This window comes from Chelon labrosus, assembly GCF_963514085.1.
Source record: "Chelon labrosus genome assembly, chromosome: 13".
NCBI classification, from domain to species: Eukaryota; Metazoa; Chordata; class Actinopteri; order Mugiliformes; family Mugilidae; genus Chelon; species Chelon labrosus.
In genome coordinates, this window is record NC_140346.1 from 26,605,980 (window position 1) to 26,748,601 (window position 142,622).

Below are 142,622 nucleotides of genomic sequence, written 5' to 3' on the forward strand. Positions count from 1 at the left end.
TAAGAGGTTTTTTTTCCCCCCTTCTGGCATCCTCTATTTAATTATCAAGGTAAAGGGAGGCAGTGTATTCACAGATATCATTCATGAATCCGGAAATAATCAGTTTAATTGGACTGTATACGACAAAACAATGTGTTTTTTTACATGGGTGTTTATTGCTTGGAGGATGTCCGGTGATGTATCACTCACACAAGTTTCATATTTAAAAGATAAAACAAAACCACTATTAAAAGCAAAATATGCAAAGAAAATAGATTGTAGCTCAGATAAACTGTTAATCACATTTAGATTCCAGGTCTGTGTCTGAGGAACTGAACAATATTATCATCCTCCATCCTTCCCTTCACGTGGAAAGACAACAAATAAGATGAACAACAGTTTGTAAATTGCCTTTTGAAATGAAGCATTTATCACCTGACGAGCACCTGCCTTCCTTTTCCTCCATCTGGGTTTTGTTTGAAGTTGAATGAGGCCAACAAAAGTCAAACAAAACGCCTTATGGCTTGTTTGCTTGCGAAGACAGTTAATTAAAACTTGTCGTCCATTTAAAAGAAGTGCATGACTTATGAGAAGGTGGAGTCACATTACACATAAAACACTCGGGCGATGGCAGCAGGCTCTTAAAATAGCACATTGTTATTTATTATATTTTGGATTATACATTAAATATAAAAGAATAAACTTTTAAATCAGACCCTAGGTTCCATGTTTCTGAGAGAAAGGCAAACAGTGCAGAGCGATCAGTGACACCAATCACACAGGACTGGAGCCACTGAGCGTATTATTACATCCACATTTAAATCTCAGATGAATGACGATGGGAGAAACTCTTATTCAGTCCTATTCTACATACCAATATAGGCAATACCCACTGAATATCTACCTTTGTAATAAAGTTTTTTTACGTCTACAGGACGTCAACATGTTTTGCTGTGAGCAGCTTCTTCATTTCCTTTGCGCCATCGGCCGTACACTCAAATTAGATCGTCCTTTCAGTGTGTATCATCGAACTTGGACGGCACTTTAAATTGTAAAAATAAAACGTTTAGGACGCAGGTCTTCAAACCAAAGCTGGGTTTGATACCATGAACAGAAATTCACTTAATGGCGTTGCAAACAAAATAAAGTAATTTAGATAGATATTTAGATATTTAAGTTATGTAATAATGTAAAATATAAAAACTACATTAGTGTCAGCATTGACCACAATCCAGTTGGTTCCTCACAGAAAGGCGTTGTAGAGTCGTATGGCCTGAGGGACACACGACCTCCTCAATGCGTCTGTTGTCTCAAAGGCTTATAACAAGTGTCGACATTGTGCAGTATTTCCTGTGCATCATGCTGCTGAGATCAAATAACTGTACCCAACACTAAGTTGATAAGTAAACTTAACATTGGCTGAATGACATCAGTATGCTGGTGATCATTTTGAAAATACACTGTCTGGCCAAAAAACAAAAAGTCTCCAACTGGATTTAACTAAGCAAATAGGTAGGAGCCTCCTATTGGATAATTACTGCATGGGTGATTATCTTTCAGCTGGAAACAAGTTATTTAACCCCAACTGATGCAATGAGTAGCTTCTCATTACTTCAACAACCATGTCTAAAGACACATCCTGTGGTCGTGGAAAAGATGTTTGAGAAGGGTCAAATCATTGGCATGCATCAAGCAGAGAAAACATCTAAGGAGATTGTAGAAACTACTAAAACTGGGTTAAGAACTGTTCACGGATTATTAAAAACTGGAAGGATAGTGGGGAACCATCGTCTTCATGGAAGAAATGTCATCAGAAAAAAATCCTGATTGACGGTGATCAGCGATCACTTAAATGTTTGGTGAAATCAAACGGAAGAAAAACAACAGTAGAACTCAGGGCTATGTTTAATAATGAAAGTAAGAACATTCCCACATGTACAATGTGAAGGGAACTCAAGGGAGACATCATTTTAACACATGGATTGGCCACCACAGAGTCCAGACCTTAACCCCACTGAGAATCTTTGGGATGTGCTGGAGAAGACTTTGCTCAGTGGTCAGACTCTCCCATCATCAAAACAAGGAATGGAAATAAATCTGGTGACATTGCAGAAGTGTAAAGGAGCGTGGGACCTTTCCTTTTATTGGTGGTGACTTTTTTTTTGGCCAGGCAGTGTATTTTCATAATTAAGTTGATATTAGCCTTCCACAAACCAACAGGACGGCTGACAACAAAGGCTGATGCTGGGGTCACCTCACATCTTCTGTGTCTAGTCCAGAAAGTTGTACTTGCACACATCGCAGCTACACTCTGCGCCTCTTCTGAGAAACCAGAAGAGCTGCTATCAGGTAGGAAGGCAGGATGAACTAAAAATCTGTTTTTGCAGAGCTGGCCTCTCCTGAATGATGCTGATCAGCTGGTCTCAAGTTTATTCGTTCTGGATGATTGTGTTGTTGTAATAAATATTTGTGTGTTTCAATGTTCAGATGAGATGATGATGTAAAACCAGAAAAGCCCTCAACGTGTCCTTTGAACCTTTTGTTGACTTCAGTCTGACCCATTTCACAGCAGATTCAACCGCAACAGGGGTGAAACCAAAAGTGGAGGACACACTAGAACAACTGTGTGTGGTGATACTTCATCACTGGGTTCAATTGTGTATTTTCCGCATAATACATAAATAAATACATAAATAAATAAAAGGCTTATTCCCAATGAATTCCCTCCAACAGTCTGAACGAAGCCCTGCTGACCTTTGAGCCAATCACAAAGTTGGGAAAGTTTAAGTTCATGCAAGAACGGACTGTGACAGATCAAACTCAATGTCAATGAAAGCAGAGACAAGTCATCTGCAGACGTGTGAAAAATGGGGCCACATGTTTGCCTCTTCGCTGCTCCGGTCTGAGACTGCAGAGTTTACACCTGGCTGCTGAAATGTAGCCCTAACACACACACACACACACACACATTCACATCATAAACAGATAATACACATACATCACACACACACTGTCAAACACAAAGGTTAATTGTCTGTCCCTTATTGGGTCTGTTAGTTCCACAGGCAGTGGCGTTCGGGACGGGACTGGTGATACGGCGGAGGGTGAGTTTTCGCTGCTAAAGGCGAAGGAGCCTGCCAAACCAAATAAATAACACCACCATTCATACTAGTTTCCCTTCTCTTCTGCTGGTCTACACTGAGAAAACACACACGACAGACACACGAGTGAAGAAGAAGACCGGCTCAAACAGCACACACCGACACAGATGCAACATTAAAAAACAGAAAAACCACAAAAGTACATGTGTACGCACACACACACACACACGCACACAGGGTGAACACTCACACGTGCTAAACACACAAAACACAAACAGAGAAAACACACGCTCCTTCACCGCTTTTGGACATAAATAGCAGGATAAATAGAAAGGCGAGAGGCTGTTTTAAAAGGATCTGGTTGAAGTGAAAAAGGTCAGACCAGTTCTCAGACGCCTGAGAAGAAGCACACACCTTACCTGACCCAGAGCACTCCGGACATACGCTGCTGGATTAACACTGGGGCCGCTCAGGATTTCCCTGATGATGTTTTCCTCAATGACTTTTAAAAAAATCAACATAGCGTATCCTGTATGTCCTCATTCAAATGGTTCATTCACTGTTTTTTCTCATTAAACTCAGGGATATAAATCTGTAAGATCTGGATCAGGCATTTTTAGACAGATTGAAATAATCTATAAAAATTAAAACACTGGATGCAACGTATGCTTATGCTTTTGTGTTGAATCTAGACCGTACCTATGCTGTAGCTATGTAACCCTATGGCGTAGACCATGGATGTCAAACTCATTTTAGTTCAGGGGCCACATTCAGCCCAATTTGATCTCAAGCAGACCAGACCAGTAAACATAATAGCATAATAACCTACACATTTTTAAACGACAGATTTATTTTTTTTCCATAAAAGTAAATTAGGAGAATGTTTACATTTAAACTTTCCTGTAAACAAATTAAATGTCTTAAGAATAATAGGTGCAATTTCGGCACACTGCTGGTTGGTCCTGGGTCTCAGTGTTATGTTCGGTCCACTTCTCTAGGAATAGCAGTTATTTTCATTAAATAACTGCAGCCTTCTATGTAAATTTTGCACTTTGCAAATTCATGCTTTGGGCCAGATTAGACCCTCTACTTGGCCTCCCCAGAAATTTAACTATACGTCACGGTGATGCAGACTTTCGCAACTTTGACTGGACTGAAATGCATTTCCTTTTCCATGTCTCTCGGTGACCAGACAACCACAGAGAATTCTCCCTCCTTTCTGCCTTCTACCCGCCATCTACCCAGGAGTCTCCTGCGTTGGAGTGATTTCAGTAAAAGTAGACGTTCTTCAACATTTATTAGCTCCGACTCCAACGCAACACAGTGGCACAAAAAATGGAACCGTCAACTCTGCATTTTAATCACAGAAGGGATGAAGGTTACAGAAGAAAGCGTATTTTTGGTGCAGCTCCGTCTAATTCAAAGGTGTGTGGAGGAGGAATAAAAAAAAAAGTTTAAAAAATGGTTCGACCGACTAATGACTTATGACTTATGACCTGGACCTGGGTTTTCATACGCTGCGTCATTTAACTGCTGAGGCAGAAAAATCTCAGGTGATGAAAGGTAAATAAAGACAAATACACAAGTTCACTCAACATACGTGAGTTTTTGATCCTTTATGATGGTGGTTGTGTGTTTTTCTGAATGAATGAGGCCAAACTCTGCCTGTGCAAGAGCATCCCCGCTGAGTAGGTAGGTGGTCTTTAATCTGACTCAGGACTCGTTTGTGTTTACACTACAAAGAGCTACGTGGTCAAAAGCGTCCCAGACCTCCTCCAAATGTGGTCTGAGATCAGGTCCTGTGTGTGTCTCGGGTGTGTTCACACCTGAACATCTTAATAGTTTTTTTCTTAAATGTGTCTTAAACACCTGTTGGTTATTGCAGGTTCTGGCAGCGGGTTAAAAAAAGGAGAAGGAATGCGAGAAAAGCAAATTAATTAAAAGATGACGATATGGGTGGATGGATTGAGCAAAGAGACGGGAGGGTGGTCTGAGTGGAAAGGAAAGATCGTTTCACTGGTGGGGAGACGCTCGTTCTCTCTATTTATAGTCTGAGTAAATACAGAAGTAAACAGAAAATCTGAACCTGGAGTAAACAGCTAGTTGTAAGTTACTGAATTTAAAATGTTGACAACATATTCCACGCCAGGAAAAAATCCCGTCAGCTAATGTGCAATGTTTGATGAAGAATGTGGTCACTTTTCTAAATTTTAAGATGGTCTGAAATAAAAAATTAATTGTGCAAGCAAGCATTTCTAAACTAAACATACTCTCATTTTTATTCTCAATCAATGTCTAATTATTTTGCGTGACTGGTGGTTGTCAGAAATTGAACGGCACATTAAAGAAACCTCATCGGGACACTCTAGACTTTATGAGGAATCGGCTCGCTGCTCATTTCTGGCCCTTCACAAGCTGCTAACACGCAAGCCGAGCCACGGCGGTGACTGACATTTAAAACCAGGTATTTCTGCTTCACAGAGACGAGAGTTGGCCGCGGCTCCAGAGTCTGGAGGCGGTGGAGCAGGAGTAATGAGCGGGACATTTTGGAGGTAACTCGCTATTACTCCGCCAGTGAGGTTTGCAGGGAGACAGAAGGAAATTAGCTGTATCAATGGAGAAAGTGTCCTGCTCCGAGTACAGGTGAGGTTCCAGTAAAAGGCAAACAGAACTGGTCCAGTTCAGTTCATTTCCTCAGTAAAAACAGAGAGAGGGCGAGAGACCCAGAGGGTACAGTTAGTGCAGCTACATCCTCAGTCTGTTTCCTCCAAAACATCCGCTCCATGAATTAGACATCTTATTTACCGAGTGCTCCCTCCTCCGCCGGTTCCTACATGCCACTTTCTCCCTCCTCCTCCTCTTGCTCAACACCATTTACCCCAACAGTCTCACCCCCTCTCTCCTCTCCCCTCTCTCTCTCCTCACCCAGAAAGAGGAGGGTTCTTTAAAGAGCATCGGTTACCTCGGTGGTTCTATATAAAACCACCGTGGCTCAAAGAGCGCTCTGATTTTTTAACGGGGAAAAAACTACAGATCAGAATAAATAAGCAACTGTGGTTCTTGGGGTTATTTTTAGTCACTTCCCTTTGAACACTTCAGCAGTTCCTACTGGAGTTACATCTACCGCTTTAGAATAAATAAACACCGTCTGACCTCATTAATTAAACTTGGCAATTTAATTTCAATTAATCATTTTATCTTTCCTAAAATGCCAAAATAATTACTTTGGAACCCTTTAGAATAAAATAGAATGATGTACAACGAAATTAAGGCGCCTTAAGGTCTCCTTTAGGTGTCGTAGAAGTACAGGAATAAATAATAAAAGTAAAGGAAATGTAAAAAACAAACAAAAAAAAACAAATTTTTAAACACAACAGTTTTTTTTATGAGTGGATTCCACAGACTTTATAAAACATGAACAAAGCATGGTCTGCCATCGCCTACAATTTGATCACAGTCAGCGCAATCTTTCTGTTTGGAGACAGGACCTTTCTACATGAGGACTGCAGGGTGTTGCCTATCGGACTCTATAAACCAGCTCCACCTCCTCAAACCAAAGCAAACATCGGCTCACCTAATCTTGCCACAATAATGCGTGGCAGAAACTTGTGTGGCAGAGATTCAAATCGCAGGAAGAGCAGACTAATTTAAGACGTGCGTAGTGATTCCGAACGGAAAGGTCGAGAAAAATGACGTGACTTTGAATATTTTAGATATTCTACAAGACAGAGAAGTTTTTGTGAATGGGATTCATTTGCAATCTGTGATTTTCTGGAGGCAGCATCTAGTGGTCACTGGTGGTATTGCACATCGCATCTGCACTGGTTTCAGGCGCAAGTCGCTACATTAGTCCCCATGTTTTTAACTTTTACAGCATCAACAACAACACAAATTGTCTTGAAATGCTTTAGAGAACCGAGCCTGACTTTGGCATTCAATACTGAACAATAACACAAAGCTGGGCAACTTTAAAATGCACAAACCTTTATGTAAAAAGCATAAAAACGCTTAAATGTTGTTTGTTTTGATCTGAACATGGATAACGGAAAGAAAATTTAAATAGTCAGCCAGCGGCAAAGTCACAGAGTCACAGTTGGAGTGTGACATCACAGAAAAACGGAAATGGACGTTGACTGCTCATATAAAACAGGAATGGGTTCTAACAAGCACATATCATAGGTTGTTGGGAGACACTTCAAAAGTGAGAAAAGGCAGCTCAACTCTCATGACAAGAGTCAAACATCAGCTTGTTGCTGCATGTCGCCGGCTTAACATAGAATAAGAAAAGACAAACTGAAAGTCTATACTGTATTTTGCATCTTGCAGGTAATCAGGAAATCTTTATGGTACGAAAGGACAGGCTGCAATAATGCACTCACCTAAACCTTTTAAATAAGGAAGGGACACTTCCAATATATGAAGGAGCTTTGGACCAAGATAAAAAAAAAAAACGATAAAAATTAGACTGAATTGAAGGTTGTCCACCGAATTCCAAACTCTCCGGAATTTGCAATAGATGTCATATGACGCCAGTAAACATGACACATGTCCCTGTCTGCAAGATTACCGGACAGCTATTTTTAAACATCTTGCAGAGGCATTAAATATGAAGTTGATGCCATGTGCAGAATTGTCCAATTTTTGGAGTATTATCAGATCCTCAAATAATTAGGAGAAAGTTTAAGGATAGTATCGCCTGTGCATCTTTATTTGCACGTAGAGGAATTTTGTTGGAGTGGAAGCCACCATTTGCACCCAAAGTTTCCTGTGGCTTAAGGACCTCATGCTGTACTTAGACCTGGAGAAAAATAAGTATAATCTGAGGTGGGCACCTGGAAAATTTGATTTTGTTTGGGGCTGTATGATTAGTTACAGAACCAAACTAAAGACGATACAGGAAAAATGAAATGCTCACCTCAATGAACTTGTCACCATATTTGTTTATCTGCTTACTGTAAGAAGGAAAGATGTGTATTATTTACAAAAAGTCGGTATTTCTCACTGTTTGCCTGTCAAATGAATAAAAACACTTGACTGCACAGACTGCACAAAAAGCAAACAGGGTTTTAGCATCTTATGCAGAATTATTAGCTGGTATTTAACTTTTATTTGTCTCATAAATGTTTTGAAAGCAACACTCTCAGACAGTATTTATCCCGCACACAGCTCTATACTGTGGCTCCCTCCTGAAGGCCTCGGCGGGTTCTGATTGGTTGAAAAGTCGTCGTGATTATTTCTCTTTCTCTCATCACAGAGCGACGAGTCATCGTCGCCGGAATCGCGGCCTAAAAATACCGTTTCTTCTTCTTCACCTCTCGCACACACCAGGACACGTGGTGCAATTAAAGAGCATTTAATTTTAGTCTCATTGGGTAAGGTGGCTGTACAAAGGTACCAGTGTTAGCTAGAGGCCAGAGAGAGAGAGAGAGAGAGAGAGAGAGAGAGAGAGAGAGAGAGAACATGGAGGTATTTATAGGGAAGAAAGTAGAGAGCAGAGGTGAAGGGTGGAGTCTGCATCTGAGGGAGAAATAAGAGTGACAAAGACGTGTAGTCGAGGGGGAATTTAATATTTGTCTTCATTGTTCTAATGGAGGCCGTATGCATCACTGATGGTTTGTTCCAATAGTTACCGACTTATAAAATAATTATATCTTCTGCATTCACTGAATTAAATGTTTTGTGCAGAACATGCAGACCAAGAGTATCCAAAAGCAGAATTAAATTTGGGTAACTATGATGGGACACCGCTGCTTCCAGCCACTGCTTTTACTTGGAAATTATTTCTTTTTCTTCCTCTATCCAGCTTATCCCACCTTTCCTCCCTCGTCCTCTCTTTCTGTTCATTGTTCCAGGTTCAGGTGCCGTGCCGGCTGGTTAATGGTTAACTCCGGGCTCAGCCCTGACGGAGAGCGAGGGGAGGAGGCGGCCGCCACGAAGAAATGGTGACATTTCACTGCCATTATTCATCCGTGCTTTGTTCCCACTGCGCCGAGAAGTGTTTGCACTGGGATGGAGCGCAGGGCGGAGGGATGCCGAGATGGAGGGATGAATGGGGCAGGGTGTGGAGGAAGAAGGGGAGGAGGGGGGAGGCGACTGGGGGGTATGAGAGGTGAAGAAGTCATGGGGTTAAAGTGTGAGACACCTATGCGGAGAGGATAAGACAGACAAAGGCCTCTGTGTTTCGGCCTCACTATCTCTAACTTTTAATCCTTATGATCTTTTTTTTCTTTCTTCTTTTCTTCACTACTGAGTTTCTTTTTTCCTTAATACTTTTTTGTTTTTGTCCCAGTCACTCTTTCTGGTTATCCCCAACACACACACACGCGCGCGCTTCTCAGCTGTTTACATGGTGTGTTTGCTCAATATGGTGGCTGGGAGGAGGCAGAACAGCTAAGGAGGGGCAGGGATGTTAACCTCAGTCACAGGGATGTCCGCTGTTTAAACTGCCACAGAAAAACCTCATCAGCTGCTGCACTTTTATTGTTTCAGGGCTTTTATAATCCTCCCATGGTGAACTTCAGAGTCACAAACTCCCAGATTAGACGGAGACTGCTGAATTGTAAGGACGCGTTGCGGACACGACAAATGGAGCAGTTCTCTGGAAATTAGCAGGACACATGTATGAAATGTGTGACTGGAAATTAAACTATGATCAAAACTCATATACTCATATATATGCTCATATACTCCTTGATTTGCTGGTATCGTCCTACCAGGTAAAACTAACTCACTTAAAGGTAACCTGTGGAGCTTTGGACCACAAACAGAGCTTTGAAGTTTGTACACATGGACATGCATGTGCACCAAGTAGCAAACTAATAGGCGGTTTAGACTCCTGCATCAAATTGATGCAGCGCAGACCCTATTCCGTAGTCTGATGTGCACCTCCCCAGAATTGCAACTATGCAGACCACAAGAGCTGTAGTAGCGTGTTTACGCTTTAGTATTTCTGACTGCTGCTCCATCTCCGCAATTTCCGAATTGATTGTTTTGGATCAGTAAAGATGGAACACAACGAGGAAAGGTTAACTGAGGAGGTTCAGAGATACAAACATTTTTGTCCTACTCGTCTTTGGCGAAATTTCGGTGAAAATTAACCCAACTGGCAAAAAAGACACAGCGCAGACTAGCGTTTGGGTGGTGGCTATGTCCTGCAGTACTCTAAATGAGCCTTAAGGGCCTGAAAAGCCAACTCTTAAAAGCTGCAGTTCCTCTGATGTCTGATTGAGGCTAGCTGTTTGTTGTTTTGGCCTCTGTAACTAATTTCTCTATTCGATTATTCACTCAGTATTAACCCGTGTATGCACCCATCTATACACTTGTTTAAGCCCTTGCCCGTCCGCTGTGCCGCCTGCTATTTTAGCGACTAAACCAATGATGCACACCAATTTAGGATACGATCATAACTGCAGGCTCAGTAAACACTTATGTCACACCAGTCGCAAACACGGAAGTGTATAAGACTCATCTAATGAGCCTCACAGTACTCAAAGAGCAGATAATGGCACAATGAACGCTGCAGCAAACTTTCACAGTTTCACTTGTTTTCAACATATTCTCAATCATAACTTCAGTTAGCTTTCGTGCATTAGCCGCACCGTTTTACCAAAACATCTCTGAGCTCTGAACTTTTGACTGACACCTCACTTGACCCAACAGACGACTGATTACTGTGTCTTTTTCTGTAGTATTATTGTCAGATTTGAAATGGGACTAGGTAAGACAAGCTACAGCCATTTTGAAGGCAAATACATTTAGGCAGACATAAAATCCTTCTTTTTTCCAGCGTGCTCAAACTCATATTACTCAATACCAGTAGCAAATTCAGAGTGTTATCTTTCAAAAGGGACCAACCCCTCGCCTTTACTCTAAACGGTTCAAGAACAGCTTTAAATTTACTTTGATTATGTTTCTTTTTAGGTGTTTTAGGCAAAAATTACAGGAATTTCAACAACAACAGACAACAACAGACATGATTCAAACCATGCACATTTTATGAGGCTTGGCTGCTTTGAGTGACAGACAGGTGGGTGTCCTCACAGATTGCCAGCTATCTGCTTAGGCATCTACTGGCTGCCTCAGCTGCACTCTTGCGCCACCTCCATTTTTTATTTTCTTTTAACTTAACCGGGAATTTCGGTGGAATCAGGCATTGGCCAAAGACAACAAATGTGCTCAGAAACAGCCAGGAAACCTACGGGTGACGTCAAGGAGGGTTCTTTTATCTTTATATAGAGTCAATGTTGTGTGCACGTTTGCCGTAACAAGTTTTAAGAAAGGCAGGCTTTGCCAAACATTCAGTGTGAATAGGAAATGCATTCATCAGCTGGGCCTCCAGGTTGTGAGCAGTGTGGTTTGATGATTAACAATGAATGGACAGAAGTAAAGAGCTTTAATTTAACTGCATATTTTCTTTATATACACCAACAGATTTTTGAGTGTGTGCTTATAAAGAATAGATTTTATCGTAGTACGACACTTGGGGAAACTCTTGACTCATGTCATTTACTGCAGAACTAAATGAATGGCCTCTCATGAAGAGTTACTATTCTGTTTTGTCTCTTATGTCCAGACATTTTATAATTCAATACAAATTTATCTTGAGTCCTCCTGCATTTTGTATCTTTCCTACATGTTTTAGTTGCAAGACTCACTAAAGAGCTGATGCTGAAAAGAGTGGCTGCACGTAAGCACGCGTCTGCATGCGAGTCACTGCATGTATTGTGTCTGTTGTCGTGTGTCTCTACCTGTATACAGTGGGGTATATTCTCAGTTAGATCACACACACACACACACACACACACACACACACACACACATGAGTACACAGTGTGTGCAGAACAATGGCTGGCTTTGAGAGAGCCGGGCTGACAGGAGGAGATGGGCTGGATCTATTGTCTCCTCTGTTTACTCACAGACTCACCTGGCACTGAGCTAATAGCACCGGCTCTATCTGTCAGTGCAGGGGACCGGGGTCTCAGCCCACACACACACACACACACACTACACACACCACACAATGAGACATGCACAGGGTGGGAGATAGTTTCAGATTTCCCCGCATGAAATGAACAGATAAACGTAAATCGTCAAGTGATACGAGGGGTATCTATCGTAAACTGTGTGTGTGTGCCGTGAGTGTGTGCGTTTAGTATTCAGTCACACCTGGGTGTCCTGAGAGGGTCTGGGTAAAAAAGGGAGGGTTTACGAAGGAGTAAAGGGAGGGAGGAGGTGGGGTTCTTTTAGGTTTTTACTACTGAGCAAACACACGCCAACCACAGTTGATGGGTTTTGATGGGATCAGTTGGAAGCCTCTGAGTGACCCTGCCCCAACCCCACCCTTGTTTGATCGACAGGGGTGAGAGAAGAGGGGCATGAGCGTGTGTGTGTGTGTGTGCGTGTGTGTCCATGGTGTGGGGTTGTGTTTAATTAAAGTAAAAAGTCTGCATAATGTTGCACAGGAACACATTGCACCAGTGTGTCTGCATGACCTCACGGACATCAAGAGTAAAAGCTGAAGTAAAACTCAGACCTGTAATTTATAGCAACAGGTAAACAGATTAAAGAAATAGTTTCTCAATAGTTTTGGATCATCCAGTCTCATTGATCTTTTCAGTCACTGTGTGCACCAACAAACATCACAAAACATTTAGTTTTTAGCAAATATTACTCAAACACAAGAGCAATTTTACTATTAGTAGTAGTAGTAGTCCTGTTTTCAGCTGCAGATTAATAAACATTTGCCGCTCTGGTGCTTCTGGTATTTCTGATAGCAGGACGGCATTTGTGTCAAAATAAACCCAAGTGAGTGATTCATGGTGATGAAGGAACATGGTACAACTATAAGACTCATCAACAGCTTACAGCTTGTCTCATTGTCAAGATGACTCGTCATTGAGACAGAGAAAAACTTTATCCATACTGCATATCCCATAATTCTTTGCATATATGTATATAAATAGTACAAGGAGTTCCAGTTAGAGGCTGCTTCAACTGGCAGATTTGCTGTTGATTCTGAGCTGTAATTATATGCAACTCTACCAATCAGCCACAACATTATGACCACCAACAGGAGAAGTAAATAACATTGACCATCTTGTGACAGTTCAGTGTTCTTCTGGGAAACTTCTAGACCTGGTATTCATTGGTGTGGATGTTACTTAGACATGTAGCACCCACCTAGACCAGACCAGGCACCCCCACCCCATAACAATGACACTCCTTGATGGCAGCAGCCATCCCCAGCAGGATGCAGCCAGACACAGACACACACACAAAAACACTTTGGGAACAACTAAAAAAAAACAAAAACATGAAGAACAGCACAAGGTGTTGACCTGGCCTCCAAATTCACTAGATCCCAAACTGATCAAGTATCTGTGGGATGATCCACAGAGGACCCTCCCCTCAGGGCCCACGTCCATTCTCTGATGAGTCTCAACTGTTTTGGAGACATACACAATATTAGGAAGGTGGTCATAATGTTATGCCTGATTGGAGTATATATTAATGAACAAATAATGAATTAAAGGTTACATCAACTGTCTTTGTCAGGGAGATTTAGTTTCCATCCATGTTAGTTTGTAAAGTAGGACAACACCTCAAGAAGATGCATACACAAAAAAGATTAATAAAAACATTTGCATCCAGTTTTTTCACATCACCGTTTGTAGATTTGACGTGATTACTGTGACTGAACTGAGTGTACATCTTTGTCTACATACTATTAAATAAGCATTTGCTTTCTGTGCATCTATCCAGTCACTTTAAACCCCTAAACTTTAGGTGCTATGTGTCAAGGACCTTTACTCTATCTCCAATGCAGTTACTCACAGCCTGGATTGTATATTAAAAGCCTGAGTAGATCAGTGCATTGCACATAGGCCTGTTTCACAACACGTCCTTTAATTTCTGTGGTTCAGACCCATGTCAGAGTTTCCCTGGTTCACTCTCAGGTCTCAAGGCCTGGCCAGTCAAGAGCTGGGCCGACCTCGACTGATAAGCCTCTTTTTTTTGTTGTTTTTCAGCTTGGGGCTTGGCTCTCTGCCAGCTGATAACGACATGGGGCATACCTGCTGCATTAATGATTGGTCAGCCCTGCCTCCTGCCCTCACCCTGCTCCTTTATTTTAACATAATTCTTTATCATTTGGGCATTGAGCAGAAACTAAATCTTATCGAGCGAAGGTATGCCAACTGTTTCCATTCTGGCTACTGCAATAAAATACGTGAAAGGAGAAAATTAACGTTCATCTCTGACCTGCGTGTCTGCATACAGTGTTCTCCAAATGAGGAGAAACGACGTTGAGGAGATTATCACTTAGACTGAGCTTTAAACATTCAGTAGCATCAAGCCGAGTCAAGCAAATCCTCATTAACATCAAACAGAGTTCAGTCGACAGGCGCACTGACAGGCAGTAATGGAGTCGGGGTTTTTATCCACAGTGGCATCTGTTCACAGCATGTTGCACATCACTGAACACCTAACTACCTGCAAGTGCATGAGCAGCTGTGAGCTTTCATGTGGCAGAGTGCATGCTGTGTCAGCCACAGTGGACACCGTCAGGTTCTCAGACAACAGTGGACAACCGATTGTGTTTTGGCTTCTAGTTGACAACGAGATCATGATCTGGTCAGAGTCTAGCATCGGGCTCCTGATCATATCTACTGTATAGTAAATAATTATATTTATAAAAATGTTATTGATCTTGAGACAGTGAAGTACTTGAGGGTTAACGGAAATGAGTATTTGTTGCTTTACGGAACACTAGTATACACCGATCATGCATGCAACATTATAACCACCTTCCTAATCATCATCAGAGAATGGACATGGGCCTTCTGAGGGTGTCCTGTGGTGTCTGGCAACAGAATGTTGTTAGTGTGGGGCGCCTTTGAGGGAAGGGGCCTCTGTGGATCATCCCACAGATACTTGATCAGTTTGGGATCTAGTGAATTTGGAGGCCAGGTCAACACCTTGTGCTGTTCTTCATGTTTTTTTTTTAGTTGTTCCTAAAGTGTTTTTGTGTGTGTGTCTGTGTCAGGCTGCATCCTGCTGGGGATGGCTGCTGCCATCAAGGAGTGTCATTGTTATGGGGTGGGGGTGTCTGGTCTGGTCTAGGTGGGTGCTACATGTCTAAGTAACATCCACACCAATGAATGCCAGGTCCAAAAGTTTCTTTGCAGAACACTTAATTGTTGCAAAATGATCAATATTATTTACTTCTCTTGTCAGTGGTTTTAATGTTGTGGCTGATGGGTACATGAACCACAGAACAGCAGTAAATACCAGTACCCACACTCTGCTTATGCTCCATTTTCCATTTGGTTATTTGCTGATTTCCTGAAAATCCAAAACTTAAACGCAAATTTATGACCAATCAAAAAACTGTTTGCAAGATCTCAGGAGTTGAGAATCAGAACTTAGTCTCGTTTACCTTGTGGACAACGCACCATTGTACCAACACTGTATGAACTGCTCCCTGTACCTAACCTAATGTCAGCTGGGACTGGCTCCAGATATGTGCGCAGGTATCACTAATGGATGGTTAAACTGTTCAAACCAATAAACAACAGAAAGAATCCTGACATAAAGAAGGCTTAAATGTTCAGAGTGTCCTGGCAGACTGTTGGAGCACTGGTGTAAAATCATATCTATCTGCAGTGTGGTTAAAGGCAGCTGTGACTTTGGGAGCGTTGTTACTAAGCATAGAGTTTATCAGACACTTTACTGCTGCAGTGTTGTGGTTTGACGCCCTTTGTCTGAATTCTCTCCCGCTGCTTTTTAACCCCCCTCTCCTCCCACATCACATCATTTAACCCTAATGAAAGCAGCCGCTGATAATAAACATCAAATTGATATCAAATGAGTCATGGGCACTATCGGACCCATCAGGCTCTGCTGCTGACGTCACTAAAGCACTAAAGCTACTATGAGTCAGTATCAACAAGCAGGAAATGCTGCAGTTTGGAAAAAACGCGTACAAAAACCTTCAACGCCATTACAGAGTGAGCCCGCCGCTATTTCTGGGCTTAATATCACGGTGTAAGAGTGGCACCTGAAACTGAGCGCAGTGGGTCGGGCAGTGACCTCGGGGTTGTCTGGCCTGGATAAAAGGAAGTCCTGGTTAATGAGTAACAGTGGCGATGTGGCCTGGCGCTACAGGTGGGGTGGGTGGGGGTTGGCCAGGACGCAGCACTGATAAGGCAGGGTGAGTTTTAATGGGTGGGGGCAGTGAAAGAGAGGGAGACTGCAGCTTTGTTGTCGACACTTTAATCTCCTCTGAATATTATTTTCAACAGAATTCAGGGAGTAAGCGCGAAGAGGAGAAAGGAAAAGAAGCTGCGACGATTAATAATCCACCTGAGGTTTAGTATTTTTAGTGAACACCAGATGACAAGAGCACACGTCTGAACTGATGCAGACAAAACTACACGAACCAAGAAGCACAGCAGTATAATCCTCACGTTTCTGTGTCGTATCACCACAAGTTGCATCATTCAGAATGTAAAACACAGACAAACTGAGGTAATAATGTCTATCAAACATTCCCAGAATTCACGGTAACGCCTCCAAATGTCTTGTTTTTGTCCAAACAATCATCTGAAACCTAAAAAAATATTCAGTTTACCACCATAAAAGAGGAGGAAACACAGAAAATATGCACATTTGAGAACAAGGAACCACTTTAGTTATGTTTTTTTCTAAAAAGTCAAAACAAATGTATTTGTAACAGTGGAAGTAGTAGAAAAGGTGATGAGTGGAGTGTTTTACATGAGGTAGAGATCAAAACTGAAGGAGCAGCTGAACACGTAGCAGAAGCCTACTGTATCAGGGGTAGGGAATATTAGTTGTAGTTGTAGTTGAGACTTTACGTTACGTTAAGACTTTTCCTATTTTTTTGCAAGTTTGCAATTTACTTACAGTTAGACCTGTACATGTCTGGACACCGATACCACTTTTGTTATTTGGCCATTTATCAAAACAGGCAAACTGAATAAAGTTATAGTTCTGTAATGAATGTGGGCTTAAAGCTTTAGTTGAACAAACAAACAAAAAAAGCGTTTCTAAATCCAAGCCCGTTTTCTCAATGTAACTAGACAAACTAATCCAAATGTGAATCACATCATAAATTTCTCTGGATCAAACGGAACTCAACGTTAATGCCGATTAATGCTGACTCGCTCTGAAGAGACAAACGGCAACGTGGCGACAAAGGACCACGAGAGTTGTAGCGATGGTGCCAAGTTGTACTAAGCTAAACTTTGACCAAGAATGGGAGAGTCTGACACAGTTACCACAGTTGCCGATCAGGCATAGCATTATGACCACCTTCCTAATATTGTGCAGGTCTCCCTTGTGGTGACTCATCAGAGAATGGACTTGGGCCTTCTGAGGGTGTCCTGTGGTGTCTGGCAACAGAATGTTGTTGGGGTGGGTGCTACATGTCTAAGTAACATCCACACCAATGAATGCCAGGTCCTAAAGTTTCCCAGCAGAAAATTTAATTGTCACAAGATGGTCAAGATGTTATTTACTTCTCCTGTCAGTGGTCACAATGTGGTGGCTGATTGGTGTAGTTACCTATGAAACAACTTTAGTTCCTACCTCCCAAGTCACCAAGCTGATAGCGTGGACCCGGAGCAAGCTTTTCATGTTTTGATTGTTTCACTACGAAACCCACAAGAGTGTTACCTAGGGGCCAGGGGGCGCTAGGGGGGCCTCAGACAATTGGAGGAAAGACAAGAAAAAAAAAAATAGAAAAATGAAAAAATATAATCAAATTATTTTATTAATCATGATTATAAAATATAATTTGTTTAATTGTTTTTTAAATCATTATCATAAAACATAATTCTTAATAATATATCATCTCTAAATGTTATTTGCTCATCTTTCTGATTCCCTGCCAGTCAAAACATCGTTCATGACCTCATAATCTGTGTAGACCTGGCGGTGACACCATTTGTCAAGCTGCTTTGCTCCTCAAGCTAGCATGTAGCTAGCACAAAATGGACAGGTTGTTGACAAGAAAGAGACCGAAAGAACAGACCAACAGCCCTGCTGTGGAGGACACTGCTGCAAAAAAAAACTAAATAAAAACCTAAATGTAATAGTTATTGAATAGTGAATAAAAGTAAGAAAACACATTATAAAAGATGAAGTTTCTTTACATATTTTGTTGCATTGTCTGTAGGTTTGCAAAGGGGGTCCCCGGCCAGAAGCTAATGCTGTTTGGGGGGCCTTGGCATGGAAAAGTTTGGGAACCCCGTGTGGACTTTGACTTTTCAAACCAAGGATCAGCGTGCCGCTACTAAAATGTTAAACATACATCGTTTTCTTACTTTTTCTTTTAAAAGGTCAAATGCTTCTTAATACCTCTCAGCAGCAGTATCAGTAGCGCCAGTCGAGGTATTATTACACATGGAACCAGGAATGTCTTGAGTAACGGCAGAAGTACTGCGTGGTATTTGTGAGTCAAAGCAGCAACGACCTCCGCAGTAGTAGAGCTGTGGTTTAATGATCTCAAAGTGGAAAATTCCTTCTCCTGGTGAAATACTGTAAGTGACATAACGTAGACGTAAACTTAGGTAAACTTTATTGATCCACAAGGGAAATTGCTTGGTCACAGTAGCTTAGTTGCACATAAAAAACACTTTTAAGGAGTAAAAGTAAAAGAAAGATTAAATAAAATAAAATAAAATCTAAGTAAAGTCTTTTTTTTTATTGATTATCTGAAATCGAGCGAGCTGGAATGCAAAGTTGATTCACATTGATCTCAGCGCCGTGCGGGACGCTGAGGAGTAGTTTAGACAGCTCTGATAAGACCCCCTGATACTGACCTTAAAGAGGTTGCCGTGACTACCGGCGTCACCTTTGACCTCAGCACTTCAGCTCGACTTCCTCATTCTAGACAGTGAGACGGGGGCGGGGCGGGGGGGGGGGCTGACGTGAGATTAACATCAGGAATTTATTCGAGCAGTTTGTCTGTAGCTGATGTTATGACGTACGTGTGTGTGTGTGTGTGTGGAGGGGGGGTAATAATTAACAAGGATGAGCTCATTACGGAAAAATATGCTGCACCCATATAGAAGGAGCATCATCACATCTGAGACAGCTTCTCTCTGCTTATTCACTTTTCCTGTCTTGTACACAAAATAGAGCATTATCTACTTTAACTTTAAACTCTTTCAATCAAAGCACAAACCATCGCTGCACGCCGTCACTTGAAACCCTGAGCGGTCAGATCTTGTTTGCTCAAACCGCAGAAATCTTCTCAAGGAGCTCATCCCCCAGAGTCTGTTTTTCTTGCGTCTTAGCCGAACAAAAGCGCGCTTTAAACACAACAATGCAGAGGAAATCCTCCGCATTCACGGTCAGGGTGTAAAGTTTAGGGTCGCAGGCTTTGGGAGTCAAACTAATGAGGATATAAAGATATACCTTCTTCTGGATGCGCCACCTCCCTCTTCGTCTAATCCCCCCCCCCCCCCACACACACACACACAGACCTGGTTCGACCGGACTGGGTAATCAGTTACCTGACCTGTACTGCCCACGTAGCGGGCTGGTGCAAACACACACACAGACACATAGCCCCCAGAGTCCATCCAGAAACTGAGGCCACGTCCACACTAAAGTGGGTAAAAGCCGTTTTAAAGGGATTGCATCACTTAAGCTGCCCGGAGAACAAAGCTCCTTCTTTACGTGCTCGTAAATAAACAAGAAAAAATGCTCATAACAAATCAGACAAGTGATGCAACATGAAGACGTATGTAGTGGGGATGCAGGGCAATGAGATCTATGTAGACTCAGTTAAAATACTGTAAGTTAAAATAAGTGAGGTGCAACGTGCACGGTGCCTTTCCTGGGTCAGATGAGCAGTTCACCAGTCTAACAGCTGGTGGGACAAATTATTCAGATCACTTAGTGCAACATAAACCGGGAACAACAGAAACTGTCCCTGAGTTCAGACATTTCAGTTCAACTTCCCGCCCGTCTTCCTCTTCACTCCATCCGCTGACTCTCTGCCCTGAGGCCTCGTATAACTTGCCCATCTACTGGCTCACTATCAGCTACTGGCAGTCCAGACAAAAAAACAGCTCTTAACTGTTAACAGTATTCCTGACCGACTCCGCCAACAGCTACTCCCTGAGGGCCCAGTATATCATGATGCTGGAGGGGCATTTAATTAGTCTGAGGGGTTTTTTTGGTCGTTGCCTGATTTGGTTAGATCTATCTTTATCTAAATTTTCAATGTTTTTGTTGCACTCAAAGTCGAATTAGTTGAAATGTCATTTGCTTTTTATCTGTTCTGCTTTTGGAGGGTTTCTCAAAGTACAAAAAAGCAGCACCACACCTCATGTCTTACCCTTTCTAACCCTTAAATAGCAACATCAGAGAAAAGAAATGTACATTTTTATAGCTCCTACTGTCCTCGTTGCGCACTCTATCCGCACTTAAGGTGAGTTAAGGCTGAACTCAATGTGAATTTCCTTTGTGCAACACAAAAGACAGTTATATGTAAATTGTTCTGTGTCTCAGATGCAAAACACAGTCAGTGGTACCCGACTCGCTTTGTGCGTCTGCCGTGTCGCTGACCATTTGTGGCGAACACAAACGGCGGCAGAAGAAAATGCAGACATTAAAGTTTATTGTGTTCTCGTCCTCTTCCAGCTGCACACGTGTAAACTTATCTCCACAACACCTGAAACCTCACGGCCGTCTAACTGCGCCCGCAGCCTGATAACTGCCAACAGCCAGTGTTGATATTTAAAGATAATACGCGACAAAAAGAAGCTTGAAATGTCCAAAAGTGTAACTGAACCGCAGCTCTGTCTCTATCAGCCTTCACCTGTGGCTGAACAGCTTGTTCTCTTGCCCCGCTCCCTGCCCTCTGATCATTGTCACCCACATCCCCCCCCCCCCTCGACGCACACCCACACACAAACCCCCCACTCCAGATCACCGAGTCCAGCTCACGCAGACGTGGGTGGAGGGTGAACATGATGAACTGGCTAACGCTCAGAATCAATTTCTTGCCATTTTATTTACTCAAATTCATTTCGTTGTGTTAGGATCAGGGACACAGAGTCCAAACAAGGCAACCGGATCGCAGGAAGAAAAAATGAGTCATAAGCACGGGAGCGGGGGTGGGGGGTGAAATTATCCTACGGGTGTTTTATGGAGCATTTATTTTATCAGCTTTATCTACAGGTGAAGTGGTATTAGTTACACAGCTCTAGACTTTCATAAGGATATAGCAGGTATGTATAGTTGTCATAAAATGATATCACGAACCAGGGGTTGAGCAACTCCAGGAATGTTTTGCTGTGGCCTGGGCGGCTCTGTAGGTGTGTCCAGGTCGTGTGTGAGCTGTGTCTTTGCAGATATTCTCCTAACATTTTTATTATTTATTTGTTTTTTTTGTTTTTTTTAAAAAGGGGACATTTGAAGGTTTAGGACTCACATTTCATGTTTAAAGGTTGAGTTTTAAGGAGTCAAAGACGCCGAGCCGTTACAGTCCCAGCAGCGTGTCAGTTAGATGGGCGGCGACTGGTTTAGAGCAGCGTGAGCAGTCGTTCCGCTTCCTTCTCTACATCCTTTAACTGCACAGGTGACTGGCTTTCCTAAGATCCTGGAAGTTGTGTGTGTTCACGTCCGTGCATGTGTGTGTGTGCGTGTGCATGCATGTGTGTGTGTGTGACAGCAAGAGAGAGAGAGAAAAAAAGAGAGGGAGAGAGAGAAAGAGAGAGAACAACAGATCAATAGTACATGACTAATGTGGGACAGTGTGGAGCAGGAAGAGTCGGTACAGTACATCAGGTACTAACCTGTGGGTGTGAGCCTGCGTTACATTAAGAAGATTGACATATACGCCACCGTTCAGTCAACAGTACAGATTTGAATCCCGTGACTCACTGTCTTTTACTTTCCGAGGCAAAAAAAAGCTGAAATCGTACATGAATGAGAGATTTTGCAAAGGTTACTAAAGCCATGTATTCACTTCTTTATCGTCATGGGTTTTACAGACTGGAGGTGGAGGGAATAAATAAATGCATTTGATCCATTTAAAATGATAACACAATCATCTGAATTTAACGTACAAAAACACAACAGTCCTGGTGCAGAAGGGAATCTAAGCAGAGTCTGATATTCTTCTCTGTCCCCAAATGTGAGAAAATTACACTTAATTCAAACTTAATTTCCACCATAATCCGTTTTGCATGCAGGTCTGTGCAGCTGAATAGTCTTTCAGGAATATTTTCTTTCTTTCTTTCTTATTTAGCAAACATTTAACATGCATGATGTCTTTTGTCGGGCTTGCACAAACTGTTTAGTTACTGGTGGACGGTGTGTAGGTTTAATAATGAAAACCGTGTTTGAGACGTGTTTTGTCAAAGTTTATGTGGATAGAAACAATTATTAAAATCGTGAATCGTGCATAAAACCGTTTCCCCACTGCTCCGCTCTATTTTTAAATATGTTTCAGTCTCATTAATTATTAACTTCAGACCATATTTGATTTTTGTAAAGGGGAGGTTTACTCTCACCTCACACAGAACAGCAGACACAAGCTCATATTTCTGATGTGGCCACAACTGGAGACTTTTACAATATTATTTATTTAGTTTATTGAATGTCTGAAAATAGAGAAATGTCTCCATCATGTCTCTAGACCAAGACAAACATAAGACAAATACGTTGCATTTAATAATATAATAATAAAATGAAACCCCTTCACATCTGAGAATCATATTTGAATCGGCAGCATCTCCAACATCAGCGTGAACTTTTAGAGATCAAAGAACGACTGTGGTTAAATTTCGGTCACAGTTCGTTGTGTGCACGGTGTTCTGGTTGAAGCCCGGCCTCGTCCCTGATCAGAGCAGCTTTAAATCAAATCTGAAAGTCAGTAGGTACATTCAGAGCGGTGACTAGAAAACCTCGTGTCCAGGTGAGTGAATGACACAGCTACTATAAAAAGGTTACGCCATCAACATCGGCCATTAGTGTTGTGAAATTAGCCATTAGCGTTGTGCGTGGGTGATGTCAGTGCTTTTCTTTTCATGAGTCACGCATGCAGCCATAAACAGGAGACTCAAAGCTTCCAGAGACTGAAAAAAAAAAAAAACAGACAGAAAATATAAACAGGTGGGATTCTTATTTGCATAATCTCACACATTTCCTGGCAGACGTAAAGACGTCTCTGTGTTATGGTTTAGTTTCTATTTGCTTAATCCGCAAATAGAGTGAGGTCACATAGAAGGAGATGGATTGGTACAGCAGGAGGAACATCTGGACGCGATAAGATATGATTTTACACATTGATTAAGAGGCAGAAATTAGCCGTTAAGAGCTTCTGAAAGTAAGAGGATGAGAATATCACTTGAAATCAGCGCAAAGGGGAAGTTATGTGGGTAACAAAAAAGAAAAACATCTTTAAGCAGAGCTACACCGGGTCAAAAACAGGAAGCGTTGTCGGCAATAAAACCCAGAGGCACAGGTGAGTTCAGGCAGCAGCTCGGAGACTCGCCGAGATCGAGCCTGACGTCGCGTTAGCAACACACCTACTCTGAGAAAACATGCAGAGGAGGAAAATAAAACTTCTATCAGGCGGCTCTCAGCGAATCAGGAAGTTGAGTCAAGAAGAATGAGTAGTTAGGGTTGTTGCAACAGCTTCAAGCACTTATTATGAAACCTGAACTGATCACATTTATTAAAAAAGAAACATCATTCATCCTCAACAGATATTTATACATTTGGATTCTGCCGGATTTTTATTTTACTCTCTTAAAGTGTTTAAAAGTTGAATTAGATCCAATATTGAGGCCTAACGCATAAGACAGCAATAACTGTTCATAGTAATTGAAAAAAATAAAATAAATAAAAACATCTGCAACCAGCCGAGGACGGAGACGCTCTCTGCTGCGGAAGTGGAGCACGCCAGCTTTTTATAACCTCGCCATAACTCTGCCCTCACTGTTGTAAAAGAAAAAAAACAAAAAAAAAAACATAAAACTGTCAGGGATTTTTTTTTTTTTTTGGGAAGCCGGTCTCCATGGTTACACACAAGCACAGACCTAGAGTAGGCCACACGCCTCAGAGCTGCAATAAACACACTTATAAGCTGATCAATAATAACGCCGCTTTATGGCGATGATTACTACGGATTAATAAAAATGCCACAGCGACGACAGAAAGGGTGTGAGAGTTTTTTTTCTTTTTTTCTTTTTTCAGTCTTGCTCTTTCTCTCTTATCAAACAGCAGGTTTCGCCGCTAACAAAAGGAAATATGACCGTTCACCACACCTTTCCACGGAGCCACATTCCTCTGTTTTAATGGATATCCTGCATGGCGCTCCACTGTGAGCTGTACAGGTGGAAATTAACTGCGCTGTCCCCTCCGCCGTCTCCGTCTCCAGCCGTGACTGTCTGTACCTGCACTACGGTGCCCTCTGTTGAAGAATAAACCTGTTGGCTCTGGATTCAGATAAAGGTTAAAGGGACTGAACCGGAGCCAAGCTGACACTCACTGCAGGCACGAGGATGGATTTATTGTTGTATTTGCGCACAAACAGCAGCTGCTCCTCTACATTTTATTTCTTACGTGATTAAAAACGTACACTGCCACCGGTCACATCACTTAAAACCTGAGGATCATATTATAATCACACCTTAGTGGCTTCCAGTTGTGAACTGACAACTAGACTATCAACCATTTCTGATTTATGGCTGATTAGATTTAGAAAATAAATTGTGCAAAGGCTAACGAGTACTACAATAAGATCAGCAGATTGTTTAAAGTTAACGTATGCATGGAGAAGCATGTTCATTTGTCTCTTTGTACATGTTGCAGACATTTTAAATAAGGCATCAGTTCTTTAGACAGTTCTTTAGAAATTTCAACAACTTTCAATCTGATAACCAGAATGAAAGGTGCACGCACTTGCCAATGTAATAACGGACTAGTAAAAAGAAATGCTGATGCAAGAGTCCTGCTCTAAATCCTCCTTCTCAACTGTTCTAACAGTCGGCTGATGTTGAAACAGCGTCAGAAAGGCGGTGATTCACCTGGAGGATCGTTTTGTTGCATGTAACTGAAAGGCGCATGTGAGCAGCATGACGTGCAAGAACGCAGAACGGAGACTATTTTAAGGAGCAAACAGTAGAACAATACAAAGTATAAACAACTGACCACGGACTGCAATGTCAAAATAATAGGAACATGCGTCGGTGCAACACAATACGGTTCGACAGAACTACAAACCACAGCCTCCAAAATGAAAACAAAGTTGAATCAACAGCTATATCAGTTATTTTAAACTAATGTAGAGAAGATTTAGTGCCTGGCTGTTATATTAAAGTCATATATCTTTTCACTAGTGTACCTAATGAACTGGCAAGTGAGTATATATCTGCATATCAGCTCAGAATGATTAGTAATAGTCACATCTTTACAATGACTTTTTGACTTGAATTTGGACCTATAAACAAGAGAAGAAGAAAAAAAGTAAAAACAAAACACGGCACGACTACTGCGATAACATCAGCAGACGTGTGTTCATAGGCTGTAGACACTTACAGAACTCATGGAAACTCATGTTATTCACAATCTGAGCCCCATGAATCCTGGCATTGTCATCTTTGAATATGATCCATTGATGGAATAACCTGGTCATTCAGTATATTCAGGTAGTCAGCTGACCTCATTCTTTGGACACATAATGTTGCTGAACCTAGACCTGAGCAACTGCAGCAACCCCAGATCATAGCACTGCCCCCACAGGCTTGTACAGTAGACACTAGGCATGATGGGTGCATCACTTCATCTGCCTCTCTTCTTACGCTGATGGTTCCCCACTATCCTTCCAGTTTTTAATAATGCGTTGGACAGTTCTTAACCCAGTTTTAGTAGTTCCTACAATCTCCTTAGATGTTTTCTCTGCTTGATGCATGCCAATGATTTGACCCTTCTCAAACAGACTAACATCTTTTCCACGACCACAGGATGTGTCTTTAGACATGGTTGTTTAAGAAATGAGAAGCTACTCATTGCATCAGTTGAGCTTAAATAACTTGTTTTCAGCTGAAAGATAATTGACCATGCAGTAATTATCCAATAGGAAGCGTGTACCTATTTGCTTAGTTAAATCCAGGTGGAGACTTTTATTTTTTGGCCATGCAGTGTATTATCAATCACAGGTCTATTTTTTCAGTAAATCAATGATGGATGTAATAAAACATGTGTATTATCTGGAAAACACACAGTACTCGACATCGACAGCCGTCCTGAACACATCCTCTGCCTCAGCTCATTTCCTTGTCATGTGATGCATGACCCACATTAAGAACTTGTAGCGAGGGAACTGTGAGCAGTGCCATGTAAACATCCCATTTACGAATTCGAAGCTGTACAGTACGGCCTGACTCATGTGGATTCACATTTGCCAAAGCAAATACTTCTTGAAAATTGAGGGTGTCTTCTTTGGATGAGTGACTATTCCTCACCTCTTTACTTGTAGCTGTGCAAACACCTTCGGGCCATCGTCTGCGGGTTCGTCGCCTCCACTGTTTCAAACGGAGCAAGGCTTCACAGGCGATAAGAGGAAGAAGAAAGGACAATATGCATATTAGACTGTCTGCATGTAATATGTTAAGGTGGATTAAAAAGTACAGGTTTGATCCTGTGAAGAACATAGATTAAAAACTAGAGATGACGTGTTTTTTTAAAGCAGAAACATACTTATCGAATATATCTTATTTGCATTTATCCCATATATAATGTAATGTGTCACCAAGGGGAAAATACACTAAGAAGACAGAACCAAAGGTAAATCAAGGTAAAACAAGAACAATCTGGAAGTTTGATGACATTTGAAGGTGTAGAAAAACTATCAAGCAGAAAACAGCTGCAGAGTCACATGAAAACCTGGTGGAAACAAACTACATTATGATAAAAACACATATAACGGGGGTCAGAAGATATGAAAATGTGGCCCTAGTCTGTGCCCACCACATTGCTGCATAAAAAAATTTAAAAAATATTCGACCTATCAGTAAAACTAAAGGGCCGCAGAATGACCTGTGAAATGACCACAGTGCAGCTGCAGGATGGAGCCAGGCAGATAATCAGCATTCACTGTTAAACATTAGCTGGATGAAAGCAGGGAGCACATGAAATAATACCTGAATCTTTTACACAAATAAGTTAAAGAAGCTGCCGAAAACATCGTAACTGCCTCGAAGGTTATTTCACAACGTCGCTTGCGTGAGGGATTAGCTCGCAGGCAGAGGTGCTAGTGTTTGCTCTTCTAACCTGTCCTACCTGGCGGAGCTGCAGGCAGGTGATCTTCATCCTGGAAGTCGGGTCAGAGGTCAGGGGGGAGACCACGCCCATTTTATAAACCGTCAAAAATATTTTTTTTTCTTATACGATATAATTTATTTTTTTTCAACACTGAGGTTAACGTGTAGCTCTTTTCGTGTTCTCGTTGGATGGATGTCTGATTTACCGTAGTGTCGCTGAGGCTCTTTCACGCTTTCAGCTTCGTGTGATGCGGCTTTGGCGTCATCTTGTGGTGAGAACGGAAAACTGCACCCCCGGAAGTTAGACAGTGTACGTCACTCCGGCAGCTCTCCCCCGATTGGCTGTCCTCCTCAGATCACATGACCACCGCCCCTCCCACTGTCCTGTCTGTTACCAAAACGGTACAACAACACAACAGCAACAGAGCAGTGAATGGGTCACAATTTTTTACTTTTTTTGTGTATTTAACAATGAAACAACAGCCTTAAATGTTCTCAATGTAAAAGACAGACGTCGACGTTGTTATGTGCGGGATTTGAACGAACCTGGACGCATGATAGCAGGTGGGTTGGGTACTTTTTTGTTTTTGTAGCTGAAAGTGAGTTGTTTTTGTTGTTTTGCATCGTCAGCGACTCTCCGTCTGCTCCTGTAGATAAAAAGACACCAAACCTGGCTTCACTGGAGGCTAACAGGCTAAGCTAAACTACACAAGTGTGTTTTAAAAAATGTAAATTGTGTGAGCTCCACAGGTTACCTTAAATTCATGTTTTATTTTAGCGTTTAGCTAGCTAGCTAGCTATCCTGGTGATGGCTACTTTAAACTTCTACAAAACCAAGACAAAAGTTCTACTTAAAAATAGTTTTCTCTGTTGTCACTTGTTCCCCAGCACAGACAAACAAGCCCTTCTTTGTTTTCTGCCATAAAGCTGTAATTTGAGCTTAAAATATCGTTTAAATTTGGGCCAGAAACACTTCAGTTTACTTAATTTTCTTTAAACTCTTCTGCAAACTGTCTTATCTGTTGATAGGAGACGTAATTTACTTGATAAACTCCAATGTATGAAGCAGACACAGTTGAAATCAATAATATGTTGACTGCCATAGTGTCTGTTAGCTTTTCACTGTCGCACCATGGTTTAAATCTTATTTGTATAAATGTGACCCCCTCTATTTATTTGTCTTAAACTTTAAATTTATTTAATTTAGCGGCTTTTGTTGATCGGATTTTACAGAGTTTTCTGTTTCTTAAACTACTGAGTAAAACCAACCAACACACCAGCTTCACAGATTAATATTTATTGTGTTAGTTTGTCACCTCCAAAAGTAACAAACATTATAGTGTCAGAATAAAGCAAAAGTCATGAGTTTGCACAGGAATAGCTCTTGCAGGAAATATGTTTTCAAGGAACTTAAAAGCGAAACACGTCAAAGAACTTGTTTTCTGCATGTGTGATCTCAGACTACATTTATTTCAGTTCACCAATGGACCATGCAGTCTGTTCCTCTTATCCCAGCACCAGTAATGAGTCACTTTTCTACGAAGCGGCACAGACTCTTATGACTGCCAGCTCATACTTATTGCAGCTTTGCCAAGTCACGCTGTTAACGTCAGCATTTAGGCTTCCATACTTCCTCTAACTTTAAACAATCAGATCACATATTTTCATCTAACATTAGAATCCATTATGTCTGCGTTTCATCGTAGGATTTTTACTTTATTTGTTTTTTTGGTTGTTGTGAGCTCAGCTTCAAGCCGCTGGAGCCGTGTGTCTTTGTGCAGGAGATGAGCCGGGCGGTTCATTCTCTGCGTGTTTAGTGTTTAAAACACCTGGAACCTTCTCTTTGTCGAGTCTATAAAGGATGAGAGGTGTGTGCAGAGGAGAAGCAGCTAACCACGCAGCGACTTTAAGTTAAACAAGTCAATCAGAATCTCTTACTCAAACAGGAACAATGCAGATTCCTCTTTTTCAAATAAACAGTTCCAGCTCCAGTTTACTGATGTAAAAAAAAAAATTGAGATGACCAGTTTCCTCGCGAGATTCAATACTGGTTCAGTCATCACGTTTACAACAGAAACACAAAGACGTGACGTGACGTTGTGTGTTTTGTTCCTCATGTTTGGTCTCAGAAACGCAGAACTCCATCCGACCCCCGATCTCTTTTAGTCTTCAACATGAAGACAGACATCGCTTACGACCAGGTAAATGATTTCAGCTTTTATTCCTTTCCACATTTCATTGGGTTTAATTATTTGTTTAGTTAAGTATTGAAGTGTTGAACAGTTATTGGTTGAAGCTTCTGTTAACTGTTAAGTTTTCTTTGCTCACACTTTAAATATCTAATGTATCACCTTTCATGTTGGTTTTGAATTTCATTTATGGACCGTGTATATTATTTTATTATTGAATGGTATTTTGAAAATGAAAGATTAATACATTTATTAAAAAATGAAGAAAACACTTTAAAACACTCATTTAAACTTAAACTGAGAACTAAAACCTCCGTCCATCTATTCAGAGCACTTGTTGTTTTTCAGGGAAGTTTCTTTTTGACCTTCCGATCACAGTGACACCTTTTTTTAAAGATCCTGTCACTGCAGTCAGGCGTAATGCACATACGGGAAACCACGAGATTTGATAAATTATAAGAGGAAGCGAACTTACTTGAAGAAATTTATTGGCGTGACTGCTTTTACTTACACAAAACTCAGTGTCAGGCTGTACAATCCTGCTCCTTCCTCCGACAGAAATACTTTGACTTGTTGTGTTTTCTGTAGCAGCATCACCTGCTACGTTAGAGGTTCAATTTCAACTAAAAAATGGTGACTATTGATGTGTTACTCTCTGGTGTGTGTAGCTGGTGGACATGGACGGGAGGAGAAATGAAGACGGGAGGAGAAATGAATCCAGCAGGAAAGCACAGCTGGTGAGTTACATCGCAAACTCACTCAGCACCAACACGACACATGTTTGAAGAACAGTTTATGTTTTGAAGAACAGAAATACACACAGAAATTAATATGATTTACTCAACCCACACTTTAACTGCCTCCCTCCCTATCTCTCCCCCCCCAGTACTCCAGGTGTTTGATGGCTCTGGCCACTGTAGCTTGCGTGCTGCTGGCTGCCACGGCCCTCTATAACCTCCTGACGCCGAGGGCCTCCTCTGCCCATCCCGCTTCGAGCAACAGCCAACATCTGCCCCAGATCGAGTCCTGCTCAGACCCCTGCAAGTAAGTCAACACCTTGTCAATCCAGAGACTAACACGTGCATCCAGCTTTGACATAAATCTGCTGCAAAAAATCGTATTCTGTTGCTTCTCTGTAGTGTATTTGGTGCAACAAGTCAAAGTATTTTCCCTTCAGTGAAACAGGAATTGACCTACACATGAAATTTCCAGCGCTCTCACAGGCGTGGATCATTGTGTTCACCACTAAATAAACCCGGTGCTTCTCCAGATTCAGAAGACAAACTCTCAGAGATAAATTCAGATGACATACTTGTGTCAGAAAGTCTAAAATTACATCTGAATATTGTTCCAAAGTCGTGTACGTGGGTTTTCATAGAGCGCTACAAAATCATTAAATACTGGAAACAACTTCTTCTTCCTCACTTACAAAAACTTCCAGTTTTATTTGAGTCACATAGCACCTAGTTTCTTATTTAGTTCTCTTTCTGTTTTCATATTTTTAAGGAAGAGAGATAAATTTACTTGCATTTTAAATTGAAAAACAAATGAAGTCAAAACAGATTCCACAGAATCCGTTCAGTGTGTGTTGTCCTAAAACTGTAGTTTATGTTTTCCGTAGATTAAATCATTTTAAATTTCTGTGCTGTGACCTATATCATTAATATATATCTGCAGTAAATGACTAGATCAGTGACATGGCAGAACCAGGAGAACGGATATTAACCATTTATCTCTTCTATGAGGTTTGTCCTGGTGGAGAGCATCCCTGAAGGAGTGGAGTTTAACTCCAGCACCACTCATCCATCCATCTTCCAAACGTGGATGAATCTGATGGCCGAGGCTCGCAGCAGTGTCGACATCGCCTCCTTCTACTGGACGCTCACTAACAATGACACCGGCACTCAGGAGCCGTCAGCCTATCAGGTCAGCAGCTTCTCCTCTGATTTTACATTATAGTTCTATAATTTACCTTGAACTTTTTTGGCTTTAATGTTGTCTTTAATGAGTCTTTTATGGGATTTTCCTGCACAGGGTGAGGCGGTCCTGAAGAAACTAGCTGAACTATCGGGGACGTTGTCTGTTCGTATTGCAGTCAGCACACCTCAGAAGAGTCAACCACGGGAAGACCTCAGACTGCTCAGCGACTCAGGTGAGGATCCTGTTACCTTCATACCGGCACTGATGGATGTACTGATGCATCAACTGTCTGATGTTTGGGTTAATGTTGACTTCATTCAGAATAAAGCATGTGTCTGTGATGTTCTGCACTTACTAACGCTGGGCAGTCATTCAGCTGAAACAGGGGAAACATGAGAAACATTTGTAAGGCAACGCTGATTATTTTTAATGTCTTTGCATGAAACTAACCTTTTTTACATAATCTGCACCAGCGCCTTCTGCTTGAACACATCTACATTATAGTTTGTTTAATCTGGAGGAGAGCTCATTACAGCTGTCAGCATGTTTCTGTTCTCACTAAAGCCCTCACTAAAAACTAAATCCTTCCAAACATCTTAATACGCTGTGTGTGTTTCAGGAGCCGATATCAGGATGGTGAACATGAAGGAGCTCACCACGGGCGTCCTTCACACCAAGTTCTGGGTGGTAGACAAGAAACACGTTTACATTGGTAGTGCCAACATGGACTGGAGGTCCCTCACGCAGGTAAACACACACACACACACACACACACACACATTCCTGCATATTTGTGTTTATCTGAATCGTTTCAGTTACAAGAAGATAACAAGAAGAACTCAGCGTTACAGTCTGATAAAAGACTTGATTCAATATCTGCTGATTAAAAGCCGTGCTGTGTCCAAACCAGCAGATTTAAAGTTCCTTCTGCTTTTGACGGGAAGTTTAACTCAGAGTTTCAGTCATGTGACGCGCTGTAAGGAAAGTTGAGACCAGCATCAACGCCTCGAACCACAGTCTCACTTTTAGCTTTCCCAATCACATTTCTAGTGGTCATTTTCTGCTTTGCACCAACTTCCTTTAAGTGCTTATTGCAGCGAAACTGGACCCTCACCTGATTCACGAGGTCACGCAGCATTTGGTTTCATGCTTTAGTAAATAAACTCTGCCCTGTTGGTCTCTAGGTAAAGGAGCTGGGCGCTGTGGTCTACAACTGCAGCTGTTTGGCTGCAGACCTGGAGAAGATCTTTGAAGCCTACTGGTTCGTGGGGGGGAGTCAGTCCATCCCGTCACCGTGGCCGACCAGCTTCTCCACCCTCTACAACAAGGACACGCCGCTTCAGCTGCCGCTCAACAACACGCCGTCCAGCGTCTATCTGTCGGTGAGACATACAGGGGAGGAGAGGAGGAGGGAGTTTTAGATTTATTTCAACAGGAGGAAGATGAGATTGAGGCTGGCCCTCATAAAGACAAGATGTGTTTTATAAATGAGATTAACGGTGAAAGGTTTCAGGTTGTCTCTCCATGGAGACATTCATAAAGTTACACTTAATGTTCATAAATAGACGAGTAACACATTAAAAAGGGAACTAGAAAGAGAAATCAATTCCTTGGCTAACCACAGCGTGAAGTGGACTGTAATGTTGAATTTTTGTTTTTGAAATGTTCACCTCCACCTCTGTCCTATTAGTAGGGGGTTGTGCAGGGGGTTTCCAAAGCTATCTGACATGCAGTTCTTATCTTCATCAGTTGGGTTTCCATATTGTTTAAGATGTCGCTAATCTCTTGATTTGATCCCGTTCTCTCTCCTCATTAATTCCCAGAGTTCGCCTCCGTCCTTCTGCGCCGCCGGCAGAACTGAGGACCTTCAGTCCATCCTCTCTGTGATGGAAGACGCCCAGAGGTTCATCTACATCGCCGTCATGAACTACCTGCCCACCATGGAGTTCTCATATCCTAAGAAGTACGGCTGGTGCCTGCTGAATTACAGTCGCCTTTTCAATCCTTAGCATTTCATCCAGCATCATTATCTGCATTGTTTTTGATCAGATGCCTGTGTTTTAATTGGATTTAGTGCTAATTAGCAAAATGTGTCATGCTAACGTGCTAAGCTGAGATGATGAAAATGACTCCTGCTCAGCATCTGCATGTTTACACTGACTATAGCTTTTAATCAAAGCACTTCGAGCAGGATTCAACATCCAGCTGTTAACATTTTGTGCCTGTAGCTCTTAGCACGTTTGTAAATGAATGCCGTCCCAAAGCTGCATTTTGAGGATTGATGTTCTTATACGTTGCATGTTGTGCCCCCTGCAGGTACTGGGCAGACATCGACACACAGCTGAGGCGGGTGGCCTACGAGAAGCGCGTCTCGGTGCGGCTGCTGATCAGCTGCTGGGGCAGCTCTCAGCCCGTCATGCTTCCTTTCCTCAAATCTCTGGCTTCGCTTCATGACCACAAAAGTAAACTGGACATCCAAGTGGTGAGTAGTTCTTCTGCATTAAAATTAGACCTTGTCCCGGTCCAACACCCGCTGCCACTGAGAGAGGAGGTTGTTCATATAATGGTGCTTACTGTGCTTCTTTTAATCCAGAGGCTGTTTGTGGTCCCCGCCACCCCCAAGCAGAAGGAGATTCCCTACGCCAGGGTTAACCACAACAAGTACATGGTCACAGACAAGATAGCATATATCGGTACGTCTGCACACACCACGTGATTCATGAATAAATGAAGGTTTAGTGCGTCAAGCAGATTCAGCTTTTGTCTTTAAGAATATGTAGAAATATAATTAGTGTACTTCCTGTCTGCAGGTACATCTAACTGGTCAGGGGACTACTTTGTGAACACAGCCGGCTCAGCGTTGGTTGTCAACCAGACGGCGTCTGAGTCCCTGGAGCCGACCGTCCAGTCCCAGCTGCAGGCCGTCTTTGAGAGGGACTGGAGCTCCGAATACAGCACTCCTCTCACCCAGGACTCAAACCTCAAAGACTTCTGCTAGGTTCAACGGCCGCTACTACAAATACATATCAGTCTTTGTCTACAACAAGTATTTTGTTGCACCTTTCTAGTATTCACATTTACATGCATTTTGCACTTCTCTGCTGAAATATTTGTTCACATATGAACGTGGGAACTCTCCAAGCAAAGGGGAACTACCAAGTGTAATCTGGTCTCAGCCTCAACTCACAGTTTCAGACTCGCTCAGACTTCAGCAGAGAGTAACGTGCTGTAAAAGAGTGCTCGATTTCATATACTTCCCAGTTTGGTGATTATAAGAGACAAAGCAGTCAGAAGCAACTGCAAAGTGTTATCAGCTCAGACAAACCATAAACTTACCAGTTAGTGTATTCTAATATAACAGTCCAGCACTAAATCTCCCTTCATGACTGTTATAATATTCAGTTTATGATAAAACAGCGTCAGAAAGGTGATTCAGCTGTACGATCATTTTAGAGGATGTAGTTTGCAGTGCTGTTAAACAGAGTTGAATTAAACACTAAAATGTTTCTGTTATTTAGCCTCACACACTGACTAATATGTCAAAATTATAGGAACATGTGTCGGCACAACACAACTAAATTCAGTACCGGTACCCCAATAAAACCACCGCCTCTAAAATAAAAACACAGTTGAATCTGTTGTTTTAAAGTAATGCTGAACACCTGAACCTTCTTGAGGATAAGATTTAGTGGAGAGCTGTTTTATTAGACTGCTTTGTTTTTACCAGTGCGCCTAAGGAACCTGGCGAGTGAGTGTGTTTTTAGCTTTTAGTTCATTTCATCATGTAATTCCTGTCATGAACCGTCGCTACCTGCAGGTGGTGCTGTTTCGGCTTTTAAATAAGGTCAGTGTTCTGCTGTGGAACAGTCTTGTTCCCAGCTGGCTCCCACAGTCACTCATGTCAAGTGTTTTTTGTTCATGTGTCACTTTATCAATCACAGTGCATTACTTTTAACACACACACACACACACTCTCACACACACACACACACACACACACACACACACACCTTCGGCCTCAATGGGAGCTTTTATCCCGGTTCATCTCAGGGAGTAAACTTTTTGAGTGTTTTCTTAAATGATGATTTGCTGGAATTTGTGATAATTAAAACTCAGACACGTGTGCTGTGCCTTTAAAACACGTACTGATGACGTCTTCCAGACAGTTTGGAATAAATTGATTTAGTAAATAATGACTGACTGGTTAGCGCAGAGATGGTTGTTAAGAGAGTCGGAGCCAGATAAAGATTCTGGACGGTCATTGTATAAATGTCATTATCTCCTTCCTCTGTGCAGAAATCAGTTCCAATAAAGTGTTTTAAAACTGGTGTTCAGTTATTCATCATTTCAGAACCAAATAAAATGTTGTTTATAGGACACATTTGACCATATTACTCAGATTTATTGTCACGTGTGCTCACCCATACAAGGAATATGTCAATAACCATCAACAAAGTCTAAGCAAAAATAATATATAAAATATAAAGAATATATATAAAAAGTCTGGATTTAACTGGACAGATTGTGCCTAAATTAAAGTGTGTAAATAGACACTCATTTGTTTTAATTTATTAGAACAAAGTCTTTGCTTATAACAATAACCTGTTAAAAACTCTCACTCATTATAACTGTCATTTCATATGTTTCAGACTTAAGGATTATGAGTTAAATGAGTTTGATATCTGACTGATGTTAAAAATGAAACTACAGCCAACAAAATTGTTTGTCTTTTTAGATATTAAATACATTTGTGATAAATTGAATCTCTATTTATCATACCCAACAGTTTCCACAATGATAGAGATATAAATCATGTAGGTCAACTGTTAAACACGTTTATTTTAGAGGTTGTTAAACTGTCAAAACCTTTTCAGAATATATTTCTGTTGGACAGCAGCAGCAGCCGACCAGTGTTTGGGTTGATTCAGATTCTTTTGGAGGAGGATGCCTCTACGATGCAGTTGAACTGTGCTTGAAATATGTAGAGGAGTGTGTTCTGCAGAACTGATATAAAGCTCTTTAAATGCCACTGCACATGGCGCAAAAATGTCTGTCTGTCCTATAGGCCCCTAAAGACAGTGATGGTACTCCTAACTTGTCTTGTTGCTCTTCCACTCCTCCAGAGTTTAAAGTTCACACAGAGCTGGCAGCTTAATATAGAACTGCCTTATTATGGACACAACGAATCTCTTCAAGCTAATATTTGCAGCAGGGCTGTCATCTGTCCCCTAGCGGTGTCGTTCCTTCTGCTATAAAACGGACCCGTTGGTCCTTTCTGCCTCCATTCCCACACAAACCTCCCTCTGCGCATCGCGTCGCGGAGGAGGAGCGTCAACGGGAGCGGTCAGCGAGGCGGACATGGCGACACAGAGCCCAGCAGATCCCTGCAGGACCGGAGAGACGTGACGTTGGTCCGTCTACACACGGGAGAATGACTTGAAATAAAATCGCGTTTGGTTCCACCCGGAGTCACGGACGGGGCACGGCCGTTCGTTGGAGAGGCCGCCGGCTCGGTGCGCAGAGCTGTGACTTTCTGTGGAAGAGGCTGCAAAGTTTCCAGACACAGCTGCAAGGCTGGGCGACGATTTCTGGAGGAATTAAGGTATAAGAGTAATAAAAGCGAAAGTGGTCATTATATCTTTAAATTAGATTATTCATTTTAATCCATTTGGTGACTTTCTCCATCTCCTCTCCAGGTTTATCCAAAAAGCGTTTGAAAAAAAAGGCAACTGCTAGAGTCCAGTTCCCTTTTTTTCAAACGCTTTTTGGATAAACCATGACCTGGATGACTGAGAACCTTCACAGACATATCTCCAGGTTTATTTAATGCATTTACGCACCAACAGGTTTAACTGTACCACACAGTGAGAGGAACAGACAGCTGACCCTGACAGCCAACATCCAGCTCATGTAGACTATTTTTAGAAACGCAACGTATGAGTCAGAAGGAGTTTCATGGTGAGACGTATACGTTGCCTGGAGCGCACATGTTCCAAGTTTCTTCTGTTCCTCCTTTTGGTCACCAAACAGTCCATCAACCCATCATCAAACATTGGTCGTTGTATCACGAGGAGAAAATACATATTCATTATCTTCTGTGTGTGTTGCAGGGAGGAGGTCAGTCATTACAGGTCAGCTGTTTGCTCGCCTCTCAATCCGCTGCGTCTGCTGCTTCCAGCGCCTGCGCCATGATTGAAGATTGAAGCCCCACAGATGTCCCCAGTGTCCTGCCGCTCGGCTCGACCCCTCCCTCCTCTTTAAGGTACAACATGTTCGCTGACATGTTTCCACTCACAAGAACCTGAGCTCAGTTCAATCACAGATTCGAGTAAGAGAACTCCTGAAGGTTGTTGAAATTTAGTCATCCACAATAATCCAAGTTTTAATTTCTGCTTCAAAGGACCTATTTCTTTATGAAATCCATATTTAACAGGAACTCATTAGGAGTACTTGGAGGCCGGAGTCCAGACCTTGAGTCAAAAACGGTTAACTCCAAGCTGAGCCTATACCTCTTTTCTTGTATTGTAACTGATCATTTTTCATTTTACCTTGTAGTATCAAGGGAAAATATTTTTATTTTTAACCTTCTTTTTTTAGTTGGAGGTTATTTGTTGCATGTGGCGCTGCAGTACCAGATGTCTAACACTTGTGTGCAGTGTTGGAGCAGGTTTAAACAGTCACAGTGCCACGCTCAAAGTCTCATCTTTCTCTGAGAGGTTCCTCAGAGTGAAAAAGCAAAAATTAAAAAAATCCGAGCCAAGTTTAAATCTAAATTTAGCCACGACACAAAACAAAATAAATAAATAAATAAATAAAATGAAAATAAATCATCAGCTTTTGAGGTCCATTGCTCCAAAACACAAGCTGAATCAAGGGCCACTGGACTTGGGTTGAAGATGTTTCATCCAAGTCTTAAGTTCTAAACAACTGGTCGAGTACCTGGTAGTATCTGGTTGTTAACCAGCTCTGGTCTTGTGGTTTTCTCAGTTGGGCACCAACCACAGATGTTCCTAAGAAAACCCCAACTCCCCACGAGTCTTTCAGAGCTGAATAACCTACCGTGAATCTCTACGAATCCATTTGACCTGCATAAATGAAAACCTCCACACTCGTTTTTTTATCAGAGTATCAAGCTGAGTATTTTACAAGAATCTCTGCCTCATATCAAAGCCAGAGAGTCCAGCTGTGGTCCAACTGGATGTGGCTGTTTATGGGAGAGACTCCAACACACCCAGTCTCTGCTGACTGCAGACCGGACTGATATGTGCTCTTTGTTAATAACCCACCTACTGACCCAGAGCCAGCTGGGTGGTGTTTAACCTTCTGTATCCACGATGTGACGCACCAGATTATTTATCTCGTATAGTACATGTTGTCTCTGACTTTTGTTTTGTTTTTTTATTTTGTGTCCTAATCTTCTAACTTAGACAGTTTCTGATCAACCTTAGACCACAGCCGTCATATCAGTGGATGTGTAGATGGAGTTATAACTTCTGAGATATGTTTGTTTGACATTTAGTACGTTGTACAATATGTACAATATATTGTACCACCAAAAAATGCATCCATCCAGTAGATTTTAAATCACTGTGCAGTCAACACTTTGATCAATACTCTCATTGGGCTTCATAGATCGTATTTCATTCACACACACACGCACACACATCCTCTGAGTTATCTCCAACCGACACATCCCCGCGTGTAAACTATTCGGTGTCGTCAGTGGTCATGGAACGCAGCAGAGCCCAACCCAGGAGGTTATTTCTGTCTCCCCTCTGTTAACCATCCCAAACCATCCAGTCTCCACCCGTCCAGTGGCCCACGGAGGGGTGATTCAGAGCTGGGAGAGGCATTTCTGGGTTTATGCTTTAAAAACTGGAAATAGATCAAATTCAAATGAGATTATTTGGAAGGATGTGCTTGAAAGCAGTTTTATAAAAGTTAGTTTGTCCTTCGGTCACTGATTAGGGCTCCTTAAACATGTGACAATAGCTCCACCTGCTGGTTGAATGATTTAAATGTATAGAATAATTCATATTTTACACGAACTAGTATCCTTTTTTTTTGTTGGAGTAAATACACGTTGACTTCTGCTCTTATCAGTGAAGCATCAAGCTGCACCACCCAGTTAATGCCGTAATGGAAAAAGTCTCTGCTCCAGGGGACGACTGTGTTTGTGTGTGCGCCACCCTAAAGACCACCCAGTAAATGTGGATACCCACCGTAGATCATTTACTATACTTTGTTATGACAGATTTATATCTTCTGTGTTTATGTTTCTCTCCGTGCAGATGTTTCGGTGCCAAGATGCCGAGATGTGCCGGAGCGACCCAAGTTTCACCTTCGTAAACACGAGTGTGAGTGCTTTAGTTCCGAAGGGGGACATTTGAATCTGAATATTTAGATATTAATTATATGAGATGGTGTTCCTCTTCACAGATATTTCTTGTGAAGGCGTGAAGTTGCTTTGGAATCATGAAAAAATTGAGAAAAAGTGACATAATATGCATATAAAGTGCCATACAGGACATACAGAGGGTGGAAATTATGTCAAGACAAGAAATAAAATAAATACTGTATGTTAAAAAGTGTAAAAACGACAAGTATGTACAGAAATGTACTTACATTTCAAAGTAGGAGGAGACAGCAGTACAAAGCAAGCAGCTTATTAAACTAAAGTACTTTAACACAGCAGCAGCAATAATCAGTCCACATGATAAAAGACTCAGGGTGCAAAGTTGCAGCAGTTGCAAAAGCTTCTTACAGAAACAAAATGTGTTATGAAATATTACTCCAAATAATTTCTGAGATCCAGAACAGACTTTACACAAATACAGCCAATACACGACACCAAATATGACAAAAATACAGCAGCGGCGCCTCTGCAGATGAGAAATGAGAAACATATGAAACACGTCTGAGACTCGGTTCAGAAGTGAGATAATGAGTAGGAGGATGCTGGGATGCAGCTGTGTGCCACCGTGTTTAGGAGAGAAAGCTTTGAGCTATTTGCACTTTAATTACCACACTGTCCTCTCAGTGGACTGACGTGGTGACGAGGGTGCGAACAGTAAGAGGTGGAGTCCGTCCCATTAGCAGGGCCGGTTTCAAACTGTACCGGCCTGATGTCTGTGGGTGAATGAGGCTCCGCTACATGAACATAAAAACAGTCCGGATGTGCACGTGTGAAACTGTTGTTTTCTGGTTGTACAGCTCGATGTTGAGGGAGGACGTGGCTCAGCTTTGAGCTCAGCTTCTGTCCTTGTGAGTAGAAAGTTAGAACAGGAGGTTGGTTAGAAGGTCACATGGTACTGATATTTGCTTAAACCGCTATTTGTTTAAATTGCATTCCTGTATAGATGCCATTAAAATGCAAATTACCTGATAGACTGCATGACGTTCTTTAAAGGAAGCAGCATGAGAAGACTGGCAGCTGCTACTGTGAGTCATCCAAAGAGGACACACACAAGAGAATTAAAAGCTTTGCAAAAAACGGCCAAAACAATTGAATAAACCAATAAATAATACAATCGTAATTAGTGGATATGTGCAGCTTTTTAAAACCAGGTATGCCCTTCTTATTTGTCATTAGTCGTCACATTCAATGTTGCTAATGCACCAGAAGACAGGATCAGTAAATACTAGGAAGCAATGACTGCATTACTTTTACTTCAGTTTCAACTAAGGTTGTTGGAATTTGTGGATCAGACTGCAAAGAATCCAAAAAGATCCTTCCAAGTGTCTTTGTCTTTTTAAAAAACATGTATTATTTTTTCCAAATGTTAACATAAGGACTCTCTCTCTCTCTCTCTCTCTCTCTTCCAGGAATGCTTAGCATCCCATAAACACGGCAACCAAAGAGAAGAGCTGCAGCATCACAAGGAGCGCACCAGAAAACACTGAAATACTGTGTTTTTAGAAGATGTGCTTATATTGCACCATACTTCATCGAGGTCATAGTTTGTCTTCCAGTTGTTATCTTTGTGGTATAAACTGTTGATTGTCCAGATTTGTTTTAGACGAATAAAACAAAAGAAATGTTAAAGAAAGGGTCCTGTTGTCGTCCATGTAGATGATTTATTATTTTGCCCTGCTCTGGGACTGTAAGGTCACATGGTCACATCTCCTTGTAGGGGGATGGACACAAGTGCTTTGAGGAAGCACGTAACCAAATAAAACAAAAATATAAAATGACACATGCTGTTTAGTGGCATTAGCATGTTAGTGTTCTCAGTGACTGCAGAAATAGAAGTATCTGACATTTCAAGAGTTTTTTCCATAGCTGGACTGGAAACATGACCTCCTCCTCCTCCTCTTCTTCCTCCTCCTCCTCCTCTTCCTCCTCCTCTCATGCCTCTGGATGTAATCAACCAATTTATATCATTCCCCAAGTCTCTCCTGTGCGATTAGATTAATTCAATTGGCCGTTAATGGCTCTGACAGGCGGACGCCGACCGGTTCCACGGGGTCTCCGGTGTCATTCATTAAAGATCTTTAATTCACCTGACACACTGAAGATGAAGAGCTAAAACGTCTCCAGAAAATCTTGTCTCAAACTCCACGGTGAAATGTAAGATCAGCCCTCCTGCTTAAAGCTCAGCTGAATGCATTCAAGAGACAAAAACAAATTAATTAAGTTCATTTAGGATCGTTTAGTTTCAGCGTGGGAGTAACGGATAATTAGGCTAATCCACAAATCCCCAACAACCTCCAGTTTTGAGGATTTTCCTCCCTTGAGATCGGTTAATGAAGAAACTGAATGTAATCATGACTGAGAGGAGGACAGCTGCAGGAAAGGGAAGAGGAAAGGACCCTGTGTTGGTAGCTCTCTGAGAAGCTGGAGCCTACAAACAGAAACAGGTGCTTTAAGCAGAACGCTAACGGTAGCATCTGATCAGATACGATATAGAGTATGTATTTACGTGACCCAAAGCATCAATCAGAATAAAACTTTATCGACAAAGTGGGTCTGTCTGCTGTGGAGCATCAGATCAGCCCTTCTTCCCTCAGCCTTATTACACTAAATTTATTTTGTAGATGGCCAAGATTTTTCCACATGGATTCCAGCTTGGTTCATCTTTTCAAACACTTCTTGTTTCAGTTTTTCTTTCTACCTCCATGTTTCTGTCCCTCCTGTAAACTCCTCATGATGTTTACCCCACGTGGCTCACTGAGAATGGATTTATTTCCAGCAGATCAAGTGTTTGCATGTTTATGCAGAGCTAATACAGTGTATCTCTCAATCTGAAAGTGACCATCTTTGCATGAAGGTGTGATGTTTACCATGTTCTCCTTTTGGTTTGGAAAGTTGCAGAAGCTGCAAGATGAAAATAAAATAAATAAAATGAGCTGGCGGCCATAATTATTACAGTTTAACCTGATGACAAATGCATGACTCAGATGTCTTTGGCAGTTTATCCAAAAATGATATGTCAGCCTGGTGTAGATCAGTTCTAATCAGAATATGAGTCCAGTAACACACCATTTAGATTTCATTATGGGCCAAATTTAAATTTTTTATAGATAAAATAGAAATACCTGTGCATGCAACCATTCAGAGCCATTAAGTTGTAAACTAATTAAACTCTGTGGAGTTCAGATGACTTGTATAACTACTGCTACGCTTCTGTTCACCCAAACAATCTGATGGATCTGGCCATCCAGAGTTCCAGACCAACTTTCCACCACAGAACGTGTGGCATCTGTCGTGTCTGTATGTTCTTACACACAGCTGGTTTACAGAGCACAGTAGTCCTGTTATTGTCTGACACTGCCCTGAAATCACTGTGAGCTTCATCCAATAAACAACCACAGACAGGCGGCGATGTTCATTAAACTGCTCCTGTTTGGTTGTGTTCTCACGCCCAGCTCTGACAGCAAGGTTAAGGTCTAAAATAGAAAATAAAAAAACGAATAATTCATCTGCCTGAGATGTGGGAACACGTAGAAGAGTGGTGTCGACAAATTTTTTAAGCTTGAAGATCGGAGCTGTGAGCCGGCATCAGCCGAAGGAAACCAGAGAGTGATCCTTCTCAGTCGCTATCTGTTAAACCCACAGGATCCTCAGCTTTAGCTCCATGTGAAGTGTGTATGTGTGCGTGTGTGTGTGTGTGTGTGTGTGTGTGTGTGCGTGTGTGTGCCTGTTTGTGTGTGCGTGGATGACTCAGCTCTCAGCTACTCTGCACTTTGCAGGGATTAGCTGAGGCATGTGGCAGACAAACATAATTTCTAATGAGCACAGAAACTGCATTTATCATCCTGAGAGTTGACCAGGCAACAAATGCTCTGTGAGAGCGTCTGTGAGAGCAGAAATCACACTCTAGATAAATTAGGTCAGTCCAATTCTCTGATGTCAGATTGGGATTTGGATCAAATTTGGTTCCTGTGGGATGAGTACTGACAAAATTGATGATCATCGGGTCAATTTGAGACAAACAAGAGTGTCAGTCATTTCATCAATGCCACCCAAAACAAGTCCTCTAGTCTCAGCTGTAGGAATTCTAATTCTTATCCAAAGCAGAACAAAGTACCATTTTAAAAGTACCGATTTATGAGGAGGTAGAGGTCGGATTAGGGTGGCACAGTGGTGTGGTGGTTGGCAAAAGGGATCTGGATTTAAATCCATGGGCCAACTGGGTCCTTTCTGCGTGGGTTCTCTCCAGGTACTCCAGCTTCCTCCCACTGTCCAAAGACATGCTGGTTAGGTTCATTGGTGATTTTAAATTGGCAGTAGTTGTGAGTGTGAATGGTTGCCTGTCTCTCTGTGTTAGCCCTGTGATAGACTGGAGACCTGTCCAGGGTGTACCCCACCTCTCACCCAATGACACCTGGGATAGGCTCCAGCTACAAACGGCAAGGAAAAAATCCTCAAATATTTTTCCTTTCAGCTTCTTCAACTCTAGGTCTAGCTCAGTATGCCTATTATTCAATTTTATTTTATTTAAATGGTGTCAATAACAAGCCACACTGTCTGAAGACGCTTTATAGAAGCAAGAGCCTGAAACTCCCAGAGCGAGCAGAGCACCAAGGTGCTGGCGGCAAAGAAAAGCTCTTCAACAGGAATAAACTCAGCTCACATGGAGGGTAAGATCTGCTGGAGGCCAGAGAGACAGGAAAAAAAAGATGGACATGGGACATAAGAGAGGGGAGGAGTGGAGGATAAAAGAGAAGAGCAAGAGCATAGAGAATGTCAATGTGAGACAATCTCCTTTTTATGCAGCAGATAGAATAGAATAGAATAAAATAGAATAGCCTTTATTGTTGTTGCAGAATACAGGTTGTACAGTGCAACGAGAGATTTTAAAAACATTATAATTATCATCTGTGTGTGACAGATGACACTCTGGACTACAGTGTTTTGCACATTTGCAGTTTGGTTATTGGTGGTAAAAATTATCTATCTATCTATCTATCTGTCTATCTATCTATCTATCTATCTATCTATCTATCTATCTATCTATTCTGGGTTTCGCAGAATCATCCAAAATCAATGCACGTTAAAAAATGCACCTGACTATCAGAGAATGATCTGTTAGTGCTGATGTTGGTGGAGAATCACGGTCCAGGTTTCTTGTTCATAAGGAGGTGGATGTTAACTGTGTGCAGCAGAATTATATTACAGGTGAAATGCTGCAGTGCAACATTTACTTAGTGAACGAATGAATCTAATCACTCAAGGAAAAAAACAACTCTTTGTGTCATGGTTCTGTGTTTTGATTCCTGTGTTCATGGTTCATGTTTTTCAGTTTCCTGTTTTATTTTGTTAAGTTCTTGGTTTCCTGTCTTGTGTCCCTTCCTGTATCTTCCCGCCTTTGTGATTGTCTTCCATGTCTTGATTGGTTTCACCTGTTTCTCGTCACCTTCCCTGTGTAATTGTCTGCCCTGCCCTGATTGCTTTCACCTGTGTGTATATATAGTCCTGCTTTTCCCTTTGTCCTCTGTTCTGTCGTACTGTTTTCTGTTTCTCTGTGTTCCCACTGTTTACAATCTATAGTCTTGTAATGTTACATTTTTGTCTTTTTGAAAGTTTTGATTTTTGTTTTTGGTTCTCCTGCCGTCTCAGCAGCGCTTTGTGATTCCTTTTGTTTAATTAAATTCAGTTTTTTGCCTACTCCTGCCTCATTGGATTTGGGTCCTACCTCACATTGAAAATCCATGACACTTTGACTCTTGAGCTCATGATGAAGCATTATTAAAGTCTGCAAAGTCCCATCCTTCCTTTTATTTCTTGCACCGTTTGTATTGTCGTGGCACTTCTGCTGGATTAGCTTTTTACTTGAACTTTGATTGGACTATTTTTTTATTACCTTCTTATCATTAGTCTTTTATTCTGTAGAAAGTTTCGTTAAAGGTCTTTCCTTCCCTGCCCCTGCCTCTTCTGGTCTGGTGTCTGCATATGAGTTCTCCATTCCTAGCTACAGCCGTGCCAGACGTTGACATGAGACAGGACTGAGAATGGAGACAGAAGTAAGGACTTGGCCTTGAAACACTGCTGGATTAACAGGCTCCACAGATGAGGAGACAAACCAAAACTTGCTTCTGCAACTAGAAAAGGAAGCACACAACGGTCCTGTTGTTCCTGACCACACAAACAGTAATTTCTGAACTGTCTGCAGGCCTCAGTGGGGTACACGAGTACAAATATAGGTAATATATACAGTAACAGAGCCACAACAAACACCAGTCCATTTATGTCTTCATTTGATTCAGATGAGGTTTATGTGTGTGTGTTGCCTGCTTGAATCTGCAGCATCAGTGTTTCAGTCACGTATCTCTTCCCCTTGACGTTTCTGCTCTAAGCTTCACAGACTTGTGAGAGGTGCCCTTTAAACTTGATTTTTACAGAACAAAACCTAAAAAGTGGCTTTTATAGAAATCAGAGAAATAAAACGGGGCCTGTAACACTTTACTGTGGCAATGAAAAATGGTAACTACTCTATATTTTTAAACAAATCCCATGAAAATAAAACCCTTTTATTCTTCTTTGGTCCATTATTTCTTCGATAACTACTTTAACAACATCAAATAGGCATTAAGCCACTCTTTAAAATAGTTCCTGACAGCTCTACTCCCTCCTGTTTGAGTTTTACTGATAAACTAAAGTCACTCAAGGTTTTAAGAGGCGATTTTTTAAAATATGAAATGTAATATTCACGTCTATGGATTTACAACTGAATGCCACATACAGGGTAGTGGAGTTTTAACGACAAATATAAACCAGCACCTTTGGAGATGAACCGCCATAAGCAAAGGTCATGCTGGCCGGTTTGTGGCTGTGGTTGTGTCTGACTGGTATCCAGTGTCCATCCTCTCTAAGCCCAGGAACAAGGCCCCGCTGGGACGCAGCTAAAGCCGCCAGCGCCACAGACAATAGAGCGGGGCTTTACGGAGGGTCCCAGCAAACTGCTGACTGTCCACTACAGCTAATACACCTCAGTCCTGCCTCGTCTCGCTGGTGTCACCCTGCCCTCACACACACACACACATGAATATCCAATGTGTATTTCACACTCTGTGGTGGTTTGCAGAAGAAATAAAAGTTCACTGGTCCATATGTTGATACGTACACACACCGATGACACAGTCCCTCTCTTCCTCTGTCTTTCTATCCATCCCTTCCCTCTCTCTCTCTGCTCTCCATCCATCCCTCCATCCATCCCTCTCTCTCCCCCAGCCCTGGGACCTCTCCACCCTCTTTCTCTCTCCCTCTCTTGCTTTCTTTCTAGTTGTGATCCATGCTGACGGTGTAGCTCTGTCTCCTCTGGGGCCAAACAGTCAAACCGACCCCCGGCTCGTCTCTGACACCCACCTGCCTCCCCCATCTCTGCCTCCCAGCTCTCCCAGCCCCAACGGCCCGTGTGTGGGCTGCTCCATCGGTGCGTTTCCTCCTTGGGCTCCCTGCTGTGGACCATGTGTGAGTGTCTGCGTGGAATATTCAGAGTCACCTGGACGCCCTCCTCCAATGCAGGTCAGGATGAATCACGGTCCTACTCTACAACATGAAGCAACACAACTGCCATACAAATAAAAAAGAGATACCTGCTGTAGCGGTTGCGCTTTAGGAGAGACTGAGGTTGTGGGTTCAGATTCTGGCAAAACTTTGGTTAGGTTTCTCTGATCCTCTGATAATTCGGGACAAAACTAAACTCTTTAGTTGAGATTCAGGATTGTCAGGATGTTGGATGTTGGTTCTGGAGTGATTTGACGAAGCAGGAGGAGGCTCAGGGACATGAAGTAAAGTTGTTGCTAACTCTACCACCAGATAAATCCTCCAGTATAGAGAGAATATGTGTCTTTCATCTGAATGGTTAAAAGTTATATAAATACTGTATGTATGCCTTGGAGCATTAGTGGATCGGATTGTTGTTACCAAAATATTGTGATGCTGCTGAAACTCTTTAAAATCTTTTGGGTGCGTTTTAAGCCAATCCTGAAATTTAAGCTCAGTCTACCATCTGTACATATGCTACTGTTTAATGTGAAAAAAGGGACCTGTTTGTTCCTGTGTCTGACTGATTTCTGGCTGATGAGTTGTGGACCAGATGCTGATTTGATTGTTGTTGCTGCTGCTCCAGTTTACTTGATGTTCTCACTGTGGCTTACTCTCTGTCTTTGAATTTTGACTCTTTGTGTTAAGAGATCTGAATTTATCTGAGCTAGTTGGATATTAGCATCTATGCAAAAATGTGTCCATGCTACATATAATTCAGTTTTATCACTGAAACCCTGCAGCACTCTTTTACTCGCCTTTGCACCAACAGTTTTGTATAAAAATGAACCAGGTATCATTGTGTAGCTAGTCTAATAGCACACAAAAACATCAGCTATTGTTTCAGGTTAAAAAACAAACAAACAGAAAAACATGGTTACAGATAGAAAGGTGGATGTTGTGCAGGTTTCCTCTGTGATTCAAACTCCTGACAATCTGCCTGTCTAAATTCAGAACGTTAATCTGGACTGAGCGCGTTCAGTCTTTATGATGGAAAAAGAACTTCGAGAGACTCTGGTCAAAAGTCAAAAAGGTCTTTAATCAGCGATTCACAGAGAGTCTAATTACAGGTTCTTTCTGGAGAGAAGCTCCTCTGGCTAAAATCGTTTTGAGACTACTCTATGCTTCCTTGAGCAGTTTTGTTTTTTTAGTGGGATACAAGAAGAGACTGTCAGCAAAACTTCTTGGGCAGAGCTGCCGTCCAATGAGAAATCTTAATCCAGCTCTAACTCGACACTAATCATCTTTGGTTTCTATTTACATCCTCATTATAAAATCGATAATTATTAAATATCAAAAAGCATTTCTCAGGCTACAGTGGTGTTTGGATAACCCGACACATTCATCTCTATTAATAACTTCAGGTGAACTCACTGAGAGGTCGTCCAGGTCAAGACGAAGCCGAGACAGGAAGTGACCATTGTGTCTCTGAAAACAGTTACTGTGATGATTCAACTGTTTGGCATTTGAACACTGATGTCATGGAGCCATTCGGTCATTTTGGAACTTTTTCAGGGGTGAAACCTGTTAAGATCATTGACTGTATGGTTAAGACTTGGTTTTAGGATAGAGCTTACTATCAGATCAGGGCGTAAGGGACTAAGAAAGATAGAAACACAAGTTTGTGTGTGTGTGCATGTATGCGTTTCATGACCATTGTGGGTTTTTTGTGGGTTAAAGCACTTAGGTTTTAGGATAAACGTCATAATTAGGTTTATGGTCATGGCTGCAGTTAGGGTTAGGCACTTAGCTGAGATAGTTGAGGTTAGCAGCAGCAGGTTAGGGGATAGGGAACGTATTATGTCAGTGGAAAGTCCCAAACTCTGAGGGGAAATAGAGGCAACACTACAACAGGGTTTTCACCTCTGGTTGTTCATTTCTTTGCCACTTTTGAGGTGGCCATCGTCTTTTCAAAATAAAATTGTTTTTAGCCGGCTAGTCTTGTTGGAGTCAGTTACTATGTTGAATGTGCTTTTAGTTAAAGTTAAAGACTTTCTATAGGAATGAGTATTTTCTGGTCACAGTCGACATAAATTGAAATTAATAACCTCCCCTCTCGGACAGGCAGCTGGAGAAGACGTGTTTTTACTGTAACACACACACACACACACACAGCCTGCTCCAGTTTCTTGGCCCATTTAAGCGCTGATGAGGGCATAGCTGATAGCTGTGGTCTGATGAGACCTACGCCAGGATACCACATCTCACCCCTCCTCACCCGTCAACACTCTACAACAGCCCCTTCCTCCTCTGCCAAATCTCTTCTGACCATCCTCACTCACAAAATCACAGCGGCACGTTAACCGCTGTCACGTGCAGAGTTTACACTTCCAAAATGAATCTTTGAAAAGTACAGTGTTTTTAATTCAATCCCGCTGAGGAAAAATTAAAAAGAATCTGTTGTCGTCAGGGTGATATGTAAACAGAAGCCTTCCCCTCTCTCCCCCGTCTGGCCCGGCCCTTGTTTCAGCCTCCCAGGCCTCCCCCAGATCTAAATCCTGGCTTTGTGTGAGAGCTGGTATGCAACAATGACCATGTTAGCTGACACAGTGCTGGCTGCATGATCTGCTCCGACAGCAACTCACCCCCCTCCACACATCCCCACCTCCGCCTGGCTCGCCAGCCAGAGGGACACCTATTGATGATCGGCAGGACTGCGGTCTGGACGGGGGCTCTGCTGGCTCTGTGGCTCTGGGACAGCGGTTTGCAGATGAATGTGGATTGGAAAGCCCCGGAGGTTTAAAAATCTTGCATGCTCATTTATTTTGACATGTTGGTCCTCTGTTCAGTTTGAGCACGATGGGAATTAAGTGAGCTAATAGGAACAGGTGGGAGAAAACAGTAAAGTTTTACATAGCTGCCTTCAAATAAAACCCGCTCCTGGTGATAAAATGCTTGCTTTTCAAGAGGTAACATCAGCTGTAAATCGTGAGAACTCCTCTGTGAGGCAACTGCTGGAGTCTAGAAGAACAGTTTAGCAATTTATGAACAGGGAACTTAACGTAGGAAATGCAAAATTAACAGTCCAGAGAAGAAGGCTAATAAGTGAAAACACCCGTGTAGTTTTGTCACATGTGTGCAGGGCCTGCAACGATTAAACATGTACCTGCAAAGTTAGAAATAAAGTGCTCTACCATCTTTTTTTTTTTCATTAATATGTTGGATTTAAAATATACAAAAGGAAAAATATAGCTCCTTGTGCAAATTAAGACACTTTGTGATCTCATGTCCCCTGATGTTGCAGCTAGCATTTTATTTTATCAGATTTATTCTCATGCTGAGACAAACAGCAGGTGTGACAGGAAGTAGCACCAGCAGGATTATAAGCACAAACTGTTGGAAGTAACATAGCTAGCGGGCTAAAGCAACAAATGATATACAACAGGTATGCGTTTCATTATTTAATATAAAAAAATATTATTTAGCCATTAAATTACATGAATAAAAATTTAAACAACCAGTATTTTCTGAATGAGAGGTCCATTAAGTACCATTAAGCTAGAAAAGTGCTGTACACGTATGTGCAAACCATTAAAAACGTTTCAAACTGTCTGGACATTGAGGAGATCTGTCATGTTGCATGAACTTGAACCAGCAGCAGATCATTTTAACTGATCACTTTTCACTGTGATCTGCTGTTGCATCCTTCTTCACACTCTTATCAATCCTCATGTTGCATAAACCGTCTCTAAGGACCTCCGACATCTTCTTTTAGGGAGTTAATAATAGTCTCTTAATATGTGTTTGACATTTGTTCACCTGTTAACAATTATTTAGGAGGAGAATCTGTGTGGGCGGCATGGTGGCGTGGTGGTTAGCACTGATTCCTCACAGCAAGACGGTTCCGGTTTTGAATCTGTGTGTAGTTTGCATGTTCTCCCTGTGTCTGCGTGGGTTCTCTCCAGGTACTCCAGCTTCCTCCCACCGTCCAAAGACATGCTGGTTAGGTTCATTGGTGATTCTAAATTGGCCGTAGTTGTGAGTGTGAATGGTTGTCTGTCTCTCTGTGTTAGCCCTGCAATACACTGGGTAGACCAGGGGGTACCCCGCCTCTCGCCCAATGACAGCTGGGATAGGCTCCAGCCCCCCCGCCACCCTCCAGAGGACCAGTGGCTACAGAAAATGTATGAATGAGAATCCGTGTTTCAGATTTGCTTCCTAGAGCCACTTAAGCACTTTTCATGTAGCTGATTTATTCCAGTTGAGTAACCGTCTCTCTACTTAATTTCAAAGCAGTGGGTGTGAGGTCTTGTTTAGTTTAGAATCCTTTCTCTTGGTGCTGTGTGATCAGTTTACATGAGGCTGGGGCGTATGGATACGCTTCTGCTTTTGAATGCAAACTGGTTTGAGCACCACCGCTGTGATGTTTGGGTTTCAGATTTAAGAACGAAGCCCCCCGAGTTCAGAATCCCAGGCAGCTCAGTGGGAGAGCTCTGTGCAGAATTTAGCTACAGGGATCAACAAAGGCATCGCTGCGATTGCTACGAGTAATACTTTAGCTGGCTGCTGGCGGTTTTCACTCGCCATCCAGCACGAATAAACCGCACCGTAGCCTCCATCCGCTTTACGACAATCATCTGTAAATACAGGGAGGGGAAACATACAGAGACACACACACATATATATACACAACATTCAGCTCACAACAGCAGCTGTTACCCTGAAATACATCACACTGTCTCTAAAACTAGAACCAAGGCCTCCTGATGCTATTTTCAGCCATTTGGGATAAAAATAACTTTCCAGCATCAGTTGTTGGAGGAGTCGTGCAGACATTTACTGAAAGTAAAGATTTTATCAGAGCCAGTTTTTTGGTTAAATTTGGCTCGACTGGAAATCTAACCAACAAACAACTTACTGGAAAGAACTCCTACGTATTTCTGGATAACCTTTTTGTGTTAAGTGTCCCAAGTGGCTCAATTTGGACATTGAACTCAGCGGTATTTAGAAACGCTGTAGTGAATTTGGTATTTTCTTGATAATTGTGGCCTCAGGTCATTAAAAATGAATGCACCATTTAGTTTTAAAGCTCCTCACTTTCAGGTTGCCTTTGGGACACTTCCATAAAAGCATCTGAATCCTAAAAACATCTCCTGCAAATGATGGAGTTGATAAAACAAACTACTTTGTGCAGGTTTTCTATGACAACATGCAGCAGGCATCTGAGACACTAGTGTCACTAGTTTCACTACTCATACAGATAGTCTACTATGTCATAAACTTTGTTATCTTCTTCTCCTCCCTCCTTCATAATAGTCGAGCTGCCCCGCCTCTTGCTGCCCTAATATGGGGGCATCTCTCTGCCCTCCGGCCAATCAGTTAGTCGGTTGCATCCCTCCTGGAGATGCCATGGGCCCGGGCCAGGCCTGACGGTTCAGTGAGGGGAGCAACAGGCTGGCTGGTGGCAAGGGGCAAAGGTTTCAGACACAGAGATAGAGAGAGGGGGAAAAGATTAAACAATTAATACAGACAATAAGAGAAGGAAGTGACAAGAGGACGTGACTGTGAGAGAGACACAGTCAGAGGGAGAGAAGAAAAGAGGCTGAGATTGAAACTCTGCTGCTGCAGGTGGAGGTTTGTCACCTTTGAACTGCCGGAGGAGACGCACCGAGGCTGAAAATTAAGGTAGGCAGGAGGTGGATGAGGTTCAGTAAAGTCTCTGGGGTGATGACACGGAGCAGCCTGCAGAGAGCTTTCTGTTGCTGCTGTTGGAAAATGCTGTAGCAGAGAGGAAAGCAGGTGTCACAGTTTAAGGCAACTCTCAGCTCACTTTATGGAACAGCATTGGTGTTAGTGCATCTCCTGCAGCCGTGCCTTTGTTGCCCCGCGGCTGCATTCTGCGTCTGTTTAATTCCGTTTTATATCAGCCGGAAAACTTGTTTTATTTTCTGAAATGTCGGTTTAACATTTGGCAGCAGAGGAGCTGCTGGGAGCTCTGCAGAATAGTTTATGGAGGAGCCTGCAGGCTCCACACTGCTGACTTTGGAGAGAATAACAATAGTGTGCTGTTTAGACGCAAAGACAGTTTCAGTAAGACAGCTGCAGCTTGTGTTTATTCCAACATGTCAGCTGCTGGTTACAAACACTCGTGTGTTCACTGAGGTTTATGGTAACTATTTGCAGCGTGACATGTCACTACGAGTTTATAAGAGTGTTTTGTAATCAGAGCGGGGTCAGATAATACTTGAACATTTCTCTGAGTCTTTATTTAAACCGGTGGCTGTGCCTGATGGGTGGGGTCTCCATCATCAGACAACAAGTACAACAACATCTAATTAAAAGTATGTAAATTGCAATTTGCTTTAAAAATAGTATGAATGTTTATTTTGAACTTATCCCATCAGCGCTGTGTCAGGGGGACACGTCAAACTGTCAGGAAACGATGTGACTCAACCATTCAGGTTACAACAACATTATTTATCCTAAAAACTCGACTCAGCTCTGAGCGTTTTAACTTCGATAAGCCGAGCTGTCAGAGCAGCTGGTGGCAGTACGAGTCCCTGTCTTAATGTTACACACCAACGACAGCTGCAGTGTGATGGTCATAGGATCTGTTTGGCCCCCAGTCCCTGCTCCACCACAGGGCAGCTCGTCCCCCCCCCCAGCCTGGTATGTACGACGGCTCAAAGTGGGTACTGAGATCTCGGAGCCAAAACACACCCGCTTTGTGATGGGGGATCATCAACACATGGGAGCCACTGGCTTCCACAATGCACTGGACATTTTTGAACCTGTCATTCTGATTTTACAAGAATATCAAACTGAGCTAAAAGGTGCATTTGCAGCCAAAACACTACTTTACTGCTGATTATTTACTTCTTTCAAAGTATTAATCAAATAAATAGGCGGGCTTTTATGAAAGTACTGAAGTTAAATCATAGCAGATCCATAAAACAGCATAATATAAAACTATTTAAAGGACACTCTAACATTTAGAGTGTCACAGATCCAGCTGTCACACAGTGATTTATAAACTAATATTAATCAAGCTCAGGAGCAACAAGCAACACTCAAGACTCGTTTATCTTGAATGTTCCTTTTCTGTTTATTGTAAAGCTGCAGACTTTAGTGAAACACCTTCAGAAATCAGAACAAATATTATTTCAAAATGACATGTCGGTGTGGAAGATATGATGAAAACAAAAAGCTGCAGGTATAATTAGTGTGAGGGCGTGTGTGTGTCCGTGAGCCGACGTCAAAAAAGAAAGGATGGATGTTGATAAGAGTTTCCTGGCGACTGACTTTGGGTGGTGGTTGTGGTTGCGGGTGGGGTCCGTTTGAGACCAGCATCTCTGGGGTCAAGTAGGGTCAAGAGTTAGCTGGGCGGTTCAGGAGGGAGACCTCGCGAGGAAACACCGGCTGACGGACATTTGCCGGCAAACTTCCCTCTGAGAGCGGAGAGGATTTTACAGGAAGGAAGACTCGTATAAACAAATGACTCCAGAGCAGATAACGTTAAATATCCTGACATTCAGCTGGAATGTATTCATCCCCTAAACTCTAAGGTACGGGTTATAGTTTGTTGCTATGTTTTATCCCAAAACAACCAGAGTCTCTCTCACCATGTGCCAAGTCAATCTGTCAAAAATATCTCTGTTTCCTGTTGACATGAAGGCATTTCCTGTCTAAAGGCTGACGCCTGCGGGTGTGTCTTGTTTTGTCCATCTGATGTCTCAAACAGGGAGGAAACATGCTGGGATCTATCTCAACAATCTTGAATGGTTTGGACGGTGTGCCGTTTGGTTGCTGTTTTTATTTGAAGTGGTTCACAGCAGCAACGCTTCTGAAAATTTTCAGCTCAGAGTCCCAGTGGGAGTCAAAGCCCCGCAGAGTCAGCACCGTGTTCATGTAGCCTCTTCTCTCCTCTGTCCTCTGGAAGTCTAGAAGTTATTTAAGTGTTCATGCATTCACCTGATGAACCGTATCCCCCCTTTAGGCTCCAGGGTTCAGGTTTACAAAGCAGATAATCACTTTTAATAATCATTATTTGCATACAAATACAACATGAAATGAAATAAATTAATATTTTCTGACCTCCTCTTGAAGCCTGTTACTACAGTAAAAGGATTAAATGTCAGTATTGGAATTAACTGCAGTTTATAGCTACAAAAAAGGCTGAGGAATTTAATTTGTGTTGAATTCAGTGCAGGAAAAGGTGTGTATTTTTAGGGCAACTCAGTTGCTCAACTGGTTGAGTAGATGCCCTTTAAACTGCAGCTGTAGCCGTCATCGCAGCGTTGCAGGCTCCATCCCAGCCTCAACACGTTTACTTCCTGCTTTTCTCCACTAACACCTATCCAAGAAAAGGCATTAAGGTCACAAAGTCAAAGATGTCATTAGATATCATTCTTTTACAGCCTACATTTCCCATAATGCGACCAATAGCATCTTCTCACCTCTGATCTGTAACGCAGACTTTCCATGAAAAAGACAACACGTTTACAGGCCGAGCTGTACTTGTCAAGACAAATAAACAGACCTTTAAATATAGCCGAGCGTCTTTCCAGAAACCGTGCTCTTGTTAGTGTGGATGATACACAGACCTTGCTGTAAACACTTCACTGCAGTTACCAACACAGAGTCGCTCATGAAAACAGAAAGTCTTTTCTCCTCTCTTTGCATGTACGATTTATTTATTGTGGAGTCTCTGGCTCAGTCCTCGGGACTGTTTGAGAAGTGGTTGCCGTGGAGAGGTGACGACAAGTTTGGACGGCGTTTCATTTGATTTTTTTATGAAAAATGGAGGAGAATCAATGAAGTGTGTGCCTGCATGTCTGCTTTACATTATAAGGTTAGATTCAGATTTCCCACCCACATGTCTTTTGAGTTTTCAGACACTTTTAGGTCAGATTGTTGTCTGAATTCTTTAGCCTCCATTTCATTTCACACGTCAGGCCTCCAGACTAGTGATGTGTCATGCCAATATGCACTAAGGACATCTGTACCTTTTGTTTACTAGTTCTGCTTTTGCTTGTGTGGATTTGATTGCAATGTTTTTTGTTTTTCTTTCATTAAAATTGTATTGAATGTTTTCGTAACAGAATAACTGCACAAAATGAGACAATTATCAGGCTTTTCATAAAAACATTGAACGCAAAAGGGCTTTTCAGCACACAAACCATATGTATTTGCTGTGTTGGGCTAAAATATTAGGCGATAAACGATACTAAATAGAGAGCCGACTCTTCTTTGGGAGCTGTGACAAAGGAGTCGGCTCTCAGAAAAGAGATGAACGTCTCAGAGGAAATCGGCGATGCAGATTTTTTTTACGACCTCACGTTGATTGTTGAAGTATTTCACAGTCCGTCTGCTGTCTGGAATAGACCCTGCTTCCCTCCTCTGGTCTTGTGATTGTCCTAACATTAGCTCCGACTAGCTTTATCTGCTCCGGCTGCCACCAATTGTGAAAAAGTGTTGGCGGTATTTCCTCTGTGTATGAACCCTTGTGTAAGAGCGTGAGGAGAAAAAAATATTTTTGTCTATCTTTGGCCTCTGCTGGTAATACCTCGGCCTAGAAATAAATCACGACCACATCCTCAGCTGTCCGTCATGTGCTGCATCGCCGCTGATGCTGATGCTACTGCTGCCGTCGCCGCTGCTGCAGGGACTTATGTCAAATAAATGTTATCAACTTTTTAAAGGGCAGATTGGTGGTTGTTTTCTTTGGCGCTATGGAGCCAACTATACCGTCATTACCTCGTGCATCTAATAGGCTTCTGAGTCGCCTCAGATCAGGATTAGAGCAGCAGGGTCAGGTTCACGAGGCGGCTGCTGCTGGAAGTCAGAGCGGGACAACAAAAAACTATGCGGCGCACGTCACACCGTTGCATTCATGGATGTCTGGACGGGTTTAAGAGATCACTGCTGCTTGTCTCACATTTAAAAGAGATGGACGGTCATCGGCGTAGAAACAATGCCGATCATTTGTTTGTCATTTATATTGAGCTGTGATTGCGCCAGAGAGTCACAACATTGAAGCATTTGACCGTGAGCACGGGAAGACCAAATGCTGCAGAGGTATAGAGGCTCATTCTGAAAACAGGAACATCAGTGAGGAAGCAGAGCTCAGCGTTGATGAATGCAGACGGTTAAATGTTTACATGGAGACGGGTCATGGGTCATTCTTTGCATTGTCACATTGATTGTTTAGTAAATGCACTGAAAAACAACCTGTTCTGTCATTTAGAGTCTGGTCCAAATACATTTATTTCAATATAACATATTGACGTTACAATCACATAATGAATATGGATTTGATGTGCAGACCCACAGCTTTAATTTCAGGGTATTTAATCCAAATTGGAGGATCTATGCAAGAGCTACAACCATTTTCAGACATTTATTTTCAGGAGTTGGAGATGGATATTCCTTCACTGTTTCTTAGCAGTAAAGCAGGTAAAAGGTCAGGCTTGTTTTTAACGTGTTGTGCATTCACGGCAACAGTTTCCAGAAGCAAAGGCCACACTTGAAATCAACTCCAGAAATAATGCCTGCTTAAACCCTCCTCAATCCTAGGCCTCTTTCTCATAAGCTCTGCTTGAAAAGTGTCACATGTAGCAGGAAAAAGGAGAAGAACTCAATGCGAGACACAGGAGGAGCGAAGCAGGGTGAGGAAGCAAAAAGGGAACTTTAACGAAAACCTGCTACTCATCCAAATAAATGCAAAAATGGAAACGAAACCGAGACGCGTGGAATCAGGAGACGTTGCAAATACAGTGAGGAGACGCTGGGGAGGACAACCAGAAATCAACAGGGACAAACAGCTAAAAACGCAGCAAACAAACTCACGGATAACTGACAACAAACTCATAAACAACAGGAGGGAGAGACGGGGTTATATAGAGACACAGAGGCTGATGGGGTAATAATAATAAAGGTAGTGCCTCAAAGTTTTCTGCAGATGCTAATAAAGTGAAGCAGAGACGTTTTATAGGCCTGCATTTACCAAACTGGCCGTCTCGCTTCATTTATGCACCATCTGTATGAGCAGCTGCCCAGAGTACCAGGGGCTCAGGGGGTCTATGGGTCAAAAAATAGTGAAAGGAATATCTCACATCTGTCCATGAAACAGCTTTTGAGTCAATATTCCAATCAGTTCTGAGCGTGGTTGTAATTCCTGCACCTTTCCTAGAATAAAATAACACATATACGTCCAAATATATATATATATGTATGAAGCCCTCTTGCTTCTTCACTCCTAACACTTACTTGTACCAGTGTCTATTTCTGAGGGGGGACCACACGTTCTAGTGGGTAACACAGGTTTCGGGAATAAGAAAGTGGTCATGATGTTCCTGCTACATTATAAACATAGAACAAGTGGCGTTCAGTACGTCTCTGCTCCATTTAGCTCCACTCGATGACCTGCACCAAAAGAGAAATGCTTGCAGGCATCTTCCTGCACCTAATTCCAGCACTAAAAAAAAAAAAACACGTGCTGATTTACATGCACAACTGGCAAAGAGGCTTTTTTGCACAGAGCTGGAGTTATAAAGCGCTGTCAGGCCCTGTTTGAGCTGTCGTTTTAACCATTTAGCAAATCTGACGCCTGACGACTTAATCCAGCTCCTCGCAGACAAACTGCAGAGAGGCTGACAGCACCAAGGAGCTCTTTAACTTTCTGGTTTGTCCTCAGACTTAAAGCTCATGGTGGGAGCTGTCAGGCGGCAGCAGCTTTGACTACACATTAGCAGCCTCGATCGTTTTAAACATTTTGTAGTCTCAGGATAGCGGTGCAGTCGTATGCAAGGAAGGTTGTGTTCACTTGTTGGTGCTGTTCTGCTTCCTGGGTGAATTTTATAGTTTTTTTTTTTACCTGTTATTCTTCTTTGACATAAAATCTTCTTTTGAATACTCCTCTAAACTTCTGCATTTCCGGTTTGCTTACCGCAGAGAGGAGTGGGGCGGTGATGTCTGCTCATTCAAATCAAAGCGTCAAAGCATTTGAAACGCAATTTCCATTTTCTCGATGTTTTATTCCCCCAGTGTCTGCATCAATATTACATGGCTGTGAAAGCGACAGCAGAGGAGAGGAGAAATGAGAGGAGGAGGAGGAGGAGGAGGAGGAGGAGGAGGAGGCCTGCACGCCTACTGCTAATAAGAGGACTTGAATGGGATCCTGTTTTAATGTTTTAACTAATTATATCTTAACATGTCCAAAATATCACATTTAGCGCTGACTCCCTTGAAGAAAGATGAAACTATTGGTTTCTCTGATAAAGCAGATTAGGACAAATAAGGGACGATAAATAAGACATCTATTAAAGCTAAATATTACGCTATGGTTGGGGATACACGTCATTTACAACAAAGGGGGAAAAATCTAAAAATGTAAATGTGATATCTCTGAGTTAAATCTGAAATGATAACAGAAATTCCTGCAGCTGCTCACAATTCACCGCTCGACACCTCACAGGACGGCGAGGACTGGAGCAGTCATCGGGCGAGTGGAGGCCCGCAGATGTGAGTCTGACCTATAATAAGACTGGGTTGTGAGGCATTTCAAATTTTCACCTCCTCCTCCTCCTCCTCCTCCTAATCTTCCTCCTCCTCCGCCATCCCTCCATTCCTCCGCTCCGTCCAGGGAGTGCCACCACCTCCACCTGCTGCTGCCTGTCTGCCGCACAGGGCTGCAGTTTAAAGCTGCCGTCAGGTGCAAGCCATCCTCATAATCAGAATTGTATAAGTCTAATACATTTTCAGGAAACTTTTCATTTAGATCCAAATGCTTTTTAACGAAAACCGTGACTTTGATGATAGGAAATGTTGATTTAGGTCAATATTACATTAACAAAATGACAACAATGTCATCCTGCTCATAATTTATACTCCGAATGCCTCTTGCAGACCATCAGCATAGCTGTGCAAGGGTTGCACCTGTTGTTGCTGCTTTACTGTACTTGATAAAATGTCAGTCACTCAGCACAAAGTTTGAAGTCCCGCATCTCAACATAGTAAGCTGCATATCTCCGTTTTTACACAAGTATAAGACCAAAACTGGATATTTCTAAACATTACAGAGCATAAAGTTTCCATCAGACCTTCGCAGAATAAATTAAATCAGTAAATGTAATGTGTTATCATCTGTGGTGAGTTACCAGGGACTCTGGGATGCTTCTGACGTCTCTGTTCTCATCATTAAGATCATATCACTCTACGAAATGTCCGTCTGTACAAAACTTGTTCTCTTCCTTCACTGCCCTGTGAGCGATACGCTGACGGCCGGACAGCGGTGAATGCGTGTTATGTGTTCTTGTGACCTACGGGACACTAGATACCTCCAACCCACCCGAACAGGCACGACATCCACGCCGACTCTACACGCCCTCACACACACACACACACACTCTCACACACTCAGTTAAAAAAGTGATCACATGAAGGCAGGACTTTGGGGAATAAGATTCTGGCCGGGGGCCTCCCTGACAGGAAACCAAGTGAACGAGCTGAGGAGCTTCTGCACATTCAACCAACTCTTCAGTTCAATAGGTGCCTTAATACGTCCTTACTGTGCAGGTGTCTCCCTGGATAAACTTTAGAAGCATTAAGAGTTTTGTCATCTCCAAACGTTCTGGTGTTCAGTGTCTTGTTTTCACAGTTTTGTAACATGCAACACTTCATCGGCTCCCGCTGACTTCTGCTTTCATAGCTCGCGTCAGCTCTCTGTGACGGCCGAATATCAAATTTGTGTGTAAACAGTCGCCAGGCTGGCGGCCTCGCAGGTCTGCATCAAAGCACCTGGAAGCAGACCACAATATCTGCTTAGCGGTCGAGTCGCATTCTCTTCTGCTTTTACGGTGTCTGCTTGCACCGATTACATAAATCAGTGTGAAATTCTTACTTCTTACTTGTGCTGATTAGTTTTTCGTGGTTGCTCCTGAATGAAAATTAGGAATGTGCAACTGCGAACGGCACAAACAGACAAAAAACAGGCCTGTTTTTTTTTACTGCATGCATGTTTACAGACAGTCAGAGGTTTAACTTGTTCATCTCTGCAGCATCTTTCGGCTGCATGTCCGTCTTTGTCAGCTCAGCACTGAAATACCTCCTCCTGAGACAAGATGGACTGATTGATGCTCTTTTGCAGTTTTGGAATTTTCTACTGGTTTCATGTGTCATGACTCAAATAGCTGCTCTATTTTTTCTCTTCTTCATTTTTTTTTAATCCTCATCTTTTCGTTATTAAAGAGCAGCTTTTGTCTTGATGTAATATGCAACCCAATAGCTAAAATTCTCAGCAAAATCCATTTACCATCTGTGTAAAGCAGCAAGAAAAATTAAGGTTTATCGTGACAAGATTTTATTTTCAGCCTGTATCGACCATTAATTAAAAGTGTGAATGGAGCGTGTGTGCAGATATACTGGGCTCGGTGCAGAGGAATGACTGAGACCACGGAAAGAATGTAAAGACTGCAAGGAGCTTCAGACTGACGGCCACGCCACTATATCAGACCCTCTAACTCCATATGCTCAGGCCTGACATGAATTCCTGACATTACATTTCCACAAGAATGCCACTGGGTCTAATTTACTGTCATATGACACCGTTATGTTTTGATGGCATGTCGGTGGTGGCTGGATTCCTCCTCCTCCTCCTCCTTCTCCTCCTCCTCATGGACGGTGCTTTATGTAATCAAATGTCCACTGATACAATTTCATTACAGAAATCTCTTGCAGCACTGTTAACTTCATTTATCTTCCAGTTTAAAGGAATGTGAGGATATTGGACAGTTTTATTTACCCATGTTTATGTACTTTCATCAGCTGAATAAATCTATACGGAGGCTCTATTTAAAGATAAAACCACAGAGTTAATGCTCTTCCACACAAGATTAGCTCTATGTTCTCATATTTTTTTGTTTGTTTGTTTCAGACTCTGACAGAGACCAAGAGGATAGCCATGCTTTCAACCAGACCAGAGATCCAGCCGTAAGTAAAACACTGTTCTCCCTCTGCACACAACGAAATAACAATTCCACCGTCTATTGCTCTTCCACAGCAACGGTTGCACCTGCACAACCCTTTATGAAAGTCAATCGAAATCTATGTCAGTCGTGGAGGAATTCCCTTCCACCGTCCAAAGACATGCTGGTTAGGTTCATTCTAAATTGGCCGTAGGTGTGAGTGTGAATTGTTGATGGGAGACCTGTCCAGGGTGGACCCCGCCTCTTGCCCGATGACAGCTGGGATAGTCAAAAGTGGTTGTAGTTTCTTACGATGGAGAAGATTATATTTCACAGAGGATGTATATTTAAAGTTTAGTACTTTGTTAGACTTAATAAATGGACTTGGGGCTGTCTTCCTGAAGCGCAAAGAGTTGCTCCTAGTGGCCAAATTCTAAGAATTTCCCCTCAAGGTTAAGAGTAGATCCTAGTAAAGATAAAAGGTATTCCTAAAGAATCTTAGCCCCTAAGGTGAGATCTGTTCAGAGCAGGGAGGAGGACTTTTAAGAGGCTTAGGAGTTTCTGAAGCAGAAAGGAGTCATTTATCTGTTCTGCTATATTTCCCCATGCCTGCTTCTTGGCTTATAGTGTAACACTGGGGTCAAATCTACGTCTCAAAACACTTTTATTCTCATTGACCAGTTGAGCTAGAAGCAAACACTGTTCCTCTGTCCAGTTGGGTTTCCTGCTTCTTTTCGTCTCCATTGCTGTTTGGTCTGTTGAAGATTTAAACACTAACCAACACTGCTTCTTCTGGGCCGGTTAGCAATCACAGAAACTGATGAAAGCTGAGCCATTTTACCCTCGTTAATACCAAACGGATGAAAAATGACCAGGATGGTAAATGAATGGAAGGAAACAAATAGAACTATCAGCATGTGAATACTGTAGTAGTGGACCTGAGTTTAAGCACACATTTTGTATGATCATTTAAAAGTATAGCTTACTATTTAGTTATTTTTATGTAAAATATTATTTATAATTCCACAGTCTTCATAGAGATTAGATTCTATGATTGAGTCTATTGATTTGACGGTCCGTTTCAGCCCAAAAGTGTATTTTTATTTAGCTTTTAGGATCAACCAGTCACACCTCTTGCCTAGCAACAGGGTCAACCACACCTCCTCACTAAAATAAGAGTGTCTGTCCATTCCTTGATCACAGTTCTCTGAGAATGTCCTGGAATCACAACTTAGCTGAGACTCCTTGCTAGGAATTTAGGAGCTCTCTGAGAGGATTCTCAGGATCTTTAGGAATACGGGCCCTGGTGACTAAATCATTCCTGCTTTAAGGTTTAATTATTAATTATTGTGTGCAGAGCGAGCACATTTGCAGATCTGTGTGTGTCTGCATGCAGGTGAAAACAAGAAAGTTAGATTTTAGTTAGTTATTTTCAAACAGAAACAGACAGAATCTGCATGCAGGATGGAAAATAGGAATTGTTTACAGAATATACAGGAAATTTGTAGGTGCTGGGACGTATTGTTGTTATCTATGCAAGAGTTCGTGAAACAAGCAGAGGAAGGAGATATGTTGGGCTGATAACATGTTTCCTCTAGAGAGTAGGTAAGAGGAGGTAAACAGACCTGAATCCACTTTGACTCAGTCTGCTGAAAATTTTCCAGAGGAGAAACATCTGTTGCAGTCAGGGGAATAAAAAAATAAAATAAATTAACAAAGCAGCTCATCAAGGCTTTAATTTCAATCATTCATTCATTCATTCATCTTCTGTAACCGCTTGTCCTGTTGAAGGTCACGGGGGGCTGGAGTCTATCCCAGCTGTCATTGCATTGAGTGAGAGGCGGGGTCCACCCTGGACAGGTCTCCAGTCTATCACAGGGCTAACACAGAGAGACAGACAACCATTCACACTCACACCTACGACCAATTTAGAATCGCCAATGAACCTAACCAGCATGTCTTTGGACGGTGGGAGGAAGCTGGAGTACCTGGAGAGAACCCACGCAGACACTCGATCGACAAAAAATATATATATAGAGAGATATAAATATATCTGTTTAGTGTGTGATGTCCACATCCACATGTTGACTGGATGGTAGCAGAAGCATGACTAGCATACAGAGTTGTCAGAAATGCTCAGCACAGCTTGCACATCTTATTTTATTCATGGAGAGAAGGTTTACAGAGCTGAAGTGAAGCAAAGCTCACATGTATTCAAACTGTGGAGCTGGAAGATTCCCAGTAGTTATCCTCGTTCTGCAGCTTCACTGGAGCGGTGGAAAAGTTGTGAAAACTTTGGCATTTCTTAGAAAAAGAGAGCTGCACAGAGAATCCTGGCTCTGAAAAGACTAGACGCTGAATGAAGCATCTCACCTTCTCTTCCGTGGGCAGGTGAAAGACAAGAGGCGGTCTCCCCCGTCTGCCAGGTCCCCTTCGACCCCTCAACGCAACCCTCACCACAGCATCGCCACAGACGAACAGGAGAGCCCCGAGAGAGTGGTGAGAGCAGACACGCACATTAATCAGCCTGCGTTAACACACTACCAGGATGCACAACATTGATCCAGGATGAGAAAAACCATTAACACTCACTTATGCAACAACTGGAAAACACTGCACTGATTAGCTGCACTGAAAATTCAGTTTTACAGCTCAAAATGTAAATCAAGAAATATAAATTAAAATGAGTAAAATGCTTTTGCACAGTTGTTGGTTTGCAAAACTGATCATCTTAAGGACATTTTATGCTTATATGTTAATGAGCCTGTGTTTTTGTTGTTGTCATCAGTGAAGAAAATCTAATCCTTTCATCTGTGTGATAGTTACAACCAAGGTCAGAGTAATTCAAAAGGAAATAAAGTCTTCGTTAGGGTCACAGATACCTGGATTATGAGTGTATACGCCGACCACTGTGATTTCCTTTATTTGTGCCGAGAAGAGTAAAACTGACCTCAGGACCCTTAAAGTTCCCGCTGCATTCAAAAACCGTCGACACCTTTATGAGCCACATTGTTATCCATATGTATTTAGAGAGGAGAAGTCAGCATTGTGACTGACCCCCCGACCCCAGGACCATACAGACCGCCTCACAATGGTCCAGGCCTGATCTGCTGAGGTCATTGTCGGCCACATAAACAGGCTTTGGGTTCTTGCCGGCTCAGCAGGAACGTCCGTCAGGGCCAGCAGGTGATTGCCAGCTGCCGGGCGCAAAGTCAACAACAAAACACGTCCGAATGTGGCAGACCTGAAGCCAGACGCAGGTGCTTTGTAAACGCTTTTACCATCATTCAGGGTCAAGAACGTTAGCGGCTGGTCATGAGATGGAGACACCTGCTGGTCTACGTGGAGGTTAACTGGTCAAATAACAGGAGGAAAGAAAGACAGCTACACAAAATGACTTTGCTCACTTTATGTCCTCAAGCAATGGAAATGCATGTTAGAAATTTTAGCATTTCTATTTAGCCCTCCAGAGGACAAGCAGTTACAGAAAATAAATGAATGAATGAGTGTTCCAGCAGCTCTGCAAGTTTAATTTCAAAAGCAAAGATAAAGTCTGCCCTTCTTTTATTATTGTTTCCAGAGGAGGAAAGTTAAACAGATATTTCACCAGCAATAAAAATGACTATAACCATTTTTTCTATCGTTATTTTAATCTCTGTATTTTCTCCCTCAGAGATCTCAAAGATTAACAGAGCACTTTTTCGCCCATACTTTATGGCTTCCTCCTACACTGCAGATCATCTCATCTCTCATCTCCCCCTGTGTTGTCTGCGCCGTTTGCAGGTGCAGAAGGAGAAGCTCCATGCAGAGCTGAAGCAGGTGTTGAGTCAGAAGAGAAGTCATCTCAGAGAGTCGACCTGCCAACTGGCCCAACCAGAGATGGACTCGGAGCCAACAGATGAACAGAAAGTATGCAGGAGTCTGACTGACACTCTCAATGTGACTTTTGTTTCTGATCAGCAACTATAAATCATTGTGTTACTTACTTTAAATCAGAAGTGTTGCAGGATATGACCAAGAACTTAACATAAAATTGAGTTCACAATCCATGCTTTCATTCATGAGTCATCTACAAGAAAACTCTGATACAGTGGATGTTGTCCAGGAACAGAGTGACCTTTCCTACATGACAGCTTAATGGACAAAATGGATTCAGAAGTAAAGTGTAAAGTGATAAATGGCAGTATGGTCAGTTTTGTACTCACTCAAGCAAGCAGAACAAGATGTTAAACATCCTTGAAGCTCTTGTGATGTTTAAACAACTTTAAATCACTCAAGAAAACAACTCAAATGAAATACAAGACGCTAATATTCCACTTAATAATCCAAATAAAGATCAGAACAGATTTTCAGATATAGAAGGGTCGTGTACACCTTCAATAATCCATTTAATAGGAAAATCAGGTGATGAGTTTGCAGGAGGGACAGAACGAGTGTTTGACAAGAGGAGAGAATCCATGTGAGCAGCAACGCTTAAAAATAAAAATCTCCTGTGTCTTTGTGCAGGCCTCTTTCTGAAACAGCAGTGTGACGCCTTAAAAGCTTATAAAATGATCCCTTTAACCTTCAACTCTCTATCTCTAAGATCAAACTAACCAGAATGAAAGAGGATGGGGCCAAAAATAAAATGCAGGTAAAATGTCGTTCTTGGAGATGTTGAAAGTTGTGTGTTTGTGTCAGAGCGTGGAGGAGGCCTCCGAGTCGGTGGAGATCGTGGTGGAGACGGAGGCGGAGGCTGGAGCCAGCGGCTACAGCGTGACAGGTGGAGGAGAGCGAGGGATCTTTGTTAAAGACGTCCTCAGAGACTCTCCAGCTGCTAAACACCTCAGTCTCCAGCAAGGTACCTGCAGCCACATCTGGTTTATTCTGGAAGAACTAACTAAATTTAATCATTTAAATTGCAGATCAATTAAGAACAATTTAAACTGGTAATTGGTTCAAATGACATACTCAAATGACTACTTTTACTTTTATTATATCTACAAACGTACTTGTTATTACAGATTTTGGCTCTCAACACAACATTCAGTCACTGCTGCGCTACCACTAAATATAGATGAGATTATAGATTTGTGATTTTATGAGTTTTGAGCACATTTTTAAATCTGTGTGAAGGTGATCAGCTGCTGAGCGCCAAGGTCTACTTTGACAACGTGAAGTATGAAGACGCCCTGAGGATCCTTCAGTGTGCAGAGCCATATAAAGTCAGCTTCCAGCTGAAGAGGACCATCCCCGGAGCAGAGGTCTGCGTGCGGCCCAGAGTTCCCAGTGTGGAGGTCAAAGGTCCCAAAGCCAAGCTGCCCAAAATGGTAATCAAGGTTTTTTTGGGTGTGTGTTTAAATGTGGCTTGCTATGGAACCCCGGAAGGGACATGGAGAAGTTAAAAATATATTTTTTTCTTTTTAAAATGGATTAAACAGCCTCTTTACTTAAAACCATGTCCTCAGTAGTTATCCTACATCCGTCTTAACCTGTGAATAGTCTCTTACAAAAGCACAGGTCTCTCTCCATGTCCCTTCTGGTGCTCCATAGTATTCAGGCTCTCGGTTTAACTGCAGTCGGGATCTTGTTGCAACTTCCAAATTAAATATTTAGAGCTGAATTAGATTTAAAAAACATACTCAAATTAGAGGTCTCCAAATGTTGTTGACTGACGTTCTTGTCCTTCGCGTGTGTCCTCAGAGTGTGAAGGGCGCCAAGACATTCAAGACCAAGAAGAAGAGAGGTGGTCGCTTTGGGCTCAAGAGGCTGAAGGAGAAGCGCAGAGAGGAGCTGGTGGTGGAGGGAACGCCACCCAGGCTGGAGATGAGCAATGTGGACGTGGAGTTTTCTCTCCCCAAATTCAAACAGAGGAAGGGTATGAAGATCGAAGGAGAAGCAGGAGCAGTGGGGAGGGCAAAGAAGATCAGGTTGGTGTTCTATCTTGGTAGTGATAGTAGTTCCAATGAAAAATACATTTAGAGAGCATTTACTTGACTCTTTGGGGTATCTTGCAATGTTTTTTTTTTTTTTACTTATCTTTCTCTTTTCAACATTCTTCTCCCAGGTTCCCCCATACGAAAACAAAGGGTTACGCTGGAGCAGACACTGGAGGAAAAGTGGAAACAGGACAACTTGAGGGCCAGGTGAATATATCTCCATCCGAGTTATCTGGAGCTAAGGTGAAGGCCAAAGGAAAAGGACACAAGTTCGGGATCACATTCCCTAAAACCAAACAAACAAAGTCAGGCTCTACTTTGGAAACCGGCTCTTTAGAGCTGAAGCCTCCAAGTGTGAGCATCCAGCGACCATCAGTGGAGTTCAGTTTGTCTGGTGACAAAGACGTGGACGTGGAGAAGGGAGGGAAGTTTAACACGCCTGATGTGGAGTTTGCCCTCCCTTCAGGAAAAACCGAGGCAGAAATCAAAGCTCCTAAAGTGGACATCAAAGGAGGAGCTGAGGGAAAAGTAGACATAGGCAAAGGAGACGCAAAAATCAGAATGCCAAAGCTGAAACTACCCAAAGTTAGACTCTCTCGTCACTCGGACGAGATTGATGGTGACATCAAGGTTAAAGCTGAAGGCGTGAAAATGCCTCGGGCTGACATAAAACCTCCAAAAGTGGAAATCAAAGGAGGTGGTGAGATTTGCCTCCCCGAAGCAAACATCACTAAACCAAAGGTGGAAGGTGATCTCTCAGGAAAAGCTACATCTATTCAAGTGCCTTCTGTTGATATCACTTTACCCAAAGTGAAGGGAAAGTCTGACATGGACATCTCACTCCCAGAGGTTGAAGGAGCTTGGAAGACAACAATCAACATGCCTGCCGTTGACATCTCTGTGCCTGATGTTGACTTGGAAATGGACCGTGGACGGAGAATACCTGATGAGGTGGAGGGCACTTTTAAAGGGCCCAAAATCTCCATGCCAAAGGTCGATATCTCGCTACCGAAGATGTCATCACCTGATGTGGATATTGAATGTCCAGGAGGTGGAGGGAAATTTAAACTACCCTCGGCTGACATCTCTCTCCCAAAGGTGAAATCAGATGGTGGCGATATGGACATGGACTATTATGTTGGTGGAGATGGAAAGTTCAAAATGCCTGATTTTGACATATCTCTCCCAAAAATGAAGTCACCAGAAGGAGATATAAATATAAAGGGACAAGACGTGGAAGCGGGTTTCAAGTTGCCTAAAGTGGACCTTACCCTTCCCAAGGGTAAAACAGCAACAACTGATATTGAAGGTGGAGGAAAGTTTCAGTTGCCTTCATTTGACGTCTCGCTCCCTAAAACAAAGATGGGTGAGGTGGACGTTGACTTATCTCTACCCAAAGGCAAGATGGAAGGAGACATTGACATAGAGGGACCTTCTGGGAAGGGAGGAAAATTCAAAATGCCTTCTTTTGATGTTTCTTTACCAAAGCTGAAACAACCAGAGGGTCATGTGAACATAGAAGCACCCAAGCTTGAGGGTGGAGGTCAGATCCAGGGTCCTTCTGTTGATGTATCTTTACCTAAAGGAAAGATGGAGGGTGATATTGAATTAGAGGGTCCATCCGCAAAAGGAGGAAAGTTCAAGATGCCTTCACTCAATGTCAAACTACCTAAGATTGGAACAGCTGAGGTTGGTCTTCAAGGACCTGATATTAAAGGAGGAGAAATTGAGATGCCATCAGTAGATGTTTCTCTGCCAAAAGGTAAGGTTGAGGTAGACATAGATCCAAAGGGAGGCAAGTTTAAAATGCCGTCATGTAACATATCCCTTCCAAAGATGAAGTCACCTGAGGGAGAGCTTGTTTTGGAGGGACCTGAAATCAAGGGTGGAAAGATAGAGATGCCTGATATTGATATCTCAGCTCCCCGTGGAAAGTTGGAGGGAGATTTTAACATTGATGGCACTAAAGTAAAAGGAGGCAAATTCAACATGCCCTCTGTGGACGTTTCTCTCCCAAAAATGAAGCTACCTGAAGGAGACGTGATGCTAGAAGGTCCTGAACTTCCCAGCACTGACTTTTCACTTCCCAAGCCTGAGGGCAACATGGAGCTCAAGGGCAGCAGTGGTGGCGGCAAGTTTAAGATGCCAACTTTTGACATCTCGCTCCCAAAGGTGAAAACCAAAGAGGGAGAAATTGATATTGAAGGGCCGGATGTCAAAGGAGGAAAGATCCAGATGCCTTCCTTGGATGTGTCACTACCTCAGATCAAAACACAAGGAGCTGATGTCAACACTGAAGGCCCTGAGTTTCAGGTTAAATCACCAGAGGCAGATTTAGATTTGAAGGGATGCGATATCAAAGGAGGGAAAATTAATATGCCTGCAATTGGCATCTCACTCCCAAAAGGAAAAACAGAGGGTAAGATAGAGATTGAAGGGCCCTCAGGCAAAGGAAGCAAGTTCAAAATGCCTTCATTTGATGTGTCCCTACCAAAGATGAAGATGCCTGAGGGAAACATCGACCTTGAGGGACCTTCAGTGGATGTCGCTCTTCCAAAAGGAAAAGTAGAAGGTGACATAAAGCCTAAAAGTAAAGGAGGACATTTTGAGATACCCTCAGTGGATGTTTCTCTCCCCAACATAAAATCAAAGCAAGGTGACATCAACATTGAGGGTCCAGAAATAAAAGGTGCCAAAATTAAAATGCCAGTTATTGACATCTCACCCCCTCAAGGGACGATGGAAGGAGACATCACTATTGAAGGTGAAGGAAGCAAATTCAGTCTTCCATCTGTAGACGTCAACCTTCCCGCTGTAAAACTTCCAGAAGGAGATGCAAATGTTCAAGGTCCTAAAGTTAAAAGTGGAAAGTTTGAAATGCCAAAAATTGACCTCTCGCTTCCTAAAGGAAAAGTACAGGGAGACATTGATATTGACATTCACTCTGGAAAAGATGGGAATTTTGAAATACCATCCTTTGATGCAAGACTTCCCAAAGGAAAAGTCAGCGCTGATGTAAATGTTAAGGGGCCTGAAGGAAAAGCTGGAAAATTCAAAATGCCTAAATTTGATGTTTCTCTTCCAAAGATGAACCTCCCAGAGGGTGATATCAAACTGGAAGGACCTGAGATTAAAGGAGAAGTGGAAATGCCAACAGTGGATATTTCACCTCCGAAAGGAAAAATAGAGGGAGAAGTTGACATTGGAGGTCAAGGAGGAAAAGGAGCCAAGTTTCAGTTACCTTCAGTAAATATCAATCTTCCTAAAATCAAATCTAAGGATATGAGTGTCGATGTGCCGTCAATTGATGTTTCAGCACCTAAAATAAAATCTCCTGAGGCAGATATCAGCCTTGAGGGCCCAGATATTAACATGCCAAGTGTTGACATTTCACTTCCAAAAGGTGACGCTGACATAAACATTGCAGGTCCTGACGGGAAAGCGGGAAAAATAAAAATGCCAAAGTTTGACATTTCATTGCCAAAAGTAAATTTTCCAGAGGGTGATGTAAAATTAAAAGGACCTGACATGAAGGGCAGAAAGGTTGAGATGCCAGACATTGACATTTCCCTCCCCAAAGGAAAAACCGGAGGAGGAATTGAAATTGAAGGACATCCTGGCAAAGGAGGGAAGTTCCATTTGCCCTCTGTTGGTATATCTCTTCCTAAAATGAAAGCTAAAGGACCTGAGATAAATGTTGAAGGCCCTGATGTAAAAGGAGGAAACCTGAACATGCCATCCCTTGATATTTCCTTGCCCAAAATAAAATCTCCAGATGTAGATGTCAGTCTCGAGGGTCCTGATATTAAAGGAAGAAAGATCAAAGTCCCAGCTGTTGATGTTTCTCTTCCAAACGTTGAGGGTGACATAAATGTCAAAGGCCCAGAGGTGAAAGGCGGTAAATTCAAAATGCCCAAATTTGATGTTTCTTTACCAGGAGTGAGTCTCCCAAAGGCTGACTTCAATGTGGAAGGACCAGATATGAAAGGAAACATTGAAATGCCATCTGCTGATATCTCACTTCCAAAAGGAAAATCAGATGTTGATATTGACATTGATGGACACAGTGGCAAGGGAGGCAAGTTTAAAATGCCAACATTTGATATCTCTCTTCCTAAAATGAAAACAAGGGGAGTTGATGTTGACATTGAAGGACCAGAACTTAAAGGGGACATTTCACTCCCAAAAGGAAAAGTTGAGGGTGACTTTGATATTGAAGGCCCTGAAGTGAAGGGTGGCAAGTTCAAAATGCCTACATTCGATGTGTCTTTACCAAAAGTCAGTCTTCCAGAGGGCAACATCAAAATAAAAGGCCCTGATATCAAGGGCGGGAAGACAGAGATGCCAGACGTCGACATTTCACTCCCCAAAGGAAAAGTTGAGGGTGACCTTGATATTGAAGGTCCTGAGATGAAGGGAGGCAAATTTAAAATGCCAAAATGTGATGTGTCTTTACCAAAGGTCAATCTCCCAGAGGGTGACATCAAAATAAAAGGGCCAGACATCAAGGCTGGCAAAATTGAGATGCCAGACATTGATTTTTCACTCCCCAAAGGAAAAGCTGGGGGAGTAGAAATTGAAGGACATGCTGGCAAAGGAGGCAAGTTCCATATGCCCTCTATTGGTATATCTCTTCCTAAAATGAAAGCTAAAGGACCTGAGATCAATGTGCCGGATGTTGACCTTTCTCTCCCCAAAGGAAAAGCTGATGCTGACCTCAGTATTGAGGGTCCTGAGGTAAAAGGAGGAAAATTCAACATGCCCAAACTGGACGTTTCACTTCCAAAGATGAACCTGCCAGAAGGTAATGTCAAACTGGAAGGACCTGATGTAAAAGGAAAATTTGAAATGCCAACCGTTGATATCTCACTCCCTAAAGGAAAAGTTGAGGGTGACCTTGATATTGAAGGCCCTGAGATGAAGGGGGGCAAGTTCAAAATGCCTACATTTGATGTGTCATTGCCGAAAGTCAGTCTCCCAGAGGGTGGTGTCAAAATAAAAGGCCTGGACATTGATGCTGGAAAGACAGAGATGCCAGACGTCGATATTTCACTCCCCAAAGGAAAAGTTGAAGGTGACCTTGATACTGAAGGCCCTGAGATGAAGGGAGGCAAGTTTAAAATGCCAAGATTTGATCTCTCTCTCCCTAAAATTAAAACAAAGGGAGTTGATGTTGAAGGACCACAATTTAAAGGGGACATTTCACTTCCTAAAGGAAAAGTTGAGGGTGACCTTGATGTTGAAGGCCCAGAGGTGAAGGGAGGCAAGTTCAAAATGCCTACATTTGACGTGTCATTGCCGAAAGTGAGTCTCCCAGAGGGTGGTGTCAAAATAAAAGGCCTGGACATTGAAGGTGGAAAGACAGAGATGCCAGACGTCGATATTTCACTCCCCAAAGGAAAAGTTGAAGGTGACCTTGATATTGAAGGCCCTGAGATGAAGGGAGGCAAGTTTAAAATGCCAAGATTTGATATCTCTCTCCCTAAAATTAAAACAAAGGGAGTTGATGTTGAAGGACCAGAATTTAAAGGGAACATTTCACTTCCTAAAGGAAAAGTTGAGGGTGACCTTGATGTTGAAGGCCCAGAGGTGAAGGGAGGCAAGTTTAAAATGCCTACATTTGATGTGTCATTGCCGAAAGTCAGTCTCCCAGAGGGTGGTGTCAAAATAAAAGGCCTGGACATTGAAGGTGGAAAGACAGAGATGCCAGACATCGACATTTCACTCCCTAAAGGAAAAGTCGGGGGCGACCTTGATATTGAAGGCCCAGAGGTGAAGGGTGGCAAGTTCAAAATGCCAACATTTGATGTGTCATTGCCGAAAGTCAGTCTCCCAGAGGGTGGTGTCAAAATAAAAGGCCTGGACATTGAAGCTGGAAGGACAGAGATGCCAGACATTGATATTTCACTCCCTAAAGGAAAAGTTGAGGGTGACCTTGATATTGAAGGACTTGAGGTGAAGGGAGGCAAGTTTAAAATGCCCAAATTGGATGTGTCCTTACCAAAGGTTAGTCTTCCAGAGGGTGATGTCAAAATAAAATGCCCAGACATCAAGACTGGGAAGATTGAGATGCCAGACATTGACATTTCACTTCCCAAAGGAAAAACAGGGGAAGTAGAAATTGAAGGTCATGCTGGCAAAGGAGGGAAATTCCATATGCCCTCTTTTGGTATATCTCTTCCTAAAAAGAAAGCTAAAGGGCCAGAAGTCAACATTGGATGTCCTGAACTTAAAGGAGGAAAGATCAATGTGCCAGATGTTGACGTTTATCTCCCCAAAGGAAAAGTTGATGTCGACCTCAATATTGAGGGTCCTGAGGTAAAAGGAGGAAAGTTCAAAATGCCCAAACTGGATGTTTCACTTCCAAAGATGAACCTGCCAGAGGGTGATGTCAAACTGGAAGGACCTGATGTTAAAGGAAAAATTGAAATGCCAACCTTTGATATCTCACTCCCGAAGGGAAAAGTAAAGGGAGATGTTGATATTGAGGGACACAGTGGCAAAGGAGGCAAGTTTAAAATGCCATCATTTGATATCTCTCTCCCTAAAATGAAAACAAAGGGAGTTGATGTTGACATTGAAGGACCAGAACTTAAAGGGGACATTTCACTCCCAAAAGGAAAAGTTGAGGGTGACCTTGATATTGAAGGCCCTGAGATGAAGGGAGGCAAGTTTAAAATGCCAACATTTGACGTGTCATTGCCGAAAGTGAATCTCCCAGAGGGTGGTGTCAAAATAAAAGGTCTGGACATTGAAGGTGGAAAGACAGAGATGCCAGATGTCGATATTTCACTCCCCAAAGGAAAAGTTGAAGGTGACCTTGATATTGAAGGCCCTGAGATGAAGGGAGGCAAGTTTAAAATGCCAAAATGTGATGTGTCTTTACCAAAGGTCAATCTCCCAGAGGGTGACATCAAAATAAAAGGGCCAGACATCAAGGTTGGCAAGATAGAGATGCCAGACATTGATATTTCACTTCCCAAAGGAAAAGCCGGAGGAGGAATTGAAATTGAAGGACATGCTGGTAAAGGAGGGAAGTTCCATATGCCCTCTATTGGTATATCTCTTCCTAAAATGAAAGCTAAAGGACCAGAGATAAATGTTGAAGGCCCTGATGTAAAAGGAGGAAACCTGAACATGCCATCCCTTGATGTTTCCTTGCCCAAAATAAAATCTCCAGATGTAGATGTCAGTCTCGAGGGTCCTGATATTAAAGGAGGAAAGGTCAAAGTCCCAGCTGTTGATGTTTCCCTTCCAAACGTTGAGGGTGACATAAATGTCGAAGGCCCCGAGGTGAAAGGCGGTAAATTCAAAATGCCCAAATTTGATGTTTCTTTACCAAAAGTGAGTCTCCCAAAGGCTGACTTCAATGTGGAAGGACCAGATGTGAAAGGAAACATTGAAATGCCATCTGCTGATATCTCACTTCCAAAAGGAAAGGCAGATGTTGATATTGACATTGATGGACACAGTGGTAAAGGAGGCAAGTTTAAAATGCCAACATTTGATATCTCTCTCCCTAAAATGAAAACAAAGGGAGTTGATGTTGACATTGAAGGACCAGAACTTAAAGGGGATATTTCACTCCCAAAAGGAAAAGTTGAGGGTGACCTTGATATTGAAGGCCCCGAAGTGAAGGGTGGCAAGTTCAAAATGCCCACATTCGATGTGTCTTTACCAAAAGTCAGTCTCCCAGAGGGCAACATCAAAATAAAAGGCCCTGATATCAAGGGCGGGAAGACAGAGATGCCAGACGTCGACATTTCACTCCCCAAAGGAAAAGTTGAGGGTGACCTTGATATTGAAGGTCCTGAGATGAAGGGAGGCAAATTCAAAATGCCAAAATTGGATGTATCTTTACCAAAGGTCAATCTCCCAGAGGGTGACATCAAAATAAAAGGGCCAGACATCAAGGCTGGCAAAATTGAGATGCCAGACATTGATATTTCACTTCCCAAAGGAAAAGCCGGAGGAGGAATTGAAATTGAAGGAAATGCCGGCAAAGGAGGGAAGTTCCATATGCCCTCATTTGATATTTCTCTTCCTAAAATGAAAGCTAAAGGACCTGAGGTCAATGTGCCAGATGTTGACCTTTCTCTCCCCAAAGGAAAAGCTGATGCTGACCTCAATATTGAGGGCCCTGAGGTAAAGGGAGGAAAATTCAAAATGCCCAAATTAGACATTTCACTTCCAAAGATGAACTTACCAGAGGGTGATGTAAAAGTGGACACCAGTGTTCCTGACGCCTCAGGAGATATCAGTTCAGCTAAACTGAAAGTTAAAGGTGCAGACATAGAGACAGGTGGTATTGAAGGTCCAGGTGCATCCCTCAAACTTCCAACGGTCAAACTACCGACAGTTGACATCTCAGCTCCGAAGGTTGATCTAGACTTTGGCCTCACTAAACCTAAAGGTGACGATGTGGAAGTGGAGCTTCTGAAAGCAGAGGGGGGTAGGCCTACTTCAGGGGGCAGCTTCGACCTACCCGATGTCTCCCTCAAAGTCCCTAGTTTTACTCTCCCCAGGTTTGGTGGAAAGTCAAAGAGTGGTGATTTGGGAATATCCGGGCCCAAGGGAGATATTTCCCTCAGTCCACCACATGTGGAAGGAGAAATGAGGGCACCATCAGTAGAGTTTGATGGAGATGGAAAAGTCAAGGTGAAGAAACCTAAATTCAAAATGCCCTCATTTGGATTGTCCAAAAAAGATGCAGATGTATCAGTGTCTTGTCCTGATGTGGATGTCAAAGTGAAAAAGGGCAAAATTGATGTTCCTAAACCGGAAATTAATGTTGAGGGCCCAGACATAAAGTCAAAATACAAAGTGAAATTTCCGAAGTTTAAAATATCATCACCAAAGGGTAAACTCCCAGAGGGAGAGCTTGATGGAAAACTGGAAGCAGATGTGGAAGGTAAAGGTGGCCTCCATGCACCTGACATCACACTCAAACTGCCAAAGTTCTCCATGCCAGGATTTGGCTCCAAAGAAAAAGTTTTGGGCAAGCCAAGTGGTGACCTTGAGGCCAAAGCCAAGGTCAAGATGCCGTCTGTTGAGTTGTCGCTACCAGCAGCTAAGACACCAGAGACTGAGGTTCTCCTCCCCAAAGCTGAAGTTGACGTTTCAGATGCTGATATCAGAGGATATGAGGGAAACCTCAAAATTCCGAAAATGCCAACAATTGATGTTTCACTCCCCAAAGTAGACCTGAATGTGGCCCTGCCAAAAGGAAAGTCACCAAAGATTGAAGGACCAGACGTGGAGCTAAAAGGAAGTGAAGGAAAATTCAAATTGCCTCATATTACAATGCCATCAATTGACGTGTCTCTTCCTAAAGGAAAACTCAAAGGCCCTGATGGACCTGATATAGAAATGGAAGGACAAGGAGAAGGTAAATTCAAAATGCCTTACATGAAAATGCCAGATGTTGACGTGTCTCTGCCTAAAGGAAAAGTCGAGGGTCCAGAGGTGGAGATTAGAGGAAAAGGTGGAAAATTCAAAATGCCACATGTTGGTATGCCTTCTGTTGACATTTCACTGCCTAAGGGAAGGACAGAAGGTCCAGATGTTGATGTGGAAGGAAGCAGTGAAGGAAAATTCAAAATGCCTCATTGGAAAATGCCACATGTTGATTTATCACTTCCAAAGGGACATATTGAAGGTCCAGATGTTGACGTCTCTTTGCCTAAAGGAAAAGTTGAAGGTCCAGAGGTGGAAATTAAAGGAGAAGGTGGGAAATTCAAGATGCCACATCTCAGCATGCCCTCAGTTGATATTTCACTGCCCAAAGGGAAGATTCAAGGTCCAGATGTTGACGTCTCTCTGCCTAAAGGAAAAATTGAAGGTCCAGAGGTGGAAATTAAAGGAGATGGAGGAGGAAAATTCAAGATGCCACATATGAAAATGCCACATGTTGATCTTTCACTACCCAAAGGGAAGATTGAAGGTCCAGATGTTGATATCTCTCTGCCTAAAGGAAAGGTCGAAGGTCCAGATGTAGAAATTAAAGGAGAAGGTGGGAAATTCAAGATGCCACATCTCAGCATGCCCTCTGTTGATATTTCACTGCCCAAAGGAAAGATTGAAGGTCCAGATGTTGACATCTCTCTGCCTAAAGGAAAAGTTGAAGGTCCAGAGGTTGAAATTAAAGGAGATGGAGGAGGAAAATTCAAAATGCCACATATGAAAATGCCACATGTCGATCTTTCACTACCCAAAGGGAAGATTCAAGGTCCAGATGTTGACATCTCTCTGTCTAAAGGAAAGGTCGAAGGTCCAGAGGTGGAGATTAAAGGAGAAGGTGGGAAATTCAAGATGCCACATCTCAGCATGCCCTCAGTTGACATTTCACTACCCAAAGGGAAGGTTGAAGGTCCAGATGTGGAGGCCAAAGGAGATACAGGAGGAAAATTCAAAATGCCACATATGAAAATGCCACATGTTGATCTTTCACTACCCAAAGGAAAGATTGAAGGTCCAGATGTTGACGTCTCTTTGCCTAAAGGAAAAGTTAAAGGTCCAGAGGTGGAAATTAAAGGAGATGGAGGAGGAAAATTCAAAATGCCACATCTCAGCATGCCCTCTGTTGATATATCACTACCTAAAGGGAAGATTGAAGGACCAGATGTTGACGTCTCTCTGCCTAAAGGAAAAGTTGAAGGTCCAGAGGTGGAAATTAAAGGAGATGGAGGAGGAAAATTCAAAATGCCACATATGAAAATGCCACATATTGATCTTTCACTACCCAAAGGGAAGATTGAAGGTCCAGATGTTGACATCTCTCTGCCTAAAGGGAAAGTCGAAGGTCCAGAGGTGGAGATTAAAGGAGAAGGAGGGAAATTCAAGATGCCACATCTCAGCATGCCCTCAGTTGACATTTCACTGCCCAAAGGGAAAGTTGAAGGTCCAGATGTGGAGGCCAAAGGAGATGCAGGAGGAAAATTCAAAATGCCACATATGAAAATGCCACATGTTGATCTTTCACTACCCAAAGGAAAGATTGAAGGTCCAGATGTTGACATCTCTCTGCCTAAAGGAAAAGTTGAAGGTCCAGAGGTGGAGATTAAAGGAGATGGAGGAGGAAAATTCAAGATGCCACATATGAAAATGCCACATATTGATCTTTCACTACCCAAAGGGAAGATTGAAGGTCCAGATGTTGACATCTCTCTGCCTAAAGGGAAAGTTGAAGGTCCAGAGGTGGAGATTAAAGGAGAAGGAGGAAAATTCAAGATGCCACATCTTAGCATGCCCTCTGTTGATATATCACTACCTAAAGGGAAGATTGAAGGACCAGATGTTGACGTCTCTTTGCCTAAAGGAAAAGTTGAAGGTCCAGAGGTGGAAATTAAAGGAGATGGAGGAGGAAAATTCAAAATGCCACATATGAAAATGCCACATGTTGATCTTTCACTACCCAAAGGGAAGATTGAAGGACCAGATGTTGATGTCTTTCTGCCAAAAGGAAAAGTTGAAGGTCCAGAGGTGGAAATTAAAGGAGATGGAGGAGGAAAATTCAAAATGCCACATATGAAAATGCCACATGTTGATCTTTCACTACCCAAAGGAAAGATTCAAGGTCCAGATGTTGACGTCTTCCTGCCTAAAGGAAAAGTTGAAGGTCCAGAGGTGGAGATTAAAGGAGAAGGAGGAAAATTCAAGATACCACATCTTAGCATGCCCTCTGCTGATATATCACTACCTAAAGGGAAGATTGAAGGTCCAGATGTTGACATCTCTCTGCCTAAAGGAAAAGTCGAAGGTCCAGAGGTGGAGATTAAAGGAGAAGGTGGGAAATTCAAGATGCCACATCTTAGCATGCCCTCTGTTGATATATCACTGCCTAAAGGGAAGATTCAAGGTCCAGATGTTGATATCTCTCTGCCTAAAGGAAAAGTTGAAGGTCCAGAGGTGGAAATTAAAGGAGAAGGAGGAGGAAAATTCAAAATGCCACATATGAAAATGCCACATGTTGATCTTTCACTACCTAAAGGGAAGATTGAAGGTCCAGATATTGACGTATCTTTGCCTAAAGGAAAGGTTGAAGGCCCAGAGGTGGAAATTAAAGGAGAAGGAGGGAAATTCAAGATGCCACATCTCAGCATGCCCTCTGTTGATATATCACTGCCCAAAGGGAAAATTGAAGGTCCAAATGTTGACATCTCCCTGCCTAAAGGAAAAGTTGAAGGTCCAGAGTTGGAGATTAAAGGAGAAGGTGGGAAATTCAAGATGCCACATCTCAGCATGCCCTCTGTTGATATTTCACTACCCAAAGGGAAGATTGAAGGGCCGGATGTGGAGGCCAGAGGAGATGCAGGAGGAAAATTCAAAATGCCACATATGAAAATGCCACATGTTGATCTTTCACTACCCAAAGGGAAGATCGAAGGTCCAGATGTTGACATCTCTCTGCCTAAAGGGAAAGTCGAAGGTCCAGACATGGAGATTAAAGGAGAAGGAGGAAAATTCAAGATGCCACATCTTAGCATGCCCTCTGTTGATATATCACTACCAAAAGGGAAGATTCAAGGTCCAGATGTTGATGTCTCTTTGCCTAAAGGAAAAGTTGAAGGTCCAGAAGTGGAAATTAAAGGAGAAGGTGGGAAATTCAAAATGCCACATGTTGATCTTTCACTACCCAAAGGGAAGACTGAAGGTCCAGATGTCGACATCTCCCTGCCTAAAGGAAAAGGTCCAGTAGTGGAGATAGAAGGAGATGCAGGAGGGAAATTCAAAATGCCACATATGAAAATGCCAAAAGTTGACATATCTCTTCCTAAAGGAAAAGCCTCAGTTGAAGGTCCAGAGGTGGATATCAAGGGAGATGAGGGACAATTCAAGACACCAAATGTACAAATAACAATCCCTAAAGGAAAAGCAAATATTGACTCACCAGCAGAGAAAATGGAGGCAGAGGGAGGAATCATCAAACTGCCACATGTCAAGATGCCAAAAGTTGATATTTCACTTCCTAAAGGTAAAAGCAGAGATACTGAAGCACCTGCTATAGAGATGGAAATCACATCACCAGATGTGAAGACGGGAGCTCATGGTGAAGCTGGGTTGCATGTTGAGGGAGAGCACAAAGGTATGAAACTTAAGATGCCAACGTTAGATGTCAAAGCTCCAAAAGTAGACCTCGTGCTCGATACAGGCATTCACAGAGGGGAGGGCAAGAAGGACAAGAAAAAAGTTGAACTCCCTGACTTGGACCTTAATACAGCAGGAGCAAGCAGCAAAGCAAAGGGGGCTAAAGCCAAAGGAAAAAAATTCAAGATTGGATTGCCAAAAAAGAAAATCAGCGGAGATGTAACAGCAGAAGTAAAAATATGCAAAAACTGCCACGAGGAGGAGTTAGGTGGTAAACACAAATGCAAAGTTGAAGCCGAAGTTCTAAATGGACATAAACAGGATCGTATCAACATCCCAGAGGTTACACCACCGAGCGTCAGTCTGAAAACAGAAACAGGAGGAGTCTCCCCATCCACTGCCGAAATCAAAATCCCCAGGATATCAGACATAGACTTTGATATTGGTACATCTCAAGATGAAGATGACAACAGAGGCAAGAAAATCAAAATCCCAAAGTTCGGCGTCCCATTACCCTCCATGTCCTCGCCAGAAGAAAGGACGCATATCTATGGACAAGAAATTCAGTATGAGGGCCCTAAAATGCCCAAAGTAAAGAAAGCTGTGTTTGTTTTGGTAAATCCTCCTTCAACAGATGAGACTGCTGCAACCACAGGCCTCCAAAAAGAGGAGACAATAGCTGAGGCTGAGACAGAGGATGTCAAAGTAAAGATGCCCAAAATCAAAATGAAGCCAAGCTTTGGGAAGTCCAAAGATAAATCAGCTGCTGCAGAAGAGGAGAAGTCAAAGGGAGGGAAGATGAAAATGCCCAAAGTGTCACTTTCTTCAGGCAAGGTGTCAGGGTCATTGGACACAAATCTCAAGGGAGAAGGTTCAAGTTCAAGTCTCAACGGGGAAAAAGATCCTCACAAGGCCTCCAAGGACGATAAAGGGACATTCAGTGGTAAAATCAAACTTCCAAAGGTGGAGCTCACCAGTCCGTATGGCAAGATGGCTGCAAGGGAGGAGGACGCAGAGAGGAGTGAGAAACTGGGAATGGATTCATCACCAGGAGAAGGCAAAATGGCCTTTGCAGGTTTCACCGAGGAGACTACAAAGGATGTGGTGTCATCTCATGCCAGAACAGACTTGCTGGACAGGGACAGCTCCGAGTCCCCGGCTAGTTTCACCATGGAGTTCAGCTCAGCGAAGGTTCAGACATGGAGCGAGCCTCAGGAGAAAGAGTCTTCCAGCTGGTTCAAGGTGCCTAAATTCACCCTGAAGCCACACTCCACAGGTAAGGATTTATTCCCATATTATATTATGACAGAATGTATTACAATATGCATTAAAGTCTACATAATTTATCCGTGCTATTTGTTTTGGTTCTGTGAATTATTAATACTTCATCTCCTGTTTTTCCTCTGCTACACAAGACTAAGTTTCTTTTCCACTCCTGATCTCTCCACCTATCCTCCTCTATTTTCCTTTCCCGTTTTTGTCTCTGCTTGTTTCCTCCCCTCCTCCCTGCAGGCTTCCTCCAGATAACCCCAGAGGGTTCTCCTCAGGCCCTGCGGAAAGGTGAGGTGGGAGGTGAGGCCGATGTCACGGGTTCCTTCTGCATGCACACGTCGGGGCTCGACTTTGCCACCCAGCAAATGTCCGAGGAGCACCACGTCTCCTCCACGGAGGCGGGAACCGTCACCATGGTGACCAAGACCACCAGAGTCACCCGGCAAATGGTTACCAGAGAAACAGCAACAGGTGAAACTTCAACCACGACAACGACAACGACCCGTGAGCTGTCGGACTACTGAGGATACTGTAATGATATCTGATGTTTTTTAAATTTCTTTGTGTTTTTTTTTTGTTTTTGTTTTTTTTTGGTGAGGTTGCAGTGTTCTCGTAAACTAAGCCTGCAACGTGGCAAACCTCTCTGAAGTAAAAGTCTTTATTTTATATTTTAATCGATGAGGTATGAATGTGATGAACTGCAGAGGCGTTTCATCTACCAGCATTATCGTCATTATCACAGCAACAGAGTAATATATACTTTTTTTTTTTTTCATTTTACATGTGCCTATATTTTGTTACTGAGTTTTTGTTAGTTTAGTCCTGATTATTTATCTGATTTTGTTTGGTTTTAAAAGGTTTCATTATCTGAATGTAAGCTTCATTATTTAACGTTGTTTGTGAGTTTGAAATGCGCTGGAATGAGTCGTTTTCTCTCTTCGGCTTCATGGATTAGACCGTGATAACTTCTAAATGATGAACCACTACAGGAGCGGCCAGAGGAATATTTATGTAAATACAATACTGAATTATTGCTTTTCTGGAGCAGTATCCCTTCAACCCAAAGTGTAATTATTTTCATATTCAACAGAGCCAGGAGGAGAAAAGATATCTTTGGACCTGATTTTGTTTGTCTTGAAGGAAAAGTGTGAGCTTTTATTGAGATATTAGGATATTCTCATTTTCTGCTGTAGGTTTATATTAGACGCATTTAGCTGGTGCTGTTTCCCTGAGACAGCCACGGTGACTTCTGCTGTGGGGATCAAACCTGTGACCTTCTTCTGGTCACGGGTTTCTCTCGAACATTTAGACCGACCTGCTGCTAAACCATTTTATATTTATGTTTTTACTGTACACTGCCAGAAAATGACACTGTTTTTGTGATAGAGCTTAAAGATGCACCCGAGTGATGCTGAGCCTTTGAAACTGAGCTGTGAACTTTGCTGAGTTTCAAAACCTCTTCAGCCAGATAGGAGGAAATATTGAGGGATTTAAACCAGAAGGTCAGGGAGTTTTAGAAGTGAAGCTGTAAACCGTGTTCTCTCGACCCAGATGGCATTACTATGAGGCTGCTGCAATGAGACAAGTTAAGGAGTGGCTAGCTTTGAAGAAGAAGTGAAAGTCTTGGTAAAAAAGTAGTGCCTGTACATTGAGAATTTTATTTTCACTTTTTTACATTCACAAAATGGAAAAAAAATATATACATATGCAATGAAATAAAAGAGCTATTTTCAAGTGGATGTAATAGAATTGAGAATTAACACACTGGTTTAAATTTTCACAGGTTTTCTTTCCTTGCTTGGCATAGATGGAATGAGATGGTGTGATAAAACGTATGAAGACCTTCCATTTGTTTAACAGCTTTTAAAAATGATTCCTGTTTTGCGGGTGAGAAATTGGACGTTTAAAAGCGGGGACAAGAGTAATGAGGTGTCAAGGTCCCACAGACTCAATATTGCCTACCTGTACGGAGATTTCTTGCCTTTCTGGTTGAATAAAGTCTTTGCATTTCTTTTAGATTCTGAGGGTTTCAGTGGCAAGTGTTTTGTCAGCGCTGCATTGGAGAGAATGTCAAGATGTTACATGAATAAAAGGAGATTCAGACTAAAGTGTTGAACAGTTGTTTCCTGGTGTTTTGTTCTGACCTGCACAAGAGCTGAATTACTTAGAAAAGCTGACAGCTTTTTTGCTGTTTGGAGCATTTCCACTCAGTTTGAATCATCCGGGCGTTATCTATACCCGCCGTCTTCTGAGGAGCCGCTGGTAACACAATCTGGTTGAGATGCAAAGCGCGTCCATGCAGCGAAACTATTAAATTCCTAAGATAGAAAACACGCAGAGTGGAAGCCCATTTTTGAAAAGAAAACAGTTCAAGAAAAAAAATATATATATACCAGGAAATGTTCACACTGCGGATCTGCACACTAGTCTGTGTGATTTACGGTCTCACAATTATGTCTTCAACATTTTGGCATGATATTATTCATTCATTCATTCATTTTCTATAACCGCTTGTCCAGTGAAGGGTCGCAGGTGGGCTGGAGCCTATCCCAGCTGTCACTGGGCAAGAGGCGGGGTCCACCCTGGACAGGTCTCCAGTCTATCACAGGGCTAACACAGAGAGACACACAACCATTCACACTCACACCTACAGCCAATTTAGAATCACCAATGAACCCAACCAGCATGTCTTTGGACGGTGGGAGGAAGCTGGAGTACCTGGAGAGAACCCACGCAGACACAGAGAGAACATGCAAACTCCACACAGAAAGGCCCCAGTCGGCCATGATGGATTAGAACCCAGAACCTTCTTGCTGTAATCATATTGTGTTTGGCTGCTTTGTGCACATACTATATTGACAATGTAAAGAGGGGAAAAAAGGAATCAAGACTTTGGTAACGTGTGAGCAATGAGCTCTCCCAAAAATTATTCTTATTTCCATATTTAGTGCAGCTGCAGCATCTCAGCTTCTGGAATAAAAAAACTAAGTCTTAATATTCTAAGTATATTTTGAGGAATACATCATCCTTATTTTTACATTAAGCCTAAAACATCAACAAGATAAAGGTGAAAACAGTTAGAGAACGTGAATGGCTCCCCGGAAAAACTCTGAGTGGTAAACCGTGCACATGGATGAATGACGTCTTCCTATTGTGTGTGTGTGTGTGTGTGTGTGTGTGTGTGTGTTCACAATTTACTCATCTGCTGCTGTGATGACGCTGTAAAACGTAGGCACCAGGGTTTAGAGTGTATGTGAGGGGAGATTAATGCGGTATGAGGAGTGAATGGTGCCACTGAGAGTCAGCCAGTCAGAAGCTAGGGACTGCAGCTATGCTTTCACTGTTATTATACACTGCCTGGCCAAAAAAGAAAAAAGTCTCCATCTGAATTTAACTAATCAAATAGGTAGGAGCCTCCGATTGGATAATTACTGCATGGGTGATTATCTTTCAGCTGGAAACAAGTTATTTAACCCCAACTGATGCAATGAGTAGCTTCATCAGCATGCATCAAGCACAGAAAACATCTAAGGAGATTGAAGAAACTACTAAAAGAACTTTAGAACGCATTATTAAAAACTGGAAGGATAGTGGACAATCATGGTAAGAGGAGAGGCAGATGAAGTGATGCACCCATCATGCCTAATGTCTACTGTACAAGCCTGTGGGGGCAGTGCTATGATCTGGGGTTGCTGCAGTTGCTCAGGTCTAGGTTCAGCAACATTATGTTGCCCAAAGAATGAGGTCAGCTGACTACCTGAATATACTGAATGACCAGGTTATTCCATCAATGGGTCATATTCCAAGATGACAATGCCAGGATTCATGGGGCTCAGATTGTGAAAGAGTGGTTCAGGGAGCATGAGACATCATTTTCACACATGGATTGGCCACCACAGAGTCCAGACCTTAACCCTATTGAGAATCTTTGGGATGTGCTGGAGAAGGCCTACTCACAGTGGTGTGGTGGTTAGCACTGACGAAGAACGTTCTGGGTTCTAATCCATAGGCCAACTGGGTCCTTTCTATGTGGAGTTTGCATGTTCTCCCTGTGTCTGCGTGGGTTCTCTCCCCACTCTACACAGATCTAGATATTCTACCATGTAGATGTGGTTCTGGAGAGGGAAAGGGAGTGTGTAATTAGTTGACTGCAGTCTGCTATGACACCACTAGATGTCACTCATTTCTACACAGTGGGTCCTTAAGCTTCAAATTAGGCTGTGATGCAGCATTTTAAATCTGCAGCTATACCTTTTGTCTGGATTTACAGCAAACACGTTACTGTAAATCCATGTATCACCAGTCAGCACTGCAAGCATCAACCAATGACTGTATTTAAAGATGGATGATGATCCCTCTGTGACGTCGTCCATATATGTTTCCTGAAAAGTGGCTATGAAGCTCAACATGGCTGCCGCCATCTTGGCAGTGTGTGACTCCTCCTCCCAAATCCTGACAAAATCAAAAATGGGCAGTGTGTGGGACATGTGTTGTTGCTTTAGGAGCCAGCCAGAAGTGGTCACTTGAGCAACTTGTGTGTTGGCTTCATTTTTTCAGTCTCTAAGTGAAAATTTGTCACGTGGTGCTGTCGACACAAGGAGTCTCATTGTCTGATGATAACCGCCTAAACAATGACACTTCCTCACATTGTTTTTTTTGGACATATTGTCTATTGTTCTATTTTTTTTGCTCTTGACAGTGTCTTGTTCTTGCTGCTCTCATGGGACTTAAACTGTAGCCTGGGGACAAATAAAGTTTCCTAAAGACAGAGGACCCACCTGCCACATGAAGCTGTCATGGCTACCTGTCCACATTTGCACTGCAGCAGCTGCACAATACAGGATTCATGCTGGAAGGCTAACATGCTAAGTTAACGTTAGCAAAACACACAGTAAAGCATGACATAAATATCGGCTCTGCTGTCATACCCTGAGCGGGATGGGGGCACTCATGCAATCATTTGTATTTATTATCTTAACACAAAATTTCTCCAATTATATATGTTATTTCACTAATTTGGTAAATGTTTTGTTTTAAAAATCTTTTATTAACAAGTTCATATATTTTCTGTGCATGCTCAGCTAATGTCCTCCAACGGTCCTGCCTCAATGAAAGTCAGGGATTTCGGTTCCCTGCTTGAGTACCAGCGGCAGAAGGTGAGTTAGACAGTGTTTGTCCATTTAAGTTGACCTTGTATAAGAGATAGAAAGACATTTATTTCATGTCTACGTTTAAATAAACAACAGAACGTTGGTTGCAGCAGCCTCTCCTAGGTTTTATTTAGTTATCTATGGTTGAAAGCTTTCCCACAGAGCTGGTGAGAAACATAATTTAGTCTCTCAGGTCTTTAAATACTAATCATATTCAGAATGATGGTAGGCCTACATGTTTTCAGATATTGCCACCATAGAATAAACTGTGTGACTCAGATTTAAATACACAATATAGACTAGTTTTTATGCTCTGACAGTATCTACAATTATTATTTTGCTTCTAATACAAGCGTCAAATATAAAATTTCCCCCTCTCCGGGTGTGGCACCATCAATCCTCCATACACTTCCGCTGGCCTCACCTCTCCCTGCCTCTGTGTGGCACGAATCACGCCTCCTACCAGTGAGTGGGCTGCAAGTCAAATTAGCTCTCCGTCATCGTGCTCGCCGTGCACACCGGAGGCTACTGCGGTAAGATGCGACGACGCACGAAGCCGAGCCGCGGCGGATGAGGTGATGCGCAATGGCCGAACGAGTCGGAGACGGAGACGGAGAAAACAAACGTCCTCTGCTGCGTCTTGCTCTGATTTCAACGATGGGACAGCGCTGGATTCAGGTTTGACTTCGTTTGTAGCGTCAGCAGGCCGTCTGGAAAGATGTGGTGGCGCTGATCCCACTTCAGGATGCTCCAGGAGGGAGAATAGGCTTCATCTGTAAACAATAAGGAAGCAGAGACATTAAGTGAAGGGCACTTCATTTAAAAAAAAAACAAAAAAACTGGAGCCTTGAGGCGCACTGAGGCGCACTGAGGCATCGAGTCAGGTGAGAAACAATCATGGCTTCGGGCTTTTCTTTCAGGACGTGCTGGATAGTGGTTTTGCTGGTGCACTGTGTGGTTCATCATCATCATAGAGCAACACATCCTGCTCATAGGACTAAATGTGATACGTGGCACAAGCCTATTTATTGAGTCTCTTTGGGTAAATCCTATGAGCTGTATATGATCAAGGAGAATTCATGGATTTATGATCAGCTGCGGTTCGTATTTACTGTATTAGATTTGCTGGGGGGGCTGATGCAACAACTAATCTAACTGGAACCAAGATGCACGTTTAGTGAATGCACATTTTAGTATGACAATAAGACATGTTTAGGGAAGAATAGCATTAAATGAAACCACCTGGATTAGATGTACGACCTTTGAGAGACTCTGAAACAGGAGGGTTTCAATCCAGTGATAAAAGGAACACAAAATCCCTTCTCTGTCATCAGTTAAAATTTAACTTTCTTAACAGTTCCTTTGATTAGATAAATAATCTGGATCATGTCTCCTCCTGGATTGACTATTTATTCAAACACATCAAACAGTGTTCCTTGTAAGTCTTCTATTTCTGAGCCCATATATGTGTCTTTAATTTCCTCTTGGTGTCTCGTTCCCCTGCAGGTTTTTCCGTGACGGCCGCGTTGGCCCTCGGTGACGAGAAGCCAGTCGACAGGAAGGGTAGCTCTGAAGACGGTGTCACTGAGCATCGGTCTGGAGGAAAACCAACTTCACATAGCTTCTCTCTCATCCACGCTGACAGCTGGACATCTGACCTGGAGGTTTTTCGTCTCCGTCGGAGGACTCTCCGAGATAAAGAGAAACAGCTCTGAGTCTGATTTTCTTTTCTTTTTTTGGTCTGATGCTGTCAGAGCGAACGGTCGAGGTTCGCGGGAGAGTCTGCTCTCTTTTGCTTTGCTACAAAAATATTTTCTCCAGTGCCACTGTCACAATCAATCAGCGAGAAATTCTTGAGAGTATTTCAGCTCTTTCATAATGCCCGGTGTAGTCTTTCTATACTGTGATCTTTTTACCTCAGAGCTGTCGAGCTCTGAATCAGGAACAGGCTCCTGATAGTGGCTGCGTTCCCTCTCATAAATGAGAATTCAACTTGACCTGACAGGCTGCATTTTAATAAAGAATAAGCGAGGACAAACCAATAAAACATAGATGAGGCCGACAACAAGCACCATGCTGCAGCAGAATAACAACAACAACTACCCCTGCCTATCAGGCTCCACCCAGGAGATGCTCCAGAAGTGCTCCAGATCCTCTCTGCCCTTCCCCAGCCGTCTGGAGCTGGGTTTGGGAGACCTGCCGCTGATCCGTGGCCTCCGCGCCTGGGCTTTGTGTTCCAAGAACCGCCGCAGGGCTGGTAGTCTTCTGGGAGCGGGGCAAGCCCCCACAGCTCCTCCTGCCGGACGCGGGAGCTCCACGTCCTGCCCCAGGCCTGCAGATGTGCACCTGAGCGGAGAGTGGGGTCGGATGGGATACGGGCTTCCTCTCGGGGTGGATGCCAGGCAGGCTGGAATCGGAGCTCTGGTAACGGTCGCCACTCTGAAGACCTCAGAGGGAAGCGGGAAGACACAGACCCAATGTCTCTTCCTTCGGACGGAGAAAGGAAGCTGTTTGTACTCGACAGCTAAGCCCAGCCCTGGTGCGGCGACCGGTGCGGCCTCCGGATGGCTGAGAGGGAAGACAGGAGGAGGTGATACTCCAGCTGGGAGGAGGGACAGCGGGCCAACTCCGCCGGCACAGGCCGGAGCAAACCGGGTTAGAGTGCGATCAGGCCGGAGATGGAGGAAGTCCAGTAATGCAGCTGGCCGGGAGAAAGCAGGCGTGAGCAGAGAGAGGCAGCAGAGGAGCAGGGAGGATCCTGTGGATGAAAGGCAGGAAGAGCGAGACAAAGGAGGCCTGGACTGCAAACAGTTTCCCAGCCCACAGCAGGACGGCAGGACATGCTGCCACAATGTTTCTCCTAAAACCTGTAGTCAGTGCGGAAGGAGAGCACAAAGGAGGGAGAGCCAGGACGAAAACGAGGGAGGTGAAAGTCAGAGAGGAGGCGTCCCGAACAGACTGAACAGTGAGCTGAAGGGAATGAGGAAGGAGAGGCGAAAGAATGAAGAGGAGGAGAAGGGAGGCCTCCACTCGGCTTTGGCGGCACCAAACTCTGACCCAGAATCTAACGGCTCTTACAGAGACTCCCACAGCAGCTGTGATGTTGGAGAAATGGGAGAAGGCGTCAGCGGCGCGGGGCTGAAGATGAAGACTTCTCACAGCCAGGATGACTGCTCAGAGGAAGATGAAGATGCGAACCCTGATGCTATGAAAGTGCACACGGTAAACAACGATTTGATCCATTACTCCACTCATGGCGACAGAAAACCAGGCGAAGAAGTAGCATCGATAGTAAATGGATTTTCTGATCGCGTTGGAGCAGATCAAGAGATGGAGAGGAGTGACGGTAGAGAGGAAAAAGGGAACATGACTCAGAGTCCTGCTGAAGTCTGTGAGGACGTCTTCACCCCGGCCATCAGCAGTAATAACAAGTCCTCCGTTCCTGTAGAGGGCAGCATATGCAATGCAGAGGACAACCAGAGCCACCTTGAAGGGTACCAGCAAGAGGAAGAAGCGTCATCTGGTCTTGTCATCAGTGAGGAGCAACGGGATGAAAACAACACTGTGAACGAAACGGAAAACAGAAAACCTCAGTTTTTCCGTAAAAACGAGGAAGACAACTGTCGGCCGGAGAAACTGGTTTCATCTTCACCTCTCAGACACAGGGATCTTTCTACCTCTGAGACGGATGGCGTAAAAGAAAACAGCAGCAGGACAGTTGAGTCTGAGCAGTGTGATGAGCTGGAGTCAGAGGAGGAGAGACCCGGTCCTGAGGAGGAGAATTATAAAGAAGTAAAGAGAAATTGTCCTCCAAATGAAGACAGGAGGTTCCAGGAGTCTGCGGACGGACTCGGAGGATGGAGGAACGGCGATGGAGACACCTCTGGACAAACAAGCATCACCCGTGTTGAATCAAATGGAGAGACCAACGTCAGTGTCCCTCACACTGCCTGCTCCGATCCCCCCACCTCTCTTACACTTTCCATGGCTAATCCTGCCCCTTTACTGCCCCTCCTGGGATCCATGGCAACCCGCCTGCCCTGTCTGGAGGAGGGGAAGGGGAGAGACGAGGAGGAGAAAGAGGAGGAGGAGGAGGGGGAGGAGGTGGTGGTATTGGTTCGAGCAGGAGACGGAGAAGGAGGCCAGGAAGGGAAAAGGAGCAACCGGAGAGAGTTGGAGGAGCAGGGTGAGGAGGAGAGAGGCTCCACCGTGGCCACTGAGGAAGGGAGGAAGGAGGAGGAGGAGGAGGAGGAGGAGGATGAGTTTGGAGTGTTCATGCAGGCGGAGGGAGAGCCGGCCTGGAGCGAGGGGTTCACCATGTCTGCCTCAGTGCCTTGTGGGAGCGGAGAGAGTGTTGGTGAGTCTCGTGGTTGTTTGTTTTTCTCTGAGTTTCTCCTCTTTTAGTCTCTCTCTCTCTCTCCCCCCCTTTTATGATCTTTCATAGATTTTTTACTTTCTGTTTAACGTCGACTCGTCGTGTTTCAGTTAAAGTCGACAGGGCTGACACTTAACAGGCCTCGGAGGCAGAGCAGAGATCCGTGAAGATATCGGTTTGTTCTGTGCTGCTGCGCTGGAATAGTAACAATATGAACGGCGACGCTCAGAGCTCAGAGTATTAGAGCAGTTTTAACCTTTAGTACAGTTTCAGGAATGCATTCACACACCGCCTCATTCCCAGAGAGTTTCCCACAATCCTGTTGTTATTTCTTGGTTTCTACTAATGAACGCACACTGTTAAGATCTGATTGCAGTTAAATTGTCATTTGCACCTAAATGACATCAAGCATGAAATGATGGTGTAACAGTGACAAAAGCATTATGCGCCCTGAGCAAGGTTCTACCTTCACTTTGAAAAGAAATGAAATCTCAAACAGTGTAGAAAATGATCACAAGGAGGTGACATACACATAATTTGTTGTTAAAAAAACATCTTGAGTACCACAAATTAAGTTCTTAACCCTTTTTATTAAAGGGTTCTTCTACAGAAACTCATCAGTACTTAGTTTTACTCAGGTTTGTCTTTTCCTACCTGAGCTGTGCCTCCTTCAAACCAACAGACGACATGAAAACACCCTCATTTGAAACAGTAAAGCTGTAAATCTGTCTTTATTTACTACAAATGTCACCACAAATGAGTAAAAATAAGATCGACACCGACACAAATGCACACACGCATGCGAGGTCTTTTTTTGTTCTCCTCTCACGGCCAGAATTAATCAGACTTTCAGTTCCCTCATTCTGCTCCGTTTAGCTAATCACCTCAGCCCAGTTTCCGCTGTGGGGTCAAAGCAGGCTAAGCCCAGTTTTAACAATTTTCATGTGTGTGCTAAAAAAAAAAAAAACACTTCTTCACAGTTTATTTCAACATGTTGCTGAAGATTTATCAGTGGGGGTTGAAAGCAGGGGATGTTGGCCACAATGTGTGTGTGAATTACTTTACATTAAAGGACAGTTTTAATCTGTAAAGGCCTGGGAGCATCACAAAGTCCTCTGTGCTAAGATAGATGCAGAAATATTCTTTCTAATTTATAAAAGCTGTCACTTTACCAATCTGAACAATTTCAAAGTACAACCCGGTAGCCATTATTAAATAAAACAATATTAATCTGCACAAAAATTACAAGATTGTGGAGTTTACACAGATATTGATGCACGTAATTTAACTTTTTCAGACTTAATATTCATTATATACTTAAATAAAAGTTAGTAGATTGTGCTAAATTGCATCACTTGCGTTCAGAAATGAAATAAGTCAAGAAGTGCCCAATAAAATATGCATTAGTTTACGCTGAACTGAAAAGTTGCTGTATGGAGGACGTTAATTATTAATATTATAAAAATAAACCCATCTGTTCGGAGTCTGAAATCTAAAACTTGTCGACCCATAACAGTTTTAATCTTGTGACAAATACGAGGAGTTGTTTCTTGCCTTGGTAAGCACAGTGGAAATGAGATTGTAGTCAGTCCTGACCTGGATTCCTAACCGATCTCTCGCTCTCACTGCGCGGTATTAATCATTCAGAGTTGGGCTAAAGGGAGGAGGAGGAGGAGGAGGAGGAGGAGGAGGAGGAGGAGGAGGACGCTAAGCTCCCGTTAGCCTCAGGTTATGGAGCAATGGGTGAAAGAGAAACTCACTCGCACAGCGAAGAGTGAAGTGTCGGATAGATACATCATGCAACGTCTGAGCAATGGAGAGTAACACGTTGAGGCGTCGTGGCAGCAGGAATCAAAGGGAGACACAAATATCCACTGAAATGTCTCCTTGCAGTCAGACATCTCGGTGTGATTAAAGTCAAGCGCGCAAACACAAGGAGTCCTGCAGCGCCTGATGCAGCGGACAACTTTTGAGCAACAGCAGGCAACGTTCCCAACCACAGACAACACGAGGAGACGACAGGGTGATTAACAGAGGGATAAAAGCAGAGCACGGAGATGCTGAAAAGTCAGAGTTATAATTCATACAGACCCCAAATTAGTACTGTAGGGAGTGTGGAGCTGCAGCATCTACAACATTCTTCTGAATCGGTTCTCAAAATGCAAAAAGTGAAAAACAGACAAAACAGTAAAAGTAAGTTTTCAGAGGCATCAAAATCTGTGCTCCAAGTGTCATTTGGTCCTTTTATCAAGTCCTAATTAGTCATTGATGGCAGAGACATGTTTACAATAATGAACACCGATCAGCCACAACATTATGACCTCAAACTGACAGGAGACAGGAGAAGTAAAAAACACTGACCATCTTGTGACAGTTCAGTGTTCTGCTGGGAAACTTCTGGACCTGGCATTCATTGGTGTGGATGTTACTTAGACATGTAGCACCCACCTAGACCAGACCAGGCACCCCCACCCCATAGCAATGACACTCCTTGATGGCAGCAGCCATCCCCAGCAGGATGCAGCCTGACACAGGCGCACACACAAAAACGCTTTAGGAACAACTAAAAAAAAAAAACACGAAGAACAGCACAAGGTGTTGACCTGGCCTCCAAATTCACTAGATCCCAAACGGATCAAGTATCTGTGGGATCATCCACAGAGGCCCCTCCCCTCGAAGGCCCCCCCCACTATCAACATCCTGTTTCCAGACACCACAGGACACCCTCAGAAGGCCCATGTCCATTCTCTGATGAGTCGCAGCTGTTTTGGAGGCACAAGGGAGACCTACAGGTCATAATGTTATGCCTGATCGGTGAATGTTCCATTTATTGCTAAATGTAACATAGATGCAGTTGGTCAGTCTAATGAGGGCAGAGACAGCTATTCACAGCACAACACAGCAGGGACTACAGTATTCACTGTACACTGTATGTCTAATTATGTCTCTGTGTGTGTGTGTGTGTGTGTGTGGAAACAGCTCTTGGAAACCACGCTGTCCCCAGTGAGTCGACCTACTGCACGTCAGGCTGGACGGACGACTCGTTCCACCAATCAGACGACGACGACACCTGGACAGCCTTTCCTCAGGACTCCTCCTCAGACGGAGGCCGGGACGTCGCAGAACAGTGGTGGCCGAGCAGCGCCGCGGAGGAGGGCAGAGGCAGACTCTCGACCAATCAGAATCTGGTACATCCATTTCTCTTCAAACTCTTTCTGTCCCCCTCACCTCTAACACCTGGTTGCACTTCCTGATATTTGGCGCCTTCCAGGACTTGCTTGTGCAGTTACGAGCTCCCCCGTGTATCATGTGAAAATTATTCATGTGGAAATCTGCGCAGGCTGATTGATAAACCAGCCCATGCGGATGAATAAAACAGGTGCAGTAACTGGTAAACCGTGGGCTCAGTCTGCTATTCTGGGTTTCTGTATTTCCGTGCTTTTTGCGGTGGCAGCAGCAGCAGCTGTTCGGATGGCGGCGTCAGTCTGAAGTCTCCGGGGAAGTGGGAGGATTTCAGCGCCACCCGCGTTGGTCAGTGACTTTAATCAAGTCCGGACTCTGTGTGTCTGTGACCCTAAATCCCATCCTCCTCAGCAGAAGTAATTGGGCGCCATGTTGTCCCTTTTATTCACTTTCCTGCGCCATTACCATGGAAACACAGCTCGTCCTGACAGCGCCCTCTGGGATGGGTGGCTAAGTTTGCAGACTTCAAATTAATCAGCATTTTGTGGGGCTGTACAAGTCACATTAGGACGGTCTATGCTGCGAGTTCATATATATATATATATATATATATATATATTTATAAAAATATATATATTTTTATTTATATATATATATATAGATATATATATATATCTATATATATATAAATAAAAATGAAAAAAGAAGCCGACGCTGCAGGGAGGGAGTCTCCCAGTGGACATTAAGCTCAAAGATGCAGATGAAAAATGAGCCCTGTCCAAAGCTGCAGCGGAGGAGAGTGGTTGGAAAGATGTTTCCTAATGAGCTGTTGTGCCTTCAAGAGGTTTTCATGAAAATGATGTAACTTTATATCTAAAGAAACGTGAGATTAGTTTTCCTAAACGCTGCACGTGTTTTCAAAACTGCATTTTCCAAAGCGGCTGTTTGCTGAGCTCTCAAACAGCTCAGCTTGTCTTCTGTTTAAACGCTCTGGAGGACTCTGATGTTATCTCTTTGTCCCTCCTGCAGGCGGCTGTCTTTGCTGAAGCCTTCCCCTCACTGCCTGCTTCGTCTTCAAGTGACCTCCATACTGTTCCCACCCTGACCCAGCTCCTCAGGGGCAGAGCCAGCCAGGATCAGGGGTAGGTGATAATATTTGCCGTACTGTACGTTAATCTGTTCTCTGCAGGGTTTACTGTGTGTGTGTGTGTGTGTGTGTGTGTGTGTGTGTGTGTGTGTGTGTGTGTGTGTGTGTGTGTGTGTGTGTGTGTGTGTGTGTGTGTGGACTGAACTGCTCGTAATTAATAAAAAAAAATCTAGTCATGGTCAGGATGATGTAAATGTTGGATGAAGCAGACCAGAAAATAACAGGGTTGATAGAAAGATTTTCTCAAGTTGAAGGCTGGAACTACAGCTTTTAAACTCTCTGCATAACATAAATACAATGTTTTACATCAATCTTCAATTTCACATTTTAATAACTTATTACCTGGTTTAAACACTGGTTTAAGGTGCTTGTGCAGAGATGAAACACTTTATTTTAAAATAAGAAACCAAATGCGTCCGCCAAGTGGTTAATGTGGTGAACTGCACGTGAAACTATTATGATTCATTTTCACATCTGAGCAAATAACTGAATGTGTGTAACAAAACTGACTGTGAAATTGGAGTATTGTAGACGCCTTTTATCATTATTCATGAGTTTAATAAATAAAATAACTAATTAGCAGGATGACTCCAGGCCTGTGTAGAGTTTGCATGTTCTCCCTGTGTCTGCGTGGGTTCTCTCCAGGTACTCCAGCTTCCTCCCACCGTCCAAAGACATGCTGGTTAGGTTCATTGGTGATTCTAAATTGGCCGTAGGTGTGAGTGTGAATGACTGTTGGGATAGGCTCCAGCCCCGTGACCTTCCAGAGAACAAGCGGTTACAGAAGATGAAGGAATGAATAATTAACAGGATTCAAGGGTCTTATTAAATGAATGTTGAAATGAAACTTCCTAAATATTTGGTTTATATATTCAAAAGAGCTCATATGTTAATATGTACTAGTTCACATACATTTCCAGAATAGAAATCAAGTTCAAAATCAAGCTATGGATGATATATGAGAATAAATCTCTCAGTAAAAACCTTCAGAATATAGAGAGAAATAAATCTGGAAGGTTTGAGGTATATAAAAGCCAATGAAGTGGAGGTTTCAGAGCCCTGGAGTATTACAAAATAATACTTTAGGATGAAATACATGCATTGTGATATATGCAATTCCATAAATACATACCACCATGAAAGATCCCCCCTCAAATGTTTACATTATGATAATCAGTTATTGTATAGCAACTTTCTGGTGTACAATAGTGGTGGGTTTTAGATACATCATCTCTTTAAATACACTCTGACCAGGTGAAAATTAATTAACACCTAAAATAAATTCTAAATATGTAATGTTTACGTTTCTTTTAGTCTGAAAGAAGACGTGTTATGGAAGTACACAGGAATTAGTATCTCTCATTCCTCTTAGTTTAGAATCAAGAAAATACTATAGCATTTAAATATATATATACATTAAATTAAAAAGGAAGAAGGAAAGCTTTAAAACAAACGTACATCTGTTCATTGAGTCTTTGTTTCCCCTCTATGTCTCCATGTCTGTCCCCTGCAGGCTGTTGGACAGTTTCCATGACTTGAACAAAATGATTGGTCAGAGGTACAAGAGAGCCAACGGCGTGTCCCGTGACCTGCTGCTGAAGACTTTACACCTGGAGCAGCCCCACACTGTGAGTGAAGACAGTCACCTTCCACACAGACGGACAGACAAACGTTATCAGATACCAGCGTTCAGAAAGCAGCGTAGACGTCTCTATTTACAGTGGACGCTCTCTGTCTCTCTGGTTATAATTTCAAGCAGAAGAATTAGCACAAAGCGCTCGGGGTTCATTTTCAATTTGTGAAGCTTCAAGGCTGCTGGAATGAATTTGTCGACGCGGCCTTGACGGCGTGTAAAATGAACTGATAGGTTTGACTGATGGCCTTGAAACCTGCAGCTTTATTCAAATGACGTGACCGCTGTTCTATGCAAAACACTCCACGCTGGAGGATTAATGAACGGACCGAGCGGGCTGCTGAAAACTCACCTGCAGCATATGCAAATGTGAGGTTTACTTTGCAGAGTGACTGTTGTCTGCTGCATTAAAGAATCGGAAGAGGGTGAGTGACACTGAGGCAGGCAGCTAGCAACCTGAGACAGCACCAACCTGTCACTCAAAACAGCTGCAAACTTTAGTTCTGCAGAACTTTGAGCCTTAATATAATTTAAACAATCGAGATCTATAAAAAATTCTCCCTGTACAGTTGTCATTAATGGAGAAATTAGCTAGAGAGACCAAAACTATATTTGTACGAGGCTGTAAACATGTTTATTTCTGCTGTGAACAACATTTTAACATGGAGGTCTATGGGGATTTACTCATTTTTAGAGCCAGCTGAGGAACTGCAGTTTTTCGTGTTAGCTTCATCTTCCAGACCCCGAGGTTTATGCTCGATCTTTACTTTGGTTTTTACATTTTAATTATCATTGTTATTTCCCAATTAATCAATTCCTAAATGATGTAGGGAAAAGCTTTTCAGTCTCACGTGGAATTATCAGCTGATCTCCAGTAAACTTCAGTCAGCCGTGTTACTGATTATTTTTCTTTTCTTTTCAGGAAAGCAGACCTGCTCCCTGGACAGCCAGCCGCCGTCTCTCACCTGGCCTCCCCTCGGCCAATCAGCACGCCCAGAGCGCTGCTGCTAAGCGGCGGCTGTCGTACGACTACAACAGGAACATTGTGGAGTGACTCTTGCGGCGTCGGCTCCGGTCGCACCGCGCCGTCTTTCTCCGGCGTTCACCTGGAAGGACTACAGGTTCCTGGAGACTCTGTGGTCGTCACACACTGACTGACTGACCCGTTGACTCTTTGCACACTCCCTATTATTTAAGACTGAGGCGAGGTGAGAAGAGGTGACCCGTGGAAATGAAGAGACTCACTTCTGTTGTGTGTCACGTGCTGTCTCCTCCAGCACCTGTCGATGTGTACTGATGGAGTGTTTTCATTTCACTTGTTCACCGCCAAGCTGCACATTTGAGTTATTGACCCTATTAATCACATGTTGTCTGACTGGAGCATGATGACCTGTAGTTACGAGGTGCTAGCCATCATGAAAGATAAGGAGTCAAGTCCAACCTGATGCTTTTCTCCTCTTGTTTTATCATCTTTGAACATTTAACTTCAGGTTCTCAGATTTAGAGCTGCTGAATTAAATCTAAAACTAAAACATTTACCTGCAGTCAGTCTCAGTTCACAGATAAATAAGATGTACATTCACGATATTGGAAGGTCGGCTTGCCTTGACGCCCTCGCTCTGAATGCCCAAGCTCGGCTAGAATAACTAGCTAATTCTTTAGGACACATTTCCCCCCCCCCACTTCCTTTTTTGCAAAAGTCTTTGAGCGGATGTTTGTGTCATGTGGAAATGTTGAGCAGAAGACAAAGAAATACAGAGCAGCCAGGCCGAGATGTTCTCTCTCTCTCTCTCTCTCTCTCTGTCTCTCTCTCTCTCTTACTGGACTCAAATCAGCAGCCAGCCAGAATAACTGATTTAAAATGAATAGTCATGATGCACTGAGCTGCAGTGATGGAGGCGTTGATTCGTGTCTCTGTTAATCAGCTTTCACAAGAAAGTCGCAGTAACTGGCGTCTAACGTTGGTGTGACATAAAGCTCCAGCTCAACTCTCAGAGAGGATGTTCGTTTTTAGTTAGAGAGGAAGATTTGAGGACATTATTTACCTTTAACTCGGTGGCTTGACCCTTAGTAACGACATTCTTTAGTCAAACATGTTGCAACAGCTTCTCCCCCCTTCCTCATTTGTCCTCTCTGCAGTAGAAACAACCCAACGACATCAGCTGGATTCATGCACACGTTAGGTAGAAGTTAACACGTTTGTCCAGTCATGTCATCGCACCGAAGAGCCAAGCAACCCTGCTTTGGATTTTACCGAGAGATGCATGTGCTTTCATTAATGTGGATTTACTACTGAAAAAGCCAGAGACGGGAACGTCTCTCAGCATTTTGTTTTTGAGAAACAAGTTCGTCTTCCAGTTAGTGCCAACGGGAACGCCAGTGAAAGTGCCAAAGTCTACAAGGTTACAGAAGTGAAGCAGACACATTCAGGAGGAAATGTTTGTCTTGTTTCCGGTCAAACGCACTGAAGTGGACTCAAACAGCATGTGATGGTTCCCTCTTCTTCTTCTTCTTCTTTTTCTTTGTCTCTCTCTCTCTCCGTCTGGCTTCCTGTCTGCCTCATTTCAGTCCAACACTGTTTTGTAGTCGAGTCCACTTCACGGGCAAAACTTGAATCTAGCTGCCAATCAAAACAGTATTTCATGAGGGTATTGTTCACATTATGTCAAATTATGTTCATTTCAACACGCTGTTATTTCGCGCTGCGTTGTATATTTCACCTGTCAATCATTTGTGATGAAATTCAGAAACAATCACGTGTGCGTGTGTGTGTGTCATTTGTACAAACGTCTAGTAACTGGAAATATTTTCTGATCTGTTAACGTGAGAAGGAGACGGGAGATGCCGCGTTGATATGGCCGATGCTTCCTCATGACATCTAGAAGAGCGTGACATGCTCTTTTCAAAAATAGATAACCATCAAGTGACAAATGAGACGACTAGAAACCAGGGGAAGAAAAGCTTTTGACATTTTGAAATCGAATGACCTGTCTTTTGTTGATATTGCAAAATCTTACCATGCGGGTGGAAGGAGCTCAACTTAGCATGTGACATGTTTGGATAAGATATTTCACCGGCAAGGGCCACGATGGAGCAAATTATGGACCCCAGGAGGTGCCTGAAAGGAGGAGAAAATGGGAAGAAAAGGATCAGGGGAAAGGAAGGGTGGGGTTGAAAGAACAGAGACAGAAAGTGCTGACAGAGTCTACCGGGTAGAAAGTAAATTTGACTGCAATTAGTGGTCGAGGCGTTGCCCCGCTCCTGAACTTTAGCCAGCTAGTTCACTTCATGTCAGACTTGGTGGGACTAAAAGTCACAAACATGGCCACACGTTTGATAAAAACCACACTCTCCTCTACATTTATTTTTAAGAGCAGAGAAGGCGTTTTTATTGCTCTGCGGTTTAGCGTAGCAAGGCATCCATCCCTCTGCAAACTGAAATGTCTCAACATCTGTCTGATGAATCCTAGTTGAGTTTGATCATGTAATGGACTGCCACGAAATCAGACCTTCATGGTGCACGGTGGATGCAGCCTGAGTACAGTTGATGAATTCATTTTGATGACTTTTACTGTGACTTAAACGCCTGCAAGTTTTCAGTTATAAACGTCTCTTGGTGGATTTGCACAACATTTATTCCTGTTTCTGCTAAACTTCACATTCGATCTGACTTTTCAGTTTTTCCCAGTACTTCAGTTTGGGACAAGATGCCTGCAAATTTAATGAACTTCGATTTAGGCTTAATTTGACATGTTTGTTTAAATTGTTCACACGTTCATGTTTCTCCTTCACTCATTCAGACACAATGCAACTTTGGGTTAAGTATCTTGCCCGAGGGCACTGTGGCATGTGGAGAAGATTAAACCACAAGCATTAGGGATGATAACCTGCACAACATCAGCATGTAATCCTGGTTGTTTCTGGAGAGAATCTAAATCTTCTGCAGAAGTAGTAATTTGATTTATAAACTAAACGATGTGATAAAATGTATGACACTGCTGCAGAGTCACCTCCAGGGTTATGACGTAAACCAGCAGAGTAAAATGTACCAACATCATCCATCTATTATCAATAACTGCTCACTCCTTAGAGGATCCTGACTGGAGTCTATCCTAGCGGGCATTGGGTGAGAGACAGCTCATCAATCACACTCACATAGACATCTACTAATCTAATTTAGAATCACTCTAACCTGCATGTCTTTGTACCGGGGCCAAATTAGAGCAACCACAGAAACTCCCACATCAGAAAACAAGCTAAAAGTGAACTCAGCTTGGTGAAAATGTGTCTCAGAAACTTTCCGTGCAAGGATCAGAATAGCTGCTGGCCTGATAGAGAGCTCCTGGTCACAAGTCTGAACTTTCCGCCTGCAGGCAAACCACCACCAGACGCTCGATACGCCGAGGCAAACAAACAGAAAATAGTGCACAGTGTGACATCTTTAACTGGGGCGTCCTGTGTGTCAACACAACATGTTAGGTAACGCGTCGAGGTGTGTGTTTACATGTAATATTTCATGCATGTTTGTGCAGGCAGGAGCTCACTGATAAGAGTGAACCTTTTAATAATATTTACATATCATTGCATGAAGCTGACAAAGAAATACCCAGGAATTTAATCCTATGAATAGAGAGGAATATCTCCTCCCAGGTTGAGCAGCTTGTCTGCGCTATTTTTTAAAAAAAAGAAAAATCCAACTCGATCAGAGGGGGAAGACATCCACAGGCTCACGTGACGAAAATCCTACATTAGCAGGATTAATCTGTGTGAAGTGCCACCAGCATCTCCCCCCCACCACGGGGAGATCAGTGCTGCAGCTCTGTGGTCCAGAGAGAGTTAAGCACTGCTGTATTTGCTGAGTCAGAGCCGCTGCCTTCCTGCTGCACCATGATAACAGAGCTTCGTACTGTGCGGTGGAAAAACCTGCCTACAAGCAGCAGACCTCCCGCCCCGACCTCCCCATCTACACCACATGAGTCAGCCGGCCTTCAGCATAGACACCAGGAGACCCTGAATGAGCTCAGTGTCGGGGATATTTGTTTTTCCAAACAAGCTCTGGGTTACAGTTTACCACATCAGAGCTTCCTTCTAAGTTTGCATTCAACATTTTGAGGACCAGACTTATTCGATTTTGATCCAAAAGTTAGATTAACATAAGCAGAAACTCCCTGGACGTACGCCTAGATTTGGAAAAATCTAAATGTCTCTTGTGAAAAAAAAGGTCAGATCAGATCTCCAGCATCTTGAGTTCCCTGTGCAAGAACTAGTCCGGCACATTTTGTTATCTCTGCACAATGCCAGAGCAGTAGTTCACACATATTTCCAGTCTTGATGCTAAGCTAAGCTAACTGGCTGGTGGTTGTTTCAGATTTGCTGCACGGACATGAGAGTGGTATGTTTTCTCATCTAACTCTCAGAAAAGAACTAATAGAATCATTTTTACGACCGATCGTAGCCTGGGAATATATACTTTTGCAGTGAAGCCCATTCAAAACATCCAGCCAGAGCTCCGGCTCAGAGGAGAGTGGTTTCATAAAGTTGATCTGAATGCTTCATCTGTACAGACTGTCTATCGTCTGGAGCTGTCTATCGTTCATGCTTCACACTTAACATCCATGCCGCTGTTGCCACGGCTCAGTGTTTGTGCGGTACAGGAGATATTTACTCTTGTGAGCAGCATAAAGGAAACAAGGAAACACATTTAGGTGAGAGGCCATCATGGGAACTGTGCACTAACTCAGATCAGGGTTTATTAGCGTCAGTTTGAACTCCAGCATACATTAGGAGTCAACTTATACAATATTTATATATATACAATATATATAATTATACAAGTCAAAATAAACTGCTGGAACAAACTGCTGCCCACACCTTCCTCTAACGAAATGACTCAGCCTGAGCATCACCACCAGAACTGAAAACACAGGCTAGTGATAAAGGGGTGAATTTTAAGTAGGGTGGAGATACATCTGAGACTAAAAAAACAACTTACTTCTGCAAGTCAAACACAGAACGACAACATGGAGCTACACACAGAGACACTGCATTGTGCAAACCTCCTACAGGACTAAGATTAGATCACATTTACTGCCCCAGATAATTGTCATGACTCCAAAACTACAAGAACAGATGTAAAGTAGAGAAAAGTAGAATACAAAATGAAAAACTACTCAATCTGAAGACAAAACAACATGTTTTAGTTTAGTTGAATTATAAATAAACTCAAACTAAACCTTTTAATTTAGATGTTCAGTCTTGCAAGACAAGCCAGAAGACATTTTTTGGCTGGCTTAAAAAAGCAACAACAAAAAAGCAGGGTTGAGTCTTCATAATAATCCTCAGTCCACTTTATAAAACGATGATGTGATGAACTGAATAAACGCACCTTGACGCTGGATCCAGGACGCACCTCCAGGACTCCGAGCTGAACACACCCTCTCTCTCTGCTGTGGGAGGAGGATGCGATGACAAGGAGGGCTTCAAGTTCAACTAGGACAGCCCCCAAAAAGTTTCCCACACAGAGAAGAAAAGAAAGAAAAGCAGCCACAGAAGCAACAGAGGGAACCTCCGGCCCGGCACCTCCGCTCATGTTGATCCAGGACTAAAACAAGACATGCGTTCTGTAGGCAGGTCGTGGCTGCTGCTTACAGGCTTCATACTCTTTTATATCATCTACCTGCTGTTCGGGGCTCTGGTTTTCTCCAGCATCGAGCGGCCGGTGGAGGACAATCTGCGACAGGCCATGGAGGTCCTGAAGCAGGAGTTTCTGAACCAGAGCTGCGTCAACGCCGCGTCCCTCGAAGCGTTTCTGGTCAAAGTGCTGACGGCCAACAAGTACGGCGTCTCCGTCCTCAGAAACTCCTCCATCACGTCAAACTGGGACCTGGCATCCTCCATGTTCTTCGCCAACACTCTGGTCACCACTGTCGGTGAGTCCAAACAAAGAGCGCAGAGAATTGAGCGAGGAAAAAAAAATCACCTGGTGGCGTTTTTATGCAGGACGCGTAATAGTATTTTAAACTTCGCTTTTACAGATGTCACAGGGAAATGTCAACAGCGCGATAACGTGTGAGCAGACCAGAGTAGTGACTAAGTCTTTGACACTGATTGGAAACCCCTCTCAGTGCTGGCCTGTGTCATATGCTGTTGTTTTGCCACGTGTGATGGTTGAAGCTGAGCCTCGCAGCTTGAGTCAGTTCAGATCAAAACAGACTCATCAGATGACTCATGGGAATAACGACTTTCCTCTAAACTATTCATGTTTCTTTAAAAAAAAAAAAAAACCTGACCTTTTTAAATAGTTGCACAGGAAGGCCCCTTTTCTTGATCGGACAAAATGGAAATATGGTTGAGTGACTCTCTGAGAGAAGAGAAAGTTGAGGAGCTCACCAGACTCCTCTGGTTTTATTCAGTTGCTTGTTTGTAGCCAGGCAGTCTGAACACCTGCTGATGGTATCAGTGTGTTGACCTGGATGTTACAGGAAGTACAGGGTGCAGCTGTGTGAAGGCGGGGGGCCCCTCTTCCACCACTGAGGTTTCTGTGGGACCAGTCAGGCCGTGGAGTGATGTTGAGGTGGCCCTGAACTGATCACACTGTTACAGCATAAGCGGTCGGTGGTGCACTTTGAGTTTATTTTAACTTCCGACCTTAAAAAAAAAAAGATGTCACCATTTATAGTGTAACGGAAAACCTGCAATATCAAGAGAAGTTAAGTTTGAACGATGGGTAATGAAAGACACAATCATGCTGCATGGCGGGAAGTGTAGCGTCCAGCGTTTCTGTTGGGATATCTCGGCCTCTGCTGCTTTTCATTTGGGCTTTTTTTTGGGAAAATCTGTTTCCCATAAGCCTCCCATCTCTGCAAAACTAGTCTCTCTTTAAATTTCATTCCTGTTTATTCTGTTAGTAAAATAATCTTTGGTCATTAATATCTTGAAAACCTGAATGGTGAGGCTTCACAGGACTGTGTCTGCAGTCATTTGTAAGAAGTTTATTCTACTTGGCAAAGTGACGCCTCATCCCGTCCTGAGAGAGTTTGCTGTGCATACAAGCAGCCTTAAAACAGCACCCTGTGTCACAGTTAATTGACTTTACAGTGTTTCCACAGTTTAGCAGGTGGCTCAGTATTTACCAGCTGGCTTACTCATTGACTTGATGTTATTACAAAGCTCTACATTGTCATCTGAACAGTGAAACCGTATTGGCGTATCATGTGCCCTCAGTTTGATGTATTTCCTCTTTAAACAGGATGTTGAGGCACAACAGCAGGAGGCGCAGGGAAAGGCCTGCAAACACAACATGTCTGAAGACTGAACTGTGTGTTCGTCAGGATGGATTTATTTTTCATTTCTTATCTTGAGTCAGACTCGATTACAAGATAAAAAATCCAGTTTATCTAGAAGCGAGCCAGACAGGAAGTCACTGAACGTCTGACATGGAGAGGAAACCTTCAGGTTTTCAGTAGCGTTGTGGTTGATGTGAAGTGAGCTTGTGTTTCTCATAAATACCGTGTTACTGTTGCGGTCAGCGATCAGAAAATGGAAAGATGTGACTTGAGATTGTTTTTCACCTGACTTGTTTTTCACCCCAGTTTCAACACACTGTGCCAGCATCACAACTTGACTACCAGTCGTCTGCAGCAGTGTTCTAGTAACAGTAAAGCCCGCTGCAGGGTTTTTATTACACGCTGCTGTGTTATCTAAACTAAACTCACATGGGCGCCGAGGAAATGCAAATTCATGCTTGAAGCAGAACAAAAGTGACGTTTGTGTTCAGTTTGTTTTCACTGTGTGATGCATGAATTACTTGAAAGTGTTTCCTGACACTTTCAAGACAGAACTCCAGCAGCGAGACGGATCGTTGAGGTTTTAAACAAACCACCGGTTAATTTTTTTTCCTCTGAGCTGTAAGCTGAGGAGGTGGCCGAGCCGTGACTAAGGATGTAATGATGAATGGTGGTGATGTGAAATTGATGCTGCTCAGTTATTTGCAGTGGGGTCAGATGTGGAACACCATGTTACTCTTTGTCTGACAGTAAGGTTTCTTCCAGCCTGACTTCTTATGCGTTAGTTTTACGGCGTAACTACGGCAACAGTGCTGACCTTACGCAGGCCCTAGCGCCGTAGCCTGACGTGCACCTCCCCAGAAATGTAACCACGCATCACGGCGACGCAGAGCGCAAGAGCCGTGATTGGTTCACTTGGTAGTAGCGTGCTTCTGCTTTAGTGCTTCTGTCTGCTTCTCCATCTCTGCAATTTTCGAATCGATTGTTTTGGATCAATAAAGATGGAACACATCAAGGAGAGGTTAACTGAGGAGGTTCAAACCGTTCTATGACTTGTCTTTGGCGAAAGTTTCAGTTGCCATTGCTGACAGTGAAGCAGGAAGTGAAAGTGGCTGGCTAGCGTTTGGGTGGTGTTTTTACAGAGCGAGCCAGACTGACGAGCGCACAAGTACGCATGGCTTGCACCTGCGTAGGTTTCGGTGTCTTTGTCCCGCAGTACCATAAATGAGCCTTTACTCTGCAACACGAGTGGATCACTGGTCGATGCACAGGTCACAAGGACAAGACGGCCCTCTATCAAGTGTATGTCCATGTTTCTTCTTTGCTAATGAATTAAATGGACACAAACCGGCAATAAATGATAAAAGAGAAGAAGACTTCAGTGACATACAAAACCACGACATGTCCAGTAGACTACGAACACATGCAACACAGTTTAAAACGTCCACACAGACACCCAGACACACAAAGCGACTGCAGCTTCGGTGACGAGTAATGTGAAATAAACACCCTTTCAGTCTCAGAGTAGGCGCCCAGGGGCCCCATGTTTTTTGATGATGGAAAACTGTGCCAGTATTGTGCATTTTAAAAGCCCCGTGGCGTTTCTATTGTACAAGAACACAGGTTCCATTCAGGCTACTACGAGTTGTGTGTGTTATCGAAGCCTGAGGAACAAAATAAGATTTTGTTTTTGAATATTCGAGCCTGCCATGTTTTCCAATCTTGCGTCTTGCTTGCGTGAGATGGAAACTAAACTGAGATGTTTTCCCCCCAAGGACACATCTCCATGGCTGTAGCACAGTTCAGAAAATTCTACTGACAAAAACATGACATGTTGACTTTAATGCTTTTATAAGTTATTTATTAGTGAGAATCTAAAGTGAAAGTAATTTGAGAGCATGCATGTGGCTGTAAAGAAGACTATCGTTGGAAATAAGTGCAAGAAGAAAGTGGAAAATCAGTTCTAGGACTAAAATAGCGCCAAAGTAAATAAGAGGAGGGGAAGTGGCCGCTCGATGTTTGTTTGCTTTGACTTCACACTAACTTCGTTGAGCTCGTGCTTGTTCTGTCAGATCACTCTCGCTGCAGCCGGTTAAACCTGTGAAGGCCCCCGGTTGTTTAATAGATGTCAGATGCTGAAGTCACCCACATCGGTTAACACAGAGACTGAGAAAGCCACCACGGTGTTTGTGAAGCATGATTTCATGACGTCGGCTCATCTCAGGAGAAACACCGCGTCCTCGGGGTCAGCGACGGTGTGAGCAGGTTCACGCTGCAGATTTCTCATCAATCCATGAAAACATTTTTTTTTTGCTCAATCCTCCCCGTGCCGCCCCGTGTTTGTGTAGTCAGACAGCTCATGTGATTTCGGTGTTTCCTCCTCTGACCGTGCTTGTGTTTTTCTGTCAGTAACGACGGGTAATGACCCGAAGGCTGATTCACACAAAGAAAACCTTGTAGCGCTCTCCAATGACCTCCGGGCTGCACCTTTAAACGCATCATCCAAAACTAGCAGTGATTACCTGGATGTCATTAAGTTAGGATGAAATAACGTTTACTTACACACTGCCTCACAATGTAAATATACATTTAAACTGATTATAATGTGTCTGTCCAGCACAGCTCAGTTAAACTCCTGTTTATTTGTTAATTTCTTGTCATTTTAAAATACAATCATTCATATTTATGTAGAAAACTCAACACAATCAGCAGCATTTTCTGGCTTTTGCATTGTTTGTTATTGATTGATTATTCATCACTTGTGGTAGCGACAGATTGGCTGAAATCTGACAGCTCTTGAGGACCTAAACCCTCAAATTAACCAAATAAACAATAAGCTTTTTTAACCACACTGCAGCTGGATTATTTACACATCAAACTATATTATATTATCATCTGAAAGTGTGTTTAGCACTCTGTGACTTGATGGACTCATCTAAGTCATCTCTACCTGTCACTATGTGCACTTGATAAAGTAAAAACATTACAAACATACAAAAAGAAAGTGTTTCCTTTTACGCGTATTTCCTGTCATGCCATCTATCTGTCTCTCAGTTGTTACACCGATCAGCCACAACATTAAAACCACAGACCGGAAGAAGTGAATAACATTAACCATCTTGTGAGAATTCAGTGTTCTGCTGGGAAACTTCTGGACCTGGCATTCATTGGTGTGGATGTTAGTTAGACATGTAGCACCCATCTAGACCAGACCAGGCACCCCCACCCCATAGCAATGACACTCCTTGATGGCAGGACAACTTAAAAAAAAGAAAAATGAAGAACAGCACAAGGTGTTGACCTGGCCTCCAAATTCACTAGATCCCAAACTGATCAAGTATCTGTGGGATGATCCACAGAGGCCCCTCCCCTCAAAGGCCCCCACTAACAACACTGTGTTGCTAGACACCACAGGACACCCTCAGAAGGCCCATGTCCATTCTCTGATGAGTCACCACAAGGGAGACCTACACAACACTAGGAAGGTGGTCATAATGTTATGCCTGATCGGTGTATATTGATACTGAATGTAAATTATTGTCGACTAAAGTGGATAATTTCATTATGTCTCTGAAATATGAAGGTAAGAAGGCAAAACATTAAGGGCAAACGTCATAGAAAGAATCTATGAGATGAAAAAACAAATGTAAAATTCACTTAGAGTGCAAAAAATAAACTGGAGGTCAGTTTTTTCCTGTCCCTCGTCTCCCGTCTGTGGTGTCTTCTGAAACATCTCTCCTCTTCTTGCACCTCCAGGTTACGGTCACACCACTCCTCTGTCCGACACCGGCAAAGCCTTCTCCATCTGCTACGCCTTGATAGGAGTTCCCTTCACCATGCTGGTGCTCACCGCCTGCGTCCAGAGGCTCATGTACCCCCTGGTCCTCGCTCCGGTGGGCCTCCTGCAGCGTTCGGGCATGGAGCCTCGTCCAGCCACCGCCGTCCACTTCGTGTTGCTGCTGATTCTGGTGGTGCTGTGCTTCTTCTTGGCGCCGGCGGCCGTGTTCAGCGTGGTGGAGGCGTCCTGGTCGTTCTTGGATGGCGTGTACTTCTGTTTCATCTCGCTGTGCACCATCGGACTGGGGGATTTTGTGCCGGGGATGCACCCCGGACAGAAGTACAGGGCGCTGTATCAGGTTTCCGTCATGGGTGAGTTCAGATGTTTTTACCTGCCTCCTTGTCCGCAAACTTATACCTTTATAGTTAAGAGCAGTAACATGGGATTAAAGCATATTTGGCTTTTTTATATTTAGTTTCACTGAATTCCACTGAGCTGGCAGAATAAAAGGTGACTCATGTTTAGTCTTTCTATTTATGTGCTGGTCTGTAAACCTATTTCCAAAATCTACAGCCAGCAGCATGTCTTTTCTGCCTCCATGTATTCACACTGGCACATTTCCTGCCACACACACACACACACACACACACACACACACTTCTTTTCCTGGTATATGTTTGATTAAGGTGTTGTCTCATCATGGTCCAGGACACAATGACGTGTTGCACATCTCGGCACATGTTTACTGAGTTCAGTCAAGCCGGGGGGGGGGGGGGGGGGGGGGGGGGTCAAATCGGTACAGTGTCCTGACACACATGTCTTCCTTTTTGTTGTGCAGGTTTCATCTTAGCGTTGGTCAGTTATCGTGTTCATCCTGCGCTAGGCTGCGTCCCCCTGAAATACTTTGACAAACGATCAGCTGCCGTGGCTCATCTAATGCTCATCTAAGAGGGTTTTCTGTTTGATCCGTGCCTCCTCTTGTCTACATGTCTTGCATGCATACATCTCTACCACCATCTGTGTGTGTGTGGATGTCCTGTAAAGGGATTTGCCGCTTGCAGTTAGAACTGTGTGCACATATACGTTAAGGTTATCCTGTGGTGACCTCTCGAAATCAAGCTCTGTTTGTCTTCTGCGCTACTACAAACAAGAGTGGTGGAGGAAGAAGAAAACGGGAAGTGAGTGAACACGGCTTCATTCAGTACGTTACAGTGTCATGTTGGCCCTCAGGTGTACGCACAGTGTCGGTGCCTTTGTTTGAGTAAAAGATAACTCTGCAGGTTACTTCCAGCGCAGCAGATAAGCAAACACGCAGATACGCACTCAGTATTAGTGAATGCATATCATATTAACATATATACCACCAAAGAGTTTATAAATACCCCACTGCACCTGTGGGTGTGGTATAGAGACCTGGGGACATGTCCCACATTGAGCGTGGTGTGGTTTTGGTCAGAGAGTTGCTAAATGCCCGCGGAGCTGCAACGGAATATCTGTCATATCTGCACAGAGGTGAGAGTTGAGGGGTGATCACACCTACCTCGAGTCTCGTCTTGCTGCTGCAGAAACTCTGCATCTCTATTTGTTGAGGTGTCCTGGAGAAAGCAGCGTCGGTGTCATGATTGGAAGGATCCTGATTGGTCTCTGCTGATTGCATTATGTTGATTCTCTTATGGAAACGCCGGAGGAAGAACTGTCCAGCTATAATATACCAAAAGTTATTAAAAACCAATTTTTCCAGGGTGATTGTGTTTGCCCTGCTGCTCTGAGGTGGGGAGGGGCTGACCTTTGCAGCTGTGCACGCGGGCTTCATTCACACCTCCGATGTGAGAAGTGGCACCTCTCACTGCTTCTCTTTTCTCGATAGCGTCGGGGGCAGAGGGGTCGGTTCCTCTCAAATGAAACTGCTCTCTGACTTTATCTTTTGGCTCTCTGGAAATTGAAGTTCACTCTTCTGTGCAGCTCATTTCAAGTTAAGCCGATTCACTGAAGATTCTCATGAAACAAATAAAATGACACCGGGAGCGTTGGCGGCTTTTGATAGAAGTGTGTTTTTAATAAGCTTTTTCAGTGCACAAGCACCGTGACTGTCAAGTTAATCGTGTTTGAGTCAGACAGTGGTTGAAATTATAGAATAAATACCCCAAGAAGATATTTGTTTAATTGATTTAGCCATGCTAGTGGTAATGTGCTTTGGCTGACACTCCTCTGTGCATCAGTTGGTACCTCCAACACTGAAATCCAGGATGAAGTAATCAGTGTCTACTGTAGGGCTGCAGCTGATTGTTGTTTTCATTATTTCTGACAAAGAAAAGTTGCAAATCTTGACAAAATATTTGGAATTTGTTTTAGAAAATTCAGCCAGTGCCGCCATTATTACAATAATGACTAAATACTCATAGAAGTCATCAGCCTTAGCTGCAGTTCAACATGCTAAACCACAAAGATGACAGCAATATCAAATACCTGTTTAACATCAGCACGTTAGCATTGTGAGCATTTTAGCATGTTAATGTTAAACTTTAACCTCAAAGCATCACAGAGGTGCTACAAGGCGTATTAGTAAAGAAGGTTTACTACTTATAGAGGAGTTCCTATATCAAAAGCTGGTTTGGTTATAATCCACTGATTTGTTTTGTTTTTTTATACTTTATATTTGCATGCACCGATCAGCCATAACCTTCGCGGTGGTTGCAGTGGTTAGTGCTTATCAAAAGTGCTCTATGGAAGATAAGGTCAAGGGCGGCCAAGGCTCCAGTGAAGGCTGACCCGTGTGGTTGGATCCAACAGATGAGCTGCTGTAGCTCAAATAAAAAAATAAATAAAAAACAGTTTCTGATAGAAAGGAATCAGAGCACACAGTGGATCACTGTTTGTTTAGCGTGGGGCTGTGTAGCTGCAGACAAGTCAGGGTGTCGATGCTGACCCCTGACCTCTGATGAAAGCTCCTACAATGGACCATAGACTGCATATAAATATGGACAATGTGTCCCCACTTCCTGTCATTGGCCAAATTGATGCAATTTTCCCGGGGATACGGGTGGCGGCATCTTGCGACTTCAGAGCCAGAGTCTGATCAGTCCGTTCCGAGAGTGGAGCCACGCAGAGTCGCGATATTTTTGCCCTGACCACAGAGTCACACGAGTTTTCATTTAATTAATACTGCAAAGTTGCAAAGAAATTTTACAAATGCCCGCATGGCATGGCAACTGGTAGTCGCCATTATGTCACATCCTGTTTCTATAGCGTCAAATAACTAACTAAAACTAAACTTATCCAAAAATTGACACTTTAACATGCATCAACATTATATGAACTACCTAAAATGACAGAAACAATCCTTGAAAACAAAAATTTTGACGTGTATTTTAGTGTTTTAGTTCGGCCCAAGTCCCGCCCACTAACATGGAGGGGGTGGAGCTTATGACCTATACTGCAGCCAGACACCAGGGGGAGCTCTACTGGATTTGGCTTCACTTTTGAGGAGCTGTTGCACTGTCCATCATTATACAGTCTATGCAATGGAAGAAGGTGTGTTAAAGTGGAGTCCTCGCCAAGTTTTGACAACAAATGAGGAACCTGTAATATTTTAGTCATAATGTTATGGCTGATCAGTGTTTAAAACTGCAAAGTGATGTCTCATACAACTGGTAAAACTTAAATTATTTTTCATATATATATATATATATATATATATATATATATATAATTTATCAGTGTAGAAACTATTTGGGTGAATTCCCGATATCCTTCCCCCGCATTATTTAACCATTAATGCACTTCTGTCTAAAAGCCCAGCACGGAGACATCATTGTCACATAGCGGCTCTTATTTTCATAGTCGTGCTGTTGTTCCTCTGCCTCTGTGCGGGTGTCCTGTCTATAACTGAATCAGGGTTGGAATGACCTTTTTGTCTAAAAGTAGCCAGGCAGTGGTTGAGTGTGTCTGTGAGCTCTGCTGGTCATATCCAACAAAAACAAGTAAATGCAGCATTTCCAATTCATTACCTTGCAAAAATGCGACGAGCAAGAGAATTCTGCTATAAAACGTTGTTGTGTACTGGATTCCTTTTGCTCTAGGACATGAGTGTGTTTATTTCCCAAAGTGTCTTTCTGTTTATGCACACTTTGATGCCTGCATTATCTTAAATTAGCACATTTCATGAGTCAGAGACAGAGTTCACATCGCTGTGTTTTCCTCTGTCTTCTCCACGACTAATCCCCTGACATCAGCGAGGAAGGAGGTCCGGCAGTTCACACGGAGAAGCCGTGTAGTTCCCTCGTCCCAGAGGTTTTATTATATAATAACCGCGTAGGTCGAGGCAGATTAACCCGGACGGTCCCTGCAGGTTCTGAGGAGGATTAATGACTGTCTGCAGAATGTAGCCTGTTGTTCTCTCAGAATGATGATGTGACGTCTCCTCAAGCTGTTGTTTCCCCAGCTCAAGTGCTGCCAGATGAGATTGATTATATGTAAATGAGTTCTTGTACATAACAACACATCCAGTGTCTTAGCAGTGGAAGGAAACGGGTCGGATTTATTCAATCGCAGATGGCGAGGGCGACACAAATCTGCTGTTTTCAGAAAGACGTTCCTGTTATTTTGTCATTATTGATGGTAGCCTGAACTGACAAGTGAAATCTGTGTTTTCCATAAATATTTTTCTTCACCTCCAATCATTCTAATCAAGTTTGTTTTTGCGGAATCGCATAAATGAAAGGCAACGCCGTGAACTTAAAGGAGACCGAGGAGTTTTCAAATCTTATTTTGCAACTTCTACTCGTTATCCAAAGTTAAAATAATCTAAAGTTGACCTCAAACATTTTATTGATCATGTAAAGTTCAAGTAAGACACCAGAACTGCTGTTTCTGGGGTTTTTGTTTCCTAACGTTGCTGCTGAGCAAATATTTTTGGAGTTTGAACAGTCAAAGTCCTTCAGCTGCTGTTTGTCGCCGTGAGGATTCTCCACACGTGGACAGAGAATACAAGAGACATTCGCTCTGATTCAAGTCCATGCACGAACATAGAGGACCACAGAGCTGCACATGTGTGAATCACCTACTATACACTTCTCACAGTACCAGTGCAGTCATGGAGCTGAGGCTTCTGTAATCTGTTGTTCTTGAAGAGCTGGCCTACTTTTACTTCAAGGAACCACTGCAGCGGTGTGGGACACTTTAATGCACGTATGTGACAGAGGAAAACCACGCGGCTTTTCTTTAAGGCCGACACAAGAATCAGAGCAGAGATAACAGACGCTGAGCAGATTTAGTTTTTACCTTCGCCGGCAACCTGAGGGCACTTCTGTCCTCCTTTCTGTGAAATGGCGTTTCTGAAACGTGATTTTTCAGACTTTTGAGAGCTCGGGAGACTTAAGTGCACTTGTAAAGATTTCTACCAGAGGACAGGGATGTTTCCTGTGTGTTTTTTTTTTTATTTTTATAACGTCAAGCTGCAAGTTTAAAAAAGTTTAGTTGTATGTGAACTTTTACTGCATGTTCAATGAGCATAATTGATATAGACAACACTTAACATGGCTACTGTTGTCCATATCCAAATGAGAAAATTAAATTTTAAAGGTTGTCCACTGGTTGATTATCAACCTGATAGAGACTGAATTAGTCTTTCATCACTTCTGTGAGACTCTAATCCTCATAAAAACCCTGAAATTTAAACACTGTGACAGATCAACAGTGATATTAGATTGTGTTCTTCTCTGGAGTTTCTTCTACAAAGTGTGTCCAGTGGATAAATCTCTGATCTGGGCTTTAACGGCTGGAAAACCCTTACTCTGAATTTTAAAGACAATTTTCATGTGGTTTTCTAACATGAGCTAGAGCCGTCTGGTTGTGTCTTTACATCCTGATGCTGAGGGGTGTTCACATTGGGAATCACAACTATTTTTATTTTCAGGGCCTCAAATGTCCAGTGTCCAAACATGTGCAGACATAACTGTATGCAACGTTGGTTCAGAATCACTCTTTGAAGTCGATTTAATCCAAAAACAACCAGTTATCAAACTGCAAAGGCTGCAGTTTAGAATAGATGTGATGCAGCTTTAGTTTTTCGCATTATTCCTCATTTAAGTTCAATGCAAAATGTGTAATAAATGCATGTTTAAGGTAATTTACTGTTCCTATCATTGCATTAGGTTAAAGGACTGTAACGCTCCATCGTGCATTTTCTAATCTTGATAATATCCATCAGTAAAGTCACGTTTAGAGGTTTTCCACAAATCTTTCAGCCCTACTTCAGATAATATCTTTTATCTTGCAAAAACAGATTCAAATCTAATTCCAGTGAGTGAATGACCTCCTGTGATACGGTTGTTTCTGTCCTCCCTCCAGTCTACCTCTTCGTGGGTCTGATGATGATGTACCTGCTGCTGCGCTCCTTCCACAAGATGGCCGACCTGCACGGCCTGACCACCTTCCTGCAGCTGCCGCGCTGCGAGGAGTCGGACCCGGATGACGACAGGGAGCCCATCGTGGAAGAAGGCCACAATCCGCCTCACCTGACGGAGAAGGCCGCCAACAAGCCCCTGGAGCCGGGATCGCAGCCGTCGTACAACTCCATCAACAAGGGCTGAGCTGTGGGGAGGCAGAGAAAAGAAGAAGGAAGCTCTACCTCTGCCGACGATCCCTCCGTCTTGAACCGGTGATATAAAAAAAACAAAAAAACACCAGGACTGCTGGGCTGAATCTGAATTCTCGTCTGAATTTTTTCATTCTTCTTCTCGGCTCATTTTAAAACATCCAGAGAGCGTGTTCATAATGAGGAATTGAGATGAGTTTTAAGATTCAGTCTTTTCGTGAGAAGACCACCAAACAGTTTGTGAGTGGTTACCACGCCACTCTCTCTTTCCGCACATGTGAAAGGACTCGACTGTGGCAACCCGCCTGGGCTAGAGGGCACACATGTTCTTTTTCCTCCTCAACACTGGTGTAGCTGTGGTGTGTTTACAGCCTCAGGATTGCACAAAGAAGGGCTTGAGCCAAAAATATAAATAAATAAACTTTTGATACACATGGTTGGTTATTTTCAGATCACTTTTTTTCTTTCATGTATTTCGTCTCGTTGTTTTTTTTTTTTTAAAGCCACAGGTTTGGGTTGCTAATTCAGGACCGACATTGTGTAATTGTGCCGAACTAAAACTTTTACACCTTTAACTGCCTTGTTTGTTTGTTTTTTTTAATGTGGGTGCATTGTTCAGCTCCTTCCCTTCGTGTTTCCAGACCGTCCACATGTTTGTGATCGGCCTTCACCTACGTTCAGTTAAAACTTTCATGAAATAAAGGTGAAAAGTGAAGGATTTCTAATAATTTAGCCGCTAACTGGAATCTGTTTCTTATTTAATCTGCTTTCGTTTGTGTGGCTCAGCCTTTAAGAGCCCAGGAACCACAGACGAGTCCTGTTTGCCTCAGGACAAGAGCTGTCCCTCTTTATGGTGCTGCCCCCTGGTGTATGTCTCTATGTAGTGCCACGGGGTTAAAGGGTTTGGCAACAAATGACAGCAAAATAAACAGTGTTTCATTGTGACGATTGATGATTCATTTTAATGGGAAGCCGAAATGTCAAACGTGGATGTTTAAGATGCACTTTAATGGTAAGAACTGATGGGAAACGTGGAGCTGTAGTTGAATGAATAAGATGATTATATCAGATACTGTATAAAACGAGTGTTTTCTGTGTGTGCTGTCGTTTAGTAACAATGCTTTAACGTGTATTCACATTAGATGATCGTAAATTAAAGGAAAACTTTGCCTCGTGTTACGTCCTCCTCGTGTTTGTTCTCTTGCCATTCAAGTCTTCACCGAGGTAGTTTCTGTGACGCGTGCAGTCGCTCGGCTTTAAAGCTAAAACAAATATTGTAATATGTAAAAGACTGACATACACATACAAGCTGAAACTGTCAGACGTTTGTTTCGCTCAGGGATGTGTGACCTGAGGGAAGACTGAAGCGCTGGAGCAGTTTCCTTAGGGTGAGGTACGTTTCGTCCTATTTATTTATTTTACATGAACGTCTGAAATCATTAAGATCTTATTTGTGAAATTAATTTCTTATTTGTTTTTACAGCGTGTACTGACTGGTGAATGAGGCGCATATCCAAATATCCAAGCTTTAGGATTCCACTGACTGAATATCATCATTAGCAGGTTTCTGAGCGTTGTCTGGTGACGTCGTCCACTTTAAGGTATTTCACATCATGAACGTCAAATATTGTCGCAATTCTCTAAATACACCACTAAAACTTTTCACTGGGGTGATAAAATAAAATGCAGCATCAAGGTACTAGATTAAAGCCGCAAGAGAACTTTGTGGTGCACAAACAGAAAGACAGAAAACATAGTTACCATCTTTTAAAGTTGATAATCGATATGTTTACAGCCTATTTAATTCCAAATCCAATGTGCTTTTTGTCATTTTAAGGGAAAAAACACATTTTTTTTTAAAGCACACTTCAAATATTTTGAAGAAATGAGTTTGCTCTGCTGATTAGAGCATCAGATCAGAAAATTATTCTACACAGAACATCTAGTGAGCTAGTAAAGATGGTCCACGTTCAGTCCTGTGCAATACTTCAACAGAATATTTACAAATAAAAGTAAAGAGCATTATTTCCTTTTTTCCATTTTCATTTTATTAAAAACATCCGTACAGTTCTTTTTTTTAAAAAAAAGGTCTAAATACATTGTGTCTGGGAACTTTGTCCTCCATTTCAAAACTGATTAAGTATTCATAAAGAAAACAGACAAAAAAATAACTGCTATGACGGTATATTAATACACCATTAGTGATTTGTCAACATGGCATGACGTTAAGTTACTCATCCTGTTAGCAAAACATGACATTTATAAATAGACTGCAGCTATTCAGAAAAGATCTTTGCATAGAAAGCAACTTAAACCATAAACCAGGTAGAAATGTACAAAAACCCAACAAACAGACATCATGTGCTTCCTTGTCTCTTTCTCCCATCATGCATTTCAATGTGGGTTTAACTGCTGCTCTATAGCCAGCTAACTTACAGTGAACATATTCCCTACAGGTTTTTTATTTTTTATTTTAAAACAATAACAGAACATTTAATAAGAGAATAAGAAATAATTTCCTGCTTAATAAATACAAATATGGCACGTAAAACACATGCTCTCAGGACTGACACTTACAAATGCATATTATTGGCAAAAGTGCAATAACTCAAATGTAAACTAGACAAAACACGCGAAGCCCAATAAAACAAGAAACTGACCTAGTGATGAATGGACTGTTCACAGGGTGGAAGTGAAGCACCATAAGGACTCAGCCAATGTGGCTCAAAGCGGGATGCTAGTCACCCGCTGCTCAATAATATAATATCTGTACGACGCCAGCTGTTGCACAGAGCTCTGCACGGTCACACTGAAGCTCACAGGGATGACTCGTAGATAATCACAGTACTGTAACGGCTCTTTAAATAAAAGCATCTGTTAAAAGACATTAAACTGCACAGAGCCGTTCAGAACAAGCCTCCGTGTTACAGCGAGCCACAGCTGCTCTTAAAAGTCTGTTGTAAAATCTTTTGGAGATTTTTCTCCTGGCCAAAACCTGATTTCATAAATATGAAAATATTTCTGATGACCAAAAAAATGCTACGCAGTTTTTTCTCTTGCTCTAAATCCAGATGACTCAGCATCTGATCTCATGCTCCTGTAATTACTCACTGATAAGCACTGGGTTTCTTCACAGAAGATTGGACCAATGATATTAGTGTTTTAGTCATTCTCCCTCCAACACTAGCCAAATTACATTCTCTCACATTTTGCACTCACTGTATATATTTATATATATCTTTTTCTTTTTTGCTGCCAACGTTCATCCAAATTCGTTAATCCACACCAGACTGGCTGCCTGTTTGTTCATTAATTCAGATTAAAGCTGTGATGCATCGAACATGTTTTAGAGCAACATCGCTGGGGCACATTTTTCACACTTTACAATTATCTGCAAACTTCTCATTTGCTGAATAACTCATGTTCTATAAACCTCCTGTTCAAATTAGCTGAGTCATACTGAAAACTGTAGTAAAATGTTCCTCATTGGTTCATGATCCACTGACTCACTCACAGCCCCCACAGTTTTCACTGTGACTTGCCAGGAAACATAAACCCTGTATTTTTCACTAAAAGCTAACAGAGACTTTACAACTTCTCCTCCTGCTTGTAGAGCATTCCCCGTCTTAGATATCAAACATTTCTCCATTTCTAGAGCAGTCTTACTACTTTCTTAATCCCATAATGCACATTTCATTCTTCAGTCATCATTGTGTTCGACAAACCAGCCATTTGCTTTATGCTTTCAGTTTCTGTCCGCCATCCTAGTGAGTGGTGTTCAGTTTTTGTTCCTATTTAAATTAATTTCTTGAGTTGTGGTGAAGTCAAGGCTATCAGGACTCCACCAGGATCTCCATCAGATGCTCCAGGTCAAATCCTTCTCTCACATGATTCTGACTGGAGAATGAGGCAGATGGTGGAAAAGAGAGAGAAGGCAAAGAGGAGGAAGTTAAAGGGCTGAAGGAGGAGAAAGAAGGCAGGCACTTGAGGCTTGGGTTATGAGAGAGGGATAAATTATGCGAGGAGGAAGAGGAGGGGGAGAAAGGCGGGAGGTACCGGAGAATATCCTCCCCAGTTGGATATCCGTCTCCACTGCTTCTGAGCCCAAGGACTCCCATGTCTCTCTCTAGCAGGGACGTGTCTATGTCGTGGAACAGATCCTCCACAGTGAGATCGCTGAGGTAGCTGGACCTCATCGCCTCCATGCTACTCTCTCGTGCCCTGTACTCCTCCTGATGCTCCCAGCTACTGCCATAACCTCGGACTCCCTGCTTTACCCACGCTGCACCTCCCTCATAGGGCCCTGACAGGTTCTCTAAGGACCGGAGAGGTGTCCGCGGAGCTGCCTGAGGGCTCCCATCAATGGTAGAGTCCAGTGCAGTGAGAATGGAGGAAATGGCAGCGGAGAGGGAGAAATCGGGGTCTGTGGACATCGATTCCCAGTCCTCCTCGTCTGCAGTCACAGGCACGTTTGATTCAGTTGAGTGGTAACTTGTCGGACACCCACTTACAGCACAATCTGACATGTCATTTACAGAAGCCACAGGGCAACTGTAAAGAGCTAAGTGGCTGTCATACGCCATTACTGCAGAGTGATGTTTTTCTACAGCAGAAACACACTCTTGCTCGCTTGTGTAGAGGGCAGGTGAAGAGCTGCAATGAGACTGAGACGCCTCCCTGTCTACAGAGGGCGCGCCACAGGGTTCCAGGCTGATCTGCCGAAGGGTGTTCGCGATGAGGACGGACCGCCTCAGGCTGGGTTCAGGTAGCTCCTGGCTACGCTGATACTTGCTCAAGGAGACTGAGAACACGAACTGCCGCTGGCTCTCCCAGGAGGGACTGTTCCTGTCTGAAACCTCCACATCCTCTGGGGGGAGTTTACGCTTCTGGCCCTTCAGGATCATCTTTCAACTGAGAAGGAAGGCAGAAGCTGTTAATGAAGTTGTACAAAATCATCTTCAGTAAACACTGTGTGAGATTTGGCTTTACGGAAGGAATAAGGGATTGATGAGATTAAAAGCTCTCATACTACAGATTCATTTCAAAACAGATTTGACTAACAATACTGTACATTTAACATAACAGTACGTTGAGGCTTTCATTTTCTGTTTTAACAGTTTTTATTTTGGCTGTCATGTGAAACTTCTGGTGATAATGCACGCACAACTAATGTCTGAACAGACAGCAAATTTGGTTAGAAGTTCATTTGCCACTTCATTAGGTACAATGCATTATAATGTAATAGTCCTGCACTAAATCTAAGCTTCACAACGGGTATGGCATTCAGCATTGTGGTGTTCTTATTATTTTGACAGCTCAATGTTGTTTAGTCAGTGAGCTAAACAACAGAACATTTTAAGTGTTTAATTCAATCCAGTTTAACAGCATCACAAGCTACATCCTCATAATGATCACACAGTTCAATCACCACCTTTCTGATGCTCTTTCAGCATCAACTGAACATTATAACAGTCATGAAGCAAAGATTTTGTGCAAGGCTTTTATCTTTTATTGCATTTTATTAATGTACCTAATAAACTGGCAAGTAAGTTTATTGTTTTTTTGTGTGTTATAATGTTCAGATATCTGGCAAATAACTTATACTAGATGATCCCTTCAAATTAATGTGATAATAATGTTGCAGCACTGTTATAAAAGGTTAACTGCAGACAGTCTTAGTCACAGGGAGCTAATGGTAACCGTGGGATGGGGGTTGTAACGTTAGCTTTATCATCGCGTAGGAGGGAAAAAGAAAAAACCTCCATGCCCGAGGCCTCTGAAGTAATACAAAGTAAATCAAGTTACAGTTAAATTAATAAATTAGCGAGACGATAAAACGGTTTAGCAGTTAACCCACCGAGCCACATGGTAAACTTTAAATTTAAACAGTTAAGACACCGTAAAGCAAACAGACCTGTTGAATCACTTCCCGTCTCTCTCTCCCTCTGTGAGTTTAGTCGACACGGCTGCCGTTAGCTAAAAAAAAAGTTCCGTTATCCTTTCTCGACGCCGACGAACTAATTTAACGTTTTACTCGCGTCATTCACACAAAACTTAATCCTCGTTTGGAAACCGTTATGTCGGTTTAAATCTCTCTACGCTGCGTAGCTAGCCGGCTCGCTCCTCTCCCGCCCGTGATTTGAGTTTCACGCCAAATGCATTACAGTTGGGGGCTGGCAGTAGAAAGGCATTATGGGTAATATAGTTTTTGAGCGTTGAATTCCATCAGATCATTTTCCCATTATAAAAACCGCAATAAATACACGCTAAATTGTTTGTGTGGCTGAAATATTATTAATATCACAATTGTTATCTGTTGTAGACGAGTCGGTTCACTATTTCCCCTATATATTTCATCTAAAACCGGATTGTCCAGCTTGTTATTATGTAAATTGCATAGCACTAATTCCTAAAAGATTACATCACCAACAGAGGAGGGATTTCAGTCGGGACTCTGTCTTTTAATACAAATATGTGAATAAAACAGTAAAATAAACATCACCAATTCGGGTTTAAAGCTAGCGTATCATCAATTATATCTAACTTTAGATACATACTTTATTTCCGAGAGTACATTTGGCAACTGAATCGATTTACAAATCAAAAACCAAACCAAAAGACTTGAAAATTTGTGCATCTAATTTATTACAGCAGTACGAAACTGAGAGCAAAAAAAAAAGAAGAGAGGAATAGTACGCCTGGATCTCACACGTATACATTCACAGCGAAGATGATTTTAACTCTAATAACATACAGTCATTTTGATTTGAAGCAGAGGAAACTGTCATTTACCTGAAAGCAGCCGCCGTGAAGGAGCAGGACGGTCAGTGAATTCGACTTCTACTGTCGTAGACCACTTACATGTCAAAGTTTATGGTTTCGATTTAAACTCTACTGCTCGACTGTGTTGACCACTGAAGAACAAGTAAGTCAACTTTGAAAAAAACAGCTGTGACTCCTCCTCAGCTATTGGATGGAAAACAAAAGCGTGAAGTCAACACAACACGAATTAAGTTCCTGTTAGTCTGCTTCAAACTAAAAACCATGATGCGATTGTCCCAACATTTTTTTTAGAATAGAATATTTCCACGTGTGTTTTTATCTATCCAAATAGATGCAAAATTGTATATATTTTGTTATGTATTACACATTTCTATTCGTGCATTCATGCATTACTCAGGTTATTGCAGCACAAGTTTCAGCTTTCGGCTTTTATTTTGGAGGAAAAAAAGTCAGGTTTCCGGGATTATACTGTCCCTCCTCGGTGTGCTTGATACGGTTCAGGAAAAGGGAGTTGCACAACAGCTTCACATGCAACTCATCTGACTGACAGGTCGTCCTTTTCAGAGGACACACTCACATGAGGTGAGCTGTACGCAGACTTAAAAAACACAGGAAAACACAAGTTCCTTGCTTCTGTTTAACTCAAGATTTGGAGAAATGTTTCCCCATTAATTTTGGCTTTTCAGTTGTAGGATTTTCAGCTTTCATCTCGGGAGACTTTTAAATAAGCGGCATGTGAAATTTGATTAAATGGATTGCAGATTTGCTAATATAGGTTAGGTGAATCTAAAAAAAAAATCTGGTTGTCCTTTATAGGGTATCATGCAGGATCATGTCTAATTTTTAAGCTTCATCCAATATCCAAATTAGACATTTTTTCACTTAAATCGGTAGTTTGATATATTTTTATTCTTTACTCTTTTTCATAAAATATACATGTAATGTATCTAAGTAGCGGGGTAATGTGTGTTTGGCCTGCAGATATTTGCTCATTCACATGACACTTATGAAGAACCTTTAGTACAATAAAGTCTTTTATTTTGAACAGCTAAAAAAATGTATGGGGATTAAAACAGTAAGACGAAGCATCACATGATGTAACGTTCGATGATGAGAAACAAAGAATACAATATGTTAATGGACGGCTTGTGTGAAAAGATGGAATGCATGTAAACTGCTATAGCCGCGATCAAACTGAAATTAGTATAAAAATGTAACAAGAGAAAGCTGCTTGGAAGTGAAAACAGGAAAGATTTAATGGTTTATCAAAAAATAACACCAGTAGTTTGAATCTCAACAAATATATCTTTATATCAATAATCTCTCAACATGTTCTCTTCTGTTTGTTTTAGTGGAAATAACAAAATACCAATCAGCCACAGAAAGAGATTTAAACCCTTCACAGCGCATCAGCACTATTTGTACTCTCCCCACACGCCGACAGTCTTGCCGTCCCACTCTGTGGTGGACAGACACTTGACGAAGAAATGTCCCAGGTCGTGTTTAGAGATGGCCCTTCCTCTCAGCATGTTCTCCGTCGCCATGTAACGCTCTGTCAGAGGAAGGTCATCTGGAGAGAGCAAGACAGAAGCAATACGTTATATCGAGTATGAGAAAAGACGAACATGTCGCTCTCTGCAGCTCACGGAACAGAGAGAGGAGTCTCAAAGGAAATCCAGAGGAGGAGTAGGAAATGGTTGAATGAACATGAAATGTTATGTCGGATCAATACCGAGGACTTGTTCAAAGCATAATCAATGGCTGAATTTCAGTAGGGGCAATGGTTTCTCAAAATTTGAAATCTGAGAGGCGGGGTACACCCTGGACCGGTCTCCAGTCTATCACAGGGCTAACACAGAGACAGACAACCACTCACATTCACACCTACGGCCAATTTAGAATCACCAATGAACCTAACCAGCATGTCTTTGGACGGTGGAAGGAAGCTGGAGTACCTGGAGAGAACCCACGCAGACACAGGGAGAACATGCAAACTCCACACAGAAAGGAACCAGTTGGACTGGATTCCAATCTGGAACCTTCTTGCCGCGAGGCATCAGTGCTAACCGCCACGCCGCTGTGCCGCCCTGCTGCATGTTCTTTTCAACTTTTTCAGTTTGCCCTTCCTACTCACCAGCGATGTGAGGGGGCATGACAGCCACGTAGTCCAGCCCTGACGTCTTCAGCACGGTGTACATCCTGTCGTGGTCCTCCGTCACAGGAACCAGGCGAGGTGGAACTTTAGAGCGATCCCACAGAAGGAAGGCTGTGAGGGAGAAAGATGGAAGATGAGTAGCAAAGATGAAGAGAGAAAAGAAACACATGTAGGTGGCATCTTTGAGTAGATTTTTGACAATCAATGTCAGTTTAAATTAATTATTTGAATGGTGCTAATAAGAAGCAAACACACAGTCAAAAATTACTGACATCGGCCACAAAATATATTTGTCGACTTCACTCTCCTTAGCCTTTACGTCCTTTAAATTAAATCCTTTCCTTTACTACTTAATTTCATAACAGCGAGCCGTACCTGACATGCAGCCGATCACTTTGCGGATTCCCCGTGCCTTCATGGCCTCCATGATGTTCTTGGTGCCCTCAGACATCATGGTGGTCGGACCTAATGAACACAAACCAGACCATACCAAGGTTTATGAACAGTCCTGGTTTTGCTGCACTTATATTTGTGTTTTGAGATTGAATGCTGCAGATTAAGCTAATTAATTTGAATGAGCTACCTAATTTGAAATAATAATGTATTTATTATTCAAAGTATATGTCATTTAGTACAGTTATATAAATCTCATCCATCTTTTACGCACATATTACATTAGTAAACGACATCACAGTGTTCTATGTTGTAAAAGTCTTATGGGGACCTCTAGTGAATGTCTCACATTATTACACCATTAGAAACTAAAGTCTCTGTGTACTGTGGGGAAATGAAACTTAACCATTACAATAACAGCAAAAATAATTGTTTGCAATAAGCAAAAATGAATTAAATGTTGCCACGTGCATGAGAAGAAAACAATCCAAGAATGCAAAAAGCAGCAGGGAAAAGACGGACTGAATAATGGATGTAGACACTAAATTTAGCTTTAATTAATGCAGTAGGTATGTGTTCACACAGACCAAAAACTACTTTTATTTCCCCTGTCTAGATAAGACTTTGATTTCATCTTGGTTGTGTGTTATTCTTCAAACTGCAGTGCCTTACTGAGGTCGTTCCTGGTGCCTAGGATGATGATAGCGGCGTCCTGGCCCTCCATCGCCTTCTTCACATCCTCTTTATTCAGAACGTCTCCCACCACCACTCTGGACGCCTTGTGGTCGGCAGGCAGCTTGGCAGGGTCACGTACCAGCACCGTCACACTGTATCCTGAGAGAAGAAACGTGGAGATCAAACTATCGTCACTTTCCTAAACATCAGTTCCCACTACACCGAGTGCACACATTTATTTTCTAAATTCATATGATTTCTTTACACCTGAGGTCGTGGAAACATGAAAGGAAATGAGAGGACCACTCGTTTTGTCTTGTGTGAGTCATTAACAACCGACTACTTCACCTGGTTGGCAACAGCGACCCCGACACGGTCACTGTCACCTGTTTGGTAATTATGTCGTAACTGGTTCCCATTAAACTTGAACTGCATGACATTGTTTCAGCTACATTCACTAGTTTTCTTTCCAGAAACTGGGGCACAATCTTCATCACCTACATGACAGAGATCCCACCCTTCATGTACAGGCCAGATAGTGAACAGCTTTCTGCATCCGCCTACTGTGACTCAGCTAAATGCTGACCTGTAACGTCTAACGTGACTCAACAGTTTTGGGGTTTTTGGCCTGCTGTGACCTGGAGGGAAGGAAATGAAAATGCTGCTCAATCAAATTAATCATATGACATAATGTGTTTGTGGAGGTGATTTCATTTGACAGTTTGTAATATATTTCTCAGTAAAAACTACAGACCGTTTTAACCTTATTTTAAATGTGAATTTATAACGAATACATAAATCCAGTCCAATAATATATATTACATCAGATCAGACACAGAATTACATTAGATCAGTCTTAAACTGTGTCCGTTTAAGTAAGAAAATCATCATAATGTTAAAGTGTGAGAAAACCAGAAAACAATTACACAAAGGTAGATTTTACTACTATTTTAAAAAGCCACGTGGGTGACTAACGTTTTATTTTATTATGAAGCATTCCAGCTATTATCCCTATTATCCCTGCAGAATTTATTGATTGATTATAAGACAGCTGGTCAGATGAGCTCAGGTTTATCCCACTGTGTGACCTCTATAAATGGGCTTCTTTTCACTGTGCAGCAAACATCGACTTTACAATGCAATGTCACTGATGCAAGCAACAGGGATCCACCAAGGACCCCCTATTCTATTCTATTCTATTCTATTCTATTCTATATTTGGTTTCTACCCTCACCTGCAGCCACAGCAAGCGGCAGGGTCGCCAGTCCGGTCATTCCCGTGGCTCCAAATATCGCGACGTTTTTAATGGAGTCCGACATTTTTCGTATCAAGCGCGATGCACGACCCAGCGACAGTTTCTTTTCCAAACTATGCCCCAAGCAGAAGGTACTGAAACCGCTGAAATGCCCTAGTGTTTTGCTTAAAAGTCACATTTGACATGTTTAGTGACGCCTCCTTCCAGTGACAGGAAGAGAGGCACCTCCACTGCGCAGACTCCTCCTCCCACATGGACACTTAAAGGAGCCCTGCTGCTCATATTGGCTGCTCAGTTAAATGCTGTTATTTCCATCATATCACTATTTTTATCATCTAGTTCTTTCACTTTCCTGCCTATGTGTCTTAATCAATTGCACAGCACCATATATTCATTGTGCAGCTACATTTTCTACATATTATTATACACAGTTCATCAATAACATTCACTATACATTTCTATAGATTCCACTTGTATAACTTTTGTTTATATATGCTTTTGTGCATTATATTTTGTGTGTTATAATAAATTGTGGTAGAAGTAGTTATAGTAGTAAAAAGTAGTGTGGTAGAAGTTGTGGTAGTACAAGTAGTTATAGTTTGTGTATCACATCTGTGTGTGTTTTCATTAACATATTGTGGAAGTTGTGGTGGCCCACAATAAACAATGAGAGAGACATTCACCCAGAGACTGTACCTTTAAGGACGTGAGGGTTTTCGGGTTGGAGTTCCGTGTTTACGTTGTGTGTGGCAGTTCTTACCTGACTCGCTGACAGTACTCTGGAGTTTATAGAAAGTGGAGAGTAAAGCTGACTCGACACATCTCCGTCTCTTGTCTCGTCACTTATTGCACTCCACAAAGTGACAATTAACACGACTTCAATCTTAAATCTTGATTTTTATCACATTAAAAGTGTTTAAACTGAAGTTTTTTCTTGGCTAAAATCATAAAGACTTTGTTGGTTACTGTGAAACACTGCAGAGCATGTCTAGGCTTAAGTCATATGGTGGTTGATGTTAAAGGATAGATTATTAAGGGACACAAGGCTTCTGAGCGACAAATGTAGAGAAATTGTGAGGCCAGCACTCAATTCAAGCCGTGCTTGCGGTGTGGTGTATGCACACTGCTTTTAAGCTGCTTTTTTTAACGCATCTCCTCAGAACTTCAAAAACAGATGCGCTCTTAGAGTGCACTTAGCTCTTCCTCTCCCTTATCACTGCACTGTTTTCTGTGCACTGGGGCAGGCTGTGATGTCTTGTTTCTGGGGAAGATTTGTTGGCTCAGATTTTCACCAAAGTGTGTCTCTTTATTCTTTGTTAATGTGTTTAATTTGATAAATCAAGCAGCGTTTCCAGTTTAGCATTTACAGAAGCAGATTGTGTTACTTCTCAGCACAGATGTTACGGATAGAAAATAAATCAGCCTAGATGACTCCTAAGTATTTTTCCGGCAGTCATTAGTGGTTTTAAATTGTAGAACAACTGTAGCCGCCTTAAAATGTGGAAAATTTAATTAGGAACTAAATTCTTTAAAAGAATTTATGAACTCAAATGTGATCAGTGGTAGACTCCATATCTAGCGATTCTACATGACACAGCAGTTGTTTTCTCAGATATATTTTGATTTTCGGCTTTTATGTATCAATACAAAAGCAGCAGACACTGCAGGAAGGTAAAGCCAGTGATGAGCAAGAGATATCTGAGTGCCATTTTGATCAGTCAGTCATTCCCTGGGGTCAGCACAGAATACAGAAATAATTTTATAATATAGTTTATTAATCCGGGTGACACAGTGGTGTGGTGGTTAGCACTGATGCCTCACAGCAAGAAAGTTTTGAGTTCTAATCCAGGCCTTTCTGTGTGGAGTTTGTATGTTCTCCCTGTGTCTGCGTGGGTTCTCTCCGGGTACTCCAGCTTCCTCCCACCGTCCAAAGACATGCTGGTTAGGTTCATTGGTGATTCTAAAATTAGCCTTAGGTGTGAGTGTGAGTGTGAATGGTTGTCTGTCTCTCTGTATTAGCCCTGCGATAGACTGGCAACCTGTCCAGGGTGTATCCCACCTCTCGCCCGATGACAGCTGGGATAGGCTCCAGCCGCCCCGGTGACCCTTCACAGGACAAGCAGTTACAGAAGATGACTGAAGTTTATTAACCCTGTGTGTTTTAGCCAGGTGGTTCTCCCTGTATGAACTCAAGTTCCCCTTCATCATCACCTGTCAATTCAAACTAGCAAATAATATAAAAGCAAATATTGTTCAAATGCTTTTCAGTTCTCATGTTAGTTTTGTATTCATGCTGCTACCACAATGGGTGGCAAAAATGTGATGCTCTATTTTGAGCCTAATATTTTAACAATATGTCCTTTTTTTCATATATCCATAATCTTTAACTTTCATTTACTGTTCCTCAGTTTCTCCACTGCATCCAGCTGTTAATTTACTTAAAGTTACTTAAATGATTTCACAACTTATTTACAGGGTTGGGTCAGATTACTTTGAAATGTAATCGATTACTGATTACAGATTACATGGCAAATTTTGTAATCAGTAACGTAATCTATTGGATTACCCAAAACATGTAACGTAATCTGATTACTTTAGGATTACTTTTTACACAACTTGTACAAGACATACACAATCTTATTTTCCTCTGTCTTTAATTCAAAGTTGTGGCGATGTTGCCAAGTACTGAACGTATTTTTGCCGACTGGAACAGGTCTATTCCCAGATAGCAAGAGGCTGGCGGACCACCGTCAGCCCACTGGGGATAGACCTGGCAGTCCGCTGGAGTTTTGCTCATCGGTTCACTGGCGGTCCGCGAGCGAGTAGTCGTCAAATGCCCCAATATTTTGTCACTATTGGTCTAAAACCTTTTTCATTTATTCAGTTATACTTCATCCATCACTTTAATAACATTTCATGTATTTTCTTAATATTCATGAAAAGTTAAATTTCAAGAGATGGTGGACCACAAGTGGCATGCCACCAGCGGTCTGCTATCTGCCAATCTGTTTTTTTGCTATCTGGGTTGGTTGACGTTGACGGTTCCTCCATCTTGGGTTTTGATTTGAACCTTTTTCTTGTCAAGAAACTACACAGGCAAATGGATGATAATGACATCTAGTGAACAAACAAATGGGCTGCTTGTCAAATGAAAACACTGGCTAGGCTATCATAAAAAAGTTGCATTGTTTGCATGATAAAATGTAATCAGGTAATCCCCAACAATGTAACTGTAATCTAATTACGCATTTTTGTATTGTAGTCTGGGCTGATTACAGTTACTTGATTTTTGTAATCTGATTACGTAATCTAGATTACATGTAATCAGTCAACTTGAGCGAAGAAGTGTAAACGTCTGGTTTAACCGTTAACTTCCATCCCAACGTCTAAAACATTAAGATGGAGACATTCGTTAGTTAGCTAGCCAATTAGTTAGGTACACCACTTTAACAACACCCCTAAGGTAAGTAATATGAAACTCAATGTAATAATTAATGGTACTTATTAATAGGTTGTACGCTAACATTAGCTAATATTAGTCAGAGAATCGCGAATTTATCTAAACTGAAACTACGCTAGCCGACAAATGATTCAAATATTAGCCTGTTATTTTATGTTTTAGGGTACGTTATTTTTTTTAGTCAAGTTATTTTTGTTAACATTAATGTTTAAAAATGTTGAGAATTTTTATTTATTTATTTATTTATTTATTTACATTTGCTGCTGTAAAACACGGCCTCTTGTGGCTTTCTGTTTCCACTGACAGTCTCTCTCTCTCTCTCTCTCCCTCTCTGCTCGCCGCACTGATGCTGATATTTCTCTCCAGCATCACCAGCGGAGAGGAGGAGGAGGAGGAGGAAGGAGAGGTTGTGTCAGGTGGAAACGGGGACCTCTATGGATATCATCATCACCCTCCACCGGCTCGCAACCTCAGCACCGACAGCATCTCCCGGCCGGCGGTCACTGCCGCAGGCACACAGCGCCCCTTTTATTGCACCAAGGCGTTGAATTTCCACGGTGCACACTCCCCGGGCTGCTGCTGCTGCTGCTGCTGCTGTGATCACCCGGTCAAACCGCTTCCTCGTGCAATAAGGACTAATCGAGGGAAGACCCAGCTGGAATAAACGCGGAGCGTCAGTCTCCTCCATTGATAAACCGCTCTGCTCATCGATTCAACCCAACGACGTCTTGGATAAGAGGAGGATAAAACCAATCCCCGACACTGACAGTGAATCTAAAGGTAAGGCCGATGAATATGATCATCTTCTCCGCGGATTTTCGTTTTATTTTGTCGTTCCCTGCGTGAGAGCAAGGAGTCGAGATGCATGTTTTTTTCCTTTTTTTTTCCTCCAGTGAAGCCGGCCTGCATTTGGGTGCAGGGTACTGCAGTGATCCGCCGGGGGGACGCACTGTTTCCTGTCGTTTTTCACCTACATGTGTTACATGAAGCATGCACGTAAAGGTGCTAATGGTGCCTAGCAGGTCTGATTGTCTGATTGGAAAGGATAAAGGGGTTAAGAAGCAGAATAGAGGCCTAGTGCATCGGCTACGATATGTTGTTGCATGTTTTACCGACTCTGTTTCGGCTTCTTTATAACCTTTAACTTTAAATGACACATGATTACGCTGGTTTCTATGGACTTTTTTTTCCAAACGGTGTCCCAGTGCAAACAGCAGCTGAAGTTGATGATGTGATAAATCTCTACAGTAGTGCTGTATGTTTCAGAAGGAAGTTATAACATGTATGTGGTCTCGGTTCAGTGTGTGACCTCAAATTACTTTGACATTTCTGCCTCTTGTGATGTCAGTTGTTCTTCTTGAAGGGGGTTTTGTCTGTCGTGAAGGATGTAGATTCAGTCAAGTTATTTTTATGCTTTAGTCAGACGAGGCCTGCAGCAGCAGCATAGCTTGCTTTAGCAACACAAGGAGCCGATGCAGTGTATAGCCTGTCAAATGTTTGGTCTGTTTGATCACAGCTGCAGTGAAGTCACTACAAGCTCAGTTTTGCCTTGAGGGGCATCATTGGCTTTTGAATAGAAAAACAATTCGGGGTGTGCAGGGCAGGCAGGTGTGGGTTAGTTGGTTAGCTTTGGTTAGCTGGAGCAATGAATGTTGGAGGTGTATGAACACTAGAAATAAGAGGAAGGCTGAAAATGTAGTCATGTTTCAGTTATAATGAGCAGAGACTCGTGGGCATCTGGATTAATTAAGTGTTTTCATCAAGATAAATAGCAAACAGCTAAAAGTACTTCTGTTAAGTTTAGTTACATTTACTGAGTCACTTTGTTCACCGATATTCTTGTAGTGGTTTATATGATGTATAACAAACAAGTGTTTTCGACCTTATTGTACTTTATAGTGTCACTCTGTAATGTCAGCAGCTCACTTATACCTTCACTTGTGTTGTAGTGTGTGTGTGTGTGTGTGATGCTCAGCAGTTTATGGTACGGTAAATTAGCACACTTCCTAGTATTGCATCTTGTCTAGTGTAGTATTTACAATGATTCTGTAATGTGTCTAGTGTACAGACAGTATAACATACATGTACTGTTATAGTGGTGTTTGTTGGTAGGTTGTTCCATCATCTTTAAGGTCTTGCCTCAATTCTTTAGTTGACTTAGTGTGTCTCAGATACTATATTTAAATAATTTCATTCAACCTGACTGAAGTTATTCTGATTTCTCCCACTTAACTTAATAAAAACATCTGATAAAATACACTGTATGTGTGAAACAGTGGTTCTGTGGCTTCTGACAACAGTACGTTTATTCAGTGGACGAATATGGCCAAGATGTACCCAAATTAATTCCAGTTTTGTTTCTATTTAGTTTGAATAACTATTTTTTTTGAGCCCCGTCAAGGTGTTAAACTATCTTTAACTCTTGTAGGGTTTATCAAGCTGTGTCAGCCACAGACCAGATCACTTTGCTGCTTCTATGTTGGGCAGACATGTGCAGAAAGAATAGATTTATTCCAACCAGAGTGACCAGAACACGATCAAGTGTTTACATGGTTATTAGGAGCTAATCATTTCCAGTCGAACGGATTATCAAAGGTTTAGTGTCTCTCAATCTGATTAAAAATTCCTTACCTGAGCCGTTTTTATTCTGATTAATAGTCGTAATATTATAAACAAAACTGTATCGTGTCTCTTCATGTAATCTAAGACTGACCACGTTTCTGTGGACATCAGAACATCTGTTGCCAGACTCCTTATTCTTTTTGGAAGCTAGTTCTTCATGCGTTTAAGTCTTTACAATACTGGAAAGCGAATGTGTGACTTGTCCATGGATGGAAGAATCTAAACATCATGTCTCTAACTTCTTCACTTTGCTGCATATGTATTATAATATAATATAGATCACATTATAATACGGTACTATTTATAGCTCTGCTACAGTTCATTTTGACACCCCTCTCGTCCGCGTGATAGACATCGTCTCTGTGACACTGATGCTCCGGTGTTTCTCTGTTATTTGCCGGACCACAACGTGACTGTTTTTAATTAAGACTTTAGGTCCTGCCGAGTCAGAACTGGGCGTCGGCTGCTGCTCCTGATGTTGTTTCACTCTGTTGAGGTGAAGTGAGTGAAAGTGACTCAGTGCAGTGTGTAAAGTGCGTACTGTGTGACGTCACAGTGAGGGGATCTAGTGTGTGTGATGGACAAAGAGCAGAGAGAGACAAGAGAGGCATCGTTTATCTCTTTAAGAGTGATTTAGATTTCAGAGCTTTTTGCAAAATGAGGATAGCGTCGGACAAATCTTTAGGTTAGATTTGCATCGGAATAGTAGTAAGGTTTAAGATTAGCTTATGTTAACCCAATCTAGATGCAATGTTGTCACATTTTCCCAACATTTTTTAAATATTAATGCAAGCCCTGCAGGAAATTAATTGTGAAACAGTCCCAGACACGATGATGTACATTGGTGTATGTTAGTTTGCATCTAATAAGTGCCAGAAAAAGTTTTGATTGTTGAAAGTAATGATTATAAATTTATCCTCGTTTTCTTTACTTATGAAACTGAACATGATTCTCACTTTGTCCTGTTTAATATTCTTATTATCAGTTAATCCGCATTAGATGATTGTCAGTGTTGTTATGAGATTTCATTGTCTTTCCTCCGAGCCACCAAAGTAAACCGATACCTGATCATTGAATCAATCGATTGAACTTCCGGAAGCTGCTCCTCACAGCTGCCAATCGACCGATGGCACATCAGCTAGATAGCAGAGGGCATGACAGTGTCCCCCATCTGATCTGTATGAGATGATACTGATGAAGACTTAAAAAAGACGAAGTACTCTGAGGGTCTGGTCCCTGTTAAGCCTTAGAGACACAGAGCTGCTGCCTCTGACTGATTAACACTGGCAGCTGTCTCTCTCTCTCTCTCTCTCTCTCTTTCTCTCTATCTCTTTCTCCATCTTTCTGGTGATATATGCCCTTCTCTCTCTCTGTCTGTCTGTTCCCCCTTCGATTTCTCTATATACCTCTCCTCTTTTTCCCTGTTAGCCTTCCTGTAACTACAACTCTCTTCTATAATGTCACTCCCTATTTTTATCAACCTCTTATCTTACTCCCTTACTCCATCTCGTTTGATTATGTCTGCCTCTCTCCCTCATCCACTCTCTGCCTGTCTGTCTCTAAATTTAACCTCTGAATGAAAAGAGACGGACGTCTGCGGTGTACTTCAGGCTATTTTGGTAATATGACCGGAGAATATTGCTTATCACGTTTAAAGAATTCTTTAAAGAGCTGGACGTGTACGCAAGAAATCTGGCTCGAATGAATGAGAAAAATAAGTGAGGGGTTCTCGGTTCGTGAAACTCGGATACGCGTGCAAATTAATATTCAGTTCTCCCAATGCCACAGCTGCTTTCAGTATGTCAAGTCTTCACACTTCACATTTCTGATTGAAACTATTATTACATGTGTCACTCATTCATTTCAGTAACCTTGTCTATAATTAGATGACTTTTAACAGTTCTCCATGGTGACCCCAGCTCTGTTGAATGAAGTGGATGAGCATGCTGAACAGAGGAGATGAACTTTCCTTTAGCACAGTTTGCCTTTCTTCTGCATTTGATCACAAGTTCACAAAGTTACAGCACTGTGGTTATAACCTGGGACGCTTTCCTGTGACTTCAATTAATTAGCAATTACAGTTTTCTCTTATGTCTCAAATATCATGAAGCAATAAAACTAAAAATACATTTAAAGAACAAAGTAAACCGTAGCAAAAGTCGGATAAATGCTTAATTTTCTGTTCCATCCATTGTTGGAATAACCTGCATAGTTGCAGAGGTTAGTTAAGTTGAAAAAGAATAGATAATATAAATTATATATTTTTGAATAAATCCTACATACACCCCGATAAACATGTGTAAAGGAAATTTGTGAATGCAGGAATAATTTCCAAGTGTCCCAAAAAATTCAACCAAGTTCTAACTGAAAGAGAGAGTTTGGGAATCAATGACATGAACAGGTCTTAAATTAGATTAAATAAATAATAAAACGTTAACTAAATAATAAAGCCAAGAGGATAATCCATTCCTTTTTTCTTTTCTTTTTTTTTTATCACATTCGCACAATATTTTTGGATCAACTCTTTGCTTCCCTTGACCAACAGCCTTTGGACCCTGAACACATTACTAGACTAGAGTAGCCTAGTCACTCTTTGCTAGTATGGAGGCATCATGCCAGTTGCTAATAGACAAAATACAAGGGGTGGAAGACACACAGACCGAGAGGGTGGGAGGTGAGGGACAGAGGGAGGAATGGGAACAGAGGACAGTTGAAAAAGTGTGAAGGATAATAAGAGGAGAGAGCAGGGGGGTGTTGGGGGTACGACGTTTTCATTGCTCCATTGGTGTAACAGTGATTTATCGAGGTTCCTAACAGTGACAGCATAGGTGGAGAGAGGGCAATAATAACGCTGAGTGGTTTAGAGGATAAAAAGTAAAATAAATGACAACTCTGCACACACGTATACAAAAAAATGTGACTGTGTCGATCCACTGTTTTTGTTTGATCTGTTATGTACTTTGAGCTTCTGTGAATACTGTTGTGATCCTCTGTCGTCATCTAAACAAATATTAAACCATTGTCCACAAGTAAAAATTATAGTTATAATAATATCAGTATATTTGACACTAAAACAAAAGGTTCTCTTCCAGAAAACAAAAGCATACCTTCTTCAGGACTGGTCAAAACTAGTAGACCTCTCAACAGATCAAACCTGTCGCATCATTTATTAACAAAAATGATATTAAAACTGTCAAAAATGAAGGTGCGCTGCTTTTGTCTGGAATTTTTCGTTTGCGGATTTAATATTGATTGAAATAAAATTTTTGAACATGTGCCTCTGAAACGCATGGACTCTGCTGCACTAAATTTTGCGTTTCACATATTGTGCGACACACACTGAAATACAGTCTCTTACAACTGTGTCCCTTAGACAAACAAGTTTTCAGTCCGGCTAATAAAACTTCAAAGTGAACACAACAACAGCTGAGAGTGCAGCGACAGCGCTGCAGTGCAATCACACAAACACTCTCAAACCACCTGGGGGGGGACAGCGATGGCCACCCTGAATGTGGAACATTTCTTTTTAGATGCTGTCCCATAAACCACGGTGGGGTGAGGGTTCAGGTCCACCTGGAGGGAAAAAAAGAGATGCCTCACATGATGTAGATCCGGTCCTAAAAGTGAAAGATGATCATCACACTGTTCATCCTCTGACTATAAAATGCCAGATAATAGTTTTAAGAATACCTACCACGGTTTAGGCAAGTCCAAGGTGATTTACTCAAGTGAAATATATTATTTTATCATCAAACATTTGATTATGGGAGTCCAAACCACAATATGAAACAGTTTTGGGTGAAAAATTCTTTCCATATTTAGCTATATATTTGTTTTTCTAAATGTAAAATAATCTTTCCCTCTCTGCACATAAGTGTTTTTATTACACAGTGCCAGACATGTATTATTTTTAGTATTCTGTATAAGTAAAAAGGACAGCGATCATACAACACAAACACACACAAGCACACTCCTTCTCCCAGCTCCAGGGGAGATCAGAGAGGGTGCTGCTGTTTGAACGTTTGATCTGTCAGTGTTGGAACAGCAGACTCTGCATCCTGGACTGACTGACACACATGAGCTCTGTAACCCCGTGGCGTCCAACGGGACAAACCTCAGAACCAGAACTCGGAGCCCCTTTTCGGTCTGCATTCTTGCTTCCAAGGTTTGGCGTGCAGCAGTGTCTATTGTTTAGTGTCATCTTTGTTCTTCTCCTTTAAATAGCACAAAGATAACCTTAGAGATCAATACAGCGAGATTAATAGAGCTCTGCAGATGCAGTGACGACAGCGTGAAACGGGATGCTGCACTCGCTCTTGTCTTTCACGGATTAAATTCACTGATGGAAACTTTCGGAGGTGCATTATATTTATGTTCAGTATAAAGTAGAGAGATGAAAGAATTCCAGTTCTCTCCCATTCCTGGCATTTTAATGCGTCTTAGTTTTATTACTGACCCAGTGGCTGCTGCGAGGACATTGGCATTACTCAGCATTTTGTTTTTCATTCTGTAGTCAAGCCCTGGAAAGGAAAAGGAAAAATTAGGACAATGAGATCGAGACCGATGAGAGCTCTTAATAAATACTAAGGCAGCTAATAAAGTAGATTTAGTTTTAGCTTTTCTGTACGTGTTAACTGAAAATATGTGCCAAGATACAGTGAATGTGCAGTAGTAAGGATCACTGCTCATTTGCGTATGGTTATTTTTTGCTGCCATGGTTGTGGTTGTACATCATGTTGTCAGACGCACAGATTCTGGATCATGTTGATGTTGTATATTTAATATAATGACGTTAGAGAAGATGTTCTGTCCTGCTGTCAGTAAAACTCCAATTTAAGATTTGCTTACATGATTATTGCAATTTGGGCCTTTCTGTGTGGAGTTTGCATGTTCTCCCTGTGTCTGCGTGGGTTCTCTCCAGGTTCTCCAGCTTCCTCCCACCGTCCAAAGACATGCTGGTTAGGTTCATTGGTGATTCTAAATTGGCCGTAGGTGTGAGTGTCTCTCTGTGTTAGCCCTGTGATAGACTGGAGACCTGTCCAGGGTGTACCCCGCCTCGATGACAGCTGGGATAGGCTCCAGCCCCCCCCCCGCGACCCTTCATAGGACAAGCACAGAAGATGAAAGAATGAATGAATGATGATAGAAGCAGGGGATTTTCCTTTCAGCTCTAAAATTTTAAATTACAAATTTATCAAAAGGGGAATGGAAGTTACACCTAGCTCTCTGCCTCGATGTTACTTTACACTTTGATGGAATGAGGAAGAGGAAAGTGCTCATTTGAATTGTTTCAAATAAATAAGAATTCAGTTTACACCTTTAAGGAAAACAGGTGAAGATAAATAGATATCTGGAACATGAAATCTTTAAAAAAACAAACATGGTGTACGTGTATGGTTTCTAGAGAAGCATTTTCATATTGAGTTTCATTTTGTCCGCGTTATAGTCATTATTAGAAAGAATTAACACTTGATATTTTGATGTTAAAGCTTTACATTCACATTCACTAAAGTTTACATTCACTGAACCGGTTTACATTCACAACGAGCGGTCGTGTTGTTCTTTTGTTTTTCTTTCCATCATCTGAGATGTTCCTGCAGGCTGTGTTCAGTCTCTGGAGGCACATCATCGCTGCTGTTATGTATAGAGCAGAAAATGGATAGCTAGGGGTGTTGGTGTGTGTGTGTGTGTGATTTCCAGACGTACCATTGCCTATAGACTCTCTTGCCTCTGGGCTGACTGATTCCTCAACAGCTGAGTCTGATTATTAGAATAAAAGCGATAACACACACACACATACAAATTACAGCAGTCTTGGGAGCTGTGTCTGATTGATTGAAAGACAGACACCAGGTGCTTGTAACACGGCAAGGAGAACAGAGGGACACACACACACACTTTATTTTGATTGGTATAATAGTGTAGCAGTTGATCGTGGTGCAGACTTACATTTGCATTCAGCTATTGTTTTTCCTCTGTAAACAAATTTTTGATTTTTATCTTGCAATGCTAATGTGTACTGTTGTCTATCCTTACAGTGTAGTGTAAGGACTTTTTTTACCTGCCAGGTGTGAACACATGTACTTAAAGCTGGATACTCGTGATTGGATTGCCCTGGTCGGATCTTAACGCAAGGTCTGAACGGGCCCGTTTAAACCTCCTTGCTTTGTCTACTTGGGGACTGTGTGCCTTGATCTTGGCTCTCACACACACTCTGAACGGAAAGTGCTGGTTTCGCCCCACTGGAGGATATGGGTGAAAAATACGCAGGGATTTAGGGACATTAAACATGGAGCTGGCTCATTTGCAACATCCGAGATCACACCATCAGCTGCCACTCATCAGGAACTTAATCACAAAAGAGGCCGCTGTGTCTGGGATATTTTCGCCGGAGCTGCAAGGGAGCGGACGACAAGATGTTTAAGAGAAAAGATCCGGCTTTGGTGTCGATCCTTCGCCGACGGAGAAGAAAAGTCTCTTTTTGCTTTGCACCAGTATTCAAGTCATTCAAGAACTTAAAGTACTAATCCAAAACCAATTCATAAAACAGGTGTTACTTGGAAATACTAAAAAAACTGAGGCATATTTTATGATCTTATCTTATCTTATCTTATCTTATCTTCACTTTTTTTGTCTTCCACTGCAGTCCTCTGTCCGCTTCATCACCAGACAGAAAGCACTGTAATGTTTCGCTCTTTTATTCTCTCCAGGGAGGACGGCTAAGTGCATGTGCACAATCTACCCCTCCTCACTGAGTCTTGCAGGGGCACGCTGACATTTACTCGATATGGCTACGTTGTTCTCCAGCGGTTTAGGTATAGTGACAAGTGTGAGCCCGGACTTTTGTTGCAGGGGGAGAGGGAGCGAGAGGCCAGAGAAGGGGGGAGGGATGAGGGGAAGACAAAGAGATGTACAGCGAAAAGTCTGAGGGAGGAAACGTCAGAGAAACTGTTTTAGATTTTGCACAGATATATCGGTTACACTTCATCTTTTATTTGTCTTCATAAATCAGTCAGTTGATCTGTAAATATAGCTTTATTAAACATAACAGCCTATTAATAATACAGCATTAATTCTTGTCTGCTGCGTGTGTGTGTTTGTCTTTTTAATATGTTTGACTGATATCCATCCATTAATATGTGGTTTTATTTGTTTGTGTGTTTAGAGGCAGGGATGGGGGAGGTGTGGGGGAGGGGGTCGAGAGTAAAAGAGGGGAGAACATTATTCATTCTGCGTTATCTTACGAGGCGTTTCAAGGACGGGGGCCTCAGTGGGAGCAGAGGGAGGTGAACACTAGCATGGCCAATGGTATTAGTACGCCAGAGGATGGACACACAACATCTGAGAAGATATGAAAACTACTCTGTCTACTCTTTTTAGAAACAAGTTGGTGGCAACTGTGAATGCTATTCTTGTTTTAAAATATAATATGTGAAGCATACCAGGACAGAATGTATTCTAAATAATAAGATTTGTTTCAGTTTTGATTGAGTTATATTAAAACGGTTGTTGTTAATGAGTATCCGCTAAATAAAATGCTTTAGAGCTTTTTGTTGTATTTTAAATCAATATTTTTGTCCTTTGGGTCCATATATGTAAAAGCTCAGTAAGGACACGGCTTTGGTCCCCACTGGGACCAGCCATGCATACAAACACGTATCCCCCTCCCCATTGTTAGCAGCTTTGGAGAAGAGCACCAAATGGCATGTCCTATGTCCAACGGGCACATCTGCTCTTCTCAGACAGGAACTATCGCATGGGTTTTACATTCATCACGTGTAAAAGAGAAACTGTGGATGGCTGTTGTTTCATGTTTATTTGTACAGGATCAAATATAGCATAAAGCGGCACCTTAGTTAATTTGGAACGATACACTGATCTGCCACAACATTAAAACTAGTGAAGTGGATAACAATGATGGCATTAGATAGATAGATAGATAGATAGATAGATAGATACTTTATTAATCCCGAGGGAAATTGAAGCATCCAGTAGCAGTAACATACATCGAACATAAAATACAAAAGCTATATAAAATAGAAAGTGACTAGAAATAAAATGTTTATACAATTATAAACTATGTTAAAAATATAAAGTGACCTGTTAGAAATATAAATATAAAGTGACCTGTTAGAAATATAAAGTGACCAGTAGAAGTAGAAGGTTTTTTTTATAAATATGAGAGTTAGAAATATAAAGTGACCAGTAGAAGTAGAAGGTTTTTTTTATAAATATGAGAGCTACAAATGAATGAATGAATGAAAATCACAGTCACCAGATGTAGCAGAGGTAGACAGAGTGTCCAGTAATTAGGTGCAAAAAGATTTGTCCATTGTCTATTGTGTCTCCTGCCATCACTGAGAGCTGTTGGACAGTCTGATGGCCAGGTGGACGAAAGAGTTCTTCAGTCTGTTGGTGGAGCAGGATTGAGACAGCAGCCTGCCACTGAACACACTCCTCTGCCTGATGAAG

The 142,622-nt window shown here is 42.4% G+C and overlaps 5 protein-coding genes and 1 long non-coding RNA gene across 7 annotated transcripts; 4 read left to right on the plus strand and 2 right to left on the minus strand.

Annotated features, from left to right (window-relative positions):
- The first annotated feature begins 27,780 nt into the window (after positions 1-27,780).
- Positions 27,781-35,822, plus strand: pld3 (phospholipase D family member 3). The gene is made up of 12 exons (XM_084559132.1): positions 27,781-27,949; positions 29,515-29,586; positions 30,243-30,311; positions 30,461-30,618; positions 31,320-31,500; positions 31,609-31,726; positions 32,114-32,241; positions 32,679-32,876; positions 33,318-33,457; positions 33,811-33,976; positions 34,088-34,187; positions 34,305-35,822. The coding sequence occupies exons 2-12, from the start codon at positions 29,560-29,562 to the stop codon at positions 34,490-34,492; spliced, it is 1,473 nt and encodes a 490-aa protein (XP_084415258.1). The 5' UTR covers positions 27,781-27,949; positions 29,515-29,559; the 3' UTR covers positions 34,493-35,822.
- A 444-nt stretch (positions 35,823-36,266) lies between these two features.
- Positions 36,267-41,723, plus strand: LOC311498767. Its single transcript, XR_014699420.1, has 4 exons — positions 36,267-37,096; positions 37,605-37,756; positions 39,786-39,851; positions 41,320-41,723. It is a non-coding gene; the product is annotated as an uncharacterized lncRNA (long non-coding RNA).
- A 5,680-nt stretch (positions 41,724-47,403) lies between these two features.
- prx (periaxin) lies at positions 47,404-84,289 on the plus strand (the record flags this gene model as incomplete). The annotated part of the gene is made up of 10 exons (XM_084558830.1): positions 47,404-47,461; positions 62,355-62,410; positions 64,777-64,884; positions 66,169-66,294; positions 67,066-67,225; positions 67,501-67,694; positions 68,068-68,300; positions 68,432-75,011; positions 75,195-82,665; positions 82,902-84,289. The coding sequence occupies 10 exons, from the start codon at positions 47,404-47,406 to the stop codon at positions 83,183-83,185; spliced, it is 15,270 nt and encodes a 5,089-aa protein (XP_084414956.1). The 3' UTR covers positions 83,186-84,289.
- Positions 84,290-104,394: 20,105 nt separating this feature from the next.
- On the plus strand, positions 104,395-118,253 carry kcnk6 (potassium channel, subfamily K, member 6). The gene is made up of 3 exons (XM_084559292.1): positions 104,395-105,078; positions 110,191-110,583; positions 116,561-118,253. The coding sequence occupies exons 1-3, from the start codon at positions 104,763-104,765 to the stop codon at positions 116,800-116,802; spliced, it is 951 nt and encodes a 316-aa protein (XP_084415418.1). The 5' UTR covers positions 104,395-104,762; the 3' UTR covers positions 116,803-118,253.
- A 625-nt stretch (positions 118,254-118,878) lies between these two features.
- Positions 118,879-124,686, minus strand: sertad3 (SERTA domain containing 3). 2 transcript variants are annotated; one of them, XM_084558526.1, is made up of 2 exons: positions 123,600-124,686; positions 118,879-121,718 (listed from the first exon to the last, which is right to left on the minus strand). In XM_084558526.1, exon 2 carries the CDS (start codon positions 121,709-121,711, stop codon positions 120,641-120,643), a length of 1,071 nt encoding a protein of 356 aa, XP_084414652.1. In that variant the 5' UTR covers positions 121,712-121,718; positions 123,600-124,686; the 3' UTR covers positions 118,879-120,640. The 2 variants fall into 2 exon arrangements, with proteins under 2 accessions (XP_084414652.1, XP_084414653.1); XM_084558527.1 differs by lacking the exon at positions 123,600-124,686 and adding an exon at positions 122,722-123,023.
- A 135-nt stretch (positions 124,687-124,821) lies between these two features.
- Positions 124,822-128,286, minus strand: blvrb (biliverdin reductase B). Its single transcript, XM_084558528.1, has 5 exons — positions 128,048-128,286; positions 126,811-126,972; positions 126,121-126,210; positions 125,725-125,856; positions 124,822-125,160 (listed from the first exon to the last, which is right to left on the minus strand). The coding sequence occupies exons 1-5, from the start codon at positions 128,130-128,132 to the stop codon at positions 125,006-125,008; spliced, it is 624 nt and encodes a 207-aa protein (XP_084414654.1). The 5' UTR covers positions 128,133-128,286; the 3' UTR covers positions 124,822-125,005.
- Between the last annotated feature and the right edge of the window lie 14,336 nt (positions 128,287-142,622).

Bases quoted from the DNA above. Each gene is read 5' to 3' on its own strand.
- sertad3 (XM_084558526.1), bottom strand. From the start codon at position 121,711: ATGATCCTGAAGGGCCAGAAGCGTAAACTCCCCCCAGAGGATGTGGAG.
- pld3 (XM_084559132.1), top strand. From the start codon at position 29,560: ATGAAGACAGACATCGCTTACGACCAG. The intron at 29,587-30,242 runs GTAAATGATTTC...TGGTGTGTGTAG, and splicing joins CAGACATCGCTTACGACCAG to CTGGTGGACATGGACGGGAG. The intron at 31,727-32,113 runs GTGAGGATCCTG...TGTGTGTTTCAG, and splicing joins CAGACTGCTCAGCGACTCAG to GAGCCGATATCAGGATGGTG.
- kcnk6 (XM_084559292.1), top strand. From the start codon at position 104,763: ATGCGTTCTGTAGGCAGGTCGTGGCTGCTGCTTACAGGCTTCATACTC. The intron at 105,079-110,190 runs GTGAGTCCAAAC...TTGCACCTCCAG, and splicing joins CACTCTGGTCACCACTGTCG to GTTACGGTCACACCACTCCT. The intron at 110,584-116,560 runs GTGAGTTCAGAT...TCCTCCCTCCAG, and splicing joins GTATCAGGTTTCCGTCATGG to TCTACCTCTTCGTGGGTCTG.
- blvrb (XM_084558528.1), bottom strand. From the start codon at position 128,132: ATGTCGGACTCCATTAAAAACGTCGCGATATTTGGAGCCACGGGAATG. The intron at 126,973-128,047 runs GTGAGGGTAGAA...TTCTTCTCTCAG, and splicing joins GCCGCTTGCTGTGGCTGCAG to GATACAGTGTGACGGTGCTG. The intron at 126,211-126,810 runs GTAAGGCACTGC...TGTGTTCATTAG, and splicing joins AGGCACCAGGAACGACCTCA to GTCCGACCACCATGATGTCT.